The sequence below is a fragment of the Apteryx mantelli genome, chromosome 3 (assembly GCF_036417845.1).
Source record: "Apteryx mantelli isolate bAptMan1 chromosome 3, bAptMan1.hap1, whole genome shotgun sequence".
NCBI lineage: Eukaryota > Metazoa > Chordata > Aves > Apterygiformes > Apterygidae > Apteryx > Apteryx mantelli.
The window spans coordinates 134,161,478-134,301,549 of NC_089980.1; the positions used below are offsets into that span (position 1 = coordinate 134,161,478).

The 140,072-nt window shown below is 52.6% G+C and overlaps 8 non-coding genes and 6 pseudogenes across 8 annotated transcripts; 3 read left to right on the forward strand and 11 right to left on the reverse strand.

The window, feature by feature from the left end:
* Positions 1–1,807: 1,807 nt before the first annotated feature.
* Positions 1,808–20,834, reverse strand: LOC106485410 (T-cell activation Rho GTPase-activating protein-like; annotated as a pseudogene).
* On the reverse strand, positions 14,275–14,346 carry TRNAW-CCA (transfer RNA tryptophan (anticodon CCA)). Its single transcript has one exon. It is a non-coding gene; the product is annotated as a tRNA-Trp (tRNA).
* An 867-nt stretch (positions 20,835–21,701) lies between the features above and the next one.
* LOC136991633 (T-cell activation Rho GTPase-activating protein-like) lies at positions 21,702–37,582 on the reverse strand (annotated as a pseudogene).
* On the reverse strand, positions 34,259–34,330 carry TRNAW-CCA (transfer RNA tryptophan (anticodon CCA)). Its single transcript has one exon. It is a non-coding gene; the product is annotated as a tRNA-Trp (tRNA).
* An 843-nt stretch (positions 37,583–38,425) lies between the features above and the next one.
* Positions 38,426–49,357, reverse strand: LOC136991634 (T-cell activation Rho GTPase-activating protein-like; annotated as a pseudogene).
* An 843-nt stretch (positions 49,358–50,200) lies between these two features.
* On the reverse strand, positions 50,201–62,045 carry LOC136991635 (T-cell activation Rho GTPase-activating protein-like; annotated as a pseudogene).
* An 808-nt stretch (positions 62,046–62,853) lies between these two features.
* Positions 62,854–62,925, reverse strand: TRNAW-CCA (transfer RNA tryptophan (anticodon CCA)). The gene has a single exon. It is a non-coding gene; the product is annotated as a tRNA-Trp (tRNA).
* Positions 62,926–70,365: 7,440 nt separating this feature from the next.
* On the reverse strand, positions 70,366–81,097 carry LOC136991636 (T-cell activation Rho GTPase-activating protein-like; annotated as a pseudogene).
* An 843-nt stretch (positions 81,098–81,940) lies between these two features.
* On the reverse strand, positions 81,941–91,237 carry LOC136991637 (T-cell activation Rho GTPase-activating protein-like; annotated as a pseudogene).
* Positions 91,238–92,692: 1,455 nt separating this feature from the next.
* On the reverse strand, positions 92,693–92,764 carry TRNAW-CCA (transfer RNA tryptophan (anticodon CCA)). Its single transcript has one exon. It is a non-coding gene; the product is annotated as a tRNA-Trp (tRNA).
* An 887-nt stretch (positions 92,765–93,651) lies between these two features.
* Positions 93,652–93,723, forward strand: TRNAW-CCA (transfer RNA tryptophan (anticodon CCA)). The gene has a single exon. It is a non-coding gene; the product is annotated as a tRNA-Trp (tRNA).
* Positions 93,724–94,618: 895 nt separating this feature from the next.
* Positions 94,619–94,691, forward strand: TRNAR-ACG (transfer RNA arginine (anticodon ACG)). Its single transcript has one exon. It is a non-coding gene; the product is annotated as a tRNA-Arg (tRNA).
* Positions 94,692–96,611: 1,920 nt separating this feature from the next.
* On the forward strand, positions 96,612–96,684 carry TRNAR-ACG (transfer RNA arginine (anticodon ACG)). Its single transcript has one exon. It is a non-coding gene; the product is annotated as a tRNA-Arg (tRNA).
* A 1,981-nt stretch (positions 96,685–98,665) lies between these two features.
* On the reverse strand, positions 98,666–98,737 carry TRNAW-CCA (transfer RNA tryptophan (anticodon CCA)). The gene has a single exon. It is a non-coding gene; the product is annotated as a tRNA-Trp (tRNA).
* Between the last annotated feature and the right edge of the window lie 41,335 nt (positions 98,738–140,072).

The following is a 140,072-nucleotide window of genomic DNA, read 5'->3' on the forward strand; positions in this document are numbered from 1 at the left end:
TTTTCTTATATTTAATTGGAATTTTCTTCCATAGCATTTCTGTTTGTTCCCCTCCTCCCTTTGAGAAGAGTCTCATTGCAGCTACTCTATAGCCACTCATTACATAGCTGTAGACAGAAGTCTGAACACAGAATCCCTGAGCTTGGAGATCTTCTACTCACCTCTGGAGAATGTCTAGTCCAACTCTCTTAGGGTCATCTATAGCAGATAGGTCCAAGGACAGAGACTGCCAAATTTCTCTGGGCAACCTGTCCCAGTGTTCAATCACCCTTACAATAAAAAAAAAAGTTTTTTTCTTATGTTTGAACAGAATTCATTGTATTTCATTTTGTGCCTGTTGCCTCTTGTCCTGTCACTGGGTTAGGTGGCAATACAGAGGCAATACAACTGCTGCTAGATGCTTAACCAAGCCTGACACTGATGTGAGTTGACCAAACAGCCTTCTGATCTGGAGTCAGACACACTGCCTTTGCACCACAAGGCTGGAGGCATGCAGCACCCAGGCACAGAGCGTGCCCCGCGTGGTGGGGATGTGCTGTCCATGGGGACCACCAGCACATTCCTCATTACCCGCTAATATATGCACAAAGGCCATCACTGCACAGCAGTCTTTTGTGCTGCCCTTAAGGGCTAAGGGCTTACCAGTTACAATCGCTTTTTAAATGAGAATTGACCCAGGCAGCTTGATTTCCTTTCTGGAGTTAATGGCTTGGTAGTTAGCAGCCCTTCTTCTGCAGCTAAGAGCACTTTCTATAGGGGAGTGGAGTTTTGCTGAGAGCCTGTGACCACCAGGTGGGCAAGAGAGGGTCAGCTGTTGGTGTAGAGAGACACTCAAGGTTCATGAGGGGTTAAGCAGGAGAGATTTAATAAAGGACTTACACTCCAAGCTGCATGGGGACCCCCAGGAGCTGCACAGAGCGGTCACTGGTGGGAGGCTGCTGGACTTATGGGCTGGACGCACGGCTAGGATGCCCAGGCGGGACTCGACTCCTTGTATCCTAAGGGCCCCTTAAATCTACTAGAACTGTTTTCTTATCTCAGCTGTGCTAACCAAGAGAAACTACTGTACGGGAAGCAGTCAGAGGTTGCTGACAGAACGGAATATGCATGCCTGGCCCTGACGGGAATTTGGTCAGTGTGTAGTTTCACACACTGGGCCTGCTACCACCTACTCTGCCAGTCACTGACTCATTTTCCAGATCATCTGCAGGTGTTCTCACTACAGAGCCTTAGCAGGATTGTTCCCCTAGATGAGAAAGCAAACATTTCATTTTTTAAAGCCTTTATTGCTGCATGATGTTTTGGTTCTGAGGTGCATATTGAATCATACAGATTCTGGCAGAGTTTTCCATCATCTCATGCATCAGGTGCCAAGCAATGTCCTATCTTGACTTGGTCCTTGCCATTTTGAGCAGGGAATGATAATATTTAATTCTGGTAAATGCTGGACAAGAGCATAGGGAAGGTGGGACAAGTTTTGGAGCTGCCAGCTTGGAAATTGTCCTTTTTGGAAGACAAATACAACACTGTTGATCAATCACTGCCTAGTTTTCCCACACAATAGGTTATAGGCAGCACTCTTACATCTATTTGTACAGAATCACACACAAGCCTCTCTGCCCCACCTCTTCTGGTGGAAGAAGGTGACATCGCAAGCTGATGACGACTTCAGGAGAGCCTCTCAAGAAAAAAATGCTCCTGCAAAGCTAGCTTATTCTTTGTCCATTGAAAGTAAAATATTTCAAAGGATAGGCAAGATATGGTTTTTACAACCTTTACTTTGGAGAGTGCCCAGAGGAGAGACAGGCTATTTAAACATAGGATGCTTTTCCTTGCTGGATGTGCTCCCAGGCGCCCAGTTCTGGAGGCTTTTTGCGCACCTTTTCCTGCAGTTGGCCAAATGGCATGACATGGAGTGCTTTTCGATGGCTCTGCTAGGTGTCTGCTGCTGTCCTCAGTGCGCTCGGTGGAAAAAGCCTGGGGCCTATTTTAAAAGTTATTTTGTGGAGTAGAGGGTGAAAGCAGTGTGGAGCAGGTGAAGACGGAGGCATGAGGTGAGGAAAGTAGCTCTGCAGGGAGCAGCTGGAGGATGTTTTGGGTATAGAGAGCTGTGTGATAATTGTGAAGGCAATATTGGAAGGTGTTTTATCAAGTGCCTCCTTCTCCAGCCTTAGCTGTTACTGGTGGATGGGCTAATTGCCCTCACTTTCACTCGGCTCCTGCTCCCTGCACGTGCCTTCGCAATTTCCATCACTTTTGCTTGGATCCTGCTCCCTGCTCGTTCCTTCATAATTACCCTCACTTTCACTCGGCTCCTGCTCCCTGCTCATGCCTTCGTAATTGTCCTCACTTTTGCTCGGCTCCTGCTCCCTGCTCGTGCCTTCGTTATTGCCCTCACTTTCACTCAGCTCCTGCTCCCTGCACGTGCCTTCGCAATTTCCATCACTTTTGCTTGGCTCCTGCTCCCTGCTCGTGCCTTCATATTTGTCCTCACTTTCACTCGGTTCCTGCTCCCTGCTCGTGCCTTTGTAATTGACCTCACTTTTCCTCGGCTCCTGCTCCCTGCTCGTGCCTTCAAAGCGGTTGTGCAAGGACAGGTCCGGCTCTGAGAACCACCTCTGCATCCTGCTGATGTCATTTGTGAGATTGCTCAGGGCAGGGGCAGAGACGCATTTTGGATATGGCCTGCTGAGACTGCTGCTCCTGCCGTTGGGCTGCTCCGTCTCCAGTGTAGGGGTGCTGCCTTCAGCTCCCGCCTCTGGGCTGCTGCAGGCAGAACCGTCGTGCTGAGGAGCCCCTGGGTGTGCTGTGGGGAGAAGGAGCCTGTTAGGTGCTTTTTAGGTACTCTCTGAAGGTACCAGGGGACTTCCCCTGTGCAACCACACACTTTGCCAAATACAACCTTGCTGCCGACGAGCTAGAGGAGAAGTTAAGGAGGCAGAGAGGGCAATGTCCTGCGAGAGTGCAGTTCTAGGCCATAGGCAGGAGCTAGGTGAGGAGCAGAGCTGTGCAGACGTTCACCATCTGGCATGGGGGTTGTTTTGTGAGTGTTGTCCTTTTGAGCTCCTGGAAAGCGTTCCAGGAGGCAAACGCTGCGATACCATATTAAACCCTCTGCACCTCTCTGCATGGCCACAGATGTCTTCTGATATGCAGTGAAAGAATGCAAAGCAGCAGCCCTGGCCGGGGACAATCATCAGTGCATCCCCCTACCTGTGGAGCTGTGTGTGTGCTCCGGTGACTCCTCAGCCGAGGGACTGAAGGGCAAGGCAACATCCTCCTCAAATATTGCTGTCCAGTTCTCTATCAGGAACTCCACCAGCGCTGTCACCTGCCCACAGAAAAACATTGAGTTTAGTCTGAGGGGCTGAAAATGTGTTGAGCAACCTTTTCTGCTCCTGATGGACATTTCTGTACTGACAGCTGTAGCTCTATAGCTCAGCCGGATCTGGCATGACACAGCTTTGGTGAGCTTTTGCGAGGTCAGGGGGATCTGTGGGGATGGCCCTCAGCTGCCCCAAAGTGGGTAGCTGGGGGGGAATTCAAGAGACCTTGTCATTGCGCTCCTTCAGCACTGCCAGCGGGAGCCCGTTGTCCGTGCCGGGGCTCAGCAGGTTTGGCCCCACGCAGATGGCCAGGTTGCTGGCGTCCATCCTGCTGGTCTCCGCGTTTTCGCTGATGTGATGGAGCACAGCAAGCAAGCGCTGGAGCAAGAGGAGGTTTGCTCTGGGCAGGCTGTCAGCCACCCTGGGGAACACAAACAAAATATAACATTAATGCAGGGTGCAGGAGCTGCTCCTTCTTCACTGGAGCAAGTTTCATTTCAACTCACAAGAAATCATGCTTCCTCGTGTTTTGTAGAGCAATCTTAAACACCTTGAGGAAATGTTATTGCCAGAGAAGTGTTTTTCTGTGCCACTTGCCCTCAGAACCAACCCCCACAGCAGCAATAGCAAGCTGACAGAAACGACAGGTTTTTACATGAGACTCCCAGTTTCCAGAGAAGTCCCTGGCCTCTCTCAGCCCCTCCAGAATGGTGGCACTGGTTACAAAACTCACCGTTTCAGTTCATCAGTTTTCTCCTGCTGGCTTGGCTTCTCCAGCGCTAGCATCCACTCGTCATAGAGGTTGTCCGAGAGGAGTTTGGAAGGGATATTTCGGAGGAAGTCCTGCAAGGCCAAGGAACTTAGATGAGGCTCTGGACACTACCAGTGAGCAGAGGGGGAGCATCCTCATGACCTGGGCTCACTTGGAGGCAGGTTGCTTTGAGCTCCCTGCTCCCAAAGGTGCTCCTGAGCACTGAGAGTGCAGCGGGCTGCGTGAGTACGTGCCAAGTGCAGTGGTGTGAGTGCAGGAGCAGGACCCAGCTCATATCTGAGCCTTTGGTCTGGCCCTGCATCTCAGTAGTCCTCAGTGAGGAGCAGGTGGAGGAAGTGAGCTTCCCATGGGCATGCAGGGAATCCAGGGCGGAACTAGGGGAACTGAAAATCCAGTTGAGAAGAAAAATGCCCAACTGTGCTCAGCCTGAACCCCTGAGTTTGGCTTCAGTAGGGTTTTAGCTTTGAGTGCCACTGAGGTCAATGTGGGCACTCAGGTGGGCCCTTGCAGATTAGCCACGTGGTCTGAGAGCTAAAAGTCAGAGGACTTCACCTTCAGCACCACTGCCAAGAGGTGCACAGGTTTGCTGTCCAGGTCAGCGTTCTCGCCCTGGTTCAGGACCTCCTTCAGCTCCTTGCGGGCCTTCTCGCTGGCCGCTCTCCTGAAGATCCCCTCAGTGGCAGGCCCTTTCTCGTACAGTATAGCCAGGAGATCCTGCAGGAAGCAGCAGACAGTTTTTGACTTTGGGGCGCGCTCTGCTTTGCTTGGGTTAGTGTCTTGTTCTCACTCCATGGCGATTACAGTGGTAGTGACATGCTTGTCTCCCAGCCCACCCTCTTTTTGGCCTGGTGAACTCCACCGACTTCAGTGGAGTCATCCCTGCTTTCTTCCAGCAGAAAATGAGGCACAGGTCAAGGCTTCAGGTTCCAATTCCCTCCTTCCCAAGCCAGGCTGAATGCGCAGCAGAGATTTCTTGGAAGAAAAAGAAGCCTCTGTGCAGGAAAAGCCAGAAGCAGCATGCCTCTATCCCCAGGCTTGCTTACCTGCACTGGCTGGGGCAGGCCACCATCCTCCCCGCAGACGACTGCCAGAGGCTGGCCAAAGAGAGCCGCCCTGGGGCCAGAGTCGAGCTGCCCTGGGCGGTCCCCGCTGGCAGAGGCTCCTCGCCGAGCGAGTGGCCATGATATCAGCGGCCTTCTTGCCTTCGCTCCCTCTGCTGCAAGCAAAAGCAAAGCCAAACTCAGTGTAGAAGATGCGGCGGAGAGAGCCGGACGGTGCCGCTTGTGTGTGTGCGGCGCCCTGTGCTGCAGGGTCTCCTCCAGCTTGTGCAGAGGCGCAGAGGTTTTGCATGGTGGGAGGGAACAAGCAGCGTGTCAGAAGGCAGCTGCTCCGTCTCTTTCTCAGACTCACCAGGCAAGTGGCCAAGGCCCTCTTGCACGTCGGGAGGGTCCGAGCGGGGGCATTTCTTGGCGTCAGCCTGCTGCGAGAAACGGGTGAAGGTCACAGAGGTGCCCCTCAGCAGCCGGGGCCGCGAGGGAGTTGCTGCAGCGACGCAGGCATCTGCACGAGGCTCCCGGGAGAAGCGGAGGGCGTCCAAGGCCCGCGGAGGAGAGGCCGGAGGTGCGGGCCCGACGCTGCCCCTCTGTGCCACGGGGGCTGTGGCAAAGGCTCCTGCGCAGCCAGAGCCCCCGAAGCGGCCCTGCAGCCCGCAGCCCCCGCACGGCTGGAGGCTGCTGCTTCGGTGCCCAGCAGCCCCAGCGCGGCACGAGGGCTCTGCCCGTGGCCGCGGGGACGGTGCGCCCTGCCGCGCTCTGCCTGGCACGAGGCATTTGCTGCCTTTGCCCGCCCCGGGGAGCCGCCCCAGGGGCTGAGCTAGCGCGCGTGCACAGGCAGCGCGGGCAGGGAAAGGGAGCCCTGCTCACCTCTGCCGAGATCAGCGTCTCCACGGTCGCCGCCGTCAGCGACACCTCCTAGGCGAGAGAGCAAAGAGGCGCCGTGAGGAACTGGCCAGCTTTGGGCGCCTTTGGGGAAGCCGAGGCGCTGTCGGGGCGCGGCGGGCGGCGTGAGGACACTTACGGGACGGCAGAAGCCGACGAGCTCGGTGAGGAGGCGCAGGGAGGGCAGTCGGGTGAGCCTGGCTCCCGGGGCTCCTGGGCTCTGCCTGTGCACAGGGAAGGGCACGCCAAGAGCTCTGTCAGCGCCAGCCCTCGCCGCTCTCTGCTGCCAGCCAGCCCCGCGCTGCCGAGGGACCCCCAAGCCCGAGAGCCTGCGGCAGCGCTGGCTGGGAGCAGCGCTCTGCGCCGCCCTGCCTCCTGCTGCCCACGGGCCTCCTCCTCGTGGGGACGGACGGCAGCGGCTCGGGGTGCCCGCGCCTGCCGGCGAGGAGCTGCGGTGGCAGCTCCTGGGCTCGGTGGCGACTGCGACCGCGAGGCTGAGCAAGTCCCGCCGCTGTGCCCAGGAGCTGCCCTGGGCGGCGGGTGCCCCTTTCCCCAGCGACGTTCCGGTGTTTCTGCGTGCAGCTCCGCCTGGAGCACTCGCCCGCTCTCAGCCCTACGGCGGCACGTGGAGTTCCCCGGCAGAGCTTACCAGAGCATCGTGTCCAGCCAGAGCTGCTTCACCTCCTGCGACCTGCAGCGCAAAGGAGAAGCGGCCTCAGCCCACGCTGCTGCTGCTGCTGCTGCTCCTGCGTGGGACAGAGCTGGCCCCGAACAGCTCTCGCCCCCGTGGGCAGAGTGCCAGGGCCAGGGCTGAGCCGTGCGGGGCAGGAGAGGGGCTCGTGCAGGGCCCTGGCAGGTGTCGCCCAGACTCACCCAAAAGTGACCACGCAGAGGTCGCTGGGCCAGACGAGGATGAGGGTGCGGCTGCACTTGAGGCCGAAGACCTCCTCCTCCTCCTGCTCCTGCTCCTCGTCCTCAGGCCTGGCCGCGGCCGCCTCCTCGCTGCACAGCACCCAGAGCTCGCTGAGCCGCACGCGGTGCTGCAGGCGGAAAGTGGGGCCGCATCTGCCGGGAGGAAGAGCAGGGACTCATCTGTGGGTGTTCGCCGTGGGGGCAACCCCAGCTGTCCCCCATGGCAGAGCCATTTCCAGGGGCAGAGCCATGGGAACGGTGGCCCTGAGCCGCGGGCAGCAGCAATGAGCCTCCTTCGCAGCACACACGCAGAGGACTTTGGAGAAGTCGCTGCTGGGCAATGATAGCAGCGGGATGCTTGGTGAAGGCTTGCAGATGAGAAGGACAAGAGCAGGAGCCTGTCCTGTTCTCCTTGCACCTCCCCTCATTAAAGACATGCTTTGTGCATTCATGGATCCCGCAGGACCCCTTGGGGCGAGGAATGTGCCTGGGGACGGGTGGTGGAGGCCGAGGCGGTGTCGGGGAGGAAGGAGGGCTGCGATGGCTGCTCTTACTTGAAGCTGGCGATGGCGACCGCGTGGGGGAAGAGCAGCAGGTGCCTGCGGCGCGTGCGCTGGTGCCGCGTCACCTGCGCACGGAGGGCGAGCAGGAGCTGGGGGCTGCTGCTGGAGACGAAGGCGCCGAGCGGCGGCGGGGGCCGGGAGGCTGCGCGGCCCCAGAGGCGGCGGCGGGCGCCAGGAGGCGCGGGGCCGGGGGCCCCGGGCTGTGCCCGCGTGCCGGCAGCGGGGCCGGCAGCGCCCCGGGCGCCGCAGCAGCTGGCCTGGCCCATGGCGCCGAGGCCGGGCGGACGGCTGCGGTGCGGCCGTGTCCCGCGCCTGCGTGAGGCTGGAAGCGCGTCCCTGTGCCAAGCAGTGCTGCCGGGCTGGGAGTCACCTCCGCCTGTGCTGCGCCGTGCTGGCACAGTGCCCACCCGGGGTACACGCTGCTGGCCGTGGCCAGGTCGCCGCGGTGCCGCCGCGGCACATTGTGATGCACCAGCTGGGCCCACAAAGGTGCATTGCTGGCTCGTGGTCAGCTTGTTGCCCACCAGGTCCTTTTCTGCCAAGCTGCTTTCCAGCAGCTCGGCCCCCAGCCCGTCCTGGTGTTCTTCCTCCCCAGGGGCAGAACTTTGTGCTTCCTTTTGTTGAACTTCAGGAGGTTCCTCTGCCCGTTTCTCCAGCCTGTCGAGGTCCCTCTGAATGGCAGCACAGCCCTCTGGGGTGTCAGCCCCTCCTCCTAGTTTTGTATCATCAGCAAACTTGTTGTTAGAAAGCTGCAGAGCAAGGGCTTGTCTCCCTTCAGGTGTGCCGTGGGTCTGTCAAGATGCCTAGGAGCCAGAAGCAGCCGGCTTTTGTAGTGTCATGAGAATCTCCTGGCTTTAGGAGATGCTCCCTGGCTGTGGGCTCTCAGGCTGTGAGATGATTTTATCCATGGTGAAGCAGGTGTGAAGGCATCACCATTTAGTCAGAGAAGATGTGCACCTGCCATTTCCTCCAGCACCTGGGAGCAGTTCTCTAACTCCCCAATGACATCTTGAGATACAATATAAGGCTGAGGCAATGGCAGGGGTGAGGAGGAGGAGGAGGTGGGGAGAAAAAAGAGGACTATTACATGTGCTCAGTTACCAAAAACACCATGGCACTGGCCTAACCCTTGTTTTTCCCCCATGCTGGATGCTGCAAAGAGCTCTGCGTGGTAGTTAACGCAGGCTTTGCCAGTGACCAAATGTGCTGCCCAGGAGGTTGTTTTCCAGCAGCTTTTATAGAGAGGTGGAAATGCTGGTTCTGCCTTGCCTGTTCAGTGAGACTCAGGATGGGTCTCGGTGAGCTGGTGTGTGACAGGGTGCTGAGAGGCAGGAGGGTTGGGGGGAGCCTGGCACCACGTTCACTCAGCTGCACAGGATTGCTGGGGCCCGAGCGGGGCTGTTGCAGGCTTGGGAGTCCCTGCGCCACGGTGACCCTGTGCAAACTGGCTGCGTTCAGCTTCCGCCATCCGAACTTTCTGCAGCCTTTCATAACTGAGAAAGGAAGGAGGCTTTGAAGGAGCCATTTTTAAGGAATGCAGCGTTGAACTGTTGAAGAAGGACGTCAGTGGGCGTATTGCCTTCCCCGAACATTGCCTTGTGTTTGGAGAGGAGCCTGGCTGCTTCTGAACTTACAGGCACACTTGCTTGTTGTACTGCTCCACACTTTTGTGAAATTGGGATGAAGTTTGGTTCTCCGTGGTGCTGAGAGGCAATCTGAGGGTGCAGTTCGAACAACACTTTTGGACTACAGAGATGAGATTTAAGCTCTTGGTCTTGGAAGTAACTCTCCCTGAACCAACAGACTGTTATCTTCAAGCAGGAATCACAGAATCGTAGAACGATCTAGGTTGAAAGGGATGCTGGAGGTCTCTGCTCTAACCCCCCTACTCAAAGCAGGGGCAAATGCAAAGTTAGGTCAGACTGCTCAGGACCTCATGCTGCCTAGTTCTGAAAATCTGCTGGCTCATGAAAGCAGAGAGCTCATCGCCTGGCAGATATGCCGTGAAAGCGCCCCGCTGAACTAGATTCACGTGTCACCTCAGGGCCAGTGTAATAAACCACTGTGCAAGATTCAACGGGAGAGAAGAGTGATACTTGTTCCCAGAACTCACCAAACCAACCGACTTGAACCATTCCCACAGGCGGGGACAGTTGCAGCAGTACAGAAATAGCACTCCCTGTGCCTGTCCTTTGCCCACAAAACCTCTCGGCCTTCTGCAGCCAGGCAGGGACCACAGGGCTTGACCAAGCCGAACACCTGCTCTTGGACAGAGCCATTGGATGTGGAGCAGGTGGGCAAAGCCCTGAGGGAGAGTCAAGAAGCCTCCAGCAGCCCTGGGAAGGGCTGAGGCAAGGAGGGCACGACTCTCCTGTGTGTGCACCAAAGAACCCAGGGCACACAGCGGGCACAGAGGCAGCGAGAGGGAAGAAGCGTGAGATGGGCAGAGCGGCGTGAGAGGGCTCCTTGGGCAAAGCAGCCCATGACACGTGCTCTCTCCACCCGTGCGGGAGCTCAGCACAGAGCTGGGCAGAGGGCCTTTCTCCCACCCACGGCCCCCACGCTGCCCTGCCACCATGAGCACAGCCACCCTCCCCTCCCAGCACAGCCCAGGACCGGAGGGCTCTCTTGCGGGCTCTGCTTGGCTCTGTGTGCAGTGCTGTGCTGCTGAGAGGGCTCCGGCAGGGCCTTGTGAGGGGCTGGTCCACGCTGAGCAAGACAGCAGAGGTGAAGAGCTGGCCCAGGCAGGAGGAGCCAGCTTCTCGGAGCAGAGGGCTGGGCACCCATGGGCGCCTTCAAAGCAGAGCAGCGGCAGCTGCTGCTCACTCCCCGCGCTGAGGGACAAGTGTCCTTCAGCTCCGTGGTGCTGGGCGTGCAGGAAAGTGGTGTAATAAAGCTGCGTTTGAGAGCTTATGGAAGAGCAGGCTGACAGTCATTCACAAAACTCAGCCTGAAGCAAGCGGAGGGGACCCGCTCCCGCTCATTCCCACCACAATTTCACTCCCCCTCAATCTCCTCCCTGCAGCCCTGCAAACACCCCGATGGGGGTGTCCAGGGTGCCTGGCCAGGCTCACCGGTGCGCACAGAAGAGGAGATGCTTCCTGTTCCTTGCTTCCTGACAAAATGCAACTTTGCCCAGCTTTTTCTGTCACCAGACAGGTGTTGTGTAAGTAGGTCACTGCAGTATTGCTTTGTGTTATATCAAAATAAGAGTGTAGCATGTTTAACATACACCAATGTTGCATTGGGTTGGATCAAAACATGCATGGATATTAGATAAAGGGCAGCACAAGCTGTTACCTTCCCTATGCAATTAAAATTTAACCAAATCCTTGCTGGCTTTGGGATGTAGCCCATCATAGATTGCAAACATTTGTTTTATACATACAGAAATGCCACAGCTGGGAAGCTAAAAAAGAGACAGAAAGGTGGCACAGCTTTGGCACCCCCAGGCAGCTTGGAGCGTGTGGTGTGACTTGTGTCCAAATCGTGTGCCCTAAAATGACTTTGGCAAAGTACAAAAATAAAATTCCAACTCGCAATGCACACTAACTGACTGTTTAAGCACGACCTCAACTCCAGGATTTAGATGAGGCTTTACTTCTCTTTTGACAGGAATTCTTGTAGCTACTGACACAAACCTCTTATCTGTGGGACTTGCCGTGGGGGGTTGTCACTTATTTAGGTGACTTACAACTTCCCGCTAACAGGATCCCGACTCAGAGGAATTAATAGATTCGTTCTTGTGTAGCAGTGGTTTCAGTAGTCCGTTACATCTTTCTGCCATCCCACTACTTTGAGGTCGATGAGGTAGGTGCAAAGTCCCTGCACTGCTAATTATTTCAGCTCCTGGAGGGATGTATTTCCAGCCTTCAGGTGTTTGCTCTAAGGGACTGATCTACTTGTCAGGTTTCCCAGAGTAGTTGACCTTCCCTGAGACTAGCAAACTCTTCTCCTTTTGACACGTACTCTATCATTGCTTGACAAAAAAGGCATGAGTCTACAGTGTGTTTGGCCAATGATTTTGTCACAGGCCATCGTCTCCTTGCAGCCTGTTGAAATAACTGCGAACTCGCGGTGTGCCCTGGCCATCCGTGTAACCACTTCCCCAGCCATTCTGCCTCCAGATTGTATCATACATTTATTCTAGCCAGATGATCAGCCATCTGATCCCACTTTTCCCCAGGGTTTTTAGGTTGTTGGTGGGCGGAGGCATGACCCATTGATATGTTCTTCAATTGAGCTACATCCAAACTCCTTTCCTGGGTCTGCTTTTCCCCATACGTCTCTACCATTTTATTGCCACTTGTTTCTCAGCCCGTTCTGCAACGCCAGGGTGGCACCAGCCCAAACAGCATAGGAGTCCGGACAGACTCAAGGCTCCTTGCTCCACAGGGGCAGGGGCCAGGCGCAGGGATGCCGCAAGGGAGGAGAGTGCCTCAGAGCAGGGCAGAGGGCTGGGCACAGGCAAGGGGCCAGGTCCCCTCCTGCAGCACAACCTGAGGTGGGCACTGGGAAGGGACTGGCAGCGATGGACATCTCTCCCTGAGATGGTGATGGGCGTCATTAAAAACAGACAGCCTGTGAGCTCAGCCCACCCCACAGATGGGCACCACAGCTCCAGATATCCTGCCCTGGATCCAAGCCTGCATTGGCGATGAATCAGAGCTTGGAAAGGTAAGATGTCCCGCCAACACACCGGTGTGTCTGAGGGGCTGGGGGTCAGTGGCAGCCCTTGCTGCGCAGCCCTCTCCCCATGGGTGAGAAGGGGTAGCCGTGATGGATTCAGGAAAGATGGCCAAGGGGAGAGATCATCTTCCCCCACCTTCACTGCCAACCCTCCCTGGCAGCCCACGGAAAGACCCCCGGGGGCACCAGGCTGGCCAGGGGCTGGGGCCAGTGGTGCAATGGATAACGTGCCTGACTATGGATCAGGAGACTGCAGGTTTGACTCCTGCCTGGCTTGACCTTTTCCTCATCCCAACCTGGCAATGGTGGACAGCACAGTGATGGTGTCCGGTGCCCTGGTTCCTCCTTGGTGGCAACCATTGCCTGGTGTTTCTCCCAACTCTCTGGTAGAGACCTCCGTGCTGATAAGGAAGGAAGAACTGGCTGGGGATGTGCAGGCTTTGGGTGCAGGGAGCCTTTTCAGGGTTGATCTGCAAATCCTGAGAGGAGTGGGGAAGATGAGTAGCAGAATGACAAGCCAGGACTTGAGGAGAGCTGAGCTGGGCTTAGTCGAGGGGCAATGACTGAACAGGGGGCTCTTGCCTGTGCCCCAGCACAAAAAGGGCAGGCCAGTGGCCATGCAGAAAGCAGGTGCCACCACCACCATTGCTGTGGGCAGAAACGGGCTGAGCCACACAGGAACGAGCCTGCACCCTCCTGATGCATGGTCAGCTTGGTTGGCTCTTGCACCAGTGGCCTTGGCCCCCAAACAGCCTGGCACCCCCAGCAGCAGGGCTTCCTGTGACTCACCAGAACAGGCTGGAGGTGAAGGGTAGCACAGATTTGCCTTTAATCACCTGACCTTGCCTGGGACAGCTTTCCCCTCTCCGACAACTTTGCTCCTTCTGGGTCCCAATGTCTTGGAGAAGCAGTTCCCGGAACATGCCACCTCGCTGAAATAAGGCAGGACAGCAAGGGTAGGTGTGAGAAATGCAATGCAGAGGCCCCTGAGGGAGACCGTCCATCTGTCCCCCCCGGGGTCATGGCACACTCTAGCACTGCACAGCACAGCACTACGGGGCCAGTGCCAGAGGAAAGAGGGTGCTGAGCAAGGGGTGTCCCCTGAGGGGCAGGTGCGGTGGCTGCCCAACACATCCTGGGGAGAGACTCCACTCACCTGGCAGATGCCCAGTGCCCGCCTCAGGCCCTGTGGCAGATGTGGACACTCCTCCCTTTTGCATGGCCTGACCCAGGACACCATCATCCCCCCTTCTTCAGCTTTGCCCATGTACGCTGAGCCCTCACTGTCTCTCTGCACCTCAGCCCCACCCCGCCCTGCACATTCATCCTGCAGCCTGGACTGCACTCTACAGCCAGAACTTGTCCACCCCCTCTTCACAGGGTGCCCCCATCCTCTCCACCTCCCGTGGCCCTGCTATGAGGGCAGCCCTGTGTGATCCCATGCAGAGCACATCCCCAATGCCCACACCACGGTCCATGCCTGGGTGCTGTGCCCCTCTGCCCAGACCTCGTGGTGCAAGGGCAGCACATCTGACTCCAGATCAGAAAGTTGTGTGTTCAGATCACACCAGGGTCAGGCTTGGTTCAACAGCAGGTGCCTTTTGTATTGTCCCCGTTTTGTGCTGCCCTTGTGGTGGTGGTGGTGGTGGTCTGCTTTCTCGGTAAAGGCCTTCCGTCTCCTGGCTCTTGTCCCACCTGTTGGGCCTTCTGCAGGGCAAAGGTGGGATGGCTTCTTGCCCTACGGGAAAGAAAGAGTTCCTCCAGCCCTTATGGCAGACCTGAGCCCTGCTAAAAGGGCAAAATGCCCAGCCACCATCAAATAACACCACTGCTAATCTGGAAGCAGAATTAAGATCCTTTCTTAATCTTCCATCCTGCAGGCTAAACCAATCCAGATCTCTCAGGCTACCTAAGCATATCATGTGCTGCAGCCCCAAGCCATCTTCGAGCTCTTGTCTTGGTCTTGCTCTAGTTTCTCAATGTCTTGCAAAACCCTGCGTGTGACATAGACAAGCTCCACAATGGAAAACTGCACAACAGAAAAGCACAGGTAGCCCCCAGTCCTGCCCCAAGCCTGACCCCGGTGTGATTCGAACACACAACCTTCTGATCTGGAGTCAGACGCGCTGCCTTTGCGCCACAAGTTCAGGGTGGTGGCATGCAACACCCAGGTACAGACCGCAGCCTGGGTGGTGAGGATGTGCTCTCCACGGGGACCACCCCAGGGGCGTCCTGGTGCTCCCCTAGCAGGGCAGTGGAGGGGGTGAGTGGGTGCCCAGGGAGAGGGTCACCATGGCCCGGTGTGTCCAGGTGGAGGATGGATGGCCAAGGCAGGATGGGGTGGTGGCGCAGGGGGGCAACATGATCGCAGGGGATGAGGCTGGAAGCTGAAGGCATCGCAGGCTGAGGCCTCCTTAGGGACTGTGGGAGGCTGATGCCTCAGGCCAGGCCACACAGAAGGGCTGAGGGCCCCATTCCTCAGCAGAGTCTGAGGTGGGTGCTGGGCACCCACTGGCAGTGCGTGACTTCTCTTGCCAAGGGTGTGCTGGGCAGGCACCCTGCTGGCCCCACAGGAGACATGCTGCCCTGAGGTCTCTGATTCTCCCAGGGAAAGGGGTTGTTTGCTTGCTCCAGGCATTGCTAGTGTCTGCCACAGCATCCTGAAGATGCTGGTGGGGGACTGCAGGCCAGCCACAGGCGGAGGGAGGGTCGTGCTAAGCATGTGGGAACAGTGAGTGCCAGGATAGCTGCAGCCTTCCCACCCTGTGCAGTACATGTGACCGCTGCATGGGGCAAGATGGGATGGGATGTGTTCAGCTGCCAGCCCAGGTCCCCTAGGATCATGTTGCCCCCTGTGCCACCACGCCATCCTGCCCTGGGTGGCCATCCTCCACCTGGATACCCCAGGCCTTGGCCACCATCTCTCTTGGCACCCACCTGTCCCCTCCATCACCCTGATCAGGATGCCCCATGGAGGGCATTTCCCCAACACCCTGGCCGTGGTCCATGCCTGGGCACTGCATCCCTCCAGTTCGACCTCGTGGCGCAAGGGCAGCGCATCTGACTCCAGATCAGAAATTTGTGTGCCTGAATCACACCTGGGTCAGGCTTGAGGCTGTGCTGGATTCCCATTGTATTGCCTGTGCTTTTCCTTTGAGCTAACCTGTGTTAGGTGCAGGACCAGTAGAGCATCCCTGGTGCCCATGTCAGCGTGCACCAACTGGGAAGAGTCTGGAAGCTGATGAGCCTTGGTAGTCTCTGCCCAGCATTGCAGGTCAGGGCCAGTCAAGCAGTGATCCCAGTGACCCAGAGCATGGGTTGGCAGTCAGGACCTCTGTTCCATGCCCAAAGGAGCCTCCAATGATTGCCATCCTCCTTACCTGCAGCCAGACCCAATCCCTTCCCTGTAAGTGCCCTCTGTAGCCTTCTGCCTCCTGGGACATGTCACAGGCTTCCTGCCTCCACCACTCTCTTGCCTCCTCACACCCTCACTTATCCTACGCTTGTGCTCTGGTGCTGCAGGGTCCCTGCAAAAATCCTGCTGCTCTCCTCTTTGTCCTCTCTGATAGCACAATCTGCTATCTTTGTCCTGTACCTGCAGCAGCAGCTTGAGCAGAGGCACCTCTTGCATTACCCCTTTCCCTTACCTGGTGTTGAGGAGATGCACCAGGTACTCCCATACCCCAGACCCAAGCGGGGGTTGTGTTTGTGATGTTTATAGGATTTGTGATGTTTATAACATCCACACTATTTCTGCACCAATTCTCAGAGCCTTCTGTGGTCTCTCAGGGTCCCCTAAGACCCCTCTATGTGCTAAAGACTGTGTTATCTGTCAGGTTGCTCTTTGCAACTCCTGGCTGCAGCCTCCTCCTCTCCTTCCTCACTCCCTCCATCCCTATCTCCCTCCTGCCCTCCTCCATTAGTGGCTCACCCTTCCTACTAGCATTTGCCCACATTTGCACACAGCCTGCAGTCCTTCTAAGGTGTGTGCACAGTGAGATCAGACGTCATCTTCTCCTCAATCCTGCCAGTGAGGGGGATGGATGAGAGGAGGAGGAGACGGACTTTCCAGGTTAACGACTGGCTGCGCCGCTGGTGTTGGCAACAGGGTTTTGGTTTCTACGACCATGGGACCCTGTTTGAAGATCGACAACTGATGGCGAGAGATGGGATCCACCTCACGAGGCGGGGCACGCGGGTCTTTGCCAACAGGTTGGCCAACCTGGTAAGGAGGGCTTTAAACTAGGAAAGATGGGGGAAGGGGAGAGTTATAGTGACAGGGTAGTTGGCAAAAGACTGCTCAAGTCAGGATGCCTCCAGCAGGTGAATGCAGCCAGGGAAGTGCGCATGGGATGTGGCTATGGAGGACCCTCTTGTATCCCTCCTGGGAAACCTGCATGCTCGATCACCTCCCTGAAATGCCTGTACACCAATGCACGCAGCTTGGGGAACAAACAGGAAGAACTAGAGATGTGTGTGCGGTCGCAGGGCCATGATCTCATTGCCATTACAGAGACATGGTGGGATAGCTTGCATGACTGGAGTGCTGTCATGGATGGCTACGTACTTTTTAGGAAAGACAGGCCAGGAAAGCGAGGTGGTGGAGTTGCTCTTTATGTGAGAGAGCAACTGGAATGTATTGAGCTGTGCCTAGGGGTGGATGAAGAGCGAGTCGAGAGCTTATGGGTAAGGATCAAAGGGCAGGCTAATAGAGGTGACACTGTTGTGGGTGTTTACTACAGGCCACCTGATGAGGAAGAGGAAGTCGATGAGGCCTTCTACAGACAGCTGGAAGTAGCCTCACGATCCCAGGCCCTGGTTCTCATGGGGGACTTCAACCACCCCGATATCTGCTGGAAAGACAACACAGCTAGGCACAAACAGTCCTGGAGATTCCTGCAGAGCATTGGTGACAACTTCTTGACCCAGGTGGTGGAGGAGCCAACAAGGAGAGGTGTGCTGCTGGACCTCGTACTAACAAACAAAGAAGGACTGGTGGAAGATGTGAAGGTCGGGGGCAGCCTTGGCTGCAGTGACCATGAGATGGTGGAGTTCAGGATCCTGCGAGGAGGCAGCAGGGCACCAAGTAGGATCGCAACCCTGGACTTGAGGAGAGCAAACTTTGGCCTCTTCAGGGACCTACTTGGAGGAATCCCATGGGTGAGGGCCCTGGAAGGAAGGAGTGTTCAAGAGAGTTGGTTAATATTCAAACATCACTTCCTCCAGGCTCAAGAGCGGTGCATCCCTATGAGTAGGAAGTCAAGCAAAGGAGGCAGGAGACCTGCATGGATGAGCAAGGAGCTCCTGGCAAAACTCAACCAGAAGAAGGAAGTATACAGAAAGTGGAAAGGGAGACAGGCCACTTGGGAGCAATATAGGAATGTTGTCAGAGTATGCAGGGATGTGACGAGGAAGGCTAAGGCCCGTTTGGAATTAAATCTGGCTAGAGATGTCAAGGACAACAAGAAGGGCTTCTTCAAATACATCAGCAGCAAGAGGAAGACTAGGGAAAATGTGGGCCCTTTGCTGAATGGAGTGGGTGCCCTGGTGACGAAGGATGCAGAGAAGGCAGAGTTACTGAATGCCTTCTTTGCTTCAGTCTTTACTGCTCAGGCCAGCCCTCAGGAACCGCAGACCCTGGAGGCAAGAGAGAAAGTCTGGAGAGAGGAAGACTTTCCCTTGGTGGAGGAGGAGTGGGTTAGAGATCATTTAAGCAAACTTGACACCCACAAATCCATGGGCCCTGATGGGATGCACCCAGGAGTGCTGAGGGAGCTGGCGGACATTATTGCTAAGCCACTCTCCATCATCTTGGAAAGGTCATGGAGAACAGGAGAGGTGCCCGAGGACTGGAAGAAAGCCAATGTCACCCCAGTCTTCAAAAAGGGCAAGAAGGAGGACCCAGGGAACTACAGGCCAGTCAGCCTCACCTCCATCCCTGGAAAGGTGATGGAGCAGATCATCCTGGAAGCCATCTCCACGCATGTGGAGGAAAAGAAGGTGATGAGGAGTAGTCAGCATGGCTTCACAAAGGGGAAATCATGCCTAACCAATCTGATAGCCTTCTATGATGGAATGACTGGCTGGGTAGATGAGGGGAGAGCAGTGGATGTTGTCTACCTAGACTTCAGCAAGGCTTTTGACACTGTCTCCCATAGCATCCTCATAGACAAGCTCAGGAAGTGTGGGTTAGATGAGTGGACAGTGAGGTGGATTGAGACATGGCTGAATGGCAGAGCTCAGAGAGTTGTGATCAGTGGCACAGAGTCTAGTTGGAGGCCTGTAGCTAGCGGTGTCCCCCAGGGGTCAGTACTGGGTCCAGTCTTGTTCAACTTCTTCATCAATGACCTGGATGAAGGGACAGAGTGCACACTCAGCAAGTTTGCTGATGATACAAAACTGGGAGGAGTGGCCGATACGCCAGAGGGCTGTGCTGCCATTCAGAGAGACGTGGACAGGCTGGAGAGGTGGGCAGAGAGGAACCTCATGAAATTCAACAAAGGGAAGTGCAGGGTCCTGCACCTGGGGAGGAATAACCCCATGCACCAGTACAGGTTGGGGGTTGAGCTGCTGGAAAGCAGCTCTGCGGAGAAGGACCTGGGAGTGCTGGTGGACACCAAGTTAAGCATGAGGCAGCAATGTGCCCTTGTGGCCAAGAAGGCCAATGGTATCCTGGGCTGCATCAGAAAGAGTGTTGCCAGCAGGTCGAGGGAGGTGATTCTCCCCCTCTCCTCAGCCCTGGTGAGGCCACATCTGGAGTACTGCGTCCAGTTCTGGGCTCCCCAGTACAAGAGGGATGTGGCACTACTGGAGCAAGTCCAGCGAAGGGCCACAAGGATGATTAGGGGACTGGAGCATCTCTCTTATGAGGAAAGACTGAGAGAGCTGGGCCTGTTTAGCTTGGAGAAGAGAAGGCTGAGAGATCTTATCAATGTGTACAAGTATCTGAAGGGAGGGTGTCGAGAGGATGGGGCCAGACTCTTTTCAGTGGTGCCGAGCGACAGGACGCGAGGCAATGGGCACAAACTGAAACACAGACACTTCCATCTTAACATGAGGAAAAACTTTTTCACTGTGAGGGTGACAGAGCACTGGAACAGGTTGCCCCGAGAGGTGGTGGAGTCTCCTTCTCTGGAGATATTCAAAAGCCGCCTGGATGCAATCCTGTGCAATGTGCTCTAGGTGACCCTGCTTGAGCAGGGGGGTTGGACTAGATGATCTCCAGAGGTCCCTTCCAACCTCAGTGATTCTGTGATTCTGTGATTCTGTAACGGTCTCAAAGGCAGTGGTCCCTGACTGAGCTGTCCTCTACTGTGGGTAAGACTGTGGGTAAGACGCAGCTGTTTGCCAGCAGGCTGGCAGAAGCACCAGGCAATGGTGACCACCAAAGAGAAAGCAGGGCACTATCACCATCACTTCCACTGTGGCCAAGCTGTGCAAAGGAAAAGGTCGAGCCTGCAAGGAGTCAAACCTGCAGTCTCCTGATCCGTAGTCAGGTGTGTTGTCCATGGCACCACTGGCCCTGGCCATCCTGGCATCCTGGTGGGCTACATGTGGCGTGCTGAGGCACAGTGATGCTGACATGGAGGGGATGTGGAGTTAGAATCTGAGATGGTCAATGCATTAAAAAAAAAAAAAGTTTGCAAGAAAACTCTGGTCCGACCTCCAGCTCAAAGTACAATCATTTTCAACATCAGCTAAGGATCAGATTGCTCAAGGCCTGATTAAGCTGAGTTTTGAATTTCTCCAAGGATGAAGAGTCCCCATCCCTCTCAGCCCCCATTCTAGGTCACCCTCCTGCTGAAATTTTCTTATATTTAATTGGAATTTTCTTCCATAGCATTTCTGTTTGTTCCCCTCATCTCTTTGAGAAGAGTCTCATTGCAGCTACTCTATAGCCACTCATTACATAGCTGTAGACAGAAGTCTGAACACAGAATCCCTGAGCTTGGAGATCATCTAGTCACCTCTGGAGAATGTCTAGTCCGACCCTCTTAGGGTCGTCTACAGCAGATAGGTCCAAGGACAGAGACTGCCAAATTTCTCTGGGCAACCTGTCCCAGTGTTCAGTCACCCTTACAATAAAAAAAAAAAAAAAAGAGAGAGAAAAAAAGTTTTTTTCTTATGTTTGAACAGAATTCATTGTATTTCATTTTGTGCCTGTTGCCTCTTGTCCTGTCACTGGGTACCACTGAGAAGAGTCTCTGTCTTCCTTACACCCTCCCTTCAGATATTTAGACACACTGACAGGATCCACTCTGCGCTTTGTCTTCTCCAGGCAGAACAGTCCCAGCTCTCTCCGCCTCTCCTCATATGAGAGATGCTCCAGTCCCCTAATCATCTTAGCAGCCGTCCACTGGACTCGCTCCACTAGGTCCGTGTCTTCCTTGCACTTGGGAGACCAAAACTGGGCGCAGCACTCCATACGTGGCCTCAGCAGTGCTGAGCAGAGGGGAAGGATCACCTCCCTCCACCTGCTGGCAGCACCCTTCCTAACGCAGCCCAGGGTGCTGTTGGCCTTCTTTGTCACAAGGGTACAGTGCTGAATCATCTTCAGCTTGTTCTCCAGGAGCCCCTGGCTCTTTTTGGCAAAGCTGCTTTCCACACCCTGCCACTGCAGCCTGTCTTCATACATAATGTGCTCGAGGCCCCTGACCATCCTTTTGGCTTTGCATTGGGCTTGCTGCAGTTTGTCAATGCCTTGCAAAGTCCTGCACCTAACACAGACTAGCCCTGGGCCTGCTACCACGGACTCTGCCAGTCACTGACTCCTTGCCAGATCTTCTGCAGGTGTTCTCACTACAGAGCCTCAGCAGGATTTCGGGCCAAAGGTCACTTGGTTAATTCTCTGTATCTTGCAGATCTTATTGCCATGGTTATTATTGACATCCCTTATCCCCTATGCCTATATGTACTGTAAATGGGCGTGAAGCTTGGTCCCCTAGATGAGAAAGCAAACATTTCATTTTTTAAAGCCTTTATTGCTGCATGATGTTTTGGTTCTGAGGTGCATATTGAATCATACAGATTCTGGCAGAGTTTTCCATCATCTCATGCATCAGGTGCCAAGGAATGTCCTATCTTGACTTGGTCCTTGCCATTTTGAGCAGGGAATGATAATATTTGATTCTGGTAAATGCTGGGCAAGAGCATAGGGAAGGTGGGACAAGTTTTGGAGCTGCCAGCTTGGAAATTGTCCTTTTTGGAACACAAATACAACACTGTTGATTAATCACTGCCTAATTTTCACACACAATAGGTTATAGACAGCACTTTTACATCTATTTGTACAGAGTCACACACAAGTCTCTCTGCCCCACCTCTTCTGGTGGAGGAATGTGACATCGCAAGCTGATGACGACTTCAGGAGAGCCTCTCAAGAAAAAAATGCTCCTGCAAAGCTAGCTTATTCTTTGTCCATTGAAAGTAAAATATTTCAAAGGATAGGCAAGACATTGTTTTTACAACCTTTACTTTGGAGAGTGCCCAGAGGAGAGACAGGCTATTTAAACATAGGATGCTTTTCCTTGCTGGATGTGCTCCCAGGCGCCCAGTTCTGGAGGCTTTTTGCGCACCTTTTCCTGCAGTTGGCCAAATGGCATGACATGGAGTGCTTTTTGATGGCTCTGCTAGGTGTCTGCTGCTGTCCTCAGTGCGCTTGGTGGAAGAAGCCTGGGGCCTATTTTAAAAGTTATTTTGTGGAGTAGAGGGTGAAAGCAGTGTGGAGCAGGTGAAGACGGAGGCATGAGATGAGGAAAGTAGCTCTGCAGGGAGCAGCTGGAGGATGTTTTGGGTATAGAGAGCTGTGTGATAATTGTGAAGGCAATCTTGAAAGGTGTTTTATCAAGTGCCTCCTTCTCCAGCCTTAGCTGTTACTGAAGAACTGGGAAATTGCCCTCACTTTTGCTCAGCTCCTGCTCCCTGCTCATGCCTTCAAAATTGTCCTCACTTTCACTCGGCTCCTGCTCCCTGCTCGTGCCTTCGTAGTTGCCCTCACTTTCACTCAGCTCCTGCTCCCTGCTCGTGCCTTCGTAATTGCCCTCACTTTTGCTCGGCTCCTGCTCCTTGCTCACGCCTTCAAAATTGTCCTCACTTTCACTTGGCTCCTGCTCCCTGCTCGTGCCTTCGTTATTGCCCTCACTTTCACTCAGCTCCTGCTCCCTGCTCGTGCCTTCGTAATTGTCCTCACTTTTGCTCGGCTCCTGCTCCCTGCCCATGCCTTCGTAATTGCCCTCACTTTTGCTTGGCTCCTGCTCCCTGCTCGTGCCTTCAAAGCGGTTGTGCAAGGACAGGTCCGGCTCTGAGAACCACCTCTGCATCCTGCTGATGTCATTCATCACATTGCTCAGGGCAGGGGCAGAGACGCATTTTGGATATGGTCTGCTGAGACTGCTGCTCCTGCCGTTGGGCTGCTCCGTCTCCAGTGTAGGGGTGCTGCCTTCAGCTCCCGCCTCTGGGCTGCTGCAGGCAGAACCGTCGTGCTGAGGAGCCCCTGGGTGTGCTGTGGGGAGAAGGAGCCTGTTAGGTGCTTTTTAGGTACTCTCTGAAGATACCAGGGGACTTTCCCTGTGCAACCACACACTTCACCAAATACAACCTTCCTGCCGACGAGCTAGAGGAGAAGTTAAGGAGGCAGAGAGGGCAATGTCCTGCGAGAGTGCAGTTCTAGGCCATAGGCAGCATCTAGGTGAGGAGCAGAGCTGTGCAGACGTTTACCATCTGGCATGGGTGTTGTTTTGTGAGTGTTGTCCTTCTGAGCTCCTGGAAAGCGTTCCAGGAGGCAAACGCTGCAATACCATATTAAACCCTCTGCACCTCTCTGCATGGCCACAGATGTCTTCCGATATGCAGTGAAAGAATGCAAAGCAGCAGCCCTGGCCGGGGACAATCATCAGTGCATCCTCCTACCTGTGGAGCTGTGTGTGTGCTCCGGTGACTCCTCGGCCGAGGGACTGAAGGGCAAGGCGATGTGCTCCCCAAATAGTGCTCGGCAGTTGTCTATTAGGAACTCGACCAGTGCTGTCACCTGCCCACAGAAAACCACGGATTTAGAGATTTGCCTGTGCCGTTGCAGAGAGTGCCGGTGAGGGGCGCCCCCAGCGTTCAGAGGTGCTGCTTTGGTGAGCTTTTGCAAGGGCAGGGGTCTCTGTGGGCATGGCGCAGAGCTGCCCCCAAGGCGGTAGCGAGGGGGTGAATTCAAGAGACCTTGTCATTGCGCTCCTTCAGCACTGCCAGCGGGAGCCCGTTGTCCGTGCCGGGGCTCAGCAGGTTTGGCCCCACGCAGATGGCCAGGTTGCTGGTGTCCATCCTGCTGGTCTCCACGTTTTCGCTGATGTGATGGAGCACAGCAAGCAAGCGCTGGAGCAAGAGGAGGTTTGCTCTGGGCAGGCTGTCAGCCACCCTGGGGAACACAAACAAAATGTAACATTAATGCAGGGTGCAGGAGCTGCTCCTTCTTCACTGGAGCAATTTTCATTTCAACTCACAAGAAATCATGCTTCCTCATGTTTTGTAGAGCAATCTTAAACACCTTGAGGAAATGTTATTGCCAGAGAAGTGTTTTTCTGTGCCACTTGCCCTCAGAACCAACCCCCACAGAAGCAATAGCAAGCTGACAGAAACAACAGGTTTTTACATGAGATTCCCAGTTTCCAGAGAAGTCCCTGGCCTCTCTCAGCCCCTCCAGAATGGTGGCACTGGTTACAAAACTCACCGTTTCAGTTCATCAGTTTTCTCCTGCTGGCTTGGCTTCTCCAGCGCTAGCATCCACTCGTCATAGAGGTTGTCCGAGAGGAGTTTGGAAGGGATATTTCGGAGGAAGTCCTGCAAGGCCAAGGAACTTAGATGAGGCTCTGGACACTACCAGTGAGCAGAGGGGGAGCATCCTCATGACTTGGGCTCCCTTGGAGGCAGGTTGCTTTGAGCTCCTTGCTCCCAAAGGTGCTCCTGAGCACTGAGAGTGCAGCGGGCTGCGTGAGTACGTGCCAAGTGCAGTGGTGTGAGTGCAGGAGCAGGAGCCAGCTCATATCTGAGCCTTTGGTCTGGCCCTGCATCTCAGTAGTCCTCAGTGAGGAGCAGGTGGAGGAAGTGAGTTTGCCATGGGCATGCAGGGAATCCAGGGCGGAACTAGGGGAACTGAAAATCCAGTTGAGAAGAAAAATGCCCAACTGTGCTCAGCCTGAACCCCTGAGTTTGGCTTCAGTAGGGTTTTAGCTTTGAGTGCCACTGAGGTCAATGTGGGCACTCAGGTGGGCCCTTGCAGGTTAGCCACGTGCTCTGAGAGCTAAAAGTCAGAGGACTTCACCTTCAGCACCACTGCCAAGAGGTGCACAGGTTTGCTGTCCAGGTCAGCGTTCTCGCCCTGGTTCAGGACCTCCTTCAGCTCCTTGCGGGCCTTCTCGCTGGCCGCTATCCTGAAGATCCCCTCAGTGGCAGGCCCTTTCTTATACAGTATATCCAGGAGATCCTGCAGGAAGATAGGGACAGTTTTGGTCTTGCAGGCACACTCTGCTTTGCTTGGCTTAGTAGCTCCTTCTTGTTCCACACAGATTGCACTGGCAGGAACCTGCTATTTCCTAATGCACCCTCTTTTTGCACTGGGGAACCCCCCTGACTTCAGTGGAGTCCTCAAGCCACCATGTTCGAATCCCCTCCTTCCCAAGCCAGCCTCGATGCCCGGCAGAGATTGCTTGCAAGAGAGAAAAGCCTCTCTGCTGGAAAAGCCAGCTCTGCGGGGAAACTCTCACAAGAGCATCTTTCACCCAACGATAATGTTCATTGCCAGTCCTCGACTGAAGCCCTGGATGCTTCTGCTGCTGAAAGATTCCTTCAGGTGACTTCTGTCACACCACAGACATGCACAAGGGCTGGGCATGCGGCCTCGCACGAGCAGCCAGGATGCCTCCGTCCCCAGGCTTGCTTACCTGCACTGGCTGGGGCAGGCCACCATCCTCCCCGCAGACGACTGCCAGAGGCTGGCCAAAGAGAGCCGCCCTGGGGCCAGAGTCGAGCTGCCCTGGGCGGTCCCCGCTGGCAGAGGCTCCTCGCCGAGCAAGTGGCCATGATATCAGCGGCCTTCTTGCCTTCGCTCCCTCTGCTGCAAGCAAAAGCAAAGCCAAGCTCAGTGTAGAAGATGCGGCGGAGAGAGCCGGACGGTGCCGCTTGTGTGTGTGCGGCGCCCTGTGCTGCAGGGTCTCCTCCAGCTTGTGCAGAGGCGCAGAGGTTTTGCATGGTGGGAGGGAACAAGCAGCGTGTCAGAAGGCAGCTGCTCCGTCTCTTTCTCAGACTCACCAGGCAAGTGGCCAAGGCCCTCTTGCACGTCGGGAGGGTCCGAGCGGGGGCATTTCTTGGCGTCAGCCTGCTGCGAGAAACGGGTGAAGGTCACAGAGGTGCCCCTCAGCAGCCGGGGCCGCGAGGGAGTTGCTGCAGCGACGCAGGCATCTGCGCGAGGCTCCCGGGCGAAGCGGAGGGCGCCCAAGGCCCGCGGAGGAGAGGCCGGAGGTGCGGGCCCGACGCTGCCCCTCTGTGCCACGGGGGCTGTGGCAAAGGCTCCTGCGCAGCCAGCGCCCCCGAAGCGGCCCTGCAGCCCGCAGCCCCCGCACGGCTGGAGGCTGCTGCTTCGGTGCCCAGCAGCCCCAGCGCGGCACGAGGGCTCTGCCCGTGGCCGCGGGGACGGTGCGCCCTGCCGCGCTCTGCCTGGCACGAGGCATTTGCTGCCTTTGCCCGCCCCGGGGAGCCGCCCCAGGGGCTGAGCTAGCGCGCGTGCACAGGCAGCGCGGGCAGGGAAAGGGAGCCCTGCTCACCTCTGCCGAGATCAGCGTCTCCACGGTCGCCGCCGTCAGCGACACCTCCTAGGCGAGAGAGCAAAGAGGCGCCGTGAGGAACTGGCCAGCTTTGGGCGCCTTTGGGGAAGCCGAGGCGCTGTCGGGGCGCGGCGGGCGGCGTGAGGACACTTACGGGACGGCAGAAGCCGACGAGCTCGGTGAGGAGGCGCAGGGAGGGCAGTCGGGTGAGCCTGGCTCCCGGGGCTCCTGGGCTCTGCCTGTGCACAGGGAAGGGCACGCCAAGAGCTCTGTCAGCGCCAGCCCTCGCCGCTCTCTGCTGCCAGCCAGCCCCGCGCTGCCGAGGGACCCCCAAGCCCGAGAGCCTGCGGCAGCGCTGGCTGGGAGCAGCGCTCTGCGGCGCCCTGCCTCCTGCTGCCCACGGGCCTCCTCCTCGTGGGGACGGACGGCAGCGACTCGGGGTGCCCGCGCCTGCCGGCGAGGAGCTGCGGTGACAGCTCCTGGGCTCGGTGGCGACTGCGACCGCGAGGCTGAGCAAGTCCCGCCGCTGTGCCCAGGAGCTGCCCTGGGCGGCGGGTGCCCCTTTCCCCAGCGACGTTCCGGTGTTTCTGCGTGCAGCTCCGCCTGGAGCACTCGCCCGCTCTCAGCCCTACGGCGGCACGTGGAGTTCCCCGGCAGAGCTTACCGGAGCATCGTGTCCAGCCAGAGCTGCTTCACCTCCTGCGACCTGCAGCGCAAAGGAGAAGCGGCCTCAGCCCACGCTGCTGCTGCTGCTGCTGCTGCTGCTCCTGCGTGGGACAGAGCTGGCCCCAAACAGCTCTCGCCCCCGTGGGCAGAGTGCCAGGGCCAGGGCTGAGCCGTGCGGGGCAGGAGAGGGGCTCGCGCGGGGCCCTGGCAGGTGTCGCCCAGACTCACCCAAAAGTGACCACGCAGAGGTCGCTGGGCCAGACGAGGATGAGGGTGCGGCTGCACTTGAGGCCGAAGACCTCCTCCTCCTCCTGCTCCTGCTCCTCGTCCTCAGGCCTGGCCGCGGCCGCCTCCTCGCTGCACAGCACCCAGAGCTCGCTGAGCCGCACGCGGTGCTGCAGGCGGAAAGTGGGGCCGCATCTGCCGGGAGGAAGAGCAGGGACTCATCTGTGGGTGTTTGCCGTGGGGGCAACCCCAGCTGTCCCCCATGGCAGAGCCGTTTCCAGGGGCAGAGCCATGGGAACGGTGGCCCTGAGCCGCGGGCAGCAGCAATGAGCCTCCTTCGCAGCACACACGCAGAGGACTTTGGAGAGGTCAGTGTAGGGCAATGATAGCAGCGGGATGCTTGGTGAAGGCTTGCAGAGGAGAAGGACAAGAGCAGGAGCCTGTCGTGTTCTCCTTGCACCTCCCCTCATTAAAGACATGCTTTGTGCATTCATGGATCCCGCAGGACCCCTTGGGGCGAGGAATGTGCCTGGGGACGGGTGGTGGAGGCCGAGGCGGTGTCGGGGAGGAAGGAGGGCTGCGATGGCTGCTCTTACTTGAAGCTGGCGATGGCGACGGCGTGGGGGAAGAGCAGCAGGTGCCTGCGGCGCGTGCGCTGGTGCCGCGTCACCTGCGCACGGAGGGCGAGCAGGAGCTGGGGGCTGCTGCTGGAGACGAAGGCGCCGAGCGGCGGCGGGGGCCGGGAGGCTGCGCGGCCCCAGAGGCGGCGGCGGGCGCCAGGAGGCGCGGGGCCGGGGGCCCCGGGCTGTGCCCGCGTGCCGGCAGCGGGGCCGGCAGCGCCCCGGGCGCCGCAGCAGCTGGCCTGGCCCATGGCGCCGAGGCCGGGCGGACGGCTGCGGTGCGGCCGTGTCCCGCGCCTGCGTGAGGCTGGAAGCGCGTCCCTGTGCCGAGCAGTGCTGCCGGGCTGGGAGTCACCTCCGCCTGTGCTGCGCCGTGCTGGCACAGTGCCCACCCGGGGTACACGCTGCTGGCCGTGGCCAGGTCGCCGCGGTGCCGCCGCGGCACATTGTGATGCACCAGCTGGGCCCACAAAGGTGCATTGCTGGCTCGTGGTCAGCTTGTTGCCCACCAGGTCCTTTTCTGCCAAGCTGCTTTCCAGCAGCTCGGCCCCCAGCCCGTCCTGGTGTTCTTCCTCCCCAGGGGCAGAACTTTGTGCTTCCTTTTGTTGAACTTCAGGAGGTTCCTCTGCCCGTTTCTCCAGCCTGTCGAGGTCCCTCTGAATGGCAGCACAGCCCTCTGGGGTGTCAGCCCCTCCTCCTAGTTTTGTATCATCAGCAAACTTGTTGTTAGAAAGCTGCAGAGCAAGGGCTTGTCTCCCTTCAGGTGTGCCGTGGGTCTGTCAAGATGCCTAGGAGCCAGAAGCAGCCGGCTTTTGTAGTGTCATGAGAATCTCCTGGCTTTAGGAGATGCTCCCTGGCTGTGGGCTCTCAGGCTGTGAGATGATTTTATCCATGGTGAAGCAGGTGTGAAGGCATCACCATGTAGTCAGAGAAGATGTGCACCTGCCATTTCCTCCAGCACCTGGGAGCAGTTCTCTAACTCCCCAATGACATCTTGAGATACAATATAAGGCTGAGGCAATGGCAGGGGTGAGGAGGAGGAGGAGGTGGGGAGAAAAAAGAGGACTATTACATGTGCTCAGTTACCAAAAACACCATGGCACTGGCCTAACCCTTGTTTTTCCCCCATGCTGGATGCTGCAAAGAGCTCTGCGTGGTAGTTAACGCAGGCTTTGCCAGTGACCACATGTGCTGCCCAGGAGGTTGTTTTCCAGCAGCTTTTATAGAGAGGTGGAAATGCTGGTTCTGCCTTGCCTGTTCAGTGAGACTCAGGATGGGTCTCGGTGAGCTGGTGTGTGACAGGGTGCTGAGAGGCAGGAGGGTTGGGGGGAGCCTGGCACCACGTTCACTCAGCTGCACAGGATTGCTGGGGCCCGAGCGGGGCTGTTGCAGGCTTGGGAGTCCCTGCGCCACGGTGACCCTGTGCAAACTGGCTGCGTTCAGCTTCCGCCATCCGAACTTTCTGCAGCCTTTCATAACTGAGAAAGGAAGGAGGCTTTGAAGGAGCCATTTTTAAGGAATGCAGCGTTGAACTGTTGAAGAAGGACGTCAGTGGGCGTATTGCCTTCCCCGAACATTGCCTTGTGTTTGGAGAGGAGCCTGGCTGCTTCTGAACTTACAGGCACACTTGCTTGTTGTACTGCTCCACACTTTTGTGAAATTGGGATGAAGTTTGGTTCTCCGTGGTGCTGAGAGGCAATCTGAGGGTGCAGTTCGAACAACACTTTTGGACTACAGAGATGAGATTTAAGCTCTTGGTCTTGGAAGTAACTCTCCCTGAACCAACAGACTGTTATCTTCAAGCAGGAATCACAGAATCGTAGAACGATCTAGGTTGAAAGGGATGCTGGAGGTCTCTGGTCTAACCCCCCTACTCAAAGCAGGGGCAAATGCAAAGTTAGGTCAGACTGCTCAGGACCTCATGCTGCCTAGTTCTGAAAATCTGCTGGCTCATGAAAGCAGAGAGCTCATCGCCTGGCAGATATGCCGTGAAAGCGCCCCGCTGAACTAGATTCACGTGTCACCTCAGGGCCAGTGTAATAAACCACTGTGCAAGATTCAACGGGAGAGAAGAGTGATACTTGTTCCCAGAACTCACCAAACCAACCGACTTGAACCATTCCCACAGGCGGGGACAGTTGCAGCAGTACAGAAATAGCACTCCCTGTGCCTGTCCTTTGCCCACAAAACCTCTCGGCCTTCTGCAGCCAGGCAGGGACCACAGGGCTTGACCAAGCCGAACACCTGCTCTTGGACAGAGCCATTGGATGTGGAGCAGGTGGGCAAAGCCCTGAGGGAGAGTCAAGAAGCCTCCAGCAGCCCTGGGAAGGGCTGAGGCAAGGAGGGCACGACTCTCCTGTGTGTGCACCAAAGAACCCAGGGCACACAGCGGGCACAGAGGCAGCGAGAGGGAAGAAGCGTGAGATGGGCAGAGCGGCGTGAGAGGGCTCCTTGGGCAAAGCAGCCCATGACACGTGCTCTCTCCACCCGTGCGGGAGCTCAGCACAGAGCTGGGCAGAGGGCCTTTCTCCCACCCACGGCCCCCACGCTGCCCTGCCACCATGAGCACAGCCACCCTCCCCTCCCAGCACAGCCCAGGACCGGAGAGCTCTCTTGCGGGCTCTGCTTGGCTCTGTGTGCAGTGCTGTGCTGCTGAGAGGGCTCCGGCAGGGCCTTGTGAGGGGCTGGTCCACGCTGAGCAAGACAGCAGAGGTGAAGAGCTGGCCCAGGCAGGAGGAGCCAGCTTCTCGGAGCAGAGGGCTGGGCACCCATGGGCGCCTTCAAAGCAGAGCAGCGGCAGCTGCTGCTCACTCCCCGCGCTGAGGGACAAGTGTCCTTCAGCTCCGTGGTGCTGGGCGTGCAGGAAAGTGGTGTAATAAAGCTGCGTTTGAGAGCTTATGGAAGAGCAGGCTGACAGTCATTCACGAAACTCAGCCTGAAGCAAGCGGAGGGGACCCGCTCCCGCTCATTCCCACCACAATTTCACTCCCCCTCAATCTCCTCCCTGCAGCCCTGCAAACACCCCGATGGGGGTGTCCAGGGTGCCTGGCCAGGCTCACCGGTGCGCGCAGAAGAGGAGATGCTTCCTGTTCCTTGCTTCCTGACAAAATGCAACTTTGCCCAGCTTTTTCTGTCACCAGACAGGTGTTGTGTAAGTAGGTCACTGCAGTATTGCTTTGTGTTATATCAAAATAAGAGTGTAGCATGTTTAACATACACCAATGTTGCACTGGGTTTGATCAAAACATGCATGGATATTAGATAAAGGGAAGCACAAGCTGTTACCTTCCCTATGCAATTAAAATTTAACCAAATCCTTGCTGGCTTTGGGATGTAGCCCATCATAGATTGCAAACATTTCTTTTATACACAGAGAAATGCCACAGCTGGGAAGCTAAAAAAGAGGCAGAAAGGTGGCACAGCTTTGGCACCCCCCGGCAGCTTGGAGCGTGTGGTGTGACTTGTGTCCAAATCGTGTGCCCTAAAATGACTTTGGCAAAGTACAAAAATAAAATTCCAACTCGCAATGCACACTAGTTGACTGTTTAAGCACGACCTCAACTCCAGGATTTAGATGAGGCTTTGCTTCTCTTTTGACAGGAATTTTTGTAGCTACTGACACAAACCTCTTATCTGTGGGACTTGCCGTGGGGGGTTGTCACTTATTTAGGTGACTTAAAACTTCTTGCTAACAGGATCCCGACTCAGGAATTGAGAGATTCGTTCTTGTGTAGCAGTGGTTTCAGTAGTCCGTTACATCTTTCTGCCATCCCACTACTTTGAGGTCGATGAGGAAGGTGCAAAGTCCCTGCACTGCTAATTATTTCAGCTCCTGGAGGGATGTATTTCCAGCCTTCAGGTGTTTGCTCTAAGGGACTGATCTACTTGTCAGGTTTCCCAGAGTAGTTGACCTTCCCTGAGACTAGCAAACTCTTCTCCTTTTGACACGTACTCTATCATTGCTTGACAAAAAAGGCATGAGTCTACAGTGTGTTTGGCCAATGATTTTGTCACAGGCCATCGTCTCCTTGCAGCCTGTTGAAATAACTGCGAACTCGAAGTGTGCCCTGGCCATCCGTGTAACCACTTCCCTAGCCATTCTGCCTCCAGATTGTATCATACATTTATTCTAGCCAGATGATCAGCCATCTGATCCCACTTTTCCCCAGGGTTTTTAGGTTGTTGGTGGGCGGAGGCATGACCCATTGATATGTTCTTCAATTGAGCTACATCCAAACTCCTTTCCTGGGTCTGCTTTTCCCCATACGTCTCTACCATTTTATTCCCAATTGTTTCTCACCCCGTTCTCCAACGCCAGGGTGGCACCAGCCCAAACAGCATAGGAGTCCGGACAGACTCAAGGCTCCTTGCTCCACAGTGGCAGGGCCAGGCGCAGGGATGCCGCAAGGGAGGAGAGTGCCTCAGAGCAGGGCAGAGGGCTGGGCACAGGCAAGGGGCCAGGTCCCCTCCTGCAGCACAGCCTGAGGTGGGCACTGGGAAGGGACTGGCAGCGGCGGAGCTCTCTCCCTGAGATGGTGATGGGCGTCATTAAAAACAGACAGCCTGTGAGCTCAGCCCACCCCACAGCTGGGCACCACAACTCCAGATATCCTGCCCTGGATCCAAGCCTGCATTGGCGATGAATCAGAGCTTGGAAAGGTAAGATGTCCCGCCAACACACCAGTGTGTCTGAGGGGCTGGGGGTCAGTGGCAGCCCTTGCTGCGCAGCCCTCTCCCCATGGGTGAGAAGGGGTAGCCGTGATGGATTCAGGAAAGATGGCCAAGGGGAGAGATCATCTTCCCCCACCTTCACTGCCAACCCTCCCCGGCAGCCCACTGAAAGACCCCCGGGGGCACCAGGCTGGCCAGGGTCTGGGGCCAGTGGTGCAATGGATAACGTGCCTGACTATGGATCAGGAGACTGCAGGTTTGACTCCTGCCTGCCTCGACCTTTTCCTCATCCCAACCTGGCAATGGTGGACAGCACAGTGATGGTGTCTGGTGCCCTGGTTCCTCCTTGGTGGCAACCATCGCCTGGTGTTTCTCCCAACTCTCTGGTAGAGACCTCCGTGCTGATAAGGAAGGAAGAACTGGCTGGGGATGTGCAGGCTTTGGGTGCAGGGAGCCTTTTCAGGGTTGATCTGCAAATCCTGAGAGGAGTGGGGAAGATGAGTAGCAGAATGACAAGCCAGGACTTGAGGAGAGCTGAGCTGGGCTTAGTCGAGGGGCAATGACTGAACAGGGGGCTCTTGCCTGTGCCCCAGCACAAAAAGGGCAGGCCAGTGGCCATGCAGAAAGCAGGTGCCACCACCACCATTGCTGTGGGCAGAAACGGGCTGAGCCACACAGGAACGAGCCTGCACCCTCCTGATGCATGGTCAGCTTGGTTGGCTCTTGCACCAGCGGCCTTGGCCCCCAAACAGCCTGGCACCCCCAGCAGCAGGGCTTCCTGTGACTCACCAGAAGAGGCTGGAGGTGAAGGGTAGCACAGATTTGCCTTTAATCACCTGACCTTGCCTGGGACAGCTTTCCCCTCTCCGACAACTTTGCTCCTTCTGGGTCCCAATGTCTTGGAGAAGCAGTTCCCGGAACATGCCACCTCGCTGAAATAAGGCAGGACAGCAAGGGTAGGGGTGAGAAATGCAATGCAGAGGCCCCTGAGGGAGACCGTCCATCTGTCCCCCCCGGGGTCATGGCACACTCTAGCACTGCACAGCACAGCACTACGGGGCCAGTGCCAGAGGAAAGAGGGTGCTGAGCAAGGTGTGTCCCCTGAGGGGCAGGTGCGGTGGCTGCCCAACACATCCTGGGCAGAGACTCCACTCACCTGGCAGATGCCCGGTGCTCGCCTCAGGCCCTGTGGCAGGTGTGGACACTCCTCCCTTTTGCATGGCCTGACCCAGGACACCATCATCCCCCCTTCTTCAGCTTTGCCCATGTACGCTGAGCCCTCACTGTCTCTCTGCACCTCAGCCCCATCCCGCCCTGCACATTCATCCTGCAGCCTGGACTGCACTCTACAGCCAGAACTTGTCCACCCCCTCTTCACAGGGTGCCCCCATCCTCTCCACCTCCCGTGACCCTGCTATGAGGGCAGCCCTGGGTGATCCCATGCAGAGCACATCCCCAATGCCCACACCACGGTCCATGCCTGGGTGCTGTGCCCCTCTGCCCAGACCTCGTGGTGCAAGGGCAGCGCGTCTGACTCCAGATCAGAAAGTTGTGTGTTCAGATCACACCAGGGTCAGGCTTGGTTCAACAGCAGGTGCCTTTTGTATTGTCCCCGTTTTGTGCTGCCCTTGTGGTGGTGGTGGTGGTGGTCTGCTTTCTCGGTAAAGGCCTTCCGTCTCCTGGCTCTTGTCCCACCTGTTGGGCCTTCTGCAGGGCAAAGGTGGGATGGCTTCTTGCCCTACGGGAAAGAAAGAGTTCCTCCAGCCCTTATGGCAGACCTGAGCCCTGCTAAAAGGGCAAAATGCCCAGCCACCATCAAATAACACCACTGCTAATCTGGAAGCAGAATTAAGATCCTTTCTTAATCTTCCATTCTGCAGGCTAAACCAATCCAGATCTCTCAGGCTACCTAAGCATATCATGTGCTGCAGCCCCAAGCCATCTTCGAGCTCTTGTCTTGGTCTTGCTCTAGTTTCTCAATGTCTTGCAAAACCCTGCGTGTGACATAGACAAGCTCCACAATGGAAAACTGCACAACAGAAAAGCACAGGTAGCCCCCAGTCCTGCCCCAAGCCTGACCCCGGTGTGATTCGAACACACAACCTTCTGATCTGGAGTCAGACGCGCTGCCTTTGTGCCACGAGGTCAGAGCGGTGGGATGCAACGCCCAGGCACGGACCGCGGCCTGGGTGGTGAGGATGTGCTCTCCATGGGGAGCACCCCAGGGGCGTCCTGGTGCTCCCCTAGCAGGGCAGTGGAGGGGGTGAGTGGGTGCCCAGGGAGAGGGTCACCACGGCCTGGTGTGTCCAGGTGGAGGATGGATGGCCAAGGCAGGATGGGGTGGTGGCGCAGGGGGGCAACATGATCGCAGGGGATGAGGCTGGAAGCTGAAGGCATCGCAGGCTGAGGCCTCCTTAGGGACTGTGGGAGGCTGATGCCTCAGGCCAGGCCACACAGAAGGGCTGAGGGCCCCATTCCTCAGCAGAGTCTGAGGTGGGTGCTGGGCACCCACTGGCAGTGCGTGACTTCTCTTGCCAAGGGTGTGCTGGGCAGGCACCCTGCTGGCCCCACAGGAGACATGCTGCCCTGAGGTCTCTGATTCTCCCAGGGAAAGGGGTTGTTTGCTTGCTCCAGGCATTGCTAGTGTCTGCCACAGCGTCCTGAAGATGCTGGTGGGGGACTGCAGGCCAGCCGCAGACGGAGGGAGGGTCGTGCTAAGCATGTGGGAACAGTGAGTGCCAGGATAGCTGCAGCCTTCCCACCCTGTGCAGTACATGTGACCGCTGCATGGGGCAAGATGGGATGGGATGGATTCAGCTGCCAGCCCAGGTCCCCTAGGATCATGTTGCCCCCTGTGCCACCACACCATCCTGCCCTGGGTGGCCATCCTCCACCTGGACACCCCAGGCCTCGGCCACCATCTCTCTTGGCACCCACCCGTCCCCTCTATCACCCTGATCAGGGTGCCCCATGGAGGGCATTTCCCCAACACCCTGGCCGTGGTCCATGCCTGGGCACTGCATCCCTCCAGTTCGACCTCGTGGCGCAAGGGCAGCGCATCTGACTCCAGATCAGAAATTTGTGTGTCCAAATCACACCGGGGTCAGGCTTGGGGCTGCACTGGGTTCCCATTGTATTGCCTGTGCTTTTCCTTTGAGCTAACCTGCGTTAGGTGCAGCACCAGTAGAGCATCCCTGGTGCCCATGTCAGCGTGCACCAACTGGGAAGAGTCTGGAAGCTGATGAGCCTTGGTAGTCTCTGCCCAGCATTGCAGGTCAGAGCCAGTCAAGCAGTGATCCCAGTGACCCAGAGCATGGGTTGGCAGTCAGGACCTCTGTTCCATGCCCAAAGGAGCCTCCAATGATTGCCATCCTCCTTACCTGCAGCCAGACCCAATCCCTTCCCTCTAAGTGCCCTCTGTAGCCTTCTGCCTCCTGGGACATGTCACAGGCTTCCTGCCTCCACCACTCTCTTGCCTCCTCACACCCTCACTTATCCTACGCTTGTGCTCTGGTGCTGCAGGGTCCCTGCAAAAATCCTGCTGCTCTCCTCTTTGTCCTCTCTGATAGCACAATCTGCTATCTTTGTCCTGTACCTGCAGCAGCAGCTTGAGCAGAGGCACCTCTTGCATGACCCCTTTCCCTTACCTGGTGTTGAGGAGATGCACCAGGTACTCCCATACCCCAGACCCAAGCGGGGGTTGGGTTTGTGATGTTTATAGGATTTGTGATGTTTATAACATCCACACTATTTCTGCACCAATTCTCAGAGCCTTCTGTGGTCTCTCAGGGTCCCCTAAGACCCCTCTATGTGCTAAAGACTGTGTTATCTGTCAGGTTGCTCTTTGCAGCTCCTGGCTGCAGCCTCCTCCTCTCCTTCCTCACTCCCTCCATCCCTATCTCCCTCCTGCCCTCCTCCATTAGCGCCTCACCCTTCCTACTAGCATTTGCCCACATTTGCACACAGCCTGCAGTCCTTCTAAGGTGTGTCCACCGTGAGATCAGACGTAATGGTCTCAAAGGCAGTGGTCCCTGACTGAGCTGTCCTCTACTGTGGGTAAGACTGTGGGTAAGACGCAGCTGTTTGCCAGCAGGCTGGCAGAAGCACCAGGCAATGGTGACCACCAAAGAGAAAGCAGGGCACTATCACCATCACTTCCACTGTGGCCAAGCTGTGCAAAGGAAAAGGTCGAGCCTGCAAGGAGTCAAACCTGCAGTCTCCTGATCCGTAGTCAGGTGCGTTGTCCATGGCACCACTGGCCCTGGCCATCCTGGCATCCTGGTGGGCTACATGTGGCGTGCTGAGGCACAGTGATGCTGACATGGAGGGGATGTGGAGTTAGAATCTGAGATGGTCAATGCATTAAAAAAAAAAAAAAGTTTGCAAGAAAACTCTGGTCCGACCTCCAGCTCAAAGTACAATCATTTTCAACATCAGCTAAGGATCAGATTGCTCAAGGCCTGATTAAGCTGAGTTTTGAATTTCTCCAAGGATGAAGAGTCCCCATCCCTCTCAGCCCCCATTCTAAGTCACCCTCCTGCTGAAATTTTCTTATATTTAATTGGAATTTTCTTCCATAGCATTTCTGTTTGTTCCCCTCATCTCTTTGAGAAGAGTCTCATTGCAGCTACTCTATAGCCACTCATTACATAGCTGTAGACAGAGGTCTGAACACAGAATCCCTGAGCTTGGAGATCATCTAGTCACCTCTGGAGAATGTCTAGTCCAACCCTCTTAGGGTCATCTACAGCAGATAGGTCCAAGGACAGAGACTGCCAAACTTTTCCGGGCAACCTGTCCCAGTGTTCAGTCACCCTTACAATAAAAAAAAAAAAAGAAAAGAGAGAAAAAAAGTTTTTTTCTTATGTTTGAACAGAATTCATTGTATTTCATTTTGTGCCTGTTGCCTCTTGTCCTGTCACTGGGTACCACTGAGAAGAGTCTCCGTCTTCCTTACACCCTCCCTTCAGATCTTTAGACACACTGACAGGATCCACTCTGCGCTTTCTCTTCTCCAGGCAGAACAGTCCCAGCTCTCTCCGCCTCTCCTCATATGAGAGATGCTCCAGTCCCTTCATCATCTTAGTAGCTGTCCACTGGACTCGCTCCACTAGGTCCGTGTCTTCCTTGCACTTGGGAGACCAAAACTGGGCGCAGCACTCCATACGTGGCCTCAGCAGTGCTGAGCAGAGGGGAAGGATCACCTCCCTCCACCTGCTGGCAGCACCTTTCCTAAGGCAGCCCAGGATGCTGTTGGCCTTCTTTGTCACAAGGGTACACTGCTGAATCATCTTCAGCTTGTTCTCCAGGAGCCCCTGGCCCTTTTTGGCAAAGCTGCTTTCCACACCCTGCCACTGCAGGCTGTCTTCATACATAATGTGCTCCAGGCCCCTGACCATCCTTTTGGCTTTGCATTGGCCTTGCTGCAGTTTGTCAATGCCTTGCAAAGTCCTGCACCTAACACAGACTAGCCCTGGGCCTGCTACCACGGACTCTGCCAGTCACTGACTCCTTGCCAGATCTTCTGCAGGTGTTCTCACTACAGAGCCTCAGCAGGATTTCGGGCCAAAGGTCACTTGGTTAATTCTCTGTATCTTGCAGATCTTATTGCCATGGTTATTATTGACATCCCTTATCCCCTATGCCTATATGTACTGTAAATGGGCGTGAAGCTTGGTCCCCTAGATGAGAAAGCAAACATTTCATTTTTTAAAGCCTTTATTGCTGCATGATGTTTTGGTTCTGAGGTGCATATTGAATCATACAGATTCTGGCAGAGTTTTCCATCATCTCATCCATCAGGTGCCAAGGAATGTCCTATCTTGACTTGGTCCTTGCCATTTTGAGCAGGGAATGATAATATTTAATTCTGGTAAATGCTGGGCAAGAGCATAGGGAAGGTGGGACAAGTTTTGGAGCTGCCAGCTTGGAAATTGTCCTTTTTGGAACACAAATACAACACTGTTGATTAATCACTGCCTAATTTTCACACACAATAGGTAATAGACAGCACTTTTACATCTATTTGTACAGAGTCACACACAAGTCTCTCTGCCCCACCTCTTCTGGTGGAGGAATGTGACATCGCAAGCTGATGACGACTTCAGGAGAGCCTCTCAAGAAAAAAATGCTCCTGCAAAGCTAGCTTATTCTTTGTCCATTGAAAGTAAAATATTTCAAAGGATAGGCAAGACATTGTTTTTACAACCTTTACTTTGGAGAGTGCCCAGAGGAGAGACAGGCTATTTAAACATAGGATGCTTTTCCTTGCTGGATGTGGTCCCAGGCGCCCAGTTCTGGAGGCTTTTTGCGCACCTTTTCCTGCAGTTGGCCAAATGGCATGACATGGAGTGCTTTTCGATGGCTCTGCTAGGTGTCTGCTGCTGTCCTCAGTGCGCTCGGTGGAAAAAGCCTGGGGCCTATTTTAAAAGTGTTTTTGTGGAGTAGAGGGTGAAAGCAGTGTGGAGCAGGTGAAGACGGAGGCATGAGATGAGGAAAGTAGCTCTGCAGGGAGCAGCTGGAGGATGTTTTGGGTATAGAGAGCTGTGTGATAATTGTGAAGGCAATCTTGAAAGGTGTTTTATCAAGTGCCTCCTTCTCCAGCCTTAGCTGTTACTGAAGAACTGGGAAATTGCCCTCACTTTTGCTCAGCTCCTGCTCCCTGCTCGTGCCTTCGTAATTGCCATCACTTTCACTCGGCTCCTGCTCCCTGCTCGTGCCTTCGTAATTGCCCTCACTTTTGCTCGGCTCCTGCTCCTTGCTCACGCCTTCAAAATTGTCCTCACTTTCACTTGGCTCCTGCTCCCTGAACGTGCCTTCATAATTGTCCTCACTTTCGCTCGGCTCCTGCTCCCTGCTCATGCCTTCAAAATTGTCCTCACTTTCACTCATCTCCTGCTCCCTGCTCATGCCTTCACATTTGTCCTCACTTCCACTCGGCTCCTGCTCCCTGCTCGTGCCTTCGTTATTGCCCTCACTTTCACTCAGCTCCTGCTCCCTGCTCGTGCCTTCGTAATTGTCCTCACTTTTGCTCGGCTCCTGCTCCCTGCCCATGCCTTCGTAATTGCCCTCACTTTTGCTTGGCTCCTGCTCCCTGCTCGTGCCTTCAAAGCGGTTGTGCAAGGACAGGTCCGGCTCTGAGAACCACCTCTGCATCCTGCTGATGTCATTCATCACATTGCTCAGGGCAGGGGCAGAGACGCATTTTGGATATGGTCTGCTGAGACTGCTGCTCCTGCCGTTGGGCTGCTCCGTCTCCAGTGTAGGGGTGCTGCCTTCAGCTCCCGCCTCTGGGCTGCTGCAGGCAGAACCGTCGTGCTGAGGAGCCCCTGGGTGTGCTGTGGGGAGAAGGAGCCTGTTAGGTGCTTTTTAGGTACTCTCTGAAGATACCAGGGGACTTTCCCTGTGCAACCACACACTTCACCAAATACAACCTTCCTGCCGACGAGCTAGAGGAGAAGTTAAGGAGGCAGAGAGGGCAATGTCCTGCGAGAGTGCAGTTCTAGGCCATAGGCAGCATCTAGGTGAGGAGCAGAGCTGTGCAGACGTTCACCATCTGGCATGGGTGTTGTTTTGTGAGTGTTGTCCTTCTGAGCTCCTGGAAAGCGTTCCAGGAGGCAAACGCTGCAATACCATATTAAACCCTCTGCACCTCTCTGCATGGCCACAGATGTCTTCCGATATGCAGTGAAAGAATGCAAAGCAGCAGCCCTGGCCGGGGACAATCATCAGTGCATCCTCCTACCTGTGGAGCTGTGTGTGTGCTCCGGTGACTCCTCGGCCGAGGGACTGAAGGGCAAGGCGATGTGCTCCCCAAATAGTGCTCGGCAGTTGTCTATTAGGAACTCGACCAGTGCTGTCACCTGCCCACAGAAAACCACGGATTTAGAGATTTGCCTGTGCCGTTGCAGAGAGTGCCGGTGAGGGGCGCCCCCAGCGTTCAGAGGTGCTGCTTTGGTGAGCTTTTGCAAGGGCAGGGGTCTCTGTGGGCATGGCGCAGAGCTGCCCCCAAGGCGGTAGCGAGGGGGTGAATTCAAGAGACCTTGTCATTGCGCTCCTTCAGCACTGCCAGCGGGAGCCCGTTGTCCGTGCCGGGGCTCAGCAGGTTTGGCCCCACGCAGATGGCCAGGTTGCTGGTGTCCATCCTGCTGGTCTCCACGTTTTCGCTGATGTGATGGAGCACAGCAAGCAAGCGCTGGAGCAAGAGGAGGTTTGCTCTGGGCAGGCTGTCAGCCACCCTGGGGAACACAAACAAAATGTAACATTAATGCAGGGTGCAGGAGCTGCTCCTTCTTCACTGGAGCAATTTTCATTTCAACTCACAAGAAATCATGCTTCCTCATGTTTTGTAGAGCAATCTTAAACACCTTGAGGAAATGTTATTGCCAGAGAAGTGTTTTTCTGTGCCACTTGCCCTCAGAACCAACCCCCACAGAAGCAATAGCAAGCTGACAGAAACAACAGGTTTTTACATGAGATTCCCAGTTTCCAGAGAAGTCCCTGGCCTCTCTCAGCCCCTCCAGAATGGTGGCACTGGTTACAAAACTCACCGTTTCAGTTCATCAGTTTTCTCCTGCTGGCTTGGCTTCTCCAGCGCTAGCATCCACTCGTCATAGAGGTTGTCCGAGAGGAGTTTGGAAGGGATATTTCGGAGGAAGTCCTGCAAGGCCAAGGAACTTAGATGAGGCTCTGGACACTACCAGTGAGCAGAGGGGGAGCATCCTCATGACTTGGGCTCCCTTGGAGGCAGGTTGCTTTGAGCTCCTTGCTCCCAAAGGTGCTCCTGAGCACTGAGAGTGCAGCGGGCTGCGTGAGTACGTGCCAAGTGCAGTGGTGTGAGTGCAGGAGCAGGAGCCAGCTCATATCTGAGCCTTTGGTCTGGCCCTGCATCTCAGTAGTCCTCAGTGAGGAGCAGGTGGAGGAAGTGAGTTTGCCATGGGCATGCAGGGAATCCAGGGCGGAACTAGGGGAACTGAAAATCCAGTTGAGAAGAAAAATGCCCAACTGTGCTCAGCCTGAACCCCTGAGTTTGGCTTCAGTAGGGTTTTAGCTTTGAGTGCCACTGAGGTCAATGTGGGCACTCAGGTGGGCCCTTGCAGGTTAGCCACGTGCTCTGAGAGCTAAAAGTCAGAGGACTTCACCTTCAGCACCACTGCCAAGAGGTGCACAGGTTTGCTGTCCAGGTCAGCGTTCTCGCCCTGGTTCAGGACCTCCTTCAGCTCCTTGCGGGCCTTCTCGCTGGCCGCTATCCTGAAGATCCCCTCAGTGGCAGGCCCTTTCTTATACAGTATATCCAGGAGATCCTGCAGGAAGATAGGGACAGTTTTGGTCTTGCAGGCACACTCTGCTTTGCTTGGCTTAGTAGCTCCTTCTTGTTCCACACAGATTGCACTGGCAGGAACCTGCTATTTCCTAATGCACCCTCTTTTTGCACTGGGGAACCCCCCTGACTTCAGTGGAGTCCTCAAGCCACCATGTTCGAATCCCCTCCTTCCCAAGCCAGCCTCGATGCCCGGCAGAGATTGCTTGCAAGAGAGAAAAGCCTCTCTGCTGGAAAAGCCAGCTCTGCGGGGAAACTCTCACAAGAGCATCTTTCACCCAACGATAATGTTCATTGCCAGTCCTCGACTGAAGCCCTGGATGCTTCTGCTGCTGAAAGATTCCTTCAGGTGACTTCTGTCACACCACAGACATGCACAAGGGCTGGGCATGCGGCCTCGCACGAGCAGCCAGGATGCCTCCGTCCCCAGGCTTGCTTACCTGCACTGGCTGGGGCAGGCCACCATCCTCCCCGCAGATGACTGCCAGAGGCTGGCCAAAGAGAGCCGCCCTGGGGCCAGAGTCGAGCTGCCCTGGGTGGTCCCCGCTGGCAGAGGCTCCTCGCCGAGCAAGTGGCCAAGATATCAGCGGCCTTCTTGCCTTCGCTCCCTCTGCTGCAAGCAAAAGCAAAGCCAAGCTCAGTGTAGAAGATGCGGCGGAGAGAGCCGGACGGTGCCGCTTGTGTGTGTGCGGCGCCCTGTGCTGCAGGGTCTCCTCCAGCTTGTGCAGAGGCGCAGAGGTTTTGCATGGTGGGAGGGAACAAGCAGCGTGTCAGAAGGCAGCTGCTCCGTCTCTTTCTCAGACTCACCAGGCAAGTGGCCAAGGCCCTCTTGCACGTCGGGAGGGTCCGAGCGGGGGCATTTCTTGGCGTCAGCCTGCTGCGAGAAACGGGTGAAGGTCACAGAGGTGCCCCTCAGCAGCCGGGGCCGCGAGGGAGTTGCTGCAGCGACGCAGGCATCTGCGCGAGGCTCCCGGGCGAAGCGGAGGGCGTCCAAGGGCCGCGGAGGAGAGGCCGGAGGTGCGGGCCCGACGCTGCCCCTCTGTGCCACGGGGGCTGTGGCAAAGGCTCCTGCGCAGCCAGCGCCCCCGAAGCGGCCCTGCAGCCCGCAGCCCCCGCACGGCTGGAGGCTGCTGCTTCGGTGCCCAGCAGCCCCAGCACGGCACGAGGGCTCTGCCCGTGGCCGCGGGGACGGTGCGCCCTGCCGCGCTCTGCCTGGCACGAGGCATTTGCTGCCTTTGCCCGCCCCGGGGAGCCGCCCCAGGGGCTGAGCTAGCGCGCGTGCACAGGCAGCGCGGGCAGGGAAAGGGAGCCCTGCTCACCTCTGCCGAGATCAGCGTCTCCACGGTCGCCGCCGTCAGCGACACCTCCTAGGCGAGAGAGCAAAGAGGCGCCGTGAGGAACTGGCCAGCTTTGGGCGCCTTTGGGGAAGCCGAGGCGCTGTCGGGGCGCGGCGGGCGGCGTGAGGACACTTACGGGACGGCAGAAGCCGACGAGCTCGGTGAGGAGGCGCAGGGAGGGCAGTCGGGTGAGCCTGGCTCCCGGGGCTCCTGGGCTCTGCCTGTGCACAGGGAAGGGCACGCCAAGAGCTCTGTCAGCGCCAGCCCTCGCCGCTCTCTGCTGCCAGCCAGCCCCGCGCTGCCGAGGGACCCCCAAGCCCGAGAGCCTGCGGCAGCGCTGGCTGGGAGCAGCGCTCTGCGGCGCCCTGCCTCCTGCTGCCCACGGGCCTCCTCCTCGTGGGGACGGACGGCAGCGGCTCGGGGTGCCCGCGCCTGCCGGCGAGGAGCTGCGGTGACAGCTCCTGGGCTCGGTGGCGACTGCGACCGCGAGGCTGAGCAAGTCCCGCCGCTGTGCCCAGGAGCTGCCCTGGGCGGCGGGTGCCCCTTTCCCCAGCGACGTTCCGGTGTTTCTGCGTGCAGCTCCGCCTGGAGCACTCGCCCGCTCTCAGCCCTACGGCGGCACGTGGAGTTCCCCGGCAGAGCTTACCGGAGCATCGTGTCCAGCCAGAGCTGCTTCACCTCCTGCGACCTGCAGCGCAAAGGAGAAGCGGCCTCAGCCCACGCTGCTGCTGCTGCTGCTGCTGCTGCTGCTGCGTGGGACAGAGCTGGCCCCAAACAGCTCTCGCCCCCGTGGGCAGAGTGCCAGGGCCAGGGCTGAGCCGTGCGGGGCAGGAGAGGGGCTCGCGCAGGGCCCTGGCAGGTGTCGCCCAGACTCACCCAAAAGTGACCACGCAGAGGTCGCTGGGCCAGACGAGGATGAGGGTGCGGCTGCACTTGAGGCCGAAGACCTCCTCCTCCTCCTGCTCCTGCTCCTCGTCCTCAGGCCTGGCCGCGGCCGCCTCCTCGCTGCACAGCACCCAGAGCTCGCTGAGCCGCACGCGGTGCTGCAGGCGGAAAGTGGGGCCGCATCTGCCGGGAGGAAGAGCAGGGACTGGCGTGTGGGAGTCCAGCATGGGGCAACCCCAGCTGTCCCCCATGGCAGAGCCGTTTCCAGGGGCAGAGCCATGGGAACGGTGGCCCTGAGCTGCGGGCAGCAGCAATGAGCCTCCTTCGCAGCACACACGCAGAGGACTTTGGAGAAGTCGCTGCTGGGCAATGATACCAACGGGATGCTTGGTGAAGGCGTGCAGAGGAGAAGGACAAGAGCAGGAGCCTGTCGTGTTCTCCTTGCACCTCCCCTCATTAAAGACATGCTTTGTGCATTCATGGATCCCGCAGGACCCCTTGGGGCGAGGAATGTGCCTGGGGACGGGTGGTGGAGGCCGAGGCGGTGTCGGGGAGGAAGGAGGGCTGCGATGGCTGCTCTTACTTGAAGCTGGCGATGGCGACCGCGTGGGGGAAGAGCAGCAGGTGCCTGCGGCGCGTGCGCTGGTGCCGCGTCACCTGCGCACGGAGGGCGAGCAGGAGCTGGGGGCTGCTGCTGGAGACGAAGGCGCCGAGCGGCGGCGGGGGCCGGGAGGCTGCGCGGCCCCAGAGGCGGCGGCGGGCGCCAGGAGGCGCGGGGCCGGGGGCCCCGGGCTGTGCCCGCGTGCCGGCAGCGGGGCCGGCAGCGCCCCGGGCGCCGCAGCAGCTGGCCTGGCCCATGGCGCCGAGGCCGGGCGGACGGCTGCGGTGCGGCCGTGTCCCGCGCCTGCGTGAGGCTGGAAGCGCGTCCCTGTGCCGAGCAGTGCTGCCGGGCTGGGAGTCACCTCCGCCTGTGCTGCGCCGTGCTGGCACAGTGCCCACCCGGGGTACACGCTGCTGGCCGTGGCCAGGTCGCCGCGGTGCCGCCGCGGCACATTGTGATGCACCAGCTGGGCCCACAAAGGTGCATTGCTGGCTCGTGGTCAGCTTGTTGCCCACCAGGTCCTTTTCTGCCAAGCTGCTTTCCAGCAGCTCGGCCCCCAGCCCGTCCTGGTGTTCTTCCTCCCCAGGGGCAGAACTTTGTGCTTCCTTTTGTTGAACTTCAGGAGGTTCCTCTGCCCGTTTCTCCAGCCTGTCGAGGTCCCTCTGAATGGCAGCACAGCCCTCTGGGGTGTCAGCCCCTCCTCCTGGTTTTGTATCATCAGCAAACTTGTTGTTAGAAAGCTGCAGAGCAAGGGCTTGTCTCCCTTCAGGTGTGCCGTGGGTCTGTCAAGATGCCTAGGAGCCAGAAGCAGCCGGCTTTTGTAGTGTCATGAGAATCTCCTGGCTTTAGGAGATGCTCCCTGGCTGTGGGCTTTCAGGCTGTGAGATGATTTTATCCATGGTGAAGCAGGTGTGAAGGCATCACCATGTAGTCAGAGAAGATGTGCACCTGCCATTTCCTCCAGCACCTGGGAGCAGTTCTCTAACTCCCCAATGACATCTTGAGATACAATATAAGGCTGAGGCAATGGCAGGGGTGAGGAGGAGGAGGTGGGGAGAAAAAAGAGGACTATTACATGTGCTCAGTTACCAAAAACACCATGGCACTGGCCTAACCCTTGTTTTTCCCCCATGCTGGATGCTGCAAAGAGCTCTGCGTGGTAGTTAACGCAGGCTTTGCCAGTGACCACATGTGCTGCCCAGGAGGTTGTTTTCCAGCAGCTTTTATAGAGAGGTGGAAATGCTGGTTCTGCCTTGCCTGTTCAGTGAGACTCAGGATGGGTCTCGGTGAGCTGGTGTGTGACAGGGTGCTGAGAGGCAGGAGGGTTGGGGGGAGCCTGGCACCACGTTCACTCAGCTGCACAGGATTGCTGGGGCCCGAGCAGGGCTGTTGCAGGCTTGGGAGTCCCTGCGCCACGGTGACCCTGTGCAAACTGGCTGCGTTCAACTTCCGCCATCCAAACTTTCTGCAGCCTTTCATAACTGAGAAAGGAAGGAGGCTTTGAAGGAGCCATTTTTAAGGAATGCAGCGTTGAACTGTTGAAGAAGGACGTCAGTGGGCGTATTGCCTTCCCCGAACATTGCCTTGTGTTTGGAGAGGAGCCTGGCTGCTTCTGAACTTACAGGCACACTTGCTTGTTGTACTGCTCCACACTTTTGTGAAATTGGGATGAAGTTTGGTTCTCCGTGGTGCTGAGAGGCAATCTGAGGGTGCAGTTCTAACACTTTTGGACTACAGAGATGGGATTTAAGCTCTTGGTCTTGGAAGTAACTCTCCCTGAACCAACAGACTGTTATCTTCAAGCAGGAATCACAGAACTGTAGAATGATCTAGGTTGAAAGGGATTCTGGAGGTCTCTGCTCTAACCCCCCTACTCAAAGCAGAGGCAAATGCAAAGTTAGGTCAGATTGCTCAGGACCTCATGCTGCCTAGTTCTGAAAATCTGCTGGCTCATGAAAGCAGAGAGCTCATCGCCTGGCAGATATGCCGTGAAAGCGCCCCGCTGAACTAGATTCACGTGTCACCTCAGGGCCAGTGTAATAAACCACTGTGCAAGATTCAATGGGAGAGAAGAGTGATACTTGTTCCCAGAACTCACCAAACCAACTGACTTGAACCGTTCCCACAGGCGGGGACAGTTGCAGCAGTACAGAAATAGCACTCCCTGTGCCTGTCCTTTGCCCACAAAACCTCTCGGCCTTCTGCAGCCAGGCAGGGACCACAGGGCTTGACCAAGCCGAACACCTGCTCTTGGACAGAGCCATTGGATGTGGAGCAGGTGGGCAAAGCCCTGAGGGAGAGTCAAGAAGCCTCCAGCAGCCCTGGGAAGGGCTGAGGCAAGGAGGGCACGACTCTCCTGTGTGTGCACCAAAGAACCCAGGGCACACAGCGGGCACAGAGGCAGCGAGAGGGAAGAAGCGTGAGATGGGCAGAGCGGCGTGAGAGGGCTCCTTGGGCAAAGCAGCCCATGACACGTGCTCTCTCCACCCGTGCGGGAGCTCAGCGCAGAGCTGGGCAGAGGCCCCCCCTGCGCCTTGCCCACCATCTCTCTTGACACCCACCTATCCCCTCAATCACCCTGATCAGGGTGTCCCATGGAGGGCAATTCCCCAACACCCTGACCGTGGTCCATGCCTGGGCACTGCATCCCTCTGCCTCGACCTCATGGCGCAAGGGCAGCGCGTCTGACTCCAGATCAGAAATTTGTGTGTCCGAATCACACCGGGGTCAGGCTTGGGGCTGCACTGGGTTCCCATTGTATTGCCTGTGCCTCTCCTTTGAGCTAAGCTGTGTTAGGTGCAGGACCAGCAGAGCATCCCTGGTGCCCACGTGAGCGTGCACCAACTGGGAAGAGTCTGGAAGCTGATGAGCCCCGGTAGTCTCCTCCGCCCAGCATTGCAGGTCAGGGCCAGTCAAGCAGTGATCCCAGTGACCCAGAGCATGGGTTGGCAGTCAGGGCCTCTGTTCCATGCCAAAAGGAGTCTCCAACGATTGCCATCCTCCTTACCTGCAGCCAGACCCAATCCCTTCCCTCTAAGTGCCCTCTGTAGCCTCTGCCTCCTGGGACATGTCACAGGCTTCCTGCCTCCACCACTCTCTTGCCTCCTCACACCCTCACTCCTTCTCTGTCCTACGCTTGTGCTCTGGTGCTGCAGGGTCCCTGCAAAAATCCTGCTGCTCTCCTCTTTGTCCTCTCTGATAGCACAATCTGCTATCTTTGTCCTGTACCTGCAGCAGCAGCTTGAGCAGAGGCACCTCTTGCATTACCCCTTTCCCTTACCTGGTGTTGAGGAGATGCACCAGGTACTCCCATACCCCAGACCCAAGCGGGGGTTGGGTTTGTGATGTTTATAGGATTTGTGATGTTTATAACATCCACACTATTTCTGCACCAATTCTCATAGCCTTCTGTGGTCTCTCAGGGTCCCCTAAGACTCCTCTATGTGCTAAAGACTGTGTTATCTGTCAGGTTGCTCTTTGCAACTCCTGGCTGCAGCCTCCTCCTCTCCTTCCTCACTCCCTCCATCCCTATCTCACTCCTGCCCTCCTCCATTAGTGCCTCACCCTTCCTACTAGCATTTGCCCACATTTGCACACAGCCTGCAGTCCTTCTAAGGTGTGTCCACCGTGAGATCAGACGTAATGGTCTCAAAGGCAGTGGTCCCTGACTGAGCTGTCCTCTACTGTGGGTAAGACTGTGGGTAAGACGCAGCTGTTTGCCAGCAGGCTGGCAGAAGCACCAGGCAATGGTGACCACCAAAGAGAAAGCAGGGCACTATCACCATCACTTCCACTGTGGCCAAGCTGTGCAAAGGAAAAGGTCGAGCCTGCAAGGAGTCAAACCTGCAGTCTCCTGATCCGTAGTCAGGTGCGTTGTCCATGGCACCACTGGCCCTGGCCATCCTGGCATCCTGGTGGGCTACATGTGGCGTGCTGAGGCACAGTGATGCTGACATGGAGGGGATGTGGAGTTAGAATCTGAGATGGTCAATGCATTAAAAAAAAAAAAAAGTTTGCAAGAAAACTCTGGTCCGACCTCCAGCTCAAAGTACAATCATTTTCAACATCAGCTAAGGATCAGATTGCTCAAGGCCTGATTAAGCTGAGTTTTGAATTTCTCCAAGGATGAAGAGTCCCCATCCCTCTCAGCCCCCATTCTAAGTCACCCTCCTGCTGAAATTTTCTTATATTTAATTGGAATTTTCTTCCATAGCATTTCTGTTTGTTCCCCTCATCTCTTTGAGAAGAGTCTCATTGCAGCTACTCTATAGCCACTCATTACATAGCTGTAGACAGAGGTCTGAACACAGAATCCCTGAGCTTGGAGATCATCTAGTCACCTCTGGAGAATGTCTAGTCCAACCCTCTTAGGGTCATCTACAGCAGATAGGTCCAAGGAGAGAGACTGCCAAACTTTTCCGGGCAACCTGTCCCAGTGTTCAGTCACCCTTACAATAAAAAAAAAAAAAGAAAAGAGAGAAAAAAAGTTTTTTTCTTATGTTTGAACAGAATTCATTGTATTTCATTTTGTGCCTGTTGCCTCTTGTCCTGTCACTGGGTACCACTGAGAAGAGTCTCCGTCTTCCTTACACCCTCCCTTCAGATCTTTAGACACACTGACAGGATCCACTCTGCGCTTTCTCTTCTCCAGGCAGAACAGTCCCAGCTCTCTCCGCCTCTCCTCATATGAGAGATGCTCCAGTCCCTTCATCATCTTAGTAGCTGTCCACTGGACTCGCTCCACTAGGTCCGTGTCTTCCTTGCACTTGGGAGACCAAAACTGGGCGCAGCACTCCATACGTGGCCTCAGCAGTGCTGAGCAGAGGGGAAGGATCACCTCCCTCCACCTGCTGGCAGCACCTTTCCTAAGGCAGCCCAGGATGCTGTTGGCCTTCTTTGTCACAAGGGTACACTGCTGAATCATCTTCAGCTTGTTCTCCAGGAGCCCCTGGCCCTTTTTGGCAAAGCTGCTTTCCACACCCTGCCACTGCAGGCTGTCTTCATACATAATGTGCTCCAGGCCCCTGACCATCCTTTTGGCTTTGCATTGGCCTTGCTGCAGTTTGTCAATGCCTTGCAAAGTCCTGCACCTAACACAGACTAGCCCTGGGCCTGCTACCACGGACTCTGCCAGTCACTGACTCCTTGCCAGATCTTCTGCAGGTGTTCTCACTACAGAGCCTCAGCAGGATTTCGGGCCAAAGGTCACTTGGTTAATTCTCTGTATCTTGCAGATCTTATTGCCATGGTTATTATTGACATCCCTTATCCCCTATGCCTATATGTACTGTAAATGGGCGTGAAGCTTGGTCCCCTAGATGAGAAAGCAAACATTTCATTTTTTAAAGCCTTTATTGCTGCATGATGTTTTGGTTCTGAGGTGCATATTGAATCATACAGATTCTGGCAGAGTTTTCCATCATCTCATCCATCAGGTGCCAAGGAATGTCCTATCTTGACTTGGTCCTTGCCATTTTGAGCAGGGAATGATAATATTTAATTCTGGTAAATGCTGGGCAAGAGCATAGGGAAGGTGGGACAAGTTTTGGAGCTGCCAGCTTGGAAATTGTCCTTTTTGGAACACAAATACAACACTGTTGATTAATCACTGCCTAATTTTCACACACAATAGGTAATAGACAGCACTTTTACATCTATTTGTACAGAGTCACACACAAGTCTCTCTGCCCCACCTCTTCTGGTGGAGGAATGTGACATCGCAAGCTGATGACGACTTCAGGAGAGCCTCTCAAGAAAAAAATGCTCCTGCAAAGCTAGCTTATTCTTTGTCCATTGAAAGTAAAATATTTCAAAGGATAGGCAAGACATTGTTTTTACAACCTTTACTTTGGAGAGTGCCCAGAGGAGAGACAGGCTATTTAAACATAGGATGCTTTTCCTTGCTGGATGTGGTCCCAGGCGCCCAGTTCTGGAGGCTTTTTGCGCACCTTTTCCTGCAGTTGGCCAAATGGCATGACATGGAGTGCTTTTCGATGGCTCTGCTAGGTGTCTGCTGCTGTCCTCAGTGCGCTCGGTGGAAAAAGCCTGGGGCCTATTTTAAAAGTGTTTTTGTGGAGTAGAGGGTGAAAGCAGTGTGGAGCAGGTGAAGACGGAGGCATGAGATGAGGAAAGTAGCTCTGCAGGGAGCAGCTGGAGGATGTTTTGGGTATAGAGAGCTGTGTGATAATTGTGAAGGCAATCTTGAAAGGTGTTTTATCAAGTGCCTCCTTCTCCAGCCTTAGCTGTTACTGAAGAACTGGGAAATTGCCCTCACTTTTGCTCAGCTCCTGCTCCCTGCTCGTGCCTTCGTAATTGCCATCACTTTCACTCGGCTCCTGCTCCCTGCTCGTGCCTTCGTAATTGCCCTCACTTTTGCTCGGCTCCTGCTCCTTGCTCACGCCTTCAAAATTGTCCTCACTTTCACTTGGCTCCTGCTCCCTGAACGTGCCTTCATAATTGTCCTCACTTTCGCTCGGCTCCTGCTCCCTGCTCATGCCTTCAAAATTGTCCTCACTTTCACTCATCTCCTGCTCCCTGCTCATGCCTTCACATTTGTCCTCACTTCCACTCGGCTCCTGCTCCCTGCTCGTGCCTTCGTTATTGCCCTCACTTTCACTCAGCTCCTGCTCCCTGCTCGTGCCTTCGTAATTGTCCTCACTTTTGCTCGGCTCCTGCTCCCTGCCCATGCCTTCGTAATTGCCCTCACTTTTGCTTGGCTCCTGCTCCCTGCTCGTGCCTTCAAAGCGGTTGTGCAAGGACAGGTCCGGCTCTGAGAACCACCTCTGCATCCTGCTGATGTCATTCATCACATTGCTCAGGGCAGGGGCAGAGACGCATTTTGGATATGGTCTGCTGAGACTGCTGCTCCTGCCGTTGGGCTGCTCCGTCTCCAGTGTAGGGGTGCTGCCTTCAGCTCCCGCCTCTGGGCTGCTGCAGGCAGAACCGTCGTGCTGAGGAGCCCCTGGGTGTGCTGTGGGGAGAAGGAGCCTGTTAGGTGCTTTTTAGGTACTCTCTGAAGATACCAGGGGACTTTCCCTGTGCAACCACACACTTCACCAAATACAACCTTCCTGCCGACGAGCTAGAGGAGAAGTTAAGGAGGCAGAGAGGGCAATGTCCTGCGAGAGTGCAGTTCTAGGCCATAGGCAGCATCTAGGTGAGGAGCAGAGCTGTGCAGACGTTCACCATCTGGCATGGGTGTTGTTTTGTGAGTGTTGTCCTTCTGAGCTCCTGGAAAGCGTTCCAGGAGGCAAACGCTGCAATACCATATTAAACCCTCTGCACCTCTCTGCATGGCCACAGATGTCTTCCGATATGCAGTGAAAGAATGCAAAGCAGCAGCCCTGGCCGGGGACAATCATCAGTGCATCCTCCTACCTGTGGAGCTGTGTGTGTGCTCCGGTGACTCCTCGGCCGAGGGACTGAAGGGCAAGGCGATGTGCTCCCCAAATAGTGCTCGGCAGTTGTCTATTAGGAACTCGACCAGTGCTGTCACCTGCCCACAGAAAACCACGGATTTAGAGATTTGCCTGTGCCGTTGCAGAGAGTGCCGGTGAGGGGCGCCCCCAGCGTTCAGAGGTGCTGCTTTGGTGAGCTTTTGCAAGGGCAGGGGTCTCTGTGGGCATGGCGCAGAGCTGCCCCCAAGGCGGTAGCGAGGGGGTGAATTCAAGAGACCTTGTCATTGCGCTCCTTCAGCACTGCCAGCGGGAGCCCGTTGTCCGTGCCGGGGCTCAGCAGGTTTGGCCCCACGCAGATGGCCAGGTTGCTGGTGTCCATCCTGCTGGTCTCCACGTTTTCGCTGATGTGATGGAGCACAGCAAGCAAGCGCTGGAGCAAGAGGAGGTTTGCTCTGGGCAGGCTGTCAGCCACCCTGGGGAACACAAACAAAATGTAACATTAATGCAGGGTGCAGGAGCTGCTCCTTCTTCACTGGAGCAATTTTCATTTCAACTCACAAGAAATCATGCTTCCTCATGTTTTGTAGAGCAATCTTAAACACCTTGAGGAAATGTTATTGCCAGAGAAGTGTTTTTCTGTGCCACTTGCCCTCAGAACCAACCCCCACAGAAGCAATAGCAAGCTGACAGAAACAACAGGTTTTTACATGAGATTCCCAGTTTCCAGAGAAGTCCCTGGCCTCTCTCAGCCCCTCCAGAATGGTGGCACTGGTTACAAAACTCACCGTTTCAGTTCATCAGTTTTCTCCTGCTGGCTTGGCTTCTCCAGCGCTAGCATCCACTCGTCATAGAGGTTGTCCGAGAGGAGTTTGGAAGGGATATTTCGGAGGAAGTCCTGCAAGGCCAAGGAACTTAGATGAGGCTCTGGACACTACCAGTGAGCAGAGGGGGAGCATCCTCATGACTTGGGCTCCCTTGGAGGCAGGTTGCTTTGAGCTCCTTGCTCCCAAAGGTGCTCCTGAGCACTGAGAGTGCAGCGGGCTGCGTGAGTACGTGCCAAGTGCAGTGGTGTGAGTGCAGGAGCAGGAGCCAGCTCATATCTGAGCCTTTGGTCTGGCCCTGCATCTCAGTAGTCCTCAGTGAGGAGCAGGTGGAGGAAGTGAGTTTGCCATGGGCATGCAGGGAATCCAGGGCGGAACTAGGGGAACTGAAAATCCAGTTGAGAAGAAAAATGCCCAACTGTGCTCAGCCTGAACCCCTGAGTTTGGCTTCAGTAGGGTTTTAGCTTTGAGTGCCACTGAGGTCAATGTGGGCACTCAGGTGGGCCCTTGCAGGTTAGCCACGTGCTCTGAGAGCTAAAAGTCAGAGGACTTCACCTTCAGCACCACTGCCAAGAGGTGCACAGGTTTGCTGTCCAGGTCAGCGTTCTCGCCCTGGTTCAGGACCTCCTTCAGCTCCTTGCGGGCCTTCTCGCTGGCCGCTATCCTGAAGATCCCCTCAGTGGCAGGCCCTTTCTTATACAGTATATCCAGGAGATCCTGCAGGAAGATAGGGACAGTTTTGGTCTTGCAGGCACACTCTGCTTTGCTTGGCTTAGTAGCTCCTTCTTGTTCCACACAGATTGCACTGGCAGGAACCTGCTATTTCCTAATGCACCCTCTTTTTGCACTGGGGAACCCCCCTGACTTCAGTGGAGTCCTCAAGCCACCATGTTCGAATCCCCTCCTTCCCAAGCCAGCCTCGATGCCCGGCAGAGATTGCTTGCAAGAGAGAAAAGCCTCTCTGCTGGAAAAGCCAGCTCTGCGGGGAAACTCTCACAAGAGCATCTTTCACCCAACGATAATGTTCATTGCCAGTCCTCGACTGAAGCCCTGGATGCTTCTGCTGCTGAAAGATTCCTTCAGGTGACTTCTGTCACACCACAGACATGCACAAGGGCTGGGCATGCGGCCTCGCACGAGCAGCCAGGATGCCTCCGTCCCCAGGCTTGCTTACCTGCACTGGCTGGGGCAGGCCACCATCCTCCCCGCAGATGACTGCCAGAGGCTGGCCAAAGAGAGCCGCCCTGGGGCCAGAGTCGAGCTGCCCTGGGTGGTCCCCGCTGGCAGAGGCTCCTCGCCGAGCAAGTGGCCAAGATATCAGCGGCCTTCTTGCCTTCGCTCCCTCTGCTGCAAGCAAAAGCAAAGCCAAGCTCAGTGTAGAAGATGCGGCGGAGAGAGCCGGACGGTGCCGCTTGTGTGTGTGCGGCGCCCTGTGCTGCAGGGTCTCCTCCAGCTTGTGCAGAGGCGCAGAGGTTTTGCATGGTGGGAGGGAACAAGCAGCGTGTCAGAAGGCAGCTGCTCCGTCTCTTTCTCAGACTCACCAGGCAAGTGGCCAAGGCCCTCTTGCACGTCGGGAGGGTCCGAGCGGGGGCATTTCTTGGCGTCAGCCTGCTGCGAGAAACGGGTGAAGGTCACAGAGGTGCCCCTCAGCAGCCGGGGCCGCGAGGGAGTTGCTGCAGCGACGCAGGCATCTGCGCGAGGCTCCCGGGCGAAGCGGAGGGCGTCCAAGGGCCGCGGAGGAGAGGCCGGAGGTGCGGGCCCGACGCTGCCCCTCTGTGCCACGGGGGCTGTGGCAAAGGCTCCTGCGCAGCCAGCGCCCCCGAAGCGGCCCTGCAGCCCGCAGCCCCCGCACGGCTGGAGGCTGCTGCTTCGGTGCCCAGCAGCCCCAGCACGGCACGAGGGCTCTGCCCGTGGCCGCGGGGACGGTGCGCCCTGCCGCGCTCTGCCTGGCACGAGGCATTTGCTGCCTTTGCCCGCCCCGGGGAGCCGCCCCAGGGGCTGAGCTAGCGCGCGTGCACAGGCAGCGCGGGCAGGGAAAGGGAGCCCTGCTCACCTCTGCCGAGATCAGCGTCTCCACGGTCGCCGCCGTCAGCGACACCTCCTAGGCGAGAGAGCAAAGAGGCGCCGTGAGGAACTGGCCAGCTTTGGGCGGCTTTGGGGAAGCCGAGGCGCTGTCGGGGCGCGGCGGGCGGCGTGAGGACACTTACGGGACGGCAGAAGCCGACGAGCTCGGTGAGGAGGCGCAGGGAGGGCAGTCGGGTGAGCCTGGCTCCCGGGGCTCCTGGGCTCTGCCTGTGCACAGGGAAGGGCACGCCAAGAGCTCTGTCAGCGCCAGCCCTCGCCGCTCTCTGCTGCCAGCCAGCCCCGCGCTGCCGAGGGACCCCCAAGCCCGAGAGCCTGCGGCAGCGCTGGCTGGGAGCAGCGCTCTGCGGCGCCCTGCCTCCTGCTGCCCACGGGCCTCCTCCTCGTGGGGACGGACGGCAGCGGCTCGGGGTGCCCGCGCCTGCCGGCGAGGAGCTGCGGTGACAGCTCCTGGGCTCGGTGGCGACTGCGACCGCGAGGCTGAGCAAGTCCCGCCGCTGTGCCCAGGAGCTGCCCTGGGCGGCGGGTGCCCCTTTCCCCAGCGACGTTCCGGTGTTTCTGCGTGCAGCTCCGCCTGGAGCACTCGCCCGCTCTCAGCCCTACGGCGGCACGTGGAGTTCCCCGGCAGAGCTTACCGGAGCATCGTGTCCAGCCAGAGCTGCTTCACCTCCTGCGACCTGCAGCGCAAAGGAGAAGCGGCCTCAGCCCACGCTGCTGCTGCTGCTGCTGCTGCTGCTGCTGCGTGGGACAGAGCTGGCCCCAAACAGCTCTCGCCCCCGTGGGCAGAGTGCCAGGGCCAGGGCTGAGCCGTGCGGGGCAGGAGAGGGGCTCGCGCAGGGCCCTGGCAGGTGTCGCCCAGACTCACCCAAAAGTGACCACGCAGAGGTCGCTGGGCCAGACGAGGATGAGGGTGCGGCTGCACTTGAGGCCGAAGACCTCCTCCTCCTCCTGCTCCTGCTCCTCGTCCTCAGGCCTGGCCGCGGCCGCCTCCTCGCTGCACAGCACCCAGAGCTCGCTGAGCCGCACGCGGTGCTGCAGGCGGAAAGTGGGGCCGCATCTGCCGGGAGGAAGAGCAGGGACTCATCTGTGGGTGTTCGCCGTGGGGGCAACCCCAGCTGTCCCCCATGGCAGAGCCGTTTCCAGGGGCAGAGCCATGGGAACGGTGGCCCTGAGCCGCGGGCAGCAGCAATGAGCCTCCTTCGCAGCACACACGCAGAGGACTTTGGAGAAGTCGCTGCTGGGCAATGATAGCAGCGGGATGCTTGGTGAAGGCGTGCAGAGGAGAAGGACAAGAGCAGGAGCCTGTCGTGTTCTCCTTGCACCTCCCCTCATTAAAGACATGCTTTGTGCATTCATGGATCCCGCAGGACCCCTTGGGGCGAGGAATGTGCCTGGGGACGGGTGGTGGAGGCCGAGGCGGTGTCGGGGAGGAAGGAGGGCTGCGATGGCTGCTCTTACTTGAAGCTGGCGATGGCGACCGCGTGGGGGAAGAGCAGCAGGTGCCTGCGGCGCGTGCGCTGGTGCCGCGTCACCTGCGCACGGAGGGCGAGCAGGAGCTGGGGGCTGCTGCTGGAGACGAAGGCGCCGAGCGGCGGCGGGGGCCGGGAGGCTGCGCGGCCCCAGAGGCGGCGGCGGGCGCCAGGAGGCGCGGGGCCGGGGGCCCCGGGCTGTGCCCGCGTGCCGGCAGCGGGGCCGGCAGCGCCCCGGGCGCCGCAGCAGCTGGCCTGGCCCATGGCGCCGAGGCCGGGCGGACGGCTGCGGTGCGGCCGTGTCCCGCGCCTGCGTGAGGCTGGAAGCGCGTCCCTGTGCCGAGCAGTGCTGCCGGGCTGGGAGTCACCTCCGCCTGTGCTGCGCCGTGCTGGCACAGTGCCCACCCGGGGTACACGCTGCTGGCCGTGGCCAGGTCGCCGCGGTGCCGCCGCGGCACATTGTGATGCACCAGCTGGGCCCACAAAGGTGCATTGCTGGCTCGTGGTCAGCTTGTTGCCCACCAGGTCCTTTTCTGCCAAGCTGCTTTCCAGCAGCTCGGCCCCCAGCCCGTCCTGGTGTTCTTCCTCCCCAGGGGCAGAACTTTGTGCTTCCTTTTGTTGAACTTCAGGAGGTTCCTCTGCCCGTTTCTCCAGCCTGTCGAGGTCCCTCTGAATGGCAGCACAGCCCTCTGGGGTGTCAGCCCCTCCTCCTGGTTTTGTATCATCAGCAAACTTGTTGTTAGAAAGTTGCAGAGCAAGGGCTTGTCTCCCTTCTGGTGTGCCGTGGGTCTGTCAAGATGCCTAGGAGCCAGAAGCAGCCGGCTTTTGTAGTGTCATGAGAATCTCCTGGCTTTAGGAGATGCTCCCTGGCTGTGGGCTCTCAGGCTGTGAGATGATTTTATCCATGGTGAAGCAGGTGTGAAGGCATCACCATGTAGTCAGAGAAGATGTGCACCTGCCATTTCCTCCAGCACCTGGGAGCAGTTCTCTAACTCCCCAATGACATCTTGAGATACAATATAAGGCTGAGGCAATGGCAGGGGTGAGGAGGAGGAGGTGGGGAGAAAAAAGAGGACTATTACATGTGCTCAGTTACCAAAACCACCATGGCACTGGCCTAACCCTTGTTTTTCCCCCATGCTGGATGCTGCAAAGAGCTCTGCGTGGTAGTTAACGCAGGCTTTGCCAGTGACCACATGTGCTGCCCAGGAGGTTGTTTTCCAGCAGCTTTTATAGAGAGGTGGAAATGCTGGTTCTGCCTTGCCTGTTCAGTGAGACTCAGGATGGGTCTCGGTGAGCTGGTGTGTGACAGGGTGCTGAGAGGCAGGAGGGTTGGGGGGAGCCTGGCACCACGTTCACTCAGCTGCACAGGATTGCTGGGGCCCGAGCGGGGCTGTTGCAGGCTTGGGAGTCCCTGCGCCACGGTGACCCTGTGCAAACTGGCTGCGTTCAGCTTCCGCCATCCGAACTTTCTGCAGCCTTTCATAACTGAGAAAGGAAGGAGGCTTTGAAGGAGCCATTTTTAAGGAATGCAGCGTTGAACTGTTGAAGAAGGACGTCAGTGGGCGTATTGCCTTCCCCGAACATTGCCTTGTGTTTGGAGAGGAGCCTGGCTGCTTCTGAACTTACAGGCACACTTGCTTGTTGTACTGCTCCACACTTTTGTGAAATTGGGATGAAGTTTGGTTCTCCGTGGTGCTGAGAGGCAATCTGAGGGTGCAGTTCTAACACTTTTGGACTACAGAGATGGGATTTAAGCTCTTGGTCTTGGAAGTAACTCTCCCTGAACCAACAGACTGTTATCTTCAAGCAGGAATCACAGAACTGTAGAATGATCTAGGTTGAAAGGGATTCTGGAGGTCTCTGCTCTAACCCCCCAACTCAAAGCAGAGGCAAATGCAAAGTTAGGTCAGATTGCTCAGGACCTCATGCTGTCTAGTTCTGAAAATCTGCTGGCTCATGAAAGCAGAGAGCTCATCGCCTGGCAGATATGCCGTGAAAGCGCCCCGCTGAACTAGATTCACGTGTCACCTCAGGGCCAGTGTAATAAACCACTGTGCAAGATTCAATGGGAGAGAAGAGTGATACTTGTTCCCAGAACTCACCAAACCAACTGACTTGAACCGTTCCCACAGGCGGGGACAGTTGCAGCAGTACAGAAATAGCACTCCCTGTGCCTGTCCTTTGCCCACAAAACCTCTCGGCCTTCTGCAGCCAGGCAGGGACCACAGGGCTTGACCAAGCCGAACACCTGCTCTTGGACAGAGCCATTGGATGTGGAGCAGGTGGGCAAAGCCCTGAGGGAGAGTCAAGAAGCCTCCAGCAGCCCTGGGAAGGGCTGAGGCAAGGAGGGCACGACTCTCCTGTGTGTGCACCAAAGAACCCAGGGCACACAGCGGGCACAGAGGCAGCGAGAGGGAAGAAGCGTGAGATGGGCAGAGCGGCGTGAGAGGGCTCCTTGGGCAAAGCAGCCCATGACACGTGCTCTCTCCACCCGTGCGGGAGCTCAGCACAGAGCTGGGCAGAGGGCCTTTCTCCCACCCACGGCCCCCACGCTGCCCTGCCACCATGAGCACAGCCACCCTCCCCTCCCAGCACAGCCCAGGACCGGAGAGCTCTCTTGCGGGCTCTGCTTGGCTCTGTGTGCAGTGCTGTGCTGCTGAGAGGGCTCCGGCAGGGCCTTGTGAGGGGCTGGTCCACGCTGAGCAAGACAGCAGAGGTGAAGAGCTGGCCCAGGCAGGAGGAGCCAGCTTCTCGGAGCAGAGGGCTGGGCACCCATGGGCGCCTTCAAAGCAGAGCAGCGGCAGCTGCTGCTCACTCCCCGCGCTGAGGGACAAGTGTCCTTCAGCTCCGTGGTGCTGGGCGTGCAGGAAAGCGGTGTAATAAAGCCGCGTTTGAGAGCTTATGGAAGAGCAGGCTGACAGTCATTCACGAAACTCAGCCTGAAGCAAGCGGAGGGGACCCGCTCCCGCTCATTCCCACCACAATTTCACTCCCCCTCAATCTCCTCCCTGCAGCCCTGCAAACACCCCGATGGGGGTGTCCAGGGTGCCTGGCCAGGCTCACCGGTGCGCACAGAAGAGGAGATGCTTCCTGTTCCTTGCTTCCTGACAAAATGCAACTTTGCCCAGCTTTTTCTGTCACCAGACAGGTGTTGTGTAAGTAGGTCACTGCAGTATTGCTTTGTGTTATATCAAAATAAGAGTGTAGCATGTTTAACATACACCAATGTTGCATTGGGTTGGATCAAAACATGCATGGATATTAGATAAAGGGCAGCACAAGCTGTTACCTTCCCTATGCAATTAAAATTTAACCAAATCCTTGCTGGCTTTGGGATGTAGCCCATCATAGATTGCAAACATTTGTTTTATACATACAGAAATGCCACAGCTGGGAAGCTAAAAAAGAGACAGAAAGGTGGCACAGCTTTGGCACCCCCAGGCAGCTTGGAGCGTGTGGTGTGACTTGTGTCCAAATCGTGTGCCCTAAAATGACTTTGGCAAAGTACAAAAATAAAATTCCAACTCGCAATGCACACTAATTGACTGTTTAAGCACGACCTCAACTCCAGGATTTAGATGAGGCTTTACTTCTCTTTTGACAGGAATTCTTGTAGCTACTGACACAAACCTCTTATCTGTGGGACTTGGCGTGGGGGTTTGTCACTTATTTAGGTGACTTACAACTTCCCGCTAACAGGATCCCGACTCAGAGGAATTAATAGATTCGTTCTTGTGTAGCAGTGGTTTCAGTAGTCCGTTACATCTTTCTGCCATCCCACTACTTTGAGGTCGATGAGGAAGGTGCAAAGTCCATATACACTGTTACTTCTTTCAGCTCCTGGAGGGATGTATTTCCAGCCTTCAGGTGTTTGCTCTAAGGGACTGATCTACTTGTCAGGTTTCCCAGAGTAGTTGACCTTCCCTGAGACTAGCAACCTGTTCTCCTTTTGACACGTACTGTACCACTGCTTGACAAAAAAAGGACATGAGTCTACAGTGTGTTTGGCCAATGATTTTGTCACAGGCCATCGTCTCCTTGCAGCCTGTTGAAATAACTGCGAACTCGCGGTGTGCCCTGGCCATCCGTGTAACCACTTCCCTAGCCATTCTGCCTCCAGATTGTATCATACATTTATTCTAGCCAGATGATCAGCCATCTGATCCCACTTTTCCCCAGGGTTTTTAGGTGGTTGGTGGGCGGAGGCATGACCCATTGATATGTTCTTCAATTGAGCTACATCCAAACTCTTTTCCTGGGTCTGCTTTTCCCCATACGTCTCTACCATTTTATTGCCACTTGTTTCTCAGCCCGTTCTGCAACGCCAGGGTGGCACCAGCCCAAACAGCATAGGAGTCCGGACAGACTCAAGGCTCCTTGCTCCACAGTGGCAGGGCCAGGCGCAGGGATGCCGCAAGGGAGGAGAGTGCCTCAGAGCAGGGCACAGCGCTGGGCACAGGCAAGGGGCCAGGTCCCCTCCTGCAGCACAACCTGAGGTGGGCACTGGGAAGGGACTGGCAGCGGCGGAGCTCTCTCCCTGAGATGGCGATGGGCGTCATTAAAAACAGACAGCCTGTGAGCTCAGCCCACCCCACAGATGGGCACCACAGCTCCAGATATCCTGCCCTGGATCCAAGCTTGCATTGGTGATGAATCAGAGCTTGGAAAGGTAAGATGTCCCGCCAACACACCGGTGTGTCTGAGGGGCTGGGGGTCAGTGGCAGCCCTTGCTGCGCAGCCCTCTCCCCATGGGTGAGAAGGGGTAGCCGTGATGGATTCAGGAAAGATGGCCAAGGGGAGAGATCATCTTTCCCCACCTTCACTGCCAACCCTCCCTGGCAGCCCACGGAAAGACCCCCGGGGGCACCAGGCTGGCCAGGGGCTGGGGCCAGTGGTGCAATGGATAACGTGCCTGACTATGGATCAGGAGACTGCAGGTTTGACTCCTGCCTGGCTTGACCTTTTCCTCATCCCAACCTGGCAATGGTGGACAGCACAGTGATGGTGTCTGGTGCCCTGGTTCCTCCTTGGTGGCAACCATTGCCTGGTGTTTCTCCCAACTCGCTGGTAGAGACCTCCGTGCTGATAAGGAAGGAAGAACTGGCTGGGGATGTGCAGGCTTTGGGTGCAGGGAGCCTTTTCAGGGTTGATCTGCAAATCCTGAGAGGAGTGGGGAAGATGAGTAGCAGAATGACAAGCCAGGACTTGAGGAGAGCTGAGCTGGGCTTAGTCGAGGGGCAATGACTGAACAGGGGACTCTTGCCTGTGCCCCAGCACAAAAAGGGCAGGCCAGTGGCCATGCAGAAAGCAGGTGCCACCACCACCATTGCTGTGGGCAGAAACGGGCTGAGCCACACAGGAACGAGCCTGCACCCTCCTGATGCATGGTCAGCTTGGTTGGCTCTTGCACCAGCGGCCTTGACCCCCAAACAGCCTGGCACCCCCAGCAGCAGGGCTTCCTGTGACTCACCAGAAGAGGCTGGAGGTGAAGGGTAGCACAGATTTGCCTTTAATCACCTGACCTTGCCTGGGACAGCTTTCCCCTCTCCGACAACTTTGCTCCTTCTGGGTCCCAATGTGTTGGGAGAAGCAGTTCCCGGAACATGCCACTACGCTGAAATAAGGCAGGACAGCAAGGGTAGGTGTGAGAAATGCAATGCAGAGGCCCCTGAGGGAGACCATCCATCTGTCCCCCCTGGGTCATGGCACACTCTAGCACTGCACAGCACAGCACTACGGGGCCAGTGCCAGAGGAAAGAGGGTGCTGAGCAAGGTGTGTCCCCTGAGGGGCAGGTGCGGTGGCTGCCCAACACGTCCTGGGCAGAGACTCCACTCACCTGGCAGATGCCCGGTGCCTGCCTCAGGCCCTGTGGCAGATGTGGACACTCCTCCCTTTTGCATGGCCTGACCCAGGACACCATCATCCCCCCTTCTTCAGCTTTGCCCATGTACGCTGAGCCCTCACTGTCTCTCTGCACCTCAGCCCCACCCGGCCCTGCACATTCATCCTGCAGCCTGGACTGCACTCTACAGCCAGAACTTGGCCACCCCCTCTTCACAGGGTGCCCCCATCCTCTCCACCTCCCGTGGCCCTGCTATGAGGGCAGCCCTGTGTGATCCCATGCAGAGCACATCCCCAATGCCCACACCACGGTCCATGCCTGGGTGCTGTGCCCCTCTGCCCAGACCTCGTGGTGCAAGGGCAGCACATCTGACTCCAGATCAGAAAGTTGTGTGTTCAAATCACATCAGAGTCAGGCTTGGTTCAACAGCAGGTGCCTTTTGTATTGTCCCCGTTTTGTGCTGCCCTTGTGGTGGTGGTGGTGGTGGTCTGCTTTCTCGGTAAAGGCCTTCCGTCTCCTGGCTCTTGTCCCACCTGTTGGGCCTTCTGCAGGGCAAAGGTGGGATGGCTTCTTGCCCTACGGGAAAGAAAGAGTTCCTCCAGCCCTTATGGCAGACCTGAGCCCTGCTAAAAGGGCAAAATGCCCAGCCACCATCAAATAACACCACTGCTAATCTGGAAGCAGAATTAAGATCCTTTCTTAATCTTCCATCCTGCAGGCTAAACCAATCCAGATCTCTCAGGCTACCTAAGCATATGATGTGCTGCAGCCCCAAGCCATCTTCGAGGTCTTGTCTTGGTCTTGCTCTAGTTTCTCAATGTCTTGCAAAACCCTGCGTGTGACATAGACAAGCTCCACAATGGAAAACTGCACAACAGAAAAGCACAGGTAGCCCCCAATACTGCCCCAAGCCTGACCCCAGTGTGATTCGAACACACAACCTTCTGATCTGGAGTCAGACACGCTGCCTTTGCACCACAAGGTCAGGGTGGTGGCATGCAACACCCAGGTACAGACCGCAGCCTGGGTGGTGAGGATGTGCTCTCCACGGGGACCACCCCAGGGGCGTCCTGGTGCTCCCCTAGCAGGGCAGTGGAGGGGGTGAGTGGGTGCCCAGGGAGAGGGTCACCATGGCCCGGTGTGTCCAGGTGGAGGATGGATGGCCAAGGCAGGATGGGGTGGTGGCGCAGGGGGGCAACATGATCGCAGGGGATGAGGCTGGAAGCTGAAGGCATCGCAGGCTGAGGCCTCCTTAGGGACTGTGGGAGGCTGATGCCTCAGGCCAGGCCACACAGAAGGGCTGAGGGCCCCATTCCTCAGCAGAGTCTGAGGTGGGTGCTGGGCACCCACTGGCAGTGCGTGACTTCTCTTGCCAAGGGTGTGCTGGGCAGGCACTCTGCTGGCCCCACAGGAGACATGCTGCCCTGAGGTCTCTGATTCTCCCAGGGACACAGCTTGTTTGCTTGCTCCAGGCATTGCTAGTGTCTGCCACAGCGTCCTGAAGATGCTGGTGGGGGACTGCAGGCCAGCCACAGGCGGAGGGAGGGTCGTGCTAAGCATGTGGGAACAGTGAGTGCCAGGATAGCTGCAGCCTTCCCACCCTGTGCAGTACATGTGACCGCTGCATGGGGCAAGATGGGATGGGATGGGTTCAGCTGCCAGCCCAGGTCCCCTAGGATCATGTTGCCCCCTGTGCCACCACACCATCCTGCCCTGGGTGGCCATCCTCCACCTGGATACCCCAGGCCTTGGCCACCATCTCTCTTGGCACCCACCTGTCCCCTCCATCACCCTGATCAGGATGCCCCATGGAGGGCATTTCCCCAACACCCTGGCCGTGGTCCATGCCTGGGCACTGCATCCCTCTGCCTCGACCTCGTGGCGCAAGGGCAGCGCATCTGACTCCAGATCAGAAATTTGTGTGCCTGAATCACACCGGGGTCAGGCTTGAGGCTGTGCTGGATTCCCATTGTATTGCCTGTGCTTTTCCTTTGAGCTAACCTGTGTTAGGTGCAGGACCAGTAGAGCATCCCTGGTGCCCATGTCAGCGTGCACCAACTGGGAAGAGTCTGGAAGCTGATGAGCCTTGGTAGTCTCTGCACAGCATTGCAGGTCAGGGCCAGTCAAGCAGTGATCCCAGTGACCCAGAGCATGGGTTGGCAGTCAGGACCTCTGTTCCATGCCCAAAGGAGCCTCCAATGATTGCCATCCTCCTTACCTGCAGCCAGACCCAATCCCTTCCCTGTAAGTGCCCTCTGTAGCCTTCTGCCTCCTGGGACATGTCACAGGCTTCCTGCCTCCACCACTCTCTTGCCTCCTCACACCCTCACTCCTTCTCTGTCCTACGCTTGTGCTCTGGTGCTGCAGGGTCCCTGCAAAAATCCTGCTGCTCTCCTCTTTGTCCTCTCTGATAGCACAATCTGCTATCTTTGTCCTGTACCTGCAGCAGCAGCTTGAGCAGAGGCACCTCTTGCATTACCCCTTTCCCTTACCTGGTGTTGAGGAGATGCACCAGGTACTCCCATACCCCAGACCCAAGCGGGGGTTGTGTTTGTGATGTTTATAGGATTTGTGATGTTTATAACATCCACACTATTTCTGCACCAATTCTCATAGCCTTCTGTGGTCTCTCAGGGTCCCCTAAGACCCCTCTGTGTGCTAAAGACTGTGTTATCTTTCAGGTTGCTCTTTGCAGCTCCTGGCTGCAGCCTCCTCCTCTCCTTCCTCACTCCCTCCATCCCTATCTCCCTCCTGCCCTCCTCCATTAGTGGCTCACCCTTCCTACTAGCATTTGCCCACATTTGCACACAGCCTGCAGTCCTTCTAAGGTGTGTGCACAGTGAGATCAGACGTCATCTTCTCCTCAATCCTGCCAGTGAGGGGGATGGATGAGAGGAGGAGGAGACGGACTTTCCAGGTTAACGACTGGCTGCGCCGCTGGTGTTGGCAACAGGGTTTTGGTTTCTACGACCATGGGACCCTGTTTGAAGATCGACAACTGATGGCGAGAGATGGGATCCACCTCACGAGGCGGGGCACGCGGGTCTTTGCCAACAGGTTGGCCAACCTGGTAAGGAGGGCTTTAAACTAGGAAAGATGGGGGAAGGGGAGAGTTATAGTGACAGGGTAGTTGGCAAAAGACTGCTCAAGTCAGGATGCCTCCAGCAGGTGAATGCAGCCAGGGAAGTGCGCATGGGATGTGGCTATGGAGGACCCTCTTGTATCCCTCCTGGGAAACCTGCATGCTCGATCACCTCCCTGAAATGCCTGTACACCAATGCACGCAGCTTGGGGAACAAACAGGAAGAACTAGAGATGTGTGTGCGGTCGCAGGGCCATGATCTCATTGCCATTACAGAGACATGGTGGGATAGCTCGCATGACTGGAGTGCTGTCATGGATGGCTACGTACTTTTTAGGAAAGACAGGCCAGGAAAGCGAGGTGGTGGAGTTGCTCTTTATGTGAGAGAGCAACTGGAATGTATTGAGCTGTGCCTAGGGGTGGATGAAGAGCGAGTCGAGAGCTTATGGGTAAGGATCAAAGGGCAGGCTAATAGAGGTGACACTGTTGTGGGTGTTTACTACAGGCCACCTGATGAGGAAGAGGAAGTCGATGAGGCCTTCTACAGACAGCTGGAAGTAGCCTCACGATCCCAGGCCCTGGTTCTCATGGGGGACTTCAACCACCCCGATATCTGCTGGAAAGACAACACAGCTAGGCACAAACAGTCCTGGAGATTCCTGCAGAGCATTGGTGACAACTTCTTGACCCAGGTGGTGGAGGAGCCAACAAGGAGAGGTGTGCTGCTGGACCTCGTACTAACAAACAAAGAAGGACTGGTGGAAGATGTGAAGGTCGGGGGCAGCCTTGGCTGCAGTGACCATGAGATGGTGGAGTTCAGGATCCTGCGAGGAGGCAGCAGGGCACCAAGTAGGATCGCAACCCTGGACTTGAGGAGAGCAAACTTTGGCCTCTTCAGGGACCTACTTGGAGGAATCCCATGGGTGAGGGCCCTGGAAGGAAGGAGTGTTCAAGAGAGTTGGTTAATATTCAAACATCACTTCCTCCAGGCTCAAGAGCGGTGCATCCCTATGAGTAGGAAGTCAAGCAAAGGAGGCAGGAGACCTGCATGGATGAGCAAGGAGCTCCTGGCAAAACTCAACCAGAAGAAGGAAGTATACAGAAAGTGGAAAGGGAGACAGGCCACTTGGGAGCAATATAGGAATGTTGTCAGAGTATGCAGGGATGTGACGAGGAAGGCTAAGGCCCGTTTGGAATTAAATCTGGCTAGAGATGTCAAGGACAACAAGAAGGGCTTCTTCAAATACATCAGCAGCAAGAGGAAGACTAGGGAAAATGTGGGCCCTTTGCTGAATGGAGTGGGTGCCCTGGTGACGAAGGATGCAGAGAAGGCAGAGTTACTGAATGCCTTCTTTGCTTCAGTCTTTACTGCTCAGGCCAGCCCTCAGGAACCACAGACCCTGGAGGCAAGAGAGAAAGTCTGGAGAGAGGAAGACTTTCCCTTGGTGGAGGAGGAGTGGGTTAGAGATCATTTAAGCAAACTTGACACCCACAAATCCATGGGCCCTGATGGGATGCACCCAGGAGTGCTGAGGGAGCTGGCGGACATTATTGCTAAGCCACTCTCCATCATCTTGGAAAGGTCATGGAGAACAGGAGAGGTGCCCGAGGACTGGAAGAAAGCCAATGTCACCCCAGTCTTCAAAAAGGGCAAGAAGGAGGACCCAGGGAACTACAGGCCAGTCAGCCTCACCTCCATCCCTGGAAAGGTGATGGAGCAGATCATCCTGGAGGCCATCTCCACGCATGTGGAGGAAAAGAAGGTGATGAGGAGTAGTCAGCATGGCTTCACCAAGGGGAAATCATGCCTAACCAATCTGATAGCCTTCTATGATGGAATGACTGGCTGGGTAGATGAGGGGAGAGCAGTGGATGTTGTCTACCTAGACTTCAGCAAGGCTTTTGACACTGTCTCCCATAGCATCCTCATAGACAAGCTCAGGAAGTGTGGGTTAGATGAGTGGACAGTGAGGTGGATTGAGACATGGCTGAATGGCAGAGCTCAGAGAGTTGTGATCAGTGGCACAGAGTCTAGTTGGAGGCCTGTAGCTAGCGGTGTCCCCCAGGGGTCAGTACTGGGTCCAGTCTTGTTCAACTTCTTCATCAATGACCTGGATGAAGGGACAGAGTGCACACTCAGCAAGTTTGCTGATGATACAAAACTGGGAGGAGTGGCCGATACGCCAGAGGGCTGTGCTGCCATTCAGAGAGACGTGGACAGGCTGGAGAGGTGGGCAGAGAGGAACCTCATGAAATTCAACAAAGGGAAGTGCAGGGTCCTGCACCTGGGGAGGAATAACCCCATGCACCAGTACAGGTTGGGGGTTGAGCTGCTGGAAAGCAGCTCTGCGGAGAAGGACCTGGGAGTGCTGGTGGACACCAAGTTAAGCATGAGGCAGCAATGTGCCCTTGTGGCCAAGAAGGCCAATGGTATCCTGGGCTGCATCAGAAAGAGTGTTGCCAGCAGGTCGAGGGAGGTGATTCTCCCCCTCTCCTCAGCCCTGGTGAGGCCACATCTGGAGTACTGCGTCCAGTTCTGGGCTCCCCAGTACAAGAGGGATGTGGCACTACTGGAGCAAGTCCAGCGAAGGGCCACAAGGATGATTAGGGGACTGGAGCATCTCTCTTATGAGGAAAGACTGAGAGAGCTGGGCCTGTTTAGCTTGGAGAAGAGAAGGCTGAGAGATCTTATCAATGTGTACAAGTATCTGAAGGGAGGGTGTCGAGAGGATGGGGCCAGACTCTTTTCAGTGGTGCCGAGCGACAGGACGCGAGGCAATGGGCACAAACTGAAACACAGACACTTCCATCTTAACATGAGGAAAAACTTTTTCACTGTGAGGGTGACAGAGCACTGGAACAGGTTGCCCCGAGAGGTGGTGGAGTCTCCTTCTCTGGAGATATTCAAAAGCCGCCTGGATGCAATCCTGTGCAATGTGCTCTAGGTGACCCTGCTTGAGCAGGGGGGTTGGACTAGATGATCTCCAGAGGTCCCTTCCAACCTCAGTGATTCTGTGATTCTGTGATTCTGTAACGGTCTCAAAGGCAGTGGTCCCTGACTGAGCTGTCCTCTACTGTGGGTAAGATGCAGCTATCTGCCAGCAGGCTGGCAGAAGCACCAGGCAATGGTGACCACCAAAGAGAAAGCAGGGCACTATCACCATCACTTCCACTGTGGCCAAGCTGTGCAAAGGAAAAGGTCGAGCCTGCAAGGAGTCGAACCTGCAATCTCCTGATCCATAGTCAGGTGTGCTGTCCGTTGCACCACTGGCCCTAGCCATCCTGGTGGGCTACATGTGGCATGCTGAGGCACAGTGATGCTGACGTGTGGGGGTTAGAATCTGAGTTTGTCAATGCATTAAGAAAAAAAAGATTGTAAGAGATTAGTGGTCCAACCTCCAGCTCAAAGTACAATCATTTTCAACATCAGCTAAGGATCAGATTGTTCAAAGCCTGATTAAGCTGAGTTTTGAATTTCTCCAAGGATGAAGAGTCCCCATCCCTCTCAGCCCCCATTCTAGGTCACCTCCATGGTGAAATTTTCTTATATTTAATTGGAATTTTCTTCCATAGCATTTCTGTTTGTTCCCCTCCTCCCTTTGAGAAGAGTCTCATTGCAGCTACTCTATAGCCACTCATTACATAGCTGTAGACAGAAGTCTGAACACAGAATCCCTGAGCTTGGAGATCTTCTACTCACCTCTGGAGAATGTCTAGTCCAACTCTCTTAGGGTCATCTATAGCAGATAGGTCCAAGGACAGAGACTGCCAAATTTCTCTGGGCAACCTGTCCCAGTGTTCAATCACCCTTACAATAAAAAAAAAATTTTTCTTATGTTTAACCAGAATTCATTGTATTTCATTTTGTGCCTGTTGCCTCTTGTCCTGTCACTGGGTTAGGTGGCAATACAGAGGCAATACAACTGCTGCTAGATGCTTAACCAAGCCTGACACTGATGTGAGTTGACCAAACAGCCTTCTGATCTGGAGTCAGACACACTGCCTTTGCACCACAAGGCTGGAGGCATGCAGCACCCAGGCACAGAGCGTGCCCCGCGTGGTGGGGATGTGCTGTCCATGGGGACCACCAGCACATTCCTCATTACCCGCTAATATATGCACAAAGGCCATCACTGCACAGCAGTCTTTTGTGCTGCCCTTAAGGGCTAAGGGCTTACCAGTTACAATCGCTTTTTAAATGAGAATTGACCCAGGCAGCTTGATTTCCTTTCTGGAGTTAATGGCTTGGTAGTTAGCAGCCCTTCTTCTGCAGCTAAGAGCACTTTCTATAGGGGAGTGGAGTTTTGCTGAGAGCCTGTGACCACCAGGTGGGCAAGAGAGGGTCAGCTGTTGGTGTAGAGAGACACTCAAGGTTCATGAGGGGTTAAGCAGGAGAGATTTAATAAAGGACTTACACTCCAAGCTGCATGGGGACCCCCAGGAGCTGCACAGAGCGGTCACTGGTGGGAGGCTGCTGGACTTATGGGCTGGACGCACGGCTCGGATGCCCAGGCGGGACTCGACTCCTTGTATCCTAAGGGCCCCTTAAATCTACTAGAACTGTTTTCTTATCTCAGCTGTGCTAACCAAGAGAAACTACTGTACGGGAAGCAGTCAGAGGTTGCTGACAAAACGGAATATGCATGCCTGGCCCTGACGGGAATTTGGTCAGTGTGTAGTTTCACACACTGGGCCTGCTACCACCTACTCTGCCAGTCACTGACTCATTTTCCAGATCGTCTGCAGGTGTTCTCACTACAGAGCCTTAGCAGGATTGTTCCCCTAGATGAGAAAGCAAACATTTCATTTTTTAAAGCCTTTATTGCTGCATGATGTTTTGGTTCTGAGGTGCATATTGAATCATACAGATTCTGGCAGAGTTTTCCATCATCTCATGCATCAGGTGCCAAGGAATGTCCTATCTTGACTTGGTCCTTGCCATTTTGAGCAGGGAATGATAATATTTAATTCTGGTAAATGCTGGACAAGAGCATAGGGAAGGTGGGACAAGTTTTGGAGCTGCCAGCTTGGAAATTGTCCTTTTTGGAAGACAAATACAACACTGTTGATCAATCACTGCCTAGTTTTCCCACACAATAGGTTATAGGCAGCACTCTTACATCTATTTGTACAGAATCACACACAAGCCTCTCTGCCCCACCTCTTCTGGTGGAAGAAGGTGACATCGCAAGCTGATGACGACTTCAGGAGAGCCTCTCAAGAAAAAAATGCTCCTGCAAAGCTAGCTTATTCTTTGTCCATTGAAAGTAAAATATTTCAAAGGATAGGCAAGATATGGTTTTTACAACCTTTACTTTGGAGAGTGCCCAGAGGAGAGACAGGCTATTTAAACATAGGATGCTTTTCCTTGCTGGATGTGGTCCCAGGCGCCCAGTTCTGGAGGCTTTTTGCGCACCTTTTCCTGCAGTTGGCCAAATGGCATGACATGGAGTGCTTTTCGATGGCTCTGCTAGGTGTCTGCTGCTGTCCTCAGTGCGCTCGGTGGAAAAAGCCTGGGGCCTATTTTAAAAGTTATTTTGTGGAGTAGAGGGTGAAAGCAGTGTGGAGCAGGTGAAGACGGAGGCATGAGGTGAGGAAAGTAGCTCTGCAGGGAGCAGCTGGAGGATGTTTTGGGTATAGAGAGCTGTGTGATAATTGTGAAGGCAATCTTGAAAGGTGTTTGATCAAGTGCCTCCTTCTCCAGCCTTAGCTGTTACTGGGGAATGAGGTATTTGTCCTCACTTTCACTCGGCTCCTGCTCCCTGCACGTGCCTTCGCAATTTCCATCACTTTTGCTTGGATCCTGCTCCCTGCTCGTTCCTTCATAATTACCCTCACTTTCACTCGGCTCCTGCTCCCTGCTCATGCCTTCGTAATTGTCCTCACTTTTGCTCGGCTCCTGCTCCCTGCTCGTGCCTTCAGAATTACCTTCACTTTCATTTGGCTCCTGCTCCCTGCACGTGCCTTCGCAATTTCCATCACTTTTGCTTGGCTCCTGCTCCCTGCTCGTGCCTTCATATTTGTCCTCACTTTCACTCGGTTCCTGCTCCCTGCTCGTGCCTTCGTAATTGACCTCACTTTTCCTCGGCTCCTGCTCCCTGCTCGTGCCTTCAAAGCGGTTGTGCAAGGACAGGTCCGGCTCTGAGAACCACCTCTGCATCCTGCTGATGTCATTTGTGAGATTGCTCAGGGCAGGGGCAGAGACGCATTTTGGATATGGCCTGCTGAGACTGCTGCTCCTGCCGTTGGGCTGCTCCGTCTCCAGTGTAGGGGTGCTGCCTTCAGCTCCCGCCTCTGGGCTGCTGCAGGCAGAACCGTCGTGCTGAGGAGCCCCTGGGTGTGCTGTGGGGAGAAGGAGCCTGTTAGGTGCTTTTTAGGTACTCTCTGAAGGTACCAGGGGACTTCCCCTGTGCAACCACACACTTTGCCAAATACAACCTTGCTGCCGACGAGCTAGAGGAGAAGTTAAGGAGGCAGAGAGGGCAATGTCCTGCGAGAGTGCAGTTCTAGGCCATAGGCAGCAGCTAGGTGAGGAGCAGAGCTGTGCAGACATTCACCATCTGGCATGGGGGTTGTTTTGTGAGTGTTGTCCTTTTGAGCTCCTGGAAAGCGTTCCAGGAGGCAAACGCTGCGATACCATATTAAACCCTCTGCACCTCTCTGCATGGCCACAGATGTCTTCTGATATGCAGTGAAAGAATGCAAAGCAGCAGCCCTGGCCGGGGACAATCATCAGTGCATCCCCCTACCTGTGGAGCTGTGTGTGTGCTCCGGTGACTCCTCGGCCGAGGGACTGAAGTGCAAGGCAACATCCTCCTCAAATATTGCTGTCCAGTTCTCTATCAGGAACTCCACCAGCGCTGTCACCTGCCCACAGAAAAACATTGAGTTTAGTCTGAGGGGCTGAAAATGTGTTGAGCAACCTTTTCTGCTCCTGATGGACATTTCTGTACTGACAGCTGTAGCTCTATAGCTCAGCCGGATCTGGCATGACACAGCTTTGGTGAGCTTTTGCGAGGTCAGGGGGATCTGTGGGGATGGCCCTCAGCTGCCCCCAAGGCGGTAGCGAGGGGGTGAATTCAAGAGACCTTGTCATTGCGCTCCTTCAGCACTGCCAGCGGGAGCCCGTTGTCCGTGCCGGGGCTCAGCAGGTTTGGCCCCACGCAGATGGCCAGGTTGCTGGCGTCCATCCTGCTGGTCTCCGCGTTTTCGCTGATGTGATGGAGCACAGCAAGCAAGCGCTGGAGCAAGAGGAGGTTTGCTCTGGGCAGGCTGTCAGCCACCCTGGGGAACACAAACAAAATATAACATTAATGCAGGGTGCAGGAGCTGCTCCTTCTTCACTGGAGCAAGTTTCATTTCAACTCACAAGAAATCATGCTTCCTCGTGTTTTGTAGAGCAATCTTAAACACCTTGAGGAAATGTTATTGCCAGAGAAGTGTTTTTCTGTGCCACTTGCCCTCAGAACCAACCCCCACAGCAGCAATAGCAAGCTGACAGAAACGACAGGTTTTTACATGAGACTCCCAGTTTCCAGAGAAGTCCCTGGCCTCTCTCAGCCCCTCCAGAATGGTGGCACTGGTTACAAAACTCACCGTTTCAGTTCATCAGTTTTCTCCTGCTGGCTTGGCTTCTCCAGCGCTAGCATCCACTCGTCATAGAGGTTGTCCGAGAGGAGTTTGGAAGGGATATTTCGGAGGAAGTCCTGCAAGGCCAAGGAACTTAGATGAGGCTCTGGACACTACCAGTGAGCAGAGGGGGAGCATCCTCATGACCTGGGCTCACTTGGAGGCAGGTTGCTTTGAGCTCCCTGCTCCCAAAGGTGCTCCTGAGCACTGAGAGTGCAGGGGGCTGCGTGAGTACGTGCCAAGTGCAGTGGTGTGAGTGCAGGAGCAGGAGCCAGCTCATATCTGAGCCTTTGGTCTGGCCCTGCATCTCAGTAGTCCTCAGTGAGGAGCAGGTGGAGGAAGTGAGCTTCCCATGGGCATGCAGGGAATCCAGGGCGGAACTAGGGGAACTGAAAATCCAGTTGAGAAGAAAAATGCCCAACTGTGCTCAGCCTGAACCCCTGAGTTTGGCTTCAGTAGGGTTTTAGCTTTGAGTGCCACTGAGGTCAATGTGGGCACTCAGGTGGGCCCTTGCAGATTAGCCACGTGGTCTGAGAGCTAAAAGTCAGAGGACTTCACCTTCAGCACCACTGCCAAGAGGTGCACAGGTTTGCTGTCCAGGTCAGCGTTCTCGCCCTGGTTCAGGACCTCCTTCAGCTCCTTGCGGGCCTTCTCGCTGGCCGCTCTCCTGAAGATCCCCTCAGTGGCAGGCCCTTTCTCGTACAGTATAGCCAGGAGATCCTGCAGGAGGCAGCAGACAGTTTTTGACTTTGGGGTGCGCTCTGCTTTGCTTGGGTTAGTGTCTTGTTCTCACTCCATGGCGATTACAGTGGTAGTGACATGCTTGTCTCCCAGCCCACCCTCTTTTTGGCCTGGTGAACTCCACCGACTTCAGTGGAGTCATCCCTGCTTTCTTCCAGCAGAAAATGAGGCACAGGTCAAGGCTTCAGGTGCGAAGTCCCTCCTTCCCAAGCCAGGCTGAATGCGCAGCAGAGATTTCTTGGAAGAAAAAGAAGCCTCTGTGCAGGAAAAGCCAGAAGCAGCATGCCTCCGTCCCCAGGCTTGCTTACCTGCACTGGCTGGGGCAGGCCACCATCTTCTCCGCAGATAGTTGCCAGAGGCTGGCCAAAGAGAGCCGCCCTGGGGCCAGAGTCGAGCTGCCCTGGGTGGTCCCCGCTGGCAGAGGCTCCTCGCCGAGCAAGTGGCCATGATATCAGCGGCCTTCTTGCCTTCGCTCCCTCTACTGCAAGCAAAAGCAAAGCCAAACTCAGTGTAGAAGATGGGGCGGAGAGAGCCGGACGGTGCCGCTTGTGTGTGTGCGGCGCCCTGTGCTGCAGGGTCTCCTCCAGCTTGTGCAGAGGCGCAGAGGTTTTGCATGGTGGCAGGCAACAAGCAGCGTGTCAGAAGGCAGCTGCTCCGTCTCTTTCTCAGACTCACCAGGCAAGTGGCCAAGGCCCTCTTGCACGTCGGACGGGTCCGAGCGGGGGCATTTCTTGGCGTCAGCCTGCTGCGAGAAACGGGTGAAGGTCACAGAGGTGCCCCTCAGCAGCCGGGGCCGCGAGGGAGTTGCTGCAGCGACTCAGGCATCTGCGCGAGGCTCCCGGGAAAAGCGGAGGGCGTCCAAGGGCTGCGGAGGAGAGGCCGGAGGTGCGGGCCCGACGCTGCCCCTCTGTGCCACGGGGGCTGTGGCAAAGGCTCCTGCGCAGCCAGCGCCCCCGAAGCGGCCCTGCAGCCCGCAGCCCCCGCACGGCTGGAGGCTGCTGCTTCGGTGCCCAGCAGCCCCAGCACGGCACGAGGGCTCTGCCCGTGGCCGCGGGGACGGTGCGCCCTGCCGCGCTCTGCCTGGCACGAGGCATTTGCTGCCTTTGCCCGCCCCGGGGAGCCGCCCCAGGGGCTGAGCTAGCGCGCGTGCACAGGCAGCGCGGGCAGGGAAAGGGAGCCCTGCTCACCTCTGCCGAGATCAGCGTCTCCACGGTCGCCGCTGTCAGCGACACCTCCTAGGCGAGAGAGCAAAGAGGCGCCGTGAGGAACTGGCCAGCTTTGGGCGGCTTTGGGGAAGCCGAGGCGCTGTCGGGGCGCGGCGGGCGGCGTGAGGACACTTACGGGACGGCAGAAGCCGACGAGCTCGGTGAGGAGGCGCAGGGAGGGCAGTCGGGTGAGCCTGGCTCCCGGGGCTCCTGGGCTCTGCCTGTGCACAGGGAAGGGCACGCCAAGAGCTCTGTCAGCGCCAGCCCTCGCCGCTCTCTGCTGCCAGCCAGCCCCGCGCTGCCGAGGGACCCCCAAGCCCGAGAGCCTGCGGCAGCGCTGGCTGGGAGCAGCGCTCTGCGGCGCCCTGCCTCCTGCTGCCCACGGGCCTCCTCCTCGTGGGGACGGACGGCAGCGGCTCGGGGTGCCCGCGCCTGCCGGCGAGGAGCTGCGGTGACAGCTCCTGGGCTCGGTGGCGACTGCGACCGCGAGGCTGAGCAAGTCCCGCCGCTGTGCCCAGGAGCTGCCCTGGGCGGCGGGTGCCCCTTTCCCCAGCGACGTTCCGGTGTTTCTGCGTGCAGCTCCGCCTGGAGCACTCGCCCGCTCTCAGCCCTACGGCGGCACGCGGAGTTCCCCGGCAGAGCTTACCGGAGCATCGTGTCCAGCCAGAGCTGCTTCACCTCCTGCGACCTGCAGCGCAAAGGAGAAGCGGCCTCAGCCCACGCTGCTGCTGCTGCTGCTGCTCCTGCGTGGGACAGAGCTGGCCCCGAACAGCTCTCGCCCCCGTGGGCAGAGTGCCAGGGCCAGGGCTGAGCCGTGCGGGGCAGGAGAGGGGCTCGCGCAGGGCCCTGGCAGGTGTCGCCCAGACTCACCCAAAAGTGACCACGCAGAGGTCGCTGGGCCAGACGAGGATGAGGGTGCGGCTGCACTTGAGGCCGAAGACCTCCTCCTCCTCCTGCTCCTGCTCCTTGTTCTCAGGCCTGGCCGCGGCCGCCTCCTCGCTGCACAGCACCCAGAGCTCGCTGAGCCGCACGCGGTGCTGCAGGCGGAAAGTGGGGCCGCATCTGCCGGGAGGAAGAGCAGGGACTGGCGTGTGGGAGTCCAGCATGGGGCAACCCCAGCTGTCCCCCATGGCAGAGCCGTTTCCAGGGGCAGAGCCATGGGAACGGTGGCCCTGAGCTGCGGGCAGCAGCAATGAGCCTCCTTCGCAGCACACACGCAGAGGACTTTGGAGAAGTCGCTGCTGGGCAATGATACCAACGGGATGCTTGGTGAAGGCGTGCAGAGGAGAAGGACAAGAGCAGGAGCCTGTCGTGTTCTCCTTGCACCTCCCCTCATTAAAGACATGCTTTGTGCATTCATGGATCCCGCAGGACCCCTTGGGGCGAGGAATGTGCCTGGGGACGGGTGGTGGAGGCCGAGGCGGTGTCGGGGAGGAAGGAGGGCTGCGATGGCTGCTCTTACTTGAAGCTGGCGATGGCGACCGCGTGGGGGAAGAGCAGCAGGTGCCTGCGGCGCGTGCGCTGGTGCCGCGTCACCTGCGCACGGAGGGCGAGCAGGAGCTGGGGGCTGCTGCTGGAGACGAAGGCGCCGAGCGGCGGCGGGGGCCGGGAGGCTGCGCGGCCCCAGAGGCGGCGGCGGGCGCCAGGAGGCGCGGGGCCGGGGGCCCCGGGCTGTGCCCGCGTGCCGGCAGCGGGGCCGGCAGCGCCCCGGGCGCCGCAGCAGCTGGCCTGGCCCATGGCGCCGAGGCCGGGCGGACGGCTGCGGTGCGGCCGTGTCCCGCGCCTGCGTGAGGCTGGAAGCGCGTCCCTGTGCCGAGCAGTGCTGCCGGGCTGGGAGTCACCTCCGCCTGTGCTGCGCCGTGCTGGCACAGTGCCCACCCGGGGTACACGCTGCTGGCCGTGGCCAGGTCGCCGCGGTGCCGCCGCGGCACATTGTGATGCACCAGCTGGGCCCACAAAGGTGCATTGCTGGCTCGTGGTCAGCTTGTTGCCCACCAGGTCCTTTTCTGCCAAGCTGCTTTCCAGCAGCTCGGCCCCCAGCCCGTCCTGGTGTTCTTCCTCCCCAGGGGCAGAACTTTGTGCTTCCTTTTGTTGAACTTCAGGAGGTTCCTCTGCCCGTTTCTCCAGCCTGTCGAGGTCCCTCTGAATGGCAGCACAGCCCTCTGGGGTGTCAGCCCCTCCTCCTAGTTTTGTATCATCAGCAAACTTGTTGTTAGAAAGCTGCAGAGCAAGGGCTTGTCTCCCTTCAGGTGTGCCGTGGGTCTGTCAAGATGCCTAGGAGCCAGAAGCAGCCGGCTTTTGTAGTGTCATGAGAATCTCCTGGCTTTAGGAGATGCTCCCTGGCTGTGGGCTTTCAGGCTGTGAGATGATTTTATCCATGGTGAAGCAGGTGTGAAGGCATCACCATGTAGTCAGAGAAGATGTGCACCTGCCATTTCCTCCAGCACCTGGGAGCAGTTCTCTAACTCCCCAATGACATCTTGAGATACAATATAAGGCTGAGGCAATGGCAGGGGTGAGGAGGAGGAGGTGGGGAGAAAAAAGAGGACTATTACATGTGCTCAGTTACCAAAAACACCATGGCACTGGCCTAACCCTTGTTTTTCCCCCATGCTGGATGCTGCAAAGAGCTCTGCGTGGTAGTTAACGCAGGCTTTGCCAGTGACCACATGTGCTGCCCAGGAGGTTGTTTTCCAGCAGCTTTTATAGAGAGGTGGAAATGCTGGTTCTGCCTTGCCTGTTCAGTGAGACTCAGGATGGGTCTCGGTGAGCTGGTGTGTGACAGGGTGCTGAGAGGCAGGAGGGTTGGGGGGAGCCTGGCACCACGTTCACTCAGCTGCACAGGATTGCTGGGGCCCGAGCAGGGCTGTTGCAGGCTTGGGAGTCCCTGCGCCACGGTGACCCTGTGCAAACTGGCTGCGTTCAACTTCCGCCATCCAAACTTTCTGCAGCCTTTCATAACTGAGAAAGGAAGGAGGCTTTGAAGGAGCCATTTTTAAGGAATGCAGCGTTGAACTGTTGAAGAAGGACGTCAGTGGGCGTATTGCCTTCCCCGAACATTGCCTTGTGTTTGGAGAGGAGCCTGGCTGCTTCTGAACTTACAGGCACACTTGCTTGTTGTACTGCTCCACACTTTTGTGAAATTGGGATGAAGTTTGGTTCTCCGTGGTGCTGAGAGGCAATCTGAGGGTGCAGTTCTAACACTTTTGGACTACAGAGATGGGATTTAAGCTCTTGGTCTTGGAAGTAACTCTCCCTGAACCAACAGACTGTTATCTTCAAGCAGGAATCACAGAACTGTAGAATGATCTAGGTTGAAAGGGATTCTGGAGGTCTCTGCTCTAACCCCCCTACTCAAAGCAGAGGCAAATGCAAAGTTAGGTCAGATTGCTCAGGACCTCATGCTGCCTAGTTCTGAAAATCTGCTGGCTCATGAAAGCAGAGAGCTCATCGCCTGGCAGATATGCCGTGAAAGCGCCCCGCTGAACTAGATTCACGTGTCACCTCAGGGCCAGTGTAATAAACCACTGTGCAAGATTCAATGGGAGAGAAGAGTGATACTTGTTCCCAGAACTCACCAAACCAACTGACTTGAACCGTTCCCACAGGCGGGGACAGTTGCAGCAGTACAGAAATAGCACTCCCTGTGCCTGTCCTTTGCCCACAAAACCTCTCGGCCTTCTGCAGCCAGGCAGGGACCACAGGGCTTGACCAAGCCGAACACCTGCTCTTGGACAGAGCCATTGGATGTGGAGCAGGTGGGCAAAGCCCTGAGGGAGAGTCAAGAAGCCTCCAGCAGCCCTGGGAAGGGCTGAGGCAAGGAGGGCACGACTCTCCTGTGTGTGCACCAAAGAACCCAGGGCACACAGCGGGCACAGAGGCAGCGAGAGGGAAGAAGCGTGAGATGGGCAGAGCGGCGTGAGAGGGCTCCTTGGGCAAAGCAGCCCATGACACGTGCTCTCTCCACCCGTGCGGGAGCTCAGCGCAGAGCTGGGCAGAGGCCCCCCCTGCGCCTTGCCCACCATCTCTCTTGACACCCACCTATCCCCTCAATCACCCTGATCAGGGTGTCCCATGGAGGGCAATTCCCCAACACCCTGACCGTGGTCCATGCCTGGGCACTGCATCCCTCTGCCTCGACCTCATGGCGCAAGGGCAGCGCGTCTGACTCCAGATCAGAAATTTGTGTGTCCGAATCACACCGGGGTCAGGCTTGGGGCTGCACTGGGTTCCCATTGTATTGCCTGTGCCTCTCCTTTGAGCTAAGCTGTGTTAGGTGCAGGACCAGCAGAGCATCCCTGGTGCCCACGTGAGCGTGCACCAACTGGGAAGAGTCTGGAAGCTGATGAGCCCCGGTAGTCTCCTCCGCCCAGCATTGCAGGTCAGGGCCAGTCAAGCAGTGATCCCAGTGACCCAGAGCATGGGTTGGCAGTCAGGGCCTCTGTTCCATGCCAAAAGGAGTCTCCAACGATTGCCATCCTCCTTACCTGCAGCCAGACCCAATCCCTTCCCTCTAAGTGCCCTCTGTAGCCTCTGCCTCCTGGGACATGTCACAGGCTTCCTGCCTCCACCACTCTCTTGCCTCCTCACACCCTCACTCCTTCTCTGTCCTACGCTTGTGCTCTGGTGCTGCAGGGTCCCTGCAAAAATCCTGCTGCTCTCCTCTTTGTCCTCTCTGATAGCACAATCTGCTATCTTTGTCCTGTACCTGCAGCAGCAGCTTGAGCAGAGGCACCTCTTGCATTACCCCTTTCCCTTACCTGGTGTTGAGGAGATGCACCAGGTACTCCCATACCCCAGACCCAAGCGGGGGTTGGGTTTGTGATGTTTATAGGATTTGTGATGTTTATAACATCCACACTATTTCTGCACCAATTCTCATAGCCTTCTGTGGTCTCTCAGGGTCCCCTAAGACTCCTCTATGTGCTAAAGACTGTGTTATCTGTCAGGTTGCTCTTTGCAACTCCTGGCTGCAGCCTCCTCCTCTCCTTCCTCACTCCCTCCATCCCTATCTCACTCCTGCCCTCCTCCATTAGTGCCTCACCCTTCCTACTAGCATTTGCCCACATTTGCACATAGCCTGCAGTCCTTCTAAGGTGTGTCCACCGTGAGATCAGACGTAATGGTCTCAAAGGCAGTGGTCCCTGACTGAGCTGTCCTCTACTGTGGGTAAGACTGTGGGTAAGACGCAGCTGTTTGCCAGCAGGCTGGCAGAAGCACCAGGCAATGGTGACCACCAAAGAGAAAGCAGGGCACTATCACCATCACTTCCACTGTGGCCAAGCTGTGCAAAGGAAAAGGTCGAGCCTGCAAGGAGTCAAACCTGCAGTCTCCTGATCCGTAGTCAGGTGCGTTGTCCATGGCACCACTGGCCCTGGCCATCCTGGCATCCTGGTGGGCTACATGTGGCGTGCTGAGGCACAGTGATGCTGACATGGAGGGGATGTGGAGTTAGAATCTGAGATGGTCAATGCATTAAAAAAAAAAAAAGTTTGCAAGAAAACTCTGGTCCGACCTCCAGCTCAAAGTACAATCATTTTCAACATCAGCTAAGGATCAGATTGCTCAAGGCCTGATTAAGCTGAGTTTTGAATTTCTCCAAGGATGAAGAGTCCCCATCCCTCTCAGCCCCCATTCTAGGTCACCCTCCTGCTGAAATTTTCTTATATTTAATTGGAATTTTCTTCCATAGCATTTCTGTTTGTTCCCCTCATCTCTTTGAGAAGAGTCTCATTGCAGCTACTCTATAGCCACTCATTACATAGCTGTAGACAGAGGTCTGAACACAGAATCCCTGAGCTTGGAGATCATCTAGTCACCTCTGGAGAATGTCTAGTCCAACCCTCTTAGGGTCATCTACAGCAGATAGGTCCAAGGAGAGAGACTGCCAAACTTTTCCGGGCAACCTGTCCCAGTGTTCAGTCACCCTTACAATAAAAAAAAAAAAAAAAAAAGTTTTTTTCTTATGTTTGAACAGAATTCATTGTATTTCATTTTGTGCCTGTTGCCTCTTGTTCTGTCACTGGGTACCACTGAGAAGAGTCTCCGTCTTCCTTACACCCTCCCTTCAGATCTTTAGACACACTGACAGGATCCACTCTGCGCTTTCTCTTCTCCAGGCAGAACAGTCCCAGCTCTCTCCGCCTCTCCTCATATGAGAGATGCTCCAGTCCCTTCATCATCTTAGTAGCTGTCCACTGGACTCGCTCCAGTAGGTCCGTGTCTTCCTTGCACTTGGGAGACCAAAAGTGGACCCAGCACTCCATACGTGGCCTCAGCAGTGCTGAGCAGAGGGGAAGGATCACCTCCCTCCACCTGCTGGCAACACCCTTCCTAAGGCAGCCCAGGATGCTGTTGGCCTTCTTTGTCACAAGGGTACACTGCTGAATCATCTTCAGCTTGTTCTCCAGGAGCCCCTGGCCCTTTTTGGCAAAGCTGCTTTCCACACCCTGCCACTGCAGGCTGTCTTCATACATAATGTGCTCCAGGCCCCTGACCATCCTTTTGGCTTTGCATTGGCCTTGCTGCAGTTTGTCAATGCCTTGCAAAGTCCTGCACCTAACACAGACTAGCCCTGGGCCTGCTACCACGGACTCTGCCAGTCACTGACTCCTTGCCAGATCTTCTGCAGGTGTTCTCACTACAGAGCCTCAGCAGGATTTCGGGCCAAAGGTCACTTGGTTAATTCTCTGTATCTTGCAGATCTTATTGCCATGGTTATTATTGACATCCCTTATCCCCTATGCCTATATGTACTGTAAATGGGCGTGAAGCTTGGTCCCCTAGATGAGAAAGCAAACATTTCATTTTTTAAAGCCTTTATTGCTGCATGATGTTTTGGTTCTGAGGTGCATATTGAATCATACAGATTCTGGCAGAGTTTTCCATCATCTCATCCATCAGGTGCCAAGGAATGTCCTATCTTGACTTGGTCCTTGCCATTTTGAGCAGGGAATGATAATATTTAATTCTGGTAAATGCTGGGCAAGAGCATAGGGAAGGTGGGACAAGTTTTGGAGCTGCCAGCTTGGAAATTGTCCTTTTTGGAACACAAATACAACACTGTTGATTAATCACTGCCTAATTTTCACACACAATAGGTAATAGACAGCACTTTTACATCTATTTGTACAGAGTCACACACAAGTCTCTCTGCCCCACCTCTTCTGGTGGAGGAATGTGACATCGCAAGCTGATGACGACTTCAGGAGAGCCTCTCAAGAAAAAAATGCTCCTGCAAAGCTAGCTTATTCTTTGTCCATTGAAAGTAAAATATTTCAAAGGATAGGCAAGACATTGTTTTTACAACCTTTACTTTGGAGAGTGCCCAGAGGAGAGACAGGCTATTTAAACATAGGATGCTTTTCCTTGCTGGATGTGGTCCCAGGCGCCCAGTTCTGGAGGCTTTTTGCGCACCTTTTCCTGCAGTTGGCCAAATGGCATGACATGGAGTGCTTTTCGATGGCTCTGCTAGGTGTCTGCTGCTGTCCTCAGTGCGCTCGGTGGAAAAAGCCTGGGGCCTATTTTAAAAGTGTTTTTGTGGAGTAGAGGGTGAAAGCAGTGTGGAGCAGGTGAAGACGGAGGCATGAGATGAGGAAAGTAGCTCTGCAGGGAGCAGCTGGAGGATGTTTTGGGTATAGAGAGCTGTGTGATAATTGTGAAGGCAATCTTGAAAGGTGTTTTATCAAGTGCCTCCTTCTCCAGCCTTAGCTGTTACTGAAGAACTGGGAAATTGCCCTCACTTTTGCTCAGCTCCTGCTCCCTGCTCGTGCCTTCGTAATTGCCATCACTTTCACTCGGCTCCTGCTCCCTGCTCGTGCCTTCGTAATTGCCCTCACTTTTGCTCGGCTCCTGCTCCTTGCTCACGCCTTCAAAATTGTCCTCACTTTCACTTGGCTCCTGCTCCCTGAACGTGCCTTCATAATTGTCCTCACTTTCGCTCGGCTCCTGCTCCCTGCTCATGCCTTCAAAATTGTCCTCACTTTCACTCATCTCCTGCTCCCTGCTCATGCCTTCACATTTGTCCTCACTTCCACTCGGCTCCTGCTCCCTGCTCGTGCCTTCGTTATTGCCCTCACTTTCACTCAGCTCCTGCTCCCTGCTCGTGCCTTCGTAATTGTCCTCACTTTTGCTCGGCTCCTGCTCCCTGCCCATGCCTTCGTAATTGCCCTCACTTTTGCTTGGCTCCTGCTCCCTGCTCGTGCCTTCAAAGCGGTTGTGCAAGGACAGGTCCGGCTCTGAGAACCACCTCTGCATCCTGCTGATGTCATTCATCACATTGCTCAGGGCAGGGGCAGAGACGCATTTTGGATATGGTCTGCTGAGACTGCTGCTCCTGCCGTTGGGCTGCTCCGTCTCCAGTGTAGGGGTGCTGCCTTCAGCTCCCGCCTCTGGGCTGCTGCAGGCAGAACCGTCGTGCTGAGGAGCCCCTGGGTGTGCTGTGGGGAGAAGGAGCCTGTTAGGTGCTTTTTAGGTACTCTCTGAAGATACCAGGGGACTTTCCCTGTGCAACCACACACTTCACCAAATACAACCTTCCTGCCGACGAGCTAGAGGAGAAGTTAAGGAGGCAGAGAGGGCAATGTCCTGCGAGAGTGCAGTTCTAGGCCATAGGCAGCATCTAGGTGAGGAGCAGAGCTGTGCAGACGTTCACCATCTGGCATGGGTGTTGTTTTGTGAGTGTTGTCCTTCTGAGCTCCTGGAAAGCGTTCCAGGAGGCAAACGCTGCGATACCATATTAAACCCTCTGCACCTCTCTGCATGGCCACAGATGTCTTCCGATATGCAGTGAAAGAATGCAAAGCAGCAGCCCTGGCCGGGGACAATCATCAGTGCATCCTCCTACCTGTGGAGCTGTGTGTGTGCTCCGGTGACTCCTCGGCCGAGGGACTGAAGGGCAAGGCGATGTGCTCCCCAAATAGTGCTCGGCAGTTGTCTATTAGGAACTCGACCAGTGCTGTCACCTGCCCACAGAAAACCACGGATTTAGAGATTTGCCTGTGCCGTTGCAGAGAGTGCCGGTGAGGGGCGCCCCCAGCGTTCAGAGGTGCTGCTTTGGTGAGCTTTTGCAAGGGCAGGGGTCTCTGTGGGCATGGCGCAGAGCTGCCCCCAAGGCGGTAGCGAGGGGGTGAATTCAAGAGACCTTGTCATTGCGCTCCTTCAGCACTGCCAGCGGGAGCCCGTTGTCCGTGCCGGGGCTCAGCAGGTTTGGCCCCACGCAGATGGCCAGGTTGCTGGTGTCCATCCTGCTGGTCTCCACGTTTTCGCTGATGTGATGGAGCACAGCAAGCAAGCGCTGGAGCAAGAGGAGGTTTGCTCTGGGCAGGCTGTCAGCCACCCTGGGGAACACAAACAAAATGTAACATTAATGCAGGGTGCAGGAGCTGCTCCTTCTTCACTGGAGCAATTTTCATTTCAACTCACAAGAAATCATGCTTCCTCATGTTTTGTAGAGCAATCTTAAACACCTTGAGGAAATGTTATTGCCAGAGAAGTGTTTTTCTGTGCCACTTGCCCTCAGAACCAACCCCCACAGAAGCAATAGCAAGCTGACAGAAACAACAGGTTTTTACATGAGATTCCCAGTTTCCAGAGAAGTCCCTGGCCTCTCTCAGCCCCTCCAGAATGGTGGCACTGGTTACAAAACTCACCGTTTCAGTTCATCAGTTTTCTCCTGCTGGCTTGGCTTCTCCAGCGCTAGCATCCACTCGTCATAGAGGTTGTCCGAGAGGAGTTTGGAAGGGATATTTCGGAGGAAGTCCTGCAAGGCCAAGGAACTTAGATGAGGCTCTGGACACTACCAGTGAGCAGAGGGGGAGCATCCTCATGACTTGGGCTCCCTTGGAGGCAGGTTGCTTTGAGCTCCTTGCTCCCAAAGGTGCTCCTGAGCACTGAGAGTGCAGCGGGCTGCGTGAGTACGTGCCAAGTGCAGTGGTGTGAGTGCAGGAGCAGGAGCCAGCTCATATCTGAGCCTTTGGTCTGGCCCTGCATCTCAGTAGTCCTCAGTGAGGAGCAGGTGGAGGAAGTGAGTTTGCCATGGGCATGCAGGGAATCCAGGGCGGAACTAGGGGAACTGAAAATCCAGTTGAGAAGAAAAATGCCCAACTGTGCTCAGCCTGAACCCCTGAGTTTGGCTTCAGTAGGGTTTTAGCTTTGAGTGCCACTGAGGTCAATGTGGGCACTCAGGTGGGCCCTTGCAGGTTAGCCACGTGCTCTGAGAGCTAAAAGTCAGAGGACTTCACCTTCAGCACCACTGCCAAGAGGTGCACAGGTTTGCTGTCCAGGTCAGCGTTCTCGCCCTGGTTCAGGACCTCCTTCAGCTCCTTGCGGGCCTTCTCGCTGGCCGCTATCCTGAAGATCCCCTCAGTGGCAGGCCCTTTCTTATACAGTATATCCAGGAGATCCTGCAGGAAGATAGGGACAGTTTTGGTCTTGCAGGCACACTCTGCTTTGCTTGGCTTAGTAGCTCCTTCTTGTTCCACACAGATTGCACTGGCAGGAACCTGCTATTTCCTAATGCACCCTCTTTTTGCACTGGGGAACCCCCCTGACTTCAGTGGAGTCCTCAAGCCACCATGTTCGAATCCCCTCCTTCCCAAGCCAGCCTCGATGCCCGGCAGAGATTGCTTGCAAGAGAGAAAAGCCTCTCTGCTGGAAAAGCCAGCTCTGCGGGGAAACTCTCACAAGAGCATCTTTCACCCAACGATAATGTTCATTGCCAGTCCTCGACTGAAGCCCTGGATGCTTCTGCTGCTGAAAGATTCCTTCAGGTGACTTCTGTCACACCACAGACATGCACAAGGGCTGGGCATGCGGCCTCGCACGAGCAGCCAGGATGCCTCCGTCCCCAGGCTTGCTTACCTGCACTGGCTGGGGCAGGCCACCATCCTCCCCGCAGATGACTGCCAGAGGCTGGCCAAAGAGAGCCGCCCTGGGGCCAGAGTCGAGCTGCCCTGGGTGGTCCCCGCTGGCAGAGGCTCCTCGCCGAGCAAGTGGCCAAGATATCAGCGGCCTTCTTGCCTTCGCTCCCTCTGCTGCAAGCAAAAGCAAAGCCAAGCTCAGTGTAGAAGATGCGGCGGAGAGAGCCGGACGGTGCCGCTTGTGTGTGTGCGGCGCCCTGTGCTGCAGGGTCTCCTCCAGCTTGTGCAGAGGCGCAGAGGTTTTGCATGGTGGGAGGGAACAAGCAGCGTGTCAGAAGGCAGCTGCTCCGTCTCTTTCTCAGACTCACCAGGCAAGTGGCCAAGGCCCTCTTGCACGTCGGGAGGGTCCGAGCGGGGGCATTTCTTGGCGTCAGCCTGCTGCGAGAAACGGGTGAAGGTCACAGAGGTGCCCCTCAGCAGCCGGGGCCGCGAGGGAGTTGCTGCAGCGACGCAGGCATCTGCGCGAGGCTCCCGGGCGAAGCGGAGGGCGTCCAAGGGCCGCGGAGGAGAGGCCGGAGGTGCGGGCCCGACGCTGCCCCTCTGTGCCACGGGGGCTGTGGCAAAGGCTCCTGCGCAGCCAGCGCCCCCGAAGCGGCCCTGCAGCCCGCAGCCCCCGCACGGCTGGAGGCTGCTGCTTCGGTGCCCAGCAGCCCCAGCACGGCACGAGGGCTCTGCCCGTGGCCGCGGGGACGGTGCGCCCTGCCGCGCTCTGCCTGGCACGAGGCATTTGCTGCCTTTGCCCGCCCCGGGGAGCCGCCCCAGGGGCTGAGCTAGCGCGCGTGCACAGGCAGCGCGGGCAGGGAAAGGGAGCCCTGCTCACCTCTGCCGAGATCAGCGTCTCCACGGTCGCCGCCGTCAGCGACACCTCCTAGGCGAGAGAGCAAAGAGGCGCCGTGAGGAACTGGCCAGCTTTGGGCGGCTTTGGGGAAGCCGAGGCGCTGTCGGGGCGCGGCGGGCGGCGTGAGGACACTTACGGGACGGCAGAAGCCGACGAGCTCGGTGAGGAGGCGCAGGGAGGGCAGTCGGGTGAGCCTGGCTCCCGGGGCTCCTGGGCTCTGCCTGTGCACAGGGAAGGGCACGCCAAGAGCTCTGTCAGCGCCAGCCCTCGCCGCTCTCTGCTGCCAGCCAGCCCCGCGCTGCCGAGGGACCCCCAAGCCCGAGAGCCTGCGGCAGCGCTGGCTGGGAGCAGCGCTCTGCGGCGCCCTGCCTCCTGCTGCCCACGGGCCTCCTCCTCGTGGGGACGGACGGCAGCGGCTCGGGGTGCCCGCGCCTGCCGGCGAGGAGCTGCGGTGACAGCTCCTGGGCTCGGTGGCGACTGCGACCGCGAGGCTGAGCAAGTCCCGCCGCTGTGCCCAGGAGCTGCCCTGGGCGGCGGGTGCCCCTTTCCCCAGCGACGTTCCGGTGTTTCTGCGTGCAGCTCCGCCTGGAGCACTCGCCCGCTCTCAGCCCTACGGCGGCACGTGGAGTTCCCCGGCAGAGCTTACCGGAGCATCGTGTCCAGCCAGAGCTGCTTCACCTCCTGCGACCTGCAGCGCAAAGGAGAAGCGGCCTCAGCCCACGCTGCTGCTGCTGCTGCTGCTGCTGCTGCTGCGTGGGACAGAGCTGGCCCCAAACAGCTCTCGCCCCCGTGGGCAGAGTGCCAGGGCCAGGGCTGAGCCGTGCGGGGCAGGAGAGGGGCTCGCGCAGGGCCCTGGCAGGTGTCGCCCAGACTCACCCAAAAGTGACCACGCAGAGGTCGCTGGGCCAGACGAGGATGAGGGTGCGGCTGCACTTGAGGCCGAAGACCTCCTCCTCCTCCTGCTCCTGCTCCTCGTCCTCAGGCCTGGCCGCGGCCGCCTCCTCGCTGCACAGCACCCAGAGCTCGCTGAGCCGCACGCGGTGCTGCAGGCGGAAAGTGGGGCCGCATCTGCCGGGAGGAAGAGCAGGGACTCATCTGTGGGTGTTCGCCGTGGGGGCAACCCCAGCTGTCCCCCATGGCAGAGCCGTTTCCAGGGGCAGAGCCATGGGAACGGTGGCCCTGAGCCGCGGGCAGCAGCAATGAGCCTCCTTCGCAGCACACACGCAGAGGACTTTGGAGAAGTCGCTGCTGGGCAATGATAGCAGCGGGATGCTTGGTGAAGGCGTGCAGAGGAGAAGGACAAGAGCAGGAGCCTGTCGTGTTCTCCTTGCACCTCCCCTCATTAAAGACATGCTTTGTGCATTCATGGATCCCGCAGGACCCCTTGGGGCGAGGAATGTGCCTGGGGACGGGTGGTGGAGGCCGAGGCGGTGTCGGGGAGGAAGGAGGGCTGCGATGGCTGCTCTTACTTGAAGCTGGCGATGGCGACCGCGTGGGGGAAGAGCAGCAGGTGCCTGCGGCGCGTGCGCTGGTGCCGCGTCACCTGCGCACGGAGGGCGAGCAGGAGCTGGGGGCTGCTGCTGGAGACGAAGGCGCCGAGCGGCGGCGGGGGCCGGGAGGCTGCGCGGCCCCAGAGGCGGCGGCGGGCGCCAGGAGGCGCGGGGCCGGGGGCCCCGGGCTGTGCCCGCGTGCCGGCAGCGGGGCCGGCAGCGCCCCGGGCGCCGCAGCAGCTGGCCTGGCCCATGGCGCCGAGGCCGGGCGGACGGCTGCGGTGCGGCCGTGTCCCGCGCCGGGCAGCGCCGGGCGCTGAGCAGGCCTGCGAGAGGCCGGACGCGTGTCCCTGAGGCAGCGGCGACGCCGGGCTGGGAGCCACCTCTGTCCGCACGGCCGCGCGCCGGCACAGTGCCGCGCTGGGGGACACGCGCTGCTGGCCGTGGCCGCGGTCGCCGCGGTGCCACTGTGGTGCCACTGTGGCACATTGTGATGCGCCGGCTGGGACGGGGGCAGCCCCGGGGGCGCGGGCCGGTGCCGCGGCAGCAAGGGGGAGTCTCCCAGCCTCCGTCGCCTCCGACCCCGCGGGATTTCCGCATGTGCAGTCTGGGGCAAGGCAGGAGGTGGGGCTGGTGTCTGAGGAGCTCCCGGCTCCAGCAGCGGGCTCTGTGCCAGTGACACCCCACATGCACCAGCCGCCCACTGCAGCCCCCTCCGCTGCTGCCTCAGGGGCCTGGAAACACTTGTTCTGGAGCATAAAGGGGCATCCATGGGAAGGGCCAGGAAAGACACCTGCACATCCTGGCAAATTGCAAGCCCGGCTGTTATTGCCATCTCGTTGTGGCACAGCCTTGGCACCCCCAGGCAGCTTGGAGCGTGTGGTGTGAATTGTGTCCAAATCGTGTGCCCTAAAATGACTTTGGTAAAGTACAAAAATAAAATTCCAACTCGCAATGCACACTAGTTGACTGTTTAAGCACGACCTCAACTCCAGGATTTAGATGAGGCTTTGCTTCTCTTTTGACAGGAATTTTTGTAGCTACTGACACAAACCTCTTATCTGTGGGACTTGCCGTGGGGGGTTGTCACTTATTTAGGTGACTTAAAACTTCTTGCTAACAGGATCCCGACTCAGAGGAATTGAGAGATTCGTTCTTGTGTAGCAGTGGTTTCAGTAGTCCGTTACATCTTTCTGCCATCCCACTACTTTGAGGTCGATGAGGAAGGTGCAAAGTCCATATACACTGTTACTTCTTTCAGCTCCTGCAGGGATGTATTTCCAGCCTTCAGGTGTTTGCTCTAAGGGACTGATCTACTTGTCAGGTTTCCCAGAGTAGTTGACCTTCCCTGAGACTAGCAACCTGTTCTCCTTTTGACACGTACTTTACCACTGCTTGACAAAAAAGGCACGAGTCTACAGCGTGTTTGGCCAATGATTTTGTCACAGGCCATCGTCTCCTTGCAGCCTGTTGAAATAACTGCGAACTCGCGGTGTGCCCTGGCCATCCGTGTAACCACTTCCCCAGCCATTCTGCCTCCAGATTGTATCATACATTTATTCTAGCCAGATGATCAGCCATCTGATCCCACTTTTCCCCAGGGTTTTTAGGTTGTTGGTGGGCGGAGGCATGACCCATTGATATGTTCTTCAATTGAGCTACATCCAAACTCCTTTCCTGGGTCTGCTTTTCCCCATACGTCTCTACCATTTTATTGCCACTTGTTTCTCAGCCCGTTCTCCAACCCCAGGGTGGCACCAGCCCAAACAGCATAGGAGTCCGGACAGACTCAAGGCTCCTTGCTCCACAGGGGCAGGGGCCAGGCGCAGGGATGCCGCAAGGGGGGAGAGTGCCTCAGAGCAGGGCACAGCGCTGGGCACAGGCAGGGGGCCAGGTCCCCTCCTGCAGCACAGCCTGAGGTGGGCACTGGGAATGTACTGGCAGCGGTGGACCTCTCTCCCTGAGATGGTGATGGGCGTCATTAAAAACAGACAGCCTGTGAGCTCAGCCCACCCCACAGATGGGCACCACAGCTCCAGATATCCTGCCCTGAATCCAAGCCTGCATTGGCGATGAATCAGAGCTGTGGAAAGGTAAGACGTCCCGCCAACACACCGGTGTGTCTGAGGGGCTGGGGGTCAGTGGCAGCCCTTGCTGCGCAGCCCTCTGCCTATGGGTGAGAAGGGGTAGCCGTGATGGATTCAGGAAAGATGGCCAAGGGGAGAGATCATCTTCCCCCACCTTCACTGCCAACCCTCCCTGGCAGCCCACGGAAAGACCCCCGGGGCCACCAGGCTGGCCAGGGGCTGGGGCCAGTGGTGCAATGGATAACGTGCCTGACTATGGATCAGGAGAGTGCAGGTTTGACTCCTGCCTGGCTCGACCTTTTCCTCATCCCAGCCTGGCAATGGTGGACAGCACAGTGATGGTGTCCAGTGCCCTGGTTCCTCCTTCACAGGTATTCCACCATTGCCTGGTGTTTCTCCCAACTCTCTGGTAGAGACCTCCGTGCTGATAAGGAAGGAAGAACTGGCTGGGGATGTGCAGGCTTTGGGTGCAGGGAGCCTTTTCAGGGTTGATCTGCAAATCCTGAGAGGAGTGGGGAAGATGAGTAGCAGAATGACAAGCCAGGACTTGAGGAGAGCTGAGCTGGGCTTAGTCGAGGGGCAATGGCAGAGGTCTGACTTGACTGAACAGGGGGCTCTTGCCTGTGCCCCAGCACAAAAAGGGCAGGCCAGTGGCCATGCAGAAAGCAGGTGCCACCACCACCATTGCTGTGGGCAGAAACAGGCTGAGCCACACAGGAACGAGCCTGCACCCTCCTGATGCATGGTCAGCTTGGCTGGCTCTTGCAGCAGTGGCCTTGGCCCCCAAACAGACTGGCACCCCCAGCAGCAGGGCTTCCTGTGACTCACCAGAAAAGGCTGGAGGTGAAGGGTAGCACAGATTTGCCTTCAATCACCTGACCTTGCCTGGGACAGCTTTCCCCTCTCCAACAACTTTGCTCCTTCTGGGTCCCAATGTCTTGGAGAAGCAGTTCCCGGAACATGCCACCTCGCTGAAATAAGGCAGGACAGCAAGGGTAGGTGTGAGAAATGCAATGCAGAGGCCCCTGAGGGAGACCGTCCATCTGTCCCCCCCGGGGTCATGGCACACTCTAGCACTGCACAGCACAGCACTACGGGGCCAGTGCCAGAGGAAAGAGGGTGCTGAGCAAGGTGTGTCCCCTGAGGGGCAGGTGCGGTGGCTGCCCAACACATCCTGGGGAGAGACTCCACTCACCTGGCAGATGCCCAGTGCCCGCCTCAGGCCCTGTGGCAGATGTGGACACTCCTCCCTTTTGCATGGCCTGACCCAGGACACCATCATCCCCCCTTCTTCAGCTTTGCCCATGTACCCTGAGCCCTCACTGTCTCTCTGCACCTCAGCCCCATCCCGCCCTGCACATTCATCCTGCAGCCTGGACTGCACTCTACAGCCAGAACTTGGCCACCCGCTCTTCACAGGGTGCCCCCATCCTCTCCACCTCCCAAGGCCCTGCTATGAGGGCAGCCCTGGGTGATCCCATGCAGAGCACATCCCCAATGCCCACACCACAGTCCATGCCTGGGTGCTGTGCCCCTCTGCCCAGACCTCGTGGTGCAAGGGCAGCGCGTCTGACTCCAGATCAGAAAGTTGTGTGTTCAGATCACACCAGGGTCAGGCTTGGTTCAACAGCAGGTGCCTTTTGTATTGTCCCCGTTTCGTGCTGCCCTCATCTTGGCCATAGGAGGAGTTTGCTGATGATGGGAGAAAGGTCAGCATCTGACCCATCTTCAGTAAGGGCAAAAAGAACGATCTATGGTTCTGTCATCCTCACTGCAGTTCTCAGACGAAGATGATGGAACAAATACTCCTGAAAGCCATGTCCAAATGCAGGAAGGACATGAAGATGACTGAAAACAGTGAGTATGTATTCACCAGAGGCAGACCATTCCTCACTAACCCACTTGCTTTCTTTGAAGAGGTGACTTCCTTAGTGGTCAAGGGGAGACCAAGGAACACCATTGATCTTGATTTTGAGAAGACCCTTGACATGGTCTCCTACAGTATCACTGCAGCAAACTACAGCAATAGAGAGAACAAAATGAATCACAAGGTGAGTGGAATGCTTGCTAGACCACCAGGTTGGTGGTTAATGGCTGGAAGTCTGCTTGGCAACCTCAGTGTCTGATCTGGGGTTTTATATTGTTTAATGTCTTCACTAACAGTCTAGAGGATGAGACAGAATGAGGGACAAGGGAAGTCTGCCAGGGCCACCAGGTTGACCAAGGGCTGGGGCCAGTGGGGCAATGGATAACACGCCTGGATCAGGAGACTGCAGGTTTGACTTTTGCCTGGCTTGACATTTTTACCTTGGGGTGGTGGTGGTGGTGGTGGTGGTCTGCTTTCTCCATAAAGGCCTTCCGTCTCCTGGCTCTTGTCCCACCTGTTGGGCCTTCTGCAGGGCAAAGGTGGGATGGCTTCTTGCCCTACGGGAAAGAAAGAGTTCCTCCAGCCCTTATGGCAGACCTGAGCCCTGCTAAAAGGGCAAAATGCCCAGCCACCATCAAATAACACCACTGCTAATCTGGAAGCAGAATTAAGATCCTTTCTTAATCTTCCACCCTGTAGGCTAAACCAATCCAGATCTCTCAGGCTACCTAAGCATATGATGTGCTGCAGCCCCAAGCCATCTTCGAGGTCTTGTCTTGGTCTTGCTCTAGTTTCTCAATGTCTTGCAAAACCCTGCGTGTGACATAGACAAGCTCCACAATGGAAAACTGCACAACAGAAAAGCACAGGTAGCCCCCAGTCCTGCCCCAAGCCTGACCCCGGTGTGATTCGAACACACAACCTTCTGATCTGGAGTCAGACGTGCTGCCTTTGTGCCACGAGGTCAGAGTGGTGGGATGCAACACCCAGGTACAGACCGCGGCCTGGGTGGTGAGGATGTGCTCTCCATGGGGACCACCCCAGGGGCGTGCTGGTGCTCCCCTAGCAGGGCAGCGGAGGGGGTGAGTGGGTGCCCAGGGAGAGGGTCACCATGGCCCGGTGTGTCCAGGTGGAGGATGGATGGCCAAGGCAGGATGGGGTGGTGGCGCAGGGGGGCAACATGATCTCAGGGGATGAGGCTGGAAGCTGAAGGCATCGCAGGCTGAGGCCTCCTTAGGGACTGTGGGAGGCTGATGCCTCAGGCCAGGCCACACAGAAGGGCTGAGGGCCCCATTCCTCAGCAGAGTCTGAGGTGGGTGCTGGGCACCCACTGGCAGTGCGTGACTTCTCTTGCCAAGGGTGTGCTGGGCAGGCACTCTGCTGGCCCCACAGGAGACATGCTGCCCTGAGGTCTCTGATTCTCCCAGGGACACGGCTTGTTTGCTTGCTCCAGGCATTGCTAGTGTCTGCCACAGCGTCCTGAAGATGCTGGTGGGGGACTGCAGGCCAGCCACAGGCGGAGGGAGGGTCGTGCTAAGCGTGTGGGAACAGTGAGTGCTTGGATAGCTGCAGCCTTCCCACCCTGTGCAGTACATGTGACCCCTGCATGGGGCAAGATGGGATGGGATGGGATCAGCTGCCAGCCCAGGTCCCCTAGGATCATGTTGCCCCCTGTGCCACCACACCATCCTGCCCTGGGTGGCCATCCTCCACCTGGATACCCCAGGCCTTGGCCACCATCTCTCTTGGCACCCACCTGTCCCCTCCATCACCCTGATCAGGGTGCCCCATGGAGGGCATTTCCCCAACACCCTGGCCGTGGTCCATGCCTGGGCACTGCATCCCTCTGCCTCGACCTCGTGGCGCAAGGGCAGCGCATCTGACTCCAGATCAGAAGGCTGTGTGTTCAAATCACACCGGGGTCAGGACAGCCTCTTTCTATGCAACCCTGTTGCAGGGGCTTGACTCTCCAAGTGACAGAGCTTTGTGATTGTCTTCTTTAAACTTCACAGGGCTCCTTTTAGCCCATTTCTCGTGCCTCACAAGGCCAATCCGAATGGCAGCTCTGCCCTCCAGTGTATCAGCCCATGCTCCCTGTTCGATCTCATCCACAAACTTACGGAGTGTGCACCCCACCCTGGCATTCAGATTGTTAAATAAGACATTTAAGAGTATTGTTACCAGTATCAATGCATACAAACTCCATTAATAACAAGCCACTAGCTGCATTTATGACTGGTGATCACAACACCATGGGTCTGGTGGTTCAACTGGGTTTTCACCCACCTTCTTAGCCTCCCATTGGGTCAATACGTCTGCAGTCTGGCTACAAGGAGACGCTGAGACACCCTGTTTAAAACCTTGCTAAAGTTGAGATAAATATCCACTTCTTTCCCCCAAGGCAGGCAAGCAGTCAGGTAGGTATGATCTAGTATGATCTGCCCTTAGTAAATCCATTTCAGCTGTTCCCAATTACCTTTCTGTCCTTCATTTGTCTGTTTGGTTTAAGTGGTTCCTGACTTGATCATCCTCTACCATGGATAATTCCACGGTAAGGGAGGTCTCACATTAGAATAGGGTCCCAGAAAAGTTTTGGTGTTCCCATCCTTAAAGATATTCAAAGCTCGACTGGACAAGGCTGTGACAAAAGGTTCTAATGTCAAAGGTTCTTTTACTTTGAGCAGGGGGTTAGACCACATGGCTGCCAGGAATCTCATAAAATTTTTCTGTACTTCGACTAAATCATCTTCCACCATTCCCTGCTCCCTTCACACACCCCATCCAGTGAACAGAAGCCCCCCTGAAAGGGCAGATTGTTCAGGGCCAGTGGTGCAATGGATAACGCGCCTGACTACGGATCAGGAGACTGCAGGTTCGACTCCTGCCTGGCTCAGCCTTTTCCTGATCATGGCCTGGCCCTGCTGATGCTGACAGGGGACTGCTTTCTCCATGGTGGCCTGGCATTTCTCCCACTTCTCTGGACTTCCCTCAGAGCAAAAGCCCTGGGGCGACCTCTAGCCCTAAAGGAAAAGAAAGGTTCAGTCAGCAACTGCTGGGGCTGGGGAAGGACACCTGCACTTTAGCTCCTGGGGAACAGTCTGTTTCCTGGATGGTAGGACTGCCTTTCAGAGGGGCCTGGAGAGGCTGGAAGACAGGTGCCAAGTCCTGCCCCTGGGGCAAAATAATCCCATTCAGAAGCAAAGGCAAGGCACCCAGACCAAGCACCCTCAGTGCTTATCCTAACCCTTCTGATCTGGAGTCAGACATGCTGCCTTTTCACCGTGTGGTCAGGACTGAGGAGTACGGTGCCCAGGCACTGCAGAGTCTAAGCTTTTATGGCCAGTGGACACTTTCTGAGGAATGAGGATGGCTGGCAAGACACAAGATCCATTGGACAAAGTGGAGCAAGAGCATTTTTTCAGCTTGCTTGCTAAACCTGCGAGGAGGGCTTTAAGTAAGATTCATAGGAGGAGGAGGCCAAAGCCCCAAAAGAAATGGAGGAACATAAGGTGGAGATGATGTACCTGGGGGACAGCAGGATAGGGTGGCTTTTACAGTTTTCCTGAATGGGGCAGAAGTGCCTGGACATGACTGCAAGCAGCATCAGAAACAAGAAGGAGGAATCAGAAGTCCATGTGCAATGGACAAGTTACAAGCTTACTAGGTTCATTGAGATGCCTCGTAACTACACTGCTGCAATGGATGCATACAGGCTGTTAAGGAAGCACAAGATAGGAAGGTGAGGGCAAGGGGTTGCATTTGACGCAGAGTGTCTTAAATTTTCAAAGCTTTGCTCTAAGGCAGATGACAAGATTGCTGAGAGTTTCTGGGTCAAGATAAGAAGAGATGCTGACATGGTAAAACGTAGTAGGTGTCTCTCACAACCTGCCTGATCAAGAGGAGGAAGGAGATGAAGCCTTCTTCAGACAGAAGGAGGAAGCCTCACAGCTGCAGGCCTTGGAAATCACAGGAGATTTTAATTATCCTATTGGTATCATGGTGGGATTCAAGAAATCCAGGGGATTGCTGGAGAACACCAGCAGTGATTTCTTGATGCAGGTGCTAGATGACATGAATAGGAGAAGTACAGCACTGGGCCTGGTACTCACTGACAAGGAAGAACTGGTCAGGATGTGAGGGAAGCCTTGGGTACTTGAGACATGAGTTGGTGTGGCTGAAGATCCTGAGAGAAGTGAGGAAGGTGAGTAGCAAAATTATTACAATCTGTGATTTTAGGATTGCTGACATGTGGGCCAGGGCACTGCCTTTGCATTGCCCTGCATGTGGGTGGCCCAGGGAAGAAAGTGGCCCTGGAACCACACAGAAAAGGGATATTCCCATCCAGACAGTCAGGGAAGACCTTCCTTCTGCCCACAGCTTGCCTGCTGCCCTTCACCAGCATCTTGGAGGAAGGAAGAGCACAAAACAGACTGCCATGGGCTCAGCCCACTCCACAGCTGCAGAGAGCCCTGGGGCTGCCCCAAACCCTGTGTTAGCCTGGAATGGCAGCTGGACTTCCCATGGGGCAGGCGAGACATCCTCCCAACCCACCAGTGTGGCCAAAGGGGCTGGGGGCCACCACCAGCCCTTGTTGCCTGTCCTCCTTCATGGGGGGGTACCAGCACGGGCACTGCTCCTGTTGGGTGCTGGGATCAACTGGACCAACGCTGCTCTCTTCCTGCTTTGGGGAGGGACAAGGCTGTCATGGATAGGGGTGGGAGCTGGCGATGAAATTTTCCTATTTCCCCTTCACTCCCAACATACCCAGCTGGTACAGAAAGTATGATGGGGGCACCAGGCTGGCCAGTGGCTAGGGCCAGTGGCGCAATGGATAACGCGCCTGACTACGGATCAGGAGACTGCAGGTTCGACTCCTGCCTGGCTCGACCTTTTCCTGTCCACAATCTGGACGTGGTGGATGTGGGACCTGCTTTGTCTGGTGGCTTGCCCTCACCCGGCTTTCCTCCCACTTTCCAGGAACACCACCTGGCCTCCTGGGATCTCTACCTGGTACCCACAGGCTTCTCTAGGTGACATATGATAAGTTCACTGTCTCCCCTGCAGCATCCCTGGTGCCCATGAGGATGTGCACCAACTGAGAGTAGTCTGGGAACTAGATGAGTCCTGGCAGTCTCTCCCCAACATCACAGGTCTGGGCCTGACAAGCTGCGATCCCTGTGACACAGAGCACCAGTTGGCAGATGGGGCCTCTGTCCCATGCAAAAAGGAGTCTTCAGCCGTTGCCAGCCACCATCTTATCCCAAGGCACAGGGTCAGGCATGTGTGGCAGGCCCGGCTGGCCCAGGGTCCTCCCTGCTGGATCATGATCCTCCTAGTCTGTGCCCATGCTGGATCCCTTCCCCCTAAGTGTATCACTGAGGGCCCACTATACTCTGCGGACAGAGGCCCTGTGCTGCCAGCTGTGCCCAATGCCCAATCTTTTGTGAGCTGTGGATTACACCAAATGGGGAAGAGAGCAGTTGAGACACTGGCAGACAGGGCTGCTACTCAGATGGACCTGGACAGGGTGAAGAAACTCTGGCAGGAGTCTCATGAAGTTCAGCAAAGGCAAATGCAACATCTTGCCTCTGGGATGGGATAATCCCATGCAGCAATACAGCCTGGAGGTGACTGTCAAGAAAACAGGGGAACTGGGGGAACAACAATGTAGACTAGGGAACAAGCACTTGAGCTGGAGTCAGCAGTGTGTCCTTGCACCCATGAAGGTGAACTGCATGCTGGGCCGTATGGGTAAGAAGATAGGCAGCAGCTCAAGAGAAGTGAGAATCCATGATACACCCAGCACTTCTGAGATTGTCACTGGATTATGGTGACCAGGATTGGGCTCCCCAGTACAAGAAACACATTGACAACCTGGAGTAAATCTAGCTTTCTCTTTGTCCCTATTTTTCAGCACCTTTTTGAGATTTTCCCCTTATTAATGTTTTCTAAAGCCCTCCTTAGTAGTTTAGCAATTCTGGTGGTAGAGATGCTTTTGCCCCCATCTGTCTGATGGATCTTGTCAGCTTCGAAGCCATCATAATTCCTCAAGGAAGGTTGCATGGTCATAAAAGCCAGAGGTCTAGTGTGACTGTGTGCTGCATCCCTCAGCTCTCACATCATGGCACAGGGCAACGCTTTTGACTCCAGATCAGAAGGTTGAGGCCCAAATCACATTGGGGTCAGGTGTCAGGTATCGCTGGGGGCAGGTGTGATGTCTGTGCTTTTCCATGGGGCTCATCTACATTATATGCAGGGCTTTGCAAGGCAGTAAGAAACTGTAGCAAGCCAAATGCAGTGCCTCAAAGATAGTTTGGGGCTGGAGCACATGATAAGCTTAGACGGTCTTCAGGAGTATTTGTTTCATAATCTTCATGTGGGCACTGAGGAGAGGCTGACTGGACTATAACCCCACAGATCCTCCTTCCTGCCCTTCTTGAGGCTGGGTCTGACTCTAGCCTTTCTCCCATCATCAGGAACCTCCTCCTACTGCCATGATATTTCCCCAAAACACTGTCATTGATCCACACCAGAAATCTCCTGGATTGACTGTGTCACACCATGTTACCCTTTCAGGCAAGTATTGCTATGGGAGAATCCAAGTCCTGGTCCCCCATGAGTTACAGAGCCTGCAGTTGTGAAGCTTCTCCCAGTCCCATAAGAGAGACTTCATTTCCTTCATCTTCTTGACAGGGCAGTCTGCAGCAGACACCCTCCACAACAAGCCCTCTGTTGGCTTCCTCTCTGATTATGACCCCTCAGCTCTCAATGGGCACAGCACTGTCTTTGAGGTAACTGGCTGCAGACACAGCCTTGCTCTGCAGGAAAGCAGGGCAATACAAAGGACAGCTCGTGTTGAGTCAAGCCTGACCCCGGTGTGATTTGAACACACAACCTTCTGATCTGGAGTCAGACGCGCTGCCCTTGCGCCACGAGGTCAGGGTGGAAGGATGTAGCACCCAGGCCTGGACTGTGGCATGGGTGGTGGGGATGTGTTGTCCATGGGGAACACCCCAGAGGTGTCTGGGGGTGCCCTTGTAGCAGGGCCATGGGAGGTGACGAGGATGGGGGCACCCCATGAAGAGGGGGTGGCCAAGTTCTGGCTGCAGAGCAGTGTCCAGGCTGCAGGATGAATGTGCAGGGAGGGATGGGGCTGAGGTGCAGAGAGACAGCAAGGGCTCAGGGTATGTGGGCGAAGATGAACCCAGAGCAGACTCTGACCACCCCTGGGGAGCATGGTGTCCTGGGTCAGGCCATGCAAGAGGTGTGAGTGTCCCCATCTGCCACACGGTCTGAGGTGGGCACTGGACATCTGCCAGGTGAGTGGAACCTCTCCCAGGATGCGCTGCACAGCCACCCCACCTGCCCCTCAGGGGACACACCACGCTCAGGACCCTGTTTCCTCTGGGACAGACACCACACAACCGTGCTGTGTAGTGCTAGTGTGCGCCATGGCCCCAGTGGGAGAAGAAGAGGGATGGCCTCCCTCGATGGCCTGGAAATTGCATTTCTCACCCCTGGCCCTTGCAGTCTTGCTCTATTTCAGAGTAGCAATACGTTATGGGATCTGCTTCTACTAAGGCACTTATACCCAGAAGGAACAAAGCTGTGGGGAAGGGGAAAGCAGTCATGGGCAAGGGCAGGAGCTTAAAGGTAAATCTGTGCTACCCTTTGCTTCCAGTCCATCTTGACAAGCAGATGCCTGCTGGGGGTGCCAGACTGCCTGAGTGTTGAGGCCAGCAGTGCAAGAGCCAACATGCCTGACCATGGATCGGGAGGATGCAGGCTCAGTTCCTGTGTGGCTCAGCCCGTTTCTGCCCACAGCAATGGTGGTGGTGGCACCTGCTTTCTGCATGGCCACTGGCCTGCCCTTTTTGTGCTGGGGCACAGACAAGAGCCCCCTGTTCAGTCAAGTCAGACCTCTGCCATTGCCCCTCGACTAAGTCCAGCTCAGCTCTCCTCAAGTCCTGGCTTGTCATTCTGCTACTCATCTTCCCCACTCCTCTCAGGATTTGCAGCTCAACCCTGAAAATGCTCCCTGCAGCCAAAGCCTTCACATCCCCAGCTGGTACACAGGTCTTTGCCGGAAGGTTGGGAGAAACCAGGGCACCATCACTGTGCTGTCCACAACAGCCAGGCTGGGATGAGAAAAAGGTTGAGCCAGGCAGGAGTCAAACCTGCAGTCTCCTGATCCATATTCAGGTGTGTTGTCCATTGTGCCACTGGCCCCAGCCCCTGGCCAGCCTGGTGGCCCTGGGGGACTTTCAGTGGGCTGCCAGGGAGGGTTGGCAGTGAAGGTGGGGGAAGATGATCTCTCCTCCTTGTCCCTTCTGCCTAAATCCACCACATCCACTGTCCCTCACCGCACTGTGGCATCAGAGGGACACCTTCCCTGCTCTGCAGCTGCGATTCCTGGCCAACACAGGGTTGGGGCCAGGACAGGACTTCTAGAGCTGTGGTGTCCAGGTGTGGGACAGGCTGATCTAATCACATGATCTATGCCACAATGTCCCTGTCATTGCAGATGGACTTCTGATTCCTTCTGTTTCCGACACTGTTTGCAGTTGTGCCCAGACACTTCTCCCCCAGTTAGGAGAAGTATAAAAACCCCCACCCCCTTCCTGGTGTCCCCCAGGTACTTCCTCCCTGCCCTCTGTTACTCCACTTCTTTTGGGGCTTTGGCCTCCCTCCTCCAGTGAACCTTATTTAAAGTCCTCCTCACAGGCTTAGTAAGACACCTGGCAAAGATGATCCCACTTCTTTGTTAGATGAATTCAAAATCCTCTTTCCTCAAACAGCATCCCTTGGCCATAAAAACTAAAGCCCTGGGGTCATGCTTAGGCAGCATGCTGCCCCTCTGTCTCTGACCCTATGGCGCAATGGCAGCACCTCTGACTCCAGATCTGAAGGTTGTGTGCCTGGATCACATCCAGCTCAGGATTTCCTTATCCTGCAGGATAGTGCTGTGGGCTGGGAGTCCCAAGGTCAGCCTGTTTTGCCCTCTCACTATATACCCCACATTGCTGCTGGAGAGCAGCAGGTGAGCCATAGCAGAGAAGCCTTTCCTTGCTGGGCTGGTGGCAGAAAGACTGTATCTGGATAGTTTCAGCCTTCCCCCTGCCCAGGCCCACAAGGGAGGCTGAAGAGTTCCCCTGACATAGGGCCATGGTAGACGTTAGCAGCACTGGCCTGTGGTGCCCGGACATCCCAGCTGCCCAGGCCTTGATGGCATGCCCAGGCAATGCTTCTCTTGGCTCTGATCCTGTGGTGCAAGGGCAAATGCAACTAACTCCAGATAAGGGCTTCTACATCCCTACAAAGGGAGATGGAAAAAACATCAGGTGAGGGCAGGGCACTGTCGTCAAGCCAAGCAGGAGTCCAGTGTGCAGTCTCCTAGGATGTTGTATGGCACGTTATCTATTGCACTACTGGCCCTTGCCAGCCTGGCACCCCATGGCAACCTGTTTCCTTGTTACAACTTTTATTTTTCTGCCTATCATCTTATCATTGTGCACTTTGAGAAGTCTGGCTCTGTTTCTTCTATATGCTCATATTAGGTGGTACTAGGCATTTAGCAGAAAGTAGAGGTCCATAATTCTGCATCCTACACACAAAGGAGGACATTGACCCAAAAGCTATCAGAATGATACAAGTGTGGAATGGGTATAATACAGCAATCTTGAGCTCACACCCCCAGTGAGTGGGCTAAGAAGCTCAAGTTGACACCAAAATGCTTTTTAGCCAATGAGGAAGGTCACCTAAGGAAATCTGGTAGATGGGATGTCTTAAAAAGGTCATCTCTGTGGATTCATGCTGGTGGGATTACAAATGGGCTTGGCAATGCTCCAAGCCTGAAAGTGCAAAGGACTTAAGCTGCCGTGCAGAGACTGCCCTGTCTGACCACCCAGCCATGGAAGACACTCTATCTGCCCATGGGTTGCTTGTCACCATCCACAAGTGTCTTGGGGGATAGAGACAGAGGGGAAAATAGATAATCCTTGGGCTCAGCTCATCCCATGACTGGGGACCACAGCTTCAGAGAGCCCCAGGGCTGCCCCAAGCTCTGCTCTGGTTGGGAATCACATCTGGGTCTCCTGCAACACACCAGTGCAGCAGTGAGGTATCTTGTCCAATCCATCAGTGTGGCCAAAGGGCTGGGGCCACTGCCAGTCCTTGTTGACTGGCTGCCTTCGGGGGGAGCACCCAGCACAGCCATTGCTCCTTGCCAGGCACTGGGTCCAACAGGACAAACTGTTTGCATGTTCAAAAGCACTTGTCAGCAAGGAGATGCATCCTGTAACAATTACAGTCTGGTTCTATGCTGCTAATCAAAAGCGTGTCATGTCTATTCTTTGGACTTGTGGTCAAAGAAATTGAAACCGTCTTCCCATGTTGGCTATATGCAGTTTACCTTTTTTAGCTCTAAAACAACGTTTCTATGTCCAGCCAGTCTGTTGGGAATTGCCCCTTTGCTGTGCTGACTTCTAAACTCTTCCTAGTAATTGCTTGGGTCAGTGTCAGCTGGCCTAAGCCAAAATTGTGTCAGGGACAGCAGCTGATCAGCACAAATCATGAAGATATAGTGATCAGGAATTTTTCCTTGCACTGTCTAATCTGTCAGTGTGGATTTAGACATGGTGAATCCCAAGAAGACAGAAGAATCTGATGAACTAAGGACTCAAGATCTGTTACGATGTTTTCACTGTTCCTAGCCCTGTGCCTGAAAACTAAGTGTGAGCCCTTCAGCAACTCCAATTCTCATTTATCTGACAAACCTAGGCATGAGGGCCCCTATCCCATGTCCCAGAACCACTGGCTTGTCACTGATGGGTTGAGCGAGCAGAGGATTTCCATCGTGGGCTGCCCTCCAGATGTCGCTACCTCACCATAGTTTTATGTCCTCGGCTCTGCCAAGAACAAACAAGCAACGGAAGTGCCCAAAGGAGGATGGAGGGGAGGTGGGGGGACACGGCTCCTTACTGTGCATCGGGTGCATGCAGGTGTGTCATGTGGAGACCGATGCAGCTGGAGTCTGTATGTGCCAAACCCTATGAGTGTGTTCACACAGCCCTGATCTCTGCTGAACCACTGGGAAGATTTATGCCACCATTCTGTCACTGCAATTTGATTTTTTTGCCCCTTTGACTTCTCTGAATGGAAAGAAACTTGGGTACTTCCTTCTGCAGACTTTTCACTGGTGAACAGTACAACGCAGTGCAGGTGGCTGGATGCTTTTCTGGGAGTGCTAGTGCACCAGGACCAAACTTCAAATCAGGATGTGTTCAAGTGTTTATTTTTCTCCCATAAGAGGCACTGGAGAAGACTTCACGTCTGAGAGTAGAAGAAATCCAGGGAGTAATTAATAATCCCCAAGGAGTTCCTCTTTCTGTCTCAAATGCACATTTTTGGCACTGATGCTGGTGTGTTTGGTTGTTTATTAAATACTCTCTTGACGGACTAGTACCTGGTAAGAAGTATTATTTCACAGGAGTCAGTAGGAACAGTTTTTACATTTCATAAAAATGCTGAGATTTACAGATTATTGTCACTCTGCAATGAGCTGAATTTAAGACTTGTCAAAATTTATTTTTAAAAACAGGAGTGAGGATTTTCAAATGGGCAGTCAAATGCCACAAACCAATTCTGTTTTATTGCAAAAGTTTTGTTTTAATTTTAAATTTTAAAAGTTTATTTGGATGTGAATTTAAGGTGGCAGCAAATTATGGTTTGAGGGGCTTTTCTCTTTCCTCCCTCTCTTTACATACAGTTAATAAGCATTGAACTGGGGTATAACTCAGGGGCCCAGAAGGGCAAAGATCACACCTTGTGTTTGTACTTGTTCACTGCCTATCATGATGGAGTCCCAGAACATACCCAGCACTACTAGGGCAGCTAATAGGGAAAAAAATAATTATTGTTGCTTTTGAGAGAATAGAACTGCAACAAGATGCCTGTGACACTAACCCCCCCCCCTTGTTTTTCATGAAATTATTTATGAAATTATTTTAATTCAAATCAATAGAAGCCAGAAAAAATGCTTCCAGTTTCATTATCAGAGAGGTCCCTTCCCATATTCCTATGTCTTAATTTTCTGTTTAGACTGTGAAGGTCAGACAAACAGTAGGATAATATTCGAAAAAAACCTCCTGTGTTTTCTGCAGAGGGATTTTTTCTGATCAGGGGATTCTGTGGGAAATATTTGTTGGGATTTGCCAGAATTGAGGACTTTAGAAGAAACCATTTTTGTAAAGGTTTTTGCAGCAGAAAATCACTTGTAGGAGAGACAAATGATCTCAAACATCAGTTTATCTTATGCCTGAGAATGGAAAAGGAACTCAGACAGAATATAAAAAAGAAGAAAAACTGTAAGTGCTATTGGGTAGAGTGAATGCAGATATGAGATTTTACTATACTTAAGATATCACCTTACAATATAATAAGATAGGCAGAGCAGTGTTTGGCTGTTTCTCACTCCCATCTACAAAACTAGCCAAACGTTTCCCTGAAGAACTGGCAGTGACACTCTCTGAGTAGAAACAGTTAATAAAAAGAACACTTTAAGGCTCAAATTTACAGAAATAGGTCTGAATCGATTATTACTCACAGACACATATTTTATTTCAGTGATTCTGATAACTCTTGCAGATTTTTAAACAAAACATCCTGGAGAGTCATATCTTTATTTTGTCTCTTATGAAGAAATGCATCCATAAATATGGGCTTTCACTCAAAACGTGCTGGGTTGAGATATGTTTGGAAGTGTAAAAATACAGCAACAAGGCTGTGTTTGTAATTCCACGCAGCACATGGACCTATTACTCTGCAGGTTTATTTCCAGTGGTGCTGGACTTTTTATTCTGCACTTGATGAAACCATGGCTGGAATTACCGTCTCCCATCATGCATGCAATGTACTCTTTATATAGCAGCAGTTGTAGATAAAAAACACACAAGTGAATAGCTTTTTATTTTTAATTCCCCCTTTAAATTAAAAAAAAAGGAAACAAATTAATCTGCTTCTAGAGTGAACTGAGCTTTCTAACGCTTATGGGAGGATTTTCAGAGAAAAACCCAGTGACAATTAAGTTGGTGCAAATTAACCTTTGCTAAGAGAAGGCCAAAGAAAGTTCAGATGGCCCTTTTTTTTTGGTAAGATGCCATAGCCCCATCACCAATTTGCTCTGACCTTCAACCAGTTATGATACAGTGAACTTGCATAAGCAAAGCCTGTATCAAGTCTGTAGTTCAGTACTGTCAGGGGAGTTCAGGGCATGGTTTATCTGCTCATGTACAGGTGCCTCCTGCAGGGGCAGCTGAATCACGAACACACACTTAAATTTGCATATCGTAATTGCAGACTGAATCCTGTCCCAATTTAACATTTTTAAGCACTTTCAGTCTTCAATGCCTGTATTATCTAAGGACATGATTCAGAGACCCACATACATCTGAAATACCCTGAGTTACCCTGCCTGGTCTCCAGTGACCATCTCAGAAGACTGCAGGTTTTCTGAAGTTCTGTGTCATGGGCACCAGGTCCGCATGGATGTCCAAGGTATCCATCAACTGTATCAAACCCAGATCTGACCACAGTGAGACCTGAGACATGCCCCTGGCAGATAGACAAACACCTACGTTTAGGTGTCTTAGTCACAAATGAAGACTGCCTTTCCTGTCATAAAATGGAAAAGGATTAGACTTACCTTGCAAAAGCATAGACTTATCTCGTAATAGATGTCACAAATGAAATAATATCCTTATTCTCCTTCTCGTCAATGGAGAGATGAAACATTTATGAGCTACAGTTTATCTCCTTCTAATACACATCTAAAAGAAGCCAGTGCCTGAATGTACCTACTTGTCTCCTGATAGAAAACCAAACTTAGGATGACCAGCTCCTGAGCAGAGAGTTATTAGACTTAGTTAACTTGCTGTGATGAACCTTGATCATGGATCTCACCCAGGTGTAAAGAAAGATAGTATAGTAGTCAGATACTTCATTATCACCTTTAACTATGTGCTAAGATGGAGAACAGAAGACAAAGAAAGCAAACAATAGACCCAAATTTGAGCAAGAACAAAGACACCCAAGAGAAATTTCAAAGCCAAGTCTCCCAGCCCTGTAAATCCCCAGACACATGCACATATATCTTTACTCCCCGTTAAAGACCCTCTTATGAACCCAAAACTCTCTAGCCCTTTTGCTTTCTCTTTCCAGTCACACATTGTAGTTAAGGTGTCTCAATGTCTTTGCATGGAAAACTAGAAGAGGTAAATGATGAAGTTTTATTCCCTAGAGAAGGCTTCATCACTTCTCAGCCACAGCAGTCATCTCAGGCCATGAGCTGCACTAGTCTATGCTGTGTCCTGAAACTCTTGCTGTGCTAGGTGTCAAAAGTAAGCAGTACATGGAAAGTCTTTCTCAATCACTGAAAGAAATAGCCTATTTTGGAGAAGGGAATGGCTGACAGGTATCTTCTGGCACTGCTTAAGATTTGCTTTTGACTGAATTTGCCTTGTTCAGTAAATACATAGCTGGGTACCACTCACTGCCGAGCTGTGTCTCTTACATGGGCAACAAGAAGGGTACTTGTGTCTCCTGCCAGTGACAGCTGCTCTATATGAAGCCCTGTAAAGTGTAACTCTAAGGAGGAGTTCTTGGAGACAATTTGCAGGATGCAATTTGCATGCTGCTGCAGGCTCTCATCCCTATCTGTACTTGCATATAGGTCTCATGCCTGCCCTAGTGCAGAGCAGGACTGAGGTGCTGGTAACCACCAAGGGTCCACCTGCACCAAGGATGACTGCCAGTCACCTGTGGAGTGTACCAGTCCAATGCAGGGACCAATTTTTGTGAATGTCTTCAGCAATGACCTGGAAAAAAAAAGCAAGGAGTGAAATCTGAAGGTTTGTGATCTTTTTTTCAGGTTTTTTAAAGCTGTGTGGGTTGCAAGGAACCTCATAAAACGGAGTGAGTGGGCAAATAATAGAGGATAGAAGCGGTTCAGTGCAATGCATCTAGGAAAAATAATCCAGGCTGTGACACAGAACTAGAAAACAGTTAGAACTCAGGAAAGACATCCTGGAGTCACTGTGGACAGTGCTCTGAAATTGTCAGCTCAGTGAGTCACCAGCGCCTGGAAAAACCAACACAGTGCTGGGCACCATCAGGAAGGGGGAAGGCAAGATGGGGTGTCATCTTGCTGCTGGAAAAAGTCCTGCTGGGCCCACATCTTGGGTATGGCGTATAGTCCTGGGTTCTGCATGTCATGAAGGACATGCTGGAGCTGGAGAAGGTCCAGAGAAGGACAACTGAAATGACAAAGGCGACGGAGCAGCTGCCTTATGGAGAGAGAATAAAGAGTCCGGGACTTGTCATTTTGGAAAGGAGAAGACTGGTGGTGGTGGTGGTGGTGGGGATAGGACTAAGGTTTGCAAAATCATGAAGGGAGGGGATATGGTGAACATGGAACTGATGTTGACCAAATCCCATAGTACAGGAACTGGTGGCACTTGAGGAAACTAGAAGGAGCTCAGTTTAAAACAGATTTAAAAAATCCCTTTTTTTATACTGCAGACAGCAAATTTCTGGACTTTGCTGCCATGGGAGGCTGTGGAGGCAGACAGTGTCAGCAAAGTCAAAAAGGACTAGACATATTCATAGACAGCAGGTCCACAAATGAGTAATAAAAGGATAGGCAGAGGTGTTCATTCTAGTGTACTTATTCCCGCAGCGGTGGGTGCTGGAGGAGTATGAGATGACTGGTTGACAGAAAGTGTCCAGGTTTGCATGGTGTCCCTGAACAACATATTGGATTCTTGCTGCCAGAGACCACGTCCTGGGCCAGACGGGCTGAGAGGACATTTCTGATGGTCTTGTGTTATAACATGAGGTCAAGATTGCCACATCAGAGAGATGCTGGGGCTTTTGTCTTTCCCAATGCATTTTTTTTGCTGTTATAAAGGAGTCAATATTTATCTTTCTCTGCAGAGAGAGGAGACAGACTTTCAGATATGACACTGACTGATACCTTTAAAAGCAGACCATAAACCAGGTGTGACACGAGATGGATTATCATACAGGAATCCAGAAGAGATAAATATTTCATTGGAATGATTTCAGGGCAAAACAACAATAAAAAGAGCTGAAAGTAATTCCTTATCTCTACCTCCCATTTGTTGCAGTCCCCAAATCTGAACACACATACCTGCACACGCACACACACACAAGGTTCCACCTTTCTCTTAAATAGTTTTTCTAAGAGCCGTCTAACTTCTTTATCCCATTGTTCCAATCAAATCTTCAAATCTCTTGCAACATCGGGTTCAAGACCTGCATTCATAACGAGATGTTTTTATCTCTCTTTTCTATTTTTCACTTGCTTTTCCAGGTGCAGATCTCAGATACAATCCTGAATGAAGGCCAGGTTGTCTCCTCAGAAGCTGAATGAATGTCAGAACTAAATGTAGTAAGAAGACCTAGAAGAAACACAGGTGCTGAAATAGAAACAGACACTGACACTGGTGGTAAGATGCAATCAAGAATAAATTTTTAAAACGGATAAATATTTAAAAGTAAGGGATACAAGTCAGAGCTCATCAGTTTGCAGATAACTGTTCTTCCAATCCAATACTGTTCCCTGCTTTATTATTACTCTTTTTTCATTTTAAAAGCCCCAAAAGTGTGCCAGATACCTCATATGCCTTATTTTTACTGTGAAGAACTTGTGAATTTCTCCCAAGAGAGCAAGGGCCATGACTGGGCTGGTGTGTAAGACCCTGCCCAGCACATCATTCCCCCTCGCCCAGGGCTGGTGCAAGGTCACACACTGGAACAATACTAGGGTGGCCCTTTGCTTGCAGCATCTCAGATGCGCAGGTAGCCAGAGGCTGCAGATGTGGCTCACCATGCCGTCCCTGACAGGCGCTGCCCTGACCGAACCCCTGTGCAATCTTAGACAAGTCATGTCGTAAGAAACTTGAGAAAAGTTGTGCAGGGTCATTCTGAAAGTTGCTCTAGTCCAGGAACCTGTCTCTTACAGTGACAAACCTATAGTTGCATTTTCCTTGATACACTCTCTTAGCTTCCTCTGACTGACACTTGCTTCCAGAAATGAGATTTTTTGCATGTTTACCAGCCTTCCCAGAGTATTTTCCTGTGGATTTGTCCAATCATTCTTGAACATACACGTTGCAAGAGAGAGAATTGTGAGTTATTTTTCTCACTGATCAGGAGGAGATGAAAGGACACACAGATGATATGTCGGTATTCTTCCACAGCTGCCAGACAAACTCAGACACTACTCTTATTGCTGGCCCAAATCATGTAAATTCGCAGTAAGCAGCAGTTAGTTACACAATTACCAAGGGAGGCAAGTTCAGCTAAAAATGGACCACGTGCAATGCCCTGACAAGACTCAGCAGAAGTCTGGCTTCTCTCCCCTCATCTGCTTCCTTCTTTCTGTGCCTCTATTTGCCTTTTCATCTGGTGACTTCCCACTAAGTCAGTGCCTGTGAAGGTGCCAAGGGGGGAGGTACCAAGTGTAACAGAGACTACTGAATTTCAGTGCAAAAGAAACCATGATTAACAAGACATGGAAGATTTGTCTATAAAAAACTTCACTGTTTCAGCCTACAATACATTTATTTATACATTTCCATCAGGAAATTAACAGGCAAAATCCACTGCTTGTCCATTCCCCCACCAGGGTGAGGTCCCTGCTTTATATAGCTGGAAAAAGGCAGGGGAAGGGCAGTGCAGGTGCATCAATCCTGGTTAACTTTGATTCCCCAACCTGATAGACCTGTCAACTGGGACAGACCTTCACTGATTTGTACCAGTGGAGGATGAGAAACTGCTTCTCAGACATTTGTGCATGGAAACGCTGCTGAATCTCCTTTCCCTTGTACAAATGACTCCCCAGGATTTTGACACTTATGTAAGAGTAGGAGCTATGCGCCAAAGTGGTTTTGTCCCATAGCTTCCTTCCTTCCTTCCAACAAAAGAAAGGTTAGGTCCTGCAGCTTTGTTTTACCGTGCTGTAAAATGGTGATCTAAAGACCATGCTGCAGTCAAGAGGAATGTGCACAGAGGATCCAAAAGGGCAGCACTGATTCTGCTCTTCGAAGCAGCTTTATGGTTCTGAAATTGCTGCACTCAAAAATGCTGTTGCAAATATATCATTGCATAAGACCTACATCCTTTATACTTTCCTTTATACTTCGGAGGGTGAGAGAGTGGGCCCAGCTGTTCCAGCTGCTCTATGAGCAGCCTCTGTCACATTCAGCTGCATAGTCAAGACAACTCTCCATCTTTTTCCTTCCTCCAGCAATGCACTCTGTTGGATTGGCTCTCCTACTGCCCACCATTAAATAGCGTCAGTGCATGTTAGGGTATTATTTGCTTACCAAAGTTTCCCTGTACGTTTTCTGTCCTTCTGCCTCAACCCAGTGGAAGGGTTAGATGGAAAAGAGATGCCGGATTATAAGGTCAGGTATGTACATATTCACAATCAGCTTCAGGTTATCTGAGTAGGCAGCCCAGAGGATTCTGCTTCGCAAGTCCTGCCTGAAAAGCAGCAATCCATGGGGCTTGCCTGTGAAGAGGTAATGTATTTTTGCTGTGAAGAGTTATGTTTTTTTTTTCTTTTTTCCATTTTTTGTAAATCTTTACCAAGGCCAAACTTTTACATGTGCTCTTTGTACCAACGCCCACAAAACTAGATGCAATGACCCTTTGAAGGGCTGAGGATGAGGGTGAAAGCTGGGTGAAACTGTGTATTATACCCCCTGCAAAAGCGTGGGTGTGAAAATTGTGCTCTTGTGAAATGCAGCCCTGACTGGTGCTAGCAAAACTTGGCCTTTCTGAAGGTCATTTGCTGGCAGTGTCTGGGCTCATTACCCAGGAGGAATCCCGTCCTACGAGGCAGGGGTTAGGTGCAACCATTAAAAGCATCGTTTCTTGGCAACGTCATGCAAGGAGGAGCAGGTGCTATTAGCCGTGGGTGGCTCTGCGGAGACCTTTATGCAGAAGGCTAGAAGTGACCCTCCATGGCAGCAGGGCTGAGTCACTGCAAACGGCCTTGAGAGTTTTGTCAACTTCAGCGGACAAAAATCAGATTGGCTTATGTCCTATCAGCATGTCTGTGAACAAGGGAGTTCAAAAATCATCAGCTCAGTGGCTTACCTTTCCATTTGAGTGACTCTTTCCGGCTGGCCTTTACAGATGTTGCTGTAGCAATCCCATTCCCAGCTAAAATTAGGCCAGATTTCATCCCCCAGCATGGCCAGGTCCATGGGAGAAAGCAGGAGCAGGGATAGGGAGAAAAGGAGAGACCAGAGAGGTGTGGAAGCACTATTGGTGGATGGGGTGATGAAATAAGGAGGCAGAGAGCAGATTGACACGATGATCCCAGAGGCTGATGATAGATGCTTATCTATCCCTACCACAAGGAGATAATTAGTGGAATACCTCCTTGGGAATTATATACAACAAAAGTAATCCTGGGTGGATTAGCCAGACTGGCTGACCCTTACTGTCTCTGCCCTCTAAGAGGTAGCGTGGTCCTATATAGAGGCCTTTCAACCCACAAAGGGGACAGTTCCTGCAAGAAATTAAACTGAAATTAGCTGCGGTCCCAGAAAATCCCCCAGAGTCATCACTCTTTATTTGTCACCTGACCACAGCCATCACTAAGTGCTTGTCACTGTACTTGCATGGCAAGTAGAGGTTTAGTTTTGGTGATGAAGACACAAGAAAAGATCTCTTGGCCCCCAACCAGGCACTGCCTCTCTTCTCTTCCAGTCCCCAGTGGACACAGCCCATCACGTGGCAGAGGGCAAATATTGCATGTGCTTCAGGTCTTGTGCACATTATGCAATCCACTGATTAGTTCACTGGAAATCAATTGTGTAATTTATTACATAATTGCAAGGCCCGGGCTTTACCTGTGGTACTGACCTAAGGAAACATAATCTGCTTCCCGGAAGGCTAGAAATGCCTCTGCATCAGGATCGGTACCAAACTCCATCATTTAGTAATCACCCAGAGCCTGTTCAATAGAGACACTCTGCTGCTAAGGATCCTCTCTGTGTGATCAGCATCTCAGCAGAATTTCAGCCACAGGAACCCTTACAGCACTACTTTAGTTTCCTAGTATAAAAGCCTTCATTTCTACTTCAGAACCAAGACAGTGGTCAATTTAAGGAGTGAAAGCAGGAAACTACGGGAAGCCATGCCGATTTTCAGTGTTGTCATGCACAAGTCTGCTCAGTGTTGACTCACTGTACAGATTGCAACATCAGGACACATGCGACTGAGATCAAAGAAACCAAGGGTAGACAAACTGCAAATAGGTGATTATTGATTAGGTTCCCAAACCTCAGCACTTCACTGTCCCTGAACCTTATATAGAGAGTGGCTCTCCAGCCTCCTTTTCTGCCCCTCTTCTGATATTGTTTGCAAAGTCTTGAAAACTTCAGATATAAAGCACAACTGAAGAACAAAGACTTATCATAATTAATTAATGTATTTTATTTGTGACTAATGGAAGATGAAGCACTGTAAACATAATTCACTCTGCATGTATTGCAAGGATTTGTACTACTATTACTCACCAGTTCTCATTCAGGAGAACACTGAAGCGTGTGCTAACTTTAACTTGGTTTCAATGGGATGTAAGCATGTGCTTTGCTGGCTAATCGTGTGCCTATGTGCTTTTAAATACATACTCATAGTTAGAATGGCAGAATCAAGTCTTACCAGTGCCCAAATACATGTACACCTTATAGACAACAGTTCCCAGAAGCATAATAGTTCTTATACTATTAAATACCTGCATCTTGATGATTTATTAGTCGTTAACTGTTAAGTTGTGTTTAAGAGAACTTCTTTGAGAAAAAGTAGACCTGAAAAGCAATCAGCACCATGTATATGATTCTCATTATGAACTGCGTTTAGCTAGAGGTAGCTAGTCAACCAAGAAGAGTAGAAGAAAAGAAGAAGAAAAGAAAAATGTTTACCTTGAGGAAGACTGTAAAATTTACTCAGTCACTCTGTGTGCTTGATTATTGAGAGAAGATGATGTTTCCAAGGGCTGGCCACTCAGCATTTTAGATTTTGCTTGTAATTTACCTTTGGAAAGCTGTGATTCTAGGGCAAAATTTAGCAAAATTGGATTAAAAACATCAAAACATAAATATCTCTTTATCCATCATAGGTTAACACAACTTCCTATTATTAACCAGAGGGAAATAAAAGGAGTACCATTCTGAGACACTGCTCCCCTCATGATCATGCAGAGATCTCTTTCTGCTGATGTACCAAGTCCTTCTTTTGCACTTAGCCACTGAGGCACAAGTAGGAGAGCTTCTACTATGATTGGTTGGCATCCCTTCATGATCACAAAGACAGAATTAGAAGTCATTTGAGTGTCATGTGTTTATTCCCTCTCTCTCATTTACTATCAGTTGTTGCATGGAGTTCTTTGTCTTGTTTGTACTGCAGTATTCTTACATAAGAATTTAAGTAAAGCCCCCCAAAAGCTGTTTTTGAGAGAGCCTGATTTCTCTAGGGTAGGTACCTACATCCGCTTGTGTTCCCAGATCATGTCTGGAAGTTAACACTCACCAGAGATCTCTGCAGGAGAGCCTCATTCCTGGTCCTGGCTGCCGTGGGGCATAGCTTGATGCACACACCATCATGTTCCAGCCTCAGGTCACCGCTGCGCTGCCCACACGGCTCTGCTCTTCAGGCACTTCATACAGGTTTGGCCCGATTTTAAGCAACTGGTTTGCACCTGTCTTTGTTTTTTGCTGGGAGCCAGAGTCATGGAATTTTCCTATTGCTCTGAAAGAAATTTTCAGGCTACCCGTGCTAGTGGGCTAGTGGGTTGCTCACTTTGCAAGAGTGCTGCTCTCTTTCTGAAAGAAATAAGGCTGTCTGGCAAGAACCATGAAGGAGACAACAATTTACAACACTGAGATTTAAGCCATTTGATGCTGGTAAGAGATTTATTCTGTTCCATAGATGGGGAACAGCATACAGCCCTGAAAGCGAGGGGAGCTGGTTCAAATATTGCACATGGTGGAAGAGAGTAGTCATTACCTTCCCCACTGTCACATTCTGTTTTTCCTTGTGGAAAACTTGACTCCTCCCTAGTATAAACTGCATCAGGGAGCACTTAAAAAGCATGTTTCTGTCTGCAAAATGTCACTACATCTTCAGCCTGTCTACATGAAGGATAGATGGGGGAAAACTCATTTTTCTTTGGATTTTCCTCCATAAAACAAAAGGGTTTCATTTCCTGGTTTCTTCATGTTCATATTCTCAGTCAGGTGTCTGTCTCTCAGCCATTGTCACAGGATGTCACTCAGCCATGACAACTTACTGAAAGAGAAAAGACATGAGTGATGAATCAGCTCAGACTGCAGACCCTCTCTCCATTAGAAAGGGGAAAAGTTGGAGAGTTGGTGACAAAAAGAGAATACTTTCTAAGGCAATGGGACGAAAAAGGAGATTTTGGAGAGTTTGCTGGTTTCTGGTAATTAGAGCTGATGGTTGGAAGATGGAAAAAAATATTTATCGTAGTGTTATTCCCTGTGTGAGCACTTATGTGACTCACCTTGCTGCTACTTTCTTTTAGCTGCTTAAGCTTGCCTGTTGCTATGTAGATTAAACATAAACATCAGTAATGTCTTCGTCCTATTAATAATTCTCAGAACAAAAATACCATTAACTTCCAGTTAAATCTGGTAAATGAGGTAATAAGGAAGCAAACTGCTGAACCTGAATGCCAGAGGTAGGAACTACAGGAATGGCTGGGTTTTGACAGGGGTTAACTTGTTGGTTATGTGTGATGGTATCTGGACAAAAAGAAGATTCCTATGGGTACAAGAGCTATTGCAGTGGTTTGACATCTGCAAGCCCAGGACTTCATTAAGAAAAAAACTTTCAGTGTTTCATCCTCTTACTAGTGTTTCTCAAACAATTTACAGCCACTGTGAAGATGCTCTGAAGTGAAGTTCAAGAAGACCTTGCACTTTTAAGCATTCTGTCTGCCCAACTATTTCACTCAACCTCAGTATTATTAAAACAGATGACAGGCCTGCGCCTCTGATACTGCAAATGCAGCTCTGCCAAAGCCTTGCAAAACACTTGCAGTTGGGGAGAGTGGGAAGAGTTGGAGTAAGAGGAGTGATATTCACAACAACAGTCCTTAGACGTGGGCAGCTCCCCTGCAAGGGAGTTTAGAAAGACTCCTCCAAGACTGAGTTCATTGCAGCTGGAGTTAAGTCTTTTCTCTGAATCACCTTCTGGAAGCCTGTCTGTTTTCACTGGGACATCATAAATACTACCCACCCTGGGGTTAAAGTTAGCTACTTAAAACTTGTCCAGGAATTCAGAACCCCTATTTCCCTTTGAAACTGGAAATCACATTCCCTTCACTGTAAGAAGAGCAATCACACCTGTAATACCTATGCAACTTAACAGACTTTTAAGGAATCAGCCCATTCTCCCATCATTTCAGGGAAATAAGAGGGGAAACAAAAGGGAAAGTCATAGATACACTGAAGTCAATGAGACCTTCGGATATTACCTCAGTTCCTAATCCAAGGGCAGCTTTTATCCCTCTGCAGGCTTAGTAGGATCCCCAGTTAAATCCAAGCAAAGCACTCAAGGTGGGACATAAGCGAGAAATAAAAGAGAGAGAGATTTTTGTGTCAGCCCTTGTGTCAGCAGGGGCTGAAGATGCCCTGAAACCTCTTTAAAAAGTGACAGAGAAAAATTTCATCAAGACTCAAATGTTTCCCAATGCTTTTCTCTGCCTTTGATGTTACATCCCCAGTGACAGGAGCAGGGAGATGGAGACAAAATGTTACATAACTCCTCAGTGAACGAAGGATCCAACGGAGTAGACGCCGATAGTTCCCGACTTCCAAGCCCTCTCCCTGACCCATCCTCTTGTCTGTTGGATATAGGCTTGCAAAAGCCATGAGAACTCATGCAACTCAGTGAGACTTGGCTGATGGTCAGATTACACAAATGGCTAACCAGGTGGAAATTCACTCTTAGGAACTTTCATTGCACATTTCATTGCCGCCTGAGGTATGTGGGATAACCAGTCTACTTTTCAAAAGGTTGGTTGCAGTTACTGATTGACAGAGCACTCGGACATCAAAATTTCATAATCCTGCAAGCCCTATAAATACCAGGTGCATTTCCCAGTCTCTTCCTCAAAAAAGCTTCATCCTCCATTGGTCTTTGAGTCTTTTTGCAGGGACACATAGTCCACAGCTGACTGAGAGCCATGAGGATCCTCTACCTGCTCTTTGCTGTTCTCTTCCTTCTCTTCCAGGCTACTCCAGGTGAGATGCAACACACCTGACTTGTTGCATATTTATTCTTAATCATTTTAGACTGAAAACTGAGGTTTTAACATGCTCTTCTTCCCACAGGTTATGCAGATCTGGCTTTTGCTGACACCGCAGAGTGCAGGAGCCAGGGAAATTTCTGCCGTGCTGGGTCATGCCCACCCACATTCTCTGCCTCGGGATCATGCCATGGGGGGCTGCTGAAATGCTGTTCAAAGTAAGTGTCACAGAATGAAGGGCATGAGGGCATTTTCATTCTGCCATTTTACCTACTTTGGCTCCTATTTCTTTGATTAGGAAGCACAACTCCGCGGGGCTTGCAGGGTGGCTATTTATCAGAAAGGCCACATGGAGGATGAATGTGTACGATAGATGTGTGTTTGAGGAGACAATTCATTTTTCCTGATAGCAGGATTTTTTCTTTCCTTGAGGACTGGAATATGCTTTTGGGGAATTCACTTTAGCTTAAGATAAAAAGTACTCATCATGCTTTTAATTCTCACAGTAATTTTGTCCTGTTGTTTGCCATGTTCTGATCATTGCTGCCATCAGTGACTTTCCAGGCACGTGTACTGAATTCATGGGAAATTAGGAAAGGTTCTTTTGTTTTTCCACAAAAGGGATAGTCATGATGTCATAACTTATCCCAGTAGGAGATGTTTAGGCAGATATTCAGCCATTGATGTGACCAGACAGAGCCCAGCTAAAAACAGACTCAGATTTGTCTTTTTCTGAGTTTCCCAGACTCCGTGCTCTGTTATGTATAAACTTGCCAGGGTTTGAGGGTTCCTAGTAACTGAAAAAATCACAATGAGTTGGCTCCAGAGAACAGGTTTCAAAGCATTTGCTCAGTACGTGGGGATCCTCAGTCATTAAATTAGCACAGGACTTACCCTAATGATAGGCCAACACAATAGCTGTGAGACAGTGATTAAAAGAAACCCAAATCATATCATCAGTCACTGTCACAAAATTAATGATGCTAAGGAAGTGTCCACTTAGGAATTCAGCAATATAAAGGGTGCAGAAACAACTTACTACTGGACAATTTTACAAATGAATGACTCATTCCCTCTGCATCTGTGAAAGATCACTCACTTTAGGAGACAATTTCTACTGAGAGTGAATAGACTAGGAATGGCAACAGCAGATCTCCGACACTGAACATCGTTAAGAAAATCTGTTAGGCCTGATCCAAGTGGAAGTGGGGCTGGGAGATAAGGAAGACCTCTTGAGTTTGATTCCAGGTGTAATGTTTCTAGTGAAAATCTTTCTCAAAAGAATGTACCCATAAGTAATTTCAATGGATGTGAATCTTCAGGATTAATATCTCTTCCTAATAGCCTGTTAGATTTTCAGCTAGGTTGATTCACTACAGCTGTAGAAGTTGAAACCAACAGGATATTCTGAAGTACAATGTAACTTTTACAAGCTAAGGATCCAACCCGCTGCACTGCTTGAAATGAAGTCTTAGAAATTGAAACCAAAGGGCTTGATTGACTAGCCTAAAAAAAGGGGTCTGCTGCCATTTGAGATGTTTCAGAATCTAAGCCACATATACAGGTCTGGCTGATATAGGTCATGACCTATGGGAAACCAGTGGTTTTCAGGAAAGGTGGCAAATGCCAGGCAGATAGCCCAGAGCTCATCAAACGGCACTAGACTTCTGTGGTTCTTCATTCTGGAGTGAACTGAATCAATATTTTAGCACAACTGGAAATATGACTAGTTTGCCAGTGACCGTAATTCCTGCAGGCTAGATATCTACGGACCTAGACACCCACCATACATGGGGACCCTTCCATGTAGGTATCTAAACCCAGGTCTTTAAATCAGCAGGCTGAACCCACCCTGTACATTTATTCTGAAAAGTAATTAGCAGATATCAAGGCTTTTATACGGAGAGCATAGACTGCACTTCAACAAAATAACAAGATCCTTTGTATCCTTACAGAATTATAGCCAAATAAGAAGATAAGGCTTTCTGGGTCAATGCCATCATACCAGCAACATTTCCACTGCCTTGAGGGGGTATATTTCATGAATTCCTCCTCTATCTAAACCCTCCTGCAACTGAGCATTGAAAGAAGCTTCCAGAAGATACATCCTGTTAGCACACTGCTTCTGGAGATCCAGGTTTTTCCTCGCTGAAGTCACTCCCTTTTTTGCTTTTAATTAATACACAAGCCACTTTGGCACCTTGACCACCTATTCCAGCCTACCTCACGGGGATGTTTGGATTTTCAATCAGTTCAAGTTCAGGCTGTTCTTGGAAAATGTGGAGCTATATATATATGTGATGTTATTTTATTCACGCACAGAAATAAATATCTTCTAAAGCCAATAACTGTGATCTCTTATTTTTACTGGCCATAATTGCTCTGTAGTTTTGACCCAAGGCTTGCTGGGTCTAGCAGTCTCTTTAAACAAATTAGACTGTGTTGTTGCACATATTCCCAAGTGGTTTGGAAAAGGTAGTGGATGAAACAGCAGCCAGGCTTGATGATGATGCAAAGGACTAAACAAGGTAGAGCTCCACAGTCAGGAAAGCAAAATTCTGAGAGATAATATTACAGAGGTCTGGAAAAAGAAGTGTGTCCTGGAGAAGGTGAGTAGGGAAGAGTTGTCCTGTGTCTCTTTCCACATAAGAGGTAGAAGGTATCAAATAAAATTTAGGAGAGACTTTAAAGAAATAAACACTCATAAGGAAGTTTCTTCACACAAAATATGATTAAGCCATGAATCATTGACAAGGGTTTTCGTTGACAAGGCCTCCCTAAACCACATTTGTCCTTACAATCTTGTGACTAAGCCTAAGACAGGAAAAAACAGACCTTCTTAATTTGACTTGTGGCTGTTGAGTAGCTTTATCTTGGGCCCAAAGGGCTATATCTATATTAGTAAGTAGAAGAGAGCCATGACACAGGAAAACCGAGCACAGGACACAGCTCTATGATCATTTATACTGTCTGTTTGTTAGCACAGTCCCTGGCACAATTTTGGCCCTGGACGACTACCACTGATGCAAGCAATTCCCATAGGTCAGAGGATAGCTCATACTGCACACTATTCCCGCTAGTCATTTTAGATATGGTTTCTCTGCTTTTGTGTTTGTTTGTGTGTGTGTGTGTGTGTGTGTGTGTGTGTGGTGGGGGAATTCAGGCTCATGGATGCAAGCCGTGCTCTGTCACTCAATTACAGGATCAGAGAAGAGTCCTGGCCTGTTTTATTTAATAGTGTAGATGTAACCAATAGATCTGTAGTGCTAAAATACGAACAAGGAATTTTTCATTGTATCCTCCTATAGCTACAGATCCACAGTCAACTTATTTTCTCCTGTTGCAACTATTCATGGAGGTGGAAAGTCCATTTTTTGGAGTCAATTTCCTACGTCTATCCTGAGGGGCAACACAAGGCTGACTTCAGCCAGATGCATTAGAAAAAAACTAGGGATTTCCACATTGCACTGGATGACTATTTTTAGGGAATTTAATTGATCCCATCATCTCCAAATGTGGAGCTGTATCCCACCAAAGAAAGAGATTGTTCTTTTCCCACAACAGTAGCCTTTTTTTTTTTCTTATCTAGACAGTCTAAAAAGAACTCCAATCAAAAGTACAAAGGAAATACAGAAATCAAAAGGGTCAGATTAATAGATGTTATTTCCTTCCTCTTGTCTTCACTTTCCCATCAAAAGCTTGACAGCACTCTTGTCTTATTAGTCTGAAGATGACAACAGATCTGACTTTTCCCTGTTGTTTTGCAATTATCCTGTACAAACTGTCTATAAATTGTATTTGTGCTAGAAAAAAACTCTCAACTTCTGTAGCTTTAGAGTTGTCAAATAAGTCTAGATCTCTTTGTTCCAGTCACAAGAAGACCACAGTCTGTAAGTGTTAAATGATGCCAAATCCTGATGAATTGCTCTACACCATTGTATTGTTAGTAATGGTTTAAATAATTTTGCGGTAAGAACAGTCACAGTGATGAACCGACCACCTAGCAAAAGTGTTTGTCAATATTCCCTTCCTTAAACCTAATGGTTTACATACCCCATTTGTATGAGAACATCCCTGCCAGGCAAACTTCGGCTTTATTCCCTTGGAGAGCTGATAGGAGGGCAGCTGGACCCAAACTTTTTGATAGTGCAGCTCAGGCTATAATGCAAGCCATGGGGGAAAGTAAAGAGGTCTCTTGATTGACACACACCCTTCAGAGCTAATGTAGGACCTTGGAAAATCTCTTCCCTGGTAACCTGAAGAATGGACCAGTTTTCAAAACAGTGATGGGAATAGGGACTTTCCAAAGATTTGGTATCAGTGACTTCTTCCCCATGGCTGATCTTCTACAGGCTCTTCAGGCACTTGGACAAGAGATCCCCCACTGAGACCCGGTTTTATGCCTGAGCAGCCTCTGTCAAGTGCTCCATCAAGGGTAACGAACATCCTGTACCTTCAGCCCACTGCCACCTTCATTGAGTCTGCAAATGTCTGTGCCTCTCACTGTCATTTTCTCCTTTTCCTTAACTTTGGGATGGGGCAACTCAACACCACTGCTTGATGCTGCCTGTTTATTTACTCCTAGACTACAGGAGATTTTGACTAAATCACTCCTCCTGTTGTGTTTTCGTGCATTAATTCCCGTCTACTGTAATAAAAAGCAGAGACTCTCCTTTAGGTCCAAAGACATTTGCCGTCCTCGCCACACAGTCCAGAAAACAGACTACAAAAGGAGACTTTCTGAGCTGAAAATGTAAACAACAAACAAGCCTCTGAAGGAACACTCAGACAAAGAGATGAACTTACTCTTTCTGGATAATGAATTTTCCCTTTTTCACAAGGTCAAGTCCCATGCAAACTGCCCTGTCTGCTCTTTCACTACTGGGTCAAATATTAACTCTAACACACACCAGCTTCCTATCAGTTACAGCTCTGCTGCTTTTTCTGCGTACTAGTTACTGTTTGCCAACACCTTCTCCTCTTTTCTCTGGAAGAAAGAAGAGACGCAGCTTGCCCAGGCTCCCTTTCCCAAACATTGGGGAGCCTTCACGGAGGGCTGCTATCACCACGGGGCAGGGATTTACTTTTCTGCGGAGGCAGCCAGACTCAGGACAAACATTGCTGCTGCTCTCCAACTGGAGCTGGGCAGGGGGACAGGCGGGATGGAGCTGCTCCCCCTTCCCTTGCCTTCCCTCTCCCCAGCACTGTTTAGTTACAAAGAGCATTGAACAACGTGTGACGCCGAGGCCGGACCCTGGCAGAGTTTGCTCAGCAAACTCCCCCCAGAACAACTCCCCACAAGCAAACACTCGTGCCCCTCGTGCTGCCTGGGGGAGGCAGGAGCAGGGTTGTGCAAGGAACAGGCAAACACTTTTTCCTTCTCCATTAGATCCTGCTGTTTTTTGCAGATAAGATGGCAATTGGCTTTACCTGTTTATGGCTGGCCATATTTCATCATCACAGACTTCCCGTGGATTTCATCTCCTCTCCTCTCTGTGGCCAGGAAAGATCTTAAGCTAGGGGTGCGTGTGAAGGGGGGCCCTGTGTGAAACCTCAAGTAGAGCATTTGGGGCTGTGTGGGTTGCATCTATGGCCTAGCTCACAGGTCAGTTAGCAGCAGGCAGCTTAACATTTCCAATGGGTCACTTAAAAAAATATTGCCAACACACACATACAAACACAAAGAGTGTTTTAACATAAAAGACTCATTCCCCAAAAGCTTCTTTTCCCACATGCTTAGGAGGAACTGTACTTAGGAGTATCCTCATTTGCATGAAGCCTTCTCCATGAAGGCAAAAATTTGGAAGAAGGTTCAAACCATCAGTAGGGCACAAGAATTGAGTGCCAGTAGCAGCAGAGGGGCACACAACCCCACCATTTTCAAGACAGAGCTTAGCTAGTTGCTAAAAGGGAACTAGGGTGTGCTCTCCTGTGATAGCATTGCACAGTGCATAGTGCCAGACAGTCTTTTCTATTTAATGACTTCATCTTCAAAGGACAGTACAAACCCATGGCTAAGTTAGATCCTAAATGTCTCAGGCAGGGAGTAATGGAGCACTGAATTATCCTAGAAGAACATCTGGAAGAATGGAGCTACTGCCGTGTCTACAGATTTCATAGGCAGGGATTGGGCATGTCCACAACCCTTTTACCTTTATCCTTCAGTAGCACATGCAAGTGCAGCTGCAGCCCTACAACTCCAGTCAACGCGAGGACCGAAGCTCTGATCCATTCCTACATCCAGGGAGGCGGGTCTGTGCTTCCCTGTTTCATGCAGCCTTGCAGGCCAGCTCCCTGGCCTTTGCTAGGCTCGCAGTGCCTGGTGGCTGGGGGGAGGACAGGCTATCACAAAACATGGCCAAGAGCCATGGCCCATCAGCAGATTTGCATGGTTTACAGTACAGCAGATCACTGGATCCCACCTCCTGTCTCCTCCAATCCCGTGTCCTCTCCGGGTGCAGCCCACCAGCTGGCACAGGGCCTGAGAGCACAGAGCGATTTGGCTGCTCAGATCAGCTAATATGATTTGGTCATTGTTCAGGTCAGGCATCTTAAAACGTGTTAGGTTACAACATGTTCATACATCACCAGTCTGTATAGCAATAGGACAACTGCAAGGGCAAGAACTCACTGTTCTCCAGGCAACCCATCTTTCCCTCCCCCAACTGTCTACGTTGCTCAACCCCAGAGACCTTTATAAGTACGGGGACTAACCATATCCTGCCTAGAAACATCAGTTTCCATCTGTCTTCAAATATTTTCTCACCTGTGAAGCCTATCACCCTACCAGCTGACAGTCATGAGGATCCTTTTCCTCCTTGTTGCTGTTCTCTTCTTCCTCTTCCAGGCTGCTCCAGGTAAGATAGAAAATAGGTGAGATGAAGGCTAAAAGGCTGCATTTATAGAGCAGTCCATTAAAGCCCAGTGCTGAGATTCATGATACCTCTGTGTTCTTGCACTCCGTACCTTTCATATTAGAAGTCCCCTTCCCTAGTCATAGTCCTAATCTTGTTGGATGGTCTTGTTGATGGTGTCTTTATAGCCCTGCAAATCTTGTATTCCAGTTGCCTGATGACACGACAGAAAGAAGATGTACTCCTGTGTATGCATGCAGGCAATTCTGTAGGCTGAAGCTTCAGACATCATCCTGCGATGTGAGAGATTTTTATTCTCACATTTGCATTCCCACGCGCTCAAAATGTATTTTAAATTAGTAGACCTCCTATATTTTTGAAAGAAAGTTGTAGTGACTGTTGGACTTTGCCTGAGCTCTATGCTGTCCATGTGCATTAAATGTATTCAGAGCACATGCAGCTTTCTAGGCTGTTCTCAGGACCTGGGGCAGTTTAAGCTACATCTCTGCTTCTGTCTGCAGGAGACACGAATGTGTATCTATTTTCCCAGACCAGCAAATATATATCTTCTCAGTGAAGAAAAATAGAACCCCTCAGGCCAAAAGTAGACCCTTCTAGGGAGGTTTAGACAGTGCCTGTACGGTGTGCTTCTGGACTGCTTTCTTGGATTTTGTCCATTCTATGCACCACAAAATTACTCTGGATCTTATAAAAAATCATGACCTCTGAGATGGCTGCAGAGCTGGTTCAGTTCAGCAGAGTCTCTGGGAAAGGCCCAGAAGTTATTTTGTCTCATTCCATTAAGACCTACACATGGAAAAGACCCATCACACTAGAGGGCTTTTTAATCTAGGAGACAAGGGAAATCAAGGTTCAGTGAGATCTTTAAAAAGCAGCAGAGTGAGATCAGCAACACACAATCCTCAGATAATTTATGATTAACAAAAGAGGTAAGACTTGAGAACCACTGGAACAAATGGACTGAAATGTGGTAGATTCACCAGACATTAGATAATTTTGAATAGATAGAAAATATATCTGCCTTTAAAAGGCATGCATGCCTTTTAAATCAAGGATACAGTCCCGTTTGACCACAGCTGTGATTGAGCTTGCCGGAAAAAGCACAGGGAAAATCTTTGGTTTGAGTTTTGCAGGAAGTCAGAGCAGCTGCTAATAATAGCCTCTTCTGCCTTTTAAGTGCATAGGTATACAAGGCTCCAAGTGATTTAAGAGATCCATTTGTGCTGAATAGAAAGAAAACAATTTGAATTTCAGGCTGAACATCCGAGTGCTTATCATGGAAATATTCTGAACCCACACTTTTGGCCAGCTTTCTAGATGGGTTAACCCCCAGGTGGTTCCACTGAAGAAAATGAAGCTGTAGTGTTTGACACCAGGTGATCACTTGGCTCTTCAGTTCTGAACGCGTTGGGCATGGTAAAACCAGCATTCCATCTAGCTAAAATCACATACAGCACTAGTGACAACAGTTATTGAGTTTAAAGTGTATGCTTAAGTGTATAAAACATTTTCCTGGGGCAATTGTCAGTCTCATTGATCTGGTTGTGAATGAAATCCATCTTTTGCAATTTTATGCCATCTGTGTTAGCTTCACCATATTTTAAATGTTAGCAAAGTGTATAGTTTTCCTGTGAGCATACAGAAAACTATTCAAAGCAGGATAGAATGATTATGATATCATATTTATGCTTAACATTTGGTAAAACTTGAACTGAAAGCTTCAAGAAGTTCAGTTAAGACATTGTTATTTGAATAACATATCAATTTTTCTGAGAGTATTGTGAGATTCATTTCAAACATATGTTTTTCTATGTCTCCTATTGCCTTTTCACAGACAATAGTGTGTTTATGTGTAACTGAATGACAAATACATGTCTCCAAGAGAAATGCATTACAGCCTGATGGTTTGTTTGCATTTTATTTGGGTGCAAAGACCTTAAGAAGGTGTGATCGGGTTGCCCCAGTCACAAACCCAGACACCAGTAAGAAAAGCAGGAGGTAGAAAGCTGCTTTCTTTCCTTTTCTGCTTTCTGTTTGGAATAGAGGACTGACTCAGGGAATCAGGGAATTTCCTCTTGTAAGCCCTGGCACTGTGGCAGGAAACCGCATACCATGCCTGGTAATCTGATACTGCAACTCTCTCGTCCTCTGCTGTGACAAATACACATGAATCTTCTTTCCTCTTTTTTTGCAGCTTACAGCCAAGAAGCTGCTGATACCGTAGCATGCAGGCAAAACCGGGGCTCCTGCTCATTTGTTGCATGCTCTGGAGCTTTGGTTGACATTGGGACTTGCCGTGGTGGGAAGCTGAAATGCTGCAAATGGTAGGATGAATTTTTCCAGCAAAATGCTACTGCACCAGGAGAAAAAAGACTTACTGGACTTTCCTCCCTTTTCGGATGCATCAGACCATCTTCCCCAGCCCTCTACACCCTCCAAGATCCCTTTAATTGTTGGTTTATATGGCTGACAATGAAAAAGCATAGCCTTGTGGTGTCAATCAGAGTATTTCCTGCTCAGGTGACACACAATTCCAGGGAGCTGATGTCCAGTTTAATCACTCTACCTCTAGGAAAATTTAGCTTGAAAGGAATGTCCTGCCCTGTCTTCCCCATCTTTGGAGCCTGTGAAAGTCCTTTACTGTTTGGTCCCTGATGCACCAAATGGTCACTGGAGTCAGCCCTAGATTATATAAAACTCAGCAATATGAATGTCATATTAGGTATAGGTCACTAGAAGAGCAAGAAGAAACAATATCAGTTTGCTTTACCCTAAAAAGCACAGGGAGAATTTGATGATGAGGAGGGAGGAACCTGGCGTTCGCAGATGGATGAGCCAGGATGTCCTGAGCTCAAGGTGGCTCTGTGTCCAGCAATGGGGCTGTTTTCCTCAGAAGCTCGCTGAGACTATATCTCTACTGCGATATTAATGCATGTTTGAGCTTGCACTCAAGCCTGAACCCTCTGAATATCCATATTGCTAACAACTCAGCTCTTCCTCCAGCTTGAGAAGCTAATATCAGGCCAGAAACAGGTTGTGCTCCAACACTGCTTCTGCTAAGCAATGTGGTCACAATTGGCTCGAGACAGTCAGCTCTGAGGACTCTCCTCAGCCTGAGCCCAAAGGGAGTAGCATGAGCTTCCTGCTACCAAAAAGCGAGGTTACCAGTGTAGAATAACCACAAAGCAAGTCAGGACACATAGCTGGAATGCAGTTTTCCATCTGGTTTACATTATCTGGTGCAAAGTGCCAAATATTAGGCCAAAGTATCACTGAAATCTCACTTACACCCTCAATTAGCTGTAAGAGAGTCAGAGATTTCCTTTGAGCCAGAGGAGAATTTCCACCTTCTGAGAATAAAGCAGGTTTTCATCAGCACCAACTCCATGGGGAGCTGTACTGGAATATGCTATGGACTAGCTCTGCCGTTGGTGGCATTTCATGTCAGAGGAGCTGCATCAGATCTAGTCCTTTTGTACCTTATGCATCTTCTAGGTTATTTAATTATTTGTATTTATATTTAACTTAACTGGATTTCTGCAAAACTTCACACTGAAGAATACAAAAAAAGAAAAAAGAAAGAAAAAGAGTACCCTTGTCACCTTTACTGAAAGTGAGAGGGTCAGCCACTTTCACCAGCACAGTTCTTTATTCCTAGCTGGATTTATTCTAGCTAGATTATCACAAATTGGTTATGTCAATCTGAGACTACAAGGTATTGCTTACTTGGTTGGATGGAGAAAGGCAAAAATAGCTAAGCACCTATCTTCTCTTTGCAGGACTCCCAGTTCCTAAACCTGACACCTCACTGACCATGCAGACAAGACCTCTGGGAACTTATGAGACATCTCCTTTCTTTTGACATCAATGGATCTCGGCTCTGGTTGAAGCTCAAAGAACCTTTCCCATGGGGCTGAAGACCCTTGGGAGCAGAAGAAGATCTGAGGAGTTCTTGTACCCCTCATAAAGAGATTTGGAGCTTCAATTCTAATAAAAGCATGTCACTGTAAAACCACATTGCTGACATGTGCTCGTGTACGTCAGGGTGGTTTTTGTTTTTATTATTGTCTATAAAAATCAAATTGTAAATGAAGCTTATTTAACTAAATTAAGTTGAATTAAGTACACGTGTCACTGAGTCCTGTTAAATCTCCACTGAGAGTGTTTGGGTTGCAAAGATCTGTGTGGCAATGTATACATATTAAAAATCAAAAAGTACTAGAGCCCATTCTCTGACTGTGTGGCCAACTGGCATGTTTGGCCATATCTATGCTATTAAACTCTCTTACCCTCCGAAACAGGGCATGCATCTAAGACTGAAAAGGTCCCTGGGCTGTGCCCAGAGCTGTCCAGGAGAATGCTAGCTGCCCCAGTCAAGAGGATGCCAAGGGCTCCTCTAACCATTGCGCAGTATAGACAATAGTGTCCCCATACCCATTCCTTGGTGCCATTCTGTTTATTAATATAAATGAACATTGATGATTTTGTGCTACCTTTTCCTCCTCTGTTTTATGTGCCTGTTGTCTTCTTCTCTGCCATTTTCCAGCTGCATCTACTCTCAGTCTGCTTTTGACCCCTGCACTGCTGTGGTGCACTGTGATAAGTGAAAGTCTAAGGTCTCTTCACTAAATTATTAAGAATCACATCTCTTCTTTTAAGGTGATAACAAAGACCCACCTCCCCACATTCAGAAACTTTTTTTTTTTTTTAATTCCAGCATTGCTACTAGCAGTTAGCAAAAAGGCTATTCAAGATTTGGGCTCATTTTCAAACCTTCATTCATCTAGACTTTGTGCCAGCTTTCTACTACCATAATCATAATTTGGAGAAGCTATTCTCAATCATTACTGGTTCATCAAATAAGGAATAGGATCAGGCCATACTCCTTTCAGTAGGTTGGTTCAGTTTTTCTCCACTTCTTGGAGAAATGCACCACAGTGCACATGTCACATTGCCTCTGGGAGAGATGCGAGACGGATCTCTTGGCAAAAACACAAACCAAGACAATTCCTCATGGGTGTAAGGAACAAACTCAAGTCTTTTGGAGCAAGTTTATTGAAATATATAGAGACATGCAGAGTATAGACTATGATATACAAACACTCCAGTTGTGCATTCAGTATTTTCTCTAGACTGTCTTTCAGTGCAAATCTCATTACTGTCAATTCTGAAAGGAAAAAAAATAAAATGAGTTTCTGTTCTGAAGCCCAAAGGAGGAACCTGCTCTGCATCCTCCCATAGGGACAGTCTTCCCCATGTCAGTAATCTACTCTCTCTAGCATCGATATTTGTGGTAGCAATATAGCTTAACTACAAGGACATTTTATAAAAAAGTGAAATACTGGTCTTTCCTGGGTGGTTCAAGGATCACTCTGGAGTTTCTTCAAGTCGTGATGTTTGTTTGGTGGGAGAGTTTGTTTCATTTTTGTTGTTGTTGCTTGGGGGAGTAAGTTAAGCCCACATTTCCAGCCCAGAATTCTAGGGTTTCTGATGGGATGAGACCTTTCCAAAACTGCCAGAAGCTCCACTTAGCCAGTCTGAGATGACGACAGTCACTAATCATACTGCAAGAAAGGAAAGAAACTTTCAGGTTTTGTTCTTTTAACCAGGAAGAGATTCAAATAAAAATCACGGAAGGAATTGACTGAGGACCAAGAGCTGGAGGCAAATATTCCTGGATAAATGAGGAATTCACTGCAAGAACTTCACGGTCCTTCTGCTGCTGAGTTTTAATCAAGAATTGCCTCTACATTTGACTTAATAATAAAATACCAGATCTTGATACCTGAAGCTTCTTTCTCATCTTGGAATCTCTGGTATGAAAAGGAATTTCTCTATATACATCTGCTGTTCACTCCTTGTTTTTAAAATATCTGCTACTAATATAGAACAAAGTTTAAATGACATCTCGAGAAATAAAACTAGCTATGGCATCTTCCATTAAAATGAAACAGGAAATGGAATTTTAGAACCAGTGGAAGCAGAGTATAAATTTTCACGATTTTTCTTCTGTGGTTTCATATTGGAGTAAGGATACAAGCTAAACTTTGGAATTGTAGTAAGGAATTAAGTAAAAATTAAGACTTTACGTTTTGTTTTTGCCTAACAAGTGGAGAATTATAGAACTGGAGAAAACAATTAGCAGAACAACATGACTCTCAGGTCCTCCTTTCGAACATGAGGCCTGTTCGACTTTGCAATATGGGATGCGTAGGTTCCCTACTGCCCATGAAATATGCATCTGACTCCTATGTCATGGGTCTCCAGATAACTAGCATATTAGGGGCTTAAGGGATGTGTGTTCTGCAACCGTTATTACTGATCATGAGGGCTCTGAATCAGCTATTGGGATACACAGAGAAAAGAGTTACTTACAGAGTAATCACTTATCTCTGCTCAAGAGTTTAGACTACGAGCTATTTTGCCTACGAGGTATTTGAGCTAGATCATCAGCTTTACACAGGGAAAACTAATGAGGAAGTCCTCAGGAAATTCTATATCTGAGTGTACAAGGTCTCTGCTCCCTTGCTGGCTTGCACCAGAGGTGTTTCACATCTAAAGGGCAGAGTGGATGTATGTAATGAACCCGTTCCCCCAAGGAACACCTCGTCTTCACCGATTCCTCAACTCACCACAGTCCTACAGCAAGGGATCCCTTGCTGGCAACGTCCAAAGGCCCTTGTGCGGAGAGGACAGCGGTGCGTGGAGCAGGTGCCCCCAGCCTGTTTGCATTGCGTGTCGTTATTAGGTACGCGCATAAAACCTGCACGGAGAAGCAGAGCCTTGATTTTCCTTCCCAAAGAAGGCTAAATGCAGGTCAGGATTACAGCAAGACAATGTTCTAGTCTGTGCACTGCTAGACTGTACCCAACACGCCAGGAATATCAGTTGGCCGGTGCCAAAAGATGCATGGAGGACTACAAAAATATTCTAACAGCACAGCTGCTCTATTTCCTGTACCGTGGCACTGTTTAATTGGCTAACACGGTACTCTCTTCCAGCCTTCACCTTCGGATGCCAGGACTGTTGCTTCTCTGTGTTTTTTCCCCCTCCTTTACCCTTGATTTAGATGGAATTTAGCCTATCTGAATTGTCCAGACAAATTCTTCTTTTTCAGCTCTAATTGATGGACTACTACTATAATGCTATCTTTGACACCAAGGACAAACAGAAATAGCACCCTTAGGACCTATTTTCACAAGTTTTCACCTAATTTAATGTTTCTGGTTTTGTTTTTTTATTTTTTTTCCCTGGGATATACCACTGCTTCAGGTCTATTCCCATGTAAATTTTCTACTGCAAACCTTGCAGGTAATGGAGCTATTTAGAAAAAGAGCTCAGAAAAATCATAATATAAACTTCTGTAAACTCAGAAAATTCCCTTTTTTTTCTTTCGATTTTATGTAGCTCTTACCTAAAGTGCTTTGGAGCACTAAGATGAGGACAGCAAAGAAAAGATAAGAAATCTTCATGTCCAAATTCAGTGTCACAAAATATAACAGCTGACAAGAAAAAAAAAATCATAGACAGGTCATGTATTTATCCTGCATGTGTCATTACCTGGTCCAAACACTATTTATGACATATCAGCTGAAATTTATTAAAAGAAACTACAATTTATGCAATACAATAAATTTTCTAGAATAAATCCATTGAAATAGCACTTCAAACAGAAAAATATATTTGAAAGCACATTTCACAAAACCAAAAAAATGCATTTTATGCCTTTAAAATTAAAAATAATGAAATGAACACTCTCCATTAATGATTGACAGCCTACACTAGCTCCAATGCACTCCTATGTTGAACTACCTTGCACTCAAGATGTTATAACTAATAAAAAAGTAAGAAGTGTAATTAACCTCCTCCAACTGTTATCCATGTGTTATACTGTAAACAAGCCTGTTCCTAGGTCTCTTGTTTAACTTACAGGTAACACTGGTACATGAACAAAATGATCGATCCTTCCATTGTGACATTTATCCATTTTTATTTGGGCATATTCACTAAGATACAGTTTGTTACTGTATCATATACAAGTTGCTTTCAAATTATAATAAAAAAGGCAAGCTGGTTAATTGCTAAAAAAAATCCATTTCATTTAAATATTTTATACTTTATTCCAGATATAGTTAGGTAATGATTTAAATCAATCTAATTTCTCTGGGTAATAAACTCTCTGAAATCATAATTATTTAAATAATAGTCATTTTTGTACCTTAAAAGTCAGTACTAAATCCCTAGAAAGTCTTTATAGAAAAAGCTATAGAGCTATCTGTTAATTTTCTTCATAACTCTTATATAACATATGCCAGCTGAAAGCCTCGAGATATCTCTCCACCATCATTTCTTGCTACAAAGTCCAACACACTTTTACAAATAACACTGACTAATGTAATATATTCATCCAAAATCACCATTATTGACTATAATAATCAGCCAAATACGTTGCTGAAATATTTAAATATTAGAATACATAAATAAGGATTATATATTTTAATTGCTTATGAAGATTTTATTAAGTTCTGAAATTATAAGTCTTGGCATAATGAATTTCTTTTTTGATAAGCACAGAACATGACAAAAAAAGATTTGTCTTTTGCTCCTTATCGATTGAAAGTGGTGTGAAAATTATATCTTCAGGTCACCCTAGTGAACCTCAGACATCAGTAAATAGCAGGTGGAAAGGTGTCGCGGTGGCCAGTCCATCCTACCTGGTTCCTCTCAGGGAGCTGCTCAGCTTCACCAAGTGCTGTCTTGTCCCGAAACAACCGTTTTTATATATTCCTATTCTTGACAAAGCTGCCACAGACCAGTCAGTCAGTGACATGAGCTTCTCACCACGATTACTGGCAGCCCAATTGTCACTTCCCAGAAGCCAACGAGAAACGGAGACTGCTCATGAACTCCCTCACCCTTCTCTCTGGAAAACGAGTTGGCATTTCTGGAAAACATGTTGCACCATCCTGGTTTGTGCAAGAGCCATTGAAGGTTGTGAAAAAAAAAAGCCTCTTGGGACATATACTGAAAACTGTTGGTTTGGCTCCAGTCGGGAACCTAATTCTACAGGGCTGTCGCACAGCCACAGTGCTTGGTGCTGACTGCAGAAAGGTCCTCTCTGAAGGAAGGAGAACCCCTCCACGGCAAGTGGCACATGGCAAGCCTCCAGCCAACATGGTCAGGCTAAGTAGTTATACTTGGAAAGCTCAGTCCTTGCACAAGACTTCCCCCTCCTGAAAAGAAAAGGAAAAGGCTTCAGGTGGTCATGTGGGTCTTGTGGGCTGTGGGTAGTGCCTTGAGATCAGAGAGGAGCTGAGAATGCAGCCCAATAGTTTGGGTAATCCTTTTGCAGCAACATAGTCACACAAAAGAGCACGTTTATATGTGCATCAAGAGTATTTTCCTATTTTCATGCGTCTACCACATTAGCAGTCTACTCACTGCAGAGGTGGAGCTGCATAAATAACTTTTATTTAAAACGTGAGTATTTCAGGGAGGCACCCACTTCACAGAATCACAGAACGGCTGAGGTTGGAAGGGACCTCTGGAGATCATCTAGTCCAACCCCCCTGCTCAAGCAGGGTCACCTAGAGCACATTGCACAGGATTGTGTCCAGACACCCACTTTCCAATTGACCAAAGGACACAGCCTCCACAAACACGTTTTGGTCAAACCACTCTCCTGTGGTCCCAGAGCATTTGGAGGAGAAACACTGGCAGCAGCACTGTTATCTCCTGGTCATCCTGGTTATCTCCTATCATGTGGTGACTACTACATCTCACAGGTGAGCCTAGAACAAGATGCTGTGTTTTAATTCTGTACATACTACTGAGAAACTAGAAAAAAACATGTCCTTGGGCTCCTGCAGCAGCTAGTTACATCCATCTACCCAGATTAACTGCTTCCCAGGAGAGTGCAAGGAAGGGTTATTAGTGGAATTTGTCTCCTTTCCTTGCTTATCAGTACCCTTCTTCAGGCAAGAGTATGTAAATTATTCTGACAACAAGGTTTTATGGATTTTCTTGTTAGTTTTACTGCAGTGTCTGCTCTGAAACAGGCCAGACTGCTTGGTAGCCCTTAAAACTCACTGTACCAAAGGTGCTGGAGAAGGGATGGTTGCTTTTTTTTGTTTGTTTTCCATGGAGAAGTGATGCTTCAGTAACATGAGAAGTGAAGTCTGAGTCCCACCAGCATCAGCTGGATTAACTTTAGCATTTCATCTAAGCTATGCACAAACTTTTGTCAGACAGTGGAGACACCGTGTATTTTGCTGCTTGTTTCTGTATTATAGATTTTATGACTAGACATACACAACGGGTGTAACAAAAATTAAGATAGTTTTTGACTGAACTATAGAAAGTAGACTTTGAGAAACTTTTTAGGAGAGTAAAACCTAATTTGAATATTTTGCAACAGAACTGTACAGCTGGTTATCTTTCAGCTTAAAATGGGACATGAATTAACACTACCTTTATGTAAGTGGTAAACGATCTTGAAACTTAAATTAATATTCTTTTTACTTTGCTCTGTAGTATGCATGAAAATGTGTGTTTTGGGGGTGGAGGGATTTGTGGGCAGGTTTCTCCCAATCTTGACTGACTCTCCAACCATGCAATGACCTTGAGGGAACTGCTGGTCAGGAATGATGCCATCCCATGCAGTGAACTGTGGATATAGCCTATAAACGCTAAATAAATGTATAGAGAGAAACACAGAATACAGGGCATGTTCCATTTTATCCTTTTCAGTTATCATGCAAAAACTCAGATTAAATAAGGACAGTGGCACCTAATGGTGAAGTTGTCTGCTCTCCGAAGATATTGGTAGCCTCACTTCAAAGGGGGCTGGCCAGCTGGCTGAGGCAGTAAGACAATAATTGGAGGGAATGGACAAAATCAGAAAAACACATGATATCTTTGAAAAGACCCCATTCTGAAGTTAGAACATACAGCTGTAGTGAAGCAAAGGGCTCTTAGTAAACCAGAGTCTGTTGGAGAAGTTGTTCTACGAAATATACCTCTCTTCCTCACTTATCTCCCCAAGAAATGCAGATTTACATGAAGGGTAGTTGTGTATCATTGGGTAAGTCTGCAGTTGGAGAGGATCTTGCTCCTTCTTGATGAAGATGATGAGGAGGGAATGTTTGGACAATGCAATAATAATAAAAAATAGTAAAAAACGAGATTGAATGTATCCCAAATTGTTAAGTTTTGCCTCCATTTTCTAGTCATCTTTACAATTTAATTTTGCATCAAAGCACAGCTACATTTTTCTTTTCCCCTGTGGCAGACCTTCTTAAATTATTAAGAAGAAAGAAGGGGAAAAAGGAAAATGGTGCAAAAGGGAAAAATGAGACCTACCTTCCTCTTGAAAGAATTAGGGACGGGTAACAGATAGGCATATCTAGCCACGTTCTTGTTAGGTCAATAGTTCTGCTACCTCCTCAAAAACATGGATGTCCTCACTGAAATGCTGCATTAGACTGCTGCAGATGGCAGATGTGGTTCCTTTTGGTGAAATTTATATGGGAATAATTGCACTCAGTTCTCAGTGACTGAGCATTTTTTGCTGTGCTTTTAATCTGATATTCCCTATATTGCTAGTATTGCTAAGCGCTGTGAATTACATCTGTCTAACAGGTAATAGAGGCAGGTCTAGGGATAAGGATTGTGGGAATTGCTTTGCCTCGGCAGTGGATGGGCAGCCAACAATGAGCATCTGGCAAGGTGGGAAACCTTCCCTTCCTTTAGAAATCACCAGTCTCTGTTTCAATAGCAGCCTGAAATTCTGTTTACTTGGGTCCAAGTGATATTGTGACAGGAAGAAAACAAATGAGAGCTTTAACCACCCAGAGACAACTCTTACCTAATCACACTGCTAGGTAATTGATGCAACATGCATATGTGTTTTACAGCACAGAATCACAGAATCACAGAATCGCTGAGGTTGGAAGGGACCTCTGGAGATCATCTAGTCCAACCCCCCTGCTCAAGCAGGGTCACCTAGAGCACATTGCACAGGATTGCATCCCGGCGTGTTCTGAATATCTCCAGAGCAGGAGACTCCACCACCTCTCGGGGCAACCTGTTCCAGTGCTCTGACACCCTCACAGGGAAAAAGTTTTTCCTCATGTTAAGATGGAAGCGTCTGTGTTTCAGTTTGTGCCCGTTGCCTCGCGTCCTGTCGCTCGGCACCACTGAAAAGAGTCTGGTCCCATCCTCTCGACACCCTCCCTTCAGATACTTGTACACGTTGCTAAGATCTCCTCTCAGCCTTCTCTTCTCCAGGCTAAACAGGCCCAGCTCTCTCAATCTTTCCTCATAAGAGAGATGCTCCAGTCCCCTAATCATCTTTGTGGCCCTTCGCTGGACTTGCTCCAGTAGTGCCACATCCCTCTTGTACTGGGGAGCCCAGCAGGTAGGAGCATTTTGTTTTAATTTTATTTAAGCAAGCAGAAATAAACACTGTGAATTCAAACAGGATGACAAGACCCTTTCCTCATATTTCCCTCTTTGTACCTGTATCACCTGCCAAGCATGGTACAAAACAGAGATCAGAGTTCATATATGAAAAAGGACTGTGATAAAACCTTATACTAAAAGACTGTATCTGTTAGTATACTTGTTGGTAAACTTGCTCTAAAATTCCTTAAATATGGTAATTAAACTATCCATTACACTATATTATTATTGACTTTAATTATTGTTTGGGCTCTTTAAGCTCATTAAAGGGATGCATTTCCCTAATCTGTATCTTTGCAATTAAATATGTGCAACACATGAATTAATACTATGTACCAAAAGCATTTTGATAGTTATATTTCTGATTCAGTTTCCTCTCTCTGCATTGATGCAAAGGATATTGTGCATAGCCCTAGAAATCATGTTCATCTTTCTTTTATACAGAGAACACACACAGATACACATATATATTTTTATATGTCTGTGTATGTGTATGCATATGTTCATGATCTATAAGTATTATAAAAGAAATAAAGGCTCAGTTTTCTAAATTGTTTTATATTTTGTTTTAGCTAAAGAACATATGATTATAAAAGAATATTCTAGACTGTGATTTAGTCAGGAATAGTCAGGATATTAATTTAAGAGATTGTTTATTTAAAATTACACACCTCACTTTTTATAATGATGGTAGTGCTTACTCTTTCATTTCTCTACAGTCCTTTTAGCACATTCACACCAAAATATGTGTGTGCATACATATATACATGTAAATGCATGCATGTGTGTGTGTGTGTGTGTGTATATCTGCATATAAATTTGCTAATATGAACAGGTTGAAGAACTCCTCTTATAAATGCCAGCTGACTTAAAGCAGGTATTTTTATCATGCATCATGCCACAGATTCCTGTGCTCAGTAAATACCCAGGGCTCAATTCATTTGCTCACACTCGGGCATGAAGTGCCATCGGAGATGCCCTTGGTGTCCCACTGGCCGCCCGGTGCTGCTCCAGCAAGGCTTGGGTCTCCTCACTCCTGCACCTTATCTGCCTGTCCCAGGTGGAGATCTCACCAGGGCACTGCACGTCGCTCTAGATGCCTGTGTGAGAGCACCTGAATTAAGCCCTGTGAGTCTATATATCATCTCCTCCTTGCTGAGACTTACCTCTGATGACAGGGAGTCCCCAGCCAGCTTTAAGCCATGAGGATCCTTCACCTGCTCTTTGACGTCCTTGTCTTCCAGTGTCCTATGTGCAAAAGAAGGGAAGGGCAATGGACCTCTAGTACAATCGCCTGACATCTATCCTCACGGCACATCCGCGGTTTGCAAAAGTGGCACGAAATCCAGCCAGGGAACAGTCCTGTTGCCAGTTCACTGTCCTTGGACGGCCCTGTGGAAACCGGCCCAGAACTGACTTGGCAAAAACCCGTCTGGGAGTCACGATTGCCACCTGGTGTTTTCTTCAGCAATGCTGACTGAGAGCTGTTTCCTGCGCCCTCCCAGCACGGTAGCGGGGCTGCACCTCTTCCACCCACAAAGACACCCCAAGCTGACCATCTGGAGATGATGCAGGCAATAGAGGGCTTGCCGCCTGCTTTCAAAACCGTTGAAATACGTGCACAAACATGCTTGGCTGGGAAACAGAGAGCAGGAATTAAATTTCATCTCTGCTGAGCAGCAGTAATATTTATCTGTGCTTCACAGATTGTATTACAAAACCAGGCTTTATTCCATATAGGGAAATTACACAGCTGAGACCAGAAACAAGGTTTAAATAAGCCAAAGGTGGACATCTGAGCTGCCTTTCAGTTCAGTGCATTCAGTACAAAGCTGACAAATGGTGGTGAGGAAGATATTCCCAGCACTGAGATGTCTCAAAATCATCCAGTCCCACAGAGAGAAACAAGGTGCTTCGGTCCTGTTCTTTGCCCAAGCGTGGCATCCCTCCCAGGCTGCTCTGCCCTGGCTCCCCCCTCTAGGGCAAGATTTATGATCCTGCTTGTTATACGAGCCAGGAAGACTAAAAACCACAGCAGCAGCCACTATGGGAAGTCGGTGATGCAGGCAGCTCTCTGACACCATCCCTGAAACATGCAGCAGGCACTCGTGCGCTGAGCTCTGGCTCCCCACTGCCCGTTCAGAGATGGGTTCGCTGGTTAATGAGCTCAAACCTCTCTCTCGAGAGAGAGGTTTCCACTGACCATGCACACAGCTGCATGCACATCTGCAACAACAGCGCTGTGCACTGGCTGTCACAGGCGAACAGGGAATTCAGCAAGCGGGACATGCCAGCAGCATTTACCCTTTCCTACTTACTCAGGTCTGTAGAGTTATCATAAGGAATATCTTTGTGCACATTTCTCCTTGCCTCATGAGAACCTATATTTCAATTTATTCTGTAACACTTTTATTTGTATTACAGCGGAACAGCCTCTCACAGGCACAGTTGCTGTAAAGGGTAAATCGAGGACTCCACAAAGGGGACATCAAAAAATTTTAGGTTCCTCCTCTCCCTTTAGTCCAACATACTCTTAAGCATTTTTACACACATGGCCCAAGTCAAGGGCAGCAACTGCTCATGCAGTTTCTCCACTGCTGTGGTTCTGCATTGCATGAATCTGGAACAGTCCCAGCACCTTTTAAAGCAATCTGCTGTAACCAGACAGTCCCTTGGCCCTGCTGCTCCAGCCCAACATCACCAGTGCAGTAATAACTGTCCCTGAAACTTGGTGTCACTCAGCTCCCATCTCCAGTATCAGCTTTATCCAGAAAACTGGTCTTCTGCCCTGTGCAATTTCCCTACAAGTCCACATTGCTTTTTTTTCAGGCCACGCATTTTTCTGAAGGGAACAGGATAGACACTGATGTTCAACTGTCAATACGGAAAGCAACAGGAAAGAAACCAGATAAAGTCTCCAGGGGAAGGACCAGGAGTGCAGCTTCTCTTGGTCAGGCTGCAAGACTCTGAGGGCAGCAACCTCCAAAGGTTGCATTTTGTTACTTGAAAAAGAATAGCAAAGTACTTTTGCAACTGGAAATTATTCATGGTAGGAAGGTGCATGTGAGGAGAAGGCTGTAAAAGAAGGATTCATCAAATCAAAATAACCCCTCTTCAGTAATCTTCCCTGAGTGGTGGTGGTGGTGGGGAGTTTCATTTAAAATTGTCACGTGGTGCAAAAATAAACACTGTGGGACAGGGTATGTATGAAACAAGAAGGAAATGAGCTGAAGGGAATAGTTCAGTGTTATTTTTCTAAAGGTTTTACTGTATTTCTCTCTCTTTCTCTCTCCCTAAACCCCTCTGTGATCCTCTGCCACACCCCAGGTTTCAGCGTTCTGTGACCCAGCACTGAAAAAATCCAGCTGCGCTACCATGGCCCAGACTGCCGAAAAAATAAGTTGTGAAAAAAACTGTAACAAATTCTCTAGAGCTGTGCAGGAAAGGAAAGGCAAAAGCACAGACAGAAGCAGGGCTGCTGAGAGGGGATCGCTGGAAGCTCAAGGATTCAAGAGGGAAACCATCAACATAGAAAAGTTCCTCTCTTTGCACCGGCTAAAGTCTGAAAAAAAATGACCCCAAAAGTATGGTGGCATAACTGAGGGATGAGAGGTAAATTACCAGTTCCTTCTTCTCTCTCCCAGGATGGAGCTGTCATGGTCAGCCTGGGTGCAAGGCAATCTGGTAATTTATCATCAGATTGGTCATTTCCCCCTGTTGTACTCACTGTTTTAAGTGCAGATGTAATTCACATCACCTCAAACTTGAGGTAGGATGCTCAGCTGCATGCTGGGAATTCAGAAGAAGTACTTATGCTAATCATGAGTAATTGGGCAATGCCTCTGCGAGGCTGTCAAGATGCCTGGTCTGACCCCTTGCGGTGTTCCCTTACTGGCTTTAGAAAAATTCCAAGTCCTCCTGACTGTGGAAGTAAGTTGGACACAAGTGTGGCCAGAGGAACAGGTTTATTTTGCTTCTCCAAGCTGCACTGATCAGAGGTAAAGCCCAGCAAGGAGCCCAAAGCAGCTCCAAGCACCTGGTTTGTTTTGCTTGAAATTCCCTTTCCCCCACGCTTTTTACCCTCCCAAATAAGCAACCTATACCCATTTTACTGTTTTTCCTTTCTCCGTCCAAGGGAGATACTCCCCTTCACATCTTTTTTCTGTTAATTTCTCCCGTTATTGTCATATTACTTTAGCCCTGGCTTGAGGTTGGCCAACAACTTTTGACCTTCTGTCATCTGCAATATCCTGCAGTTTTTCATGTTACTTCATGGTTTAACCTTGGGCCAATGCTGGCCATCCATATGCAGACCTTTACAATCTCCATGGCTTTACAGCCCCATGCAATTATTTTTCTCTTTTTTAAATATCCATGCATTATTTCTAATTTGGTCTTGCCCAACAGCTCCAGGCAAAGACAGGTCTCTAGTGTCCTTCACGGCAAGCCGGAAGAAGTGAAACAAGCTGGGCCCAGCTCTGATACAACAATAACAGAAGCATTAAAAAAGAATTAAGAAAGGACTAAAAATAAACAAAACTTAATTTCAACCCCTGTGATGCATGGT